General features: G+C 38.8%; 1 protein-coding gene across 1 annotated transcript; it reads left to right on the top strand.

Moving 5' to 3' along the window:
* Positions 1-24837: 24837 nt before the first annotated feature.
* MKX (mohawk homeobox) lies at positions 24838-86670 on the top strand. The gene is made up of 6 exons (XM_054590223.1): positions 24838-25040; positions 26896-27055; positions 34523-34676; positions 35071-35406; positions 86277-86310; positions 86415-86670. Exons 1-6 carry the CDS (start codon positions 24853-24855, stop codon positions 86599-86601), a joined length of 1059 nt encoding a protein of 352 aa, XP_054446198.1. The 5' UTR covers positions 24838-24852; the 3' UTR covers positions 86602-86670.
* The last annotated feature ends 35226 nt before the right edge of the window (positions 86671-121896 follow it).

The following is a 121896-nucleotide window of genomic DNA, read 5'->3' as shown; positions in this document are numbered from 1 at the left end:
TGACATTCTTCTCTTCCAGAGGTGGAGACTAATTAGTGTAAAGTGTGAGTGGCAGTGTGTGACTTGAGAGATTAGGTTCTAAAAGGCAACGCAGCGTCCTCCTTGTGTCCCCTTGTTGTATTTGCTCTCAGGAAGGTAGCTGCCATGCCACAGGCAGCCCTGTGGAGACGTTCCAGTGGCAAGGAACTGAGGGGTGAGCCATTCTGGAAACAGGTGCTCCAGCCCCGGTCAAGCCTTCAGATTACTGCCTCTACATCTGACAACTTCACTTTTACCTCATTAAAGACCCTCAACCACACCACCCAGCTAAGCCATTCTCAGATTTCAACTGCCACAAAAATGTATGAAGAATACATGTCTAATAAGTACATATAATCTGCTAAATTTGGGGGGTTATTTGTTAGGCAGCAATAACTAAGACAACCAGTCTTGCAGGAAGGCTAGACTGCTCCCCAGCCCTAAGGGTAAGTGTTCACTGAAACAAGCTAACCACGGTGACCTTCTGTTTATGACTCGTTTTGGAGAGCGAGACATTAGTCTAAGTACGCTTCAGAAGGCTGGAAAGGCTTCCTCAGTTTGAAAAAGTCACAGATGTTTCCATTTCTTCCTCTAAAGGTTGTTGCCTGAATGAGACACTTTCAACAGTGGCAACAATTTAAAGACCATGAGAAGAGGCAGGGCTACCTCAATGAGGACACAATGTGCTGAGAATTAGAGATGGGAAAGAGGAAGTGTTCAAGAGGAACACTTGATGGATTTGTAAGGTTACCCAGACCTAAAATTTCCTGGAACTCAGAAGTTCTTAAGGGAGATAACAAGTGCCTTTAATGTTTAAGCCCCTTTTATTTCGACTTCCTATTCACTTGTAGTTGAGTGTATCCTAATTGATTCAAAAGAGAACTCTTGTATGTCAGCTCTGGCTACCAAAACAAAATACCACAGACTGGTGGCTTAAACAATAGAAATGTGTTTTCGCAGCTCTCAAGGATGAAAGTCTGAGATCAGGTGCCAGCATGCTTTGGTTGTGGTGAGGACCCGCTCTCTGGCTCACAGACAGTCACCCTCTCACCGTGCCCTAACATGGCACACAGGGGCGACTAGGGCTCTCTCTTCCTCTGCTTAGGAGAACAGGATCCCCTCATGGAAGCCCCACCCTTGCGACCTCATCTTAACATCATTTCCTCTCAAAGGCCCCACCTCCAAATACCACTGCATTTGGATTAGGGCCTCAATATCTGAATGGGGAGTGGGGGTCGGGGGGTGGGGGTGGGGAGAGGGTAGCACAAACATTCAGTCAGTATCAACTCTTTTAATCTGATAAAGGATTATCAGGTTAAAAAAACCCCAATATCATATTTACTGATAAAACTATAGAAACAGTCTCACTAAAAATAAAATCAAGACCAGGATGCTTGATATTACCACTCCCATTCAACACTGAGGTGCAAATCCTAGCAAATGAAATGAGAAAAGAAAATCTTATGTAAGAACTGGAAAGAAAGTGTTTAAAATGTCTTTCTCCTGGGTAATGCTATGATTATCTATACCAAAAGCCAAAGAAATTTTAGAAAAATTCTTATCTATTTTTGATGTAGTTGTAAACTGGTAAAGTTTTCTGGATGGTAATTAGATAGCAGCTACTAAAATTTTAAATGTGCAAAGTCTAATCAACTATACCACATCCAGGAATGTTTCCTATAGAAAATTTCAAAGTGAGTAAAAGCGTATATGTATACAGTTGTTTAACATAAAATTGCTTATAAATTTAATTGGAAATAATCTAAATGCTGAATGATGGAAAAACAGTTAAATTCTAATACATGTAATACTATATAATTATTTAGAAGAATGAAGTATATTTTATACACTGACAAAGAAAAAATATCAATGAAAATTAAAGGGGAAAGCTTGTTAAAAATCTGTTTATGTATGTGTGTATGTATAACACCCAGAATATACAGAGTGGGGCAAACGTAAGTTTACAGTTGTGAGTATGCAAAACACAGAGTCTATTCTTATATTAGCATTTATTAATTATTGTAATATTTTCCATATGAACAACTATAAACCTACTTTTGCCTTACCCGGCTTACCAAAGTGTTAATAAACTGTTATCAGGAAGATCTGAATGTTTTACATGTACCTCTGAATAATTTGAAAATTTTCAATAAGAAAATTTTAGTTTTCTATAAAAATAAATTTCTTAAAATACTTGATAAAGAATAATTTTCCTGATTTAAAAAACATTTTTAAATAAAAAGAATCTAATATACCCACTCAAAATGAATTACTAAAGGTAGGGATATTATAATGCCCTACATACAGCACAACTATATCAAATTACAGATTTATGTTATCAATAATATGTCACATTTTTTTCACATAGCTAACAGTTATAGTAATCATTTCACATCTAATTTTAAAGGAAAAACGTTTAATTCAATTAAAATTTAGATATGTCATTTGAAGCTTTTGAGGGTATTTTGATATTTCATTTAATAAATATTTTTAAAATTGGAAAAATAGGTATTTCTATCCATTTTGCTCATATAAGTTTGAAGCTCAGTGTATTTTTTCATAATACTTACCCGAGGATATATTTTTAATTGATTTTTAGAAAGAGGAAGAGAGAGAGAGAGACATCGATCGGTTGCATCCTGTATGTGCCCCTACTGGGGACTGAACCTGCAACCTAGGTATGTACCCTGGCTGAGAAGCAAACCCACAACCTTTTGGTGTATGGACGATGGTCAAGCCAACTGAGCCACTCAGCCTGGACTCTGTGGTTTTTAAGAAAGTTTACTGCAAACACTATACTGAGAATAAGATTGATGTCCTTATTCCTTTCCAAACTTGCTGTTCTCCTTTTCCATGTCCCTACCCCCATGACACAAAGAACTGGATGGATTAGCACTCCAAGGAAAGGAATTAGGGAATGTTGAAGAGGAAGAAAAGATGAAGTGGTCTCCCCTATGATCCTGAAAATAGCAATCAATCCATTTATCAATAACAAAAATAACTGTGGGAGTCTCAATTTTGTCAAAAAAAGTGTGATTTTTATCAATGTGAATTTGATTTGTCTGAAGTGTTACTTTCTTCACAGTGTTCCAGAACAAAGCTTGCCCTTGCTCTCCCTGCCCCCAGAGGCCATCGATACAACTAAGAAGCTCGGATTTGCTCAGAGAACCTCCAGACTGCAAGGTAACTTTCCCAGGACATTGAGTCCACAAGGGATTTTACATCTCAAGCCTGAACCACTTTGCTTTCTCTCCTGAAGCTTGTGTCCCAGTGTCATATGTAAGAGGTGAGTACTTTTTCCCAAGAGATGGTCAGTGAATTAAGAAGTGGGCAACTTTTGAGATATTTTGGAAATGAAGGAGTTTTCTAAAGTGAGGAAATTGAGTAGAGGTGGCTGGCAGGGGAAGAGGTTTTAACCTCCTCCTTTGCTTTGTAGTTTTCAGTTTTCTTCTTTTTACCAGTTCAGTACCCACTGCCCCTCCCCGCAACGGTTCTCTGAGGAAGTAATGCTCAAAAACAACATATTCTTGTTATTAAGTTGCCTCTGTGAAAGCAACCTTAGCCCCCCCAGACAGACAGGGGGAGCTGGAGCTGCCAAGTGTCTGTGGGTTTAGGGTCTCTCCTCACCGGGAGGAGGCAATGATTTAAAGGACATAAGACCCTCCCTGTGGCGTCACAGACGACAGGTTTCTGAATAGCATGTCTTGTGGACAGTTTGTGAAAACTATCGTAAGCAGCTTACGAGTTTCTTCCACGTTCCATGCTTAAAAGGGCCTGTTAACACTGAGCCACATGAAAAAATTATACTCTAGAGGGATTCCTGCCCCTCTCCATGATGCGATTAACATCTGAAACGACTCAGATTATGCTCCAATGAGGAAAATTTAAGAAAGGCTCTCTTGAACATTAGAAGAATCTACTTGTTTTGTAATCTGCACTTTTATTTCCAAAAGACCTTTCATTCCAGGTCTAATTCTGCAGGATTCTCCAGTGCTGCTTTTTATAGGCTGCACACTTTGATGTTAGTATCCATCTCATTGGAGGATGGTCACAAGTTTTGAGGTATTTTGAAAGCAGTTCTTGCCTGCTAATCGTAGGGACACATGAGCTTCCTATGTCAATCCTTTGATGATGAGAATCTCTGACAGGATTTGGACACTCAGAGGTTTGCTTATAGTTCCCCTGCCAGGTTTCATCATCTGAATTCAGCAATGAATTCTATCTTGATCTTTAGAAAACATTTCTAAATCTTGATCTTTTCTTTTCTATCTTGATCTTTAGAAAACATTTTTTCCCCTTCCTTTGATCTCTGTATGCTCTTACATCAATTTTAATTTAATAGTCACCTAACAAAAAGGAAGCCACTTAAAACTAATAAAAAAAAGAAGCATTAATTCATAAAGAAGAAAAATTTCCACGTTGAAGTCAGGCAGGTCCTATAGTCAGACCCTGTAACTTGACTTGAAGAAGCTACCAATCCCTCTGAGTTGCCTCAGTTTCCTTATCTATAAAATGGGGTTAATCATAACCCTCTGAGGCAGGGTTCCTAAGAGAGAGCTTCAAAAAATAAAAAACCAACCTTAATGTTGACACAAAGTCTCAAATGTTTTCTGATTTAGTGTTTCTGAGCCACCTATGAACATAAAACTAGGTGTGAATTCTTTATAGGCATATGCTTCTTATACCAATTGTGTTAGTCAGCTACTACTAAAATAATGCTGCATAGATGATATGCCCCAAAAGCTCAGTAACTACAGTATTTGAAAATGAAATATTTATTTTTCACAAATAACTTTATTGATTTGGATGTTGTGAGTATGTGAGCTATCTCCCACTTGGATGTTGATTGTTCTCAGTTAATGTCTCAATTTGATCGCTATCAACTTCAACTGGTTTACCCAACTTTGGAGCATCATCCAGCATGGAATCTCCAGCATGAAATTTTACAAACCACTTTTGACACATTTGATCAGTTACAGTACCTTCTCCACACACTGCACAAATCTTTTCTTGCATGTCAGCTGCGTTTTTTTTCCTTTCTTGAAATAATACAGCATAATGTGCTGAAAATGTCGCTTATTTTCTTCCATCTTTACTGTTAAAATGGCTATACAAAACTCACCAATTTTGTGAAATTTGTGAAACCAAGTTTTTTTTTTAATGCGTGCTGATATGGCAACTGTCACAATGCAATTTAACAAAATTGTTTCAAATGAAGTTAAAGACAACTAAGCAGGACTAGAGCCATCTTATGGGAAAAAAAAAAAAAAACTAATGAACTTTTTGGCAAACCAAATAGCTTCAGTCTGTTACCCAGATCTGCATTCCTGGATTGGAAGCTACATGGGAAACAGGTCTTTAGTTTGGTAATATTTTGTTTTGGGAAGGGTTGGGGGATATTTTTAATGATGTATCACAAGACTTCAAAGGCCAAACCAAATCATGAACAGATTTACTTAAAGCCTCATCTTGTGTCATGTTCATTAACATTCCAGTTAAGTGCATCCTCCATGGGGCAATGAATTATACTCTGCTTCCTCTAGTGGAGGTTCTGCAAAGTTCCATAGCAACGATCATGGAAGTATGAATCTGCAACAAGGAAGAAGTAAAGAACTGAGAACAGTTCAGCACACTTTCCCTCACAGAAATTATTCACTTTGCTCCCTTAGGTGAAGTACTCCCCTGTTGCCCCTTAAAACATGCCAAAGCCTTATCCAATTATGACGTCAGACTCATAGTTCAGGATCTGTGCTATACATTGGGGCCAGACACGGCTCTTCTTGATCCAGATACTTATAAACAAAAAGACAATGAATCTGTGACCCTACAGGCCAACATACAATCATGAGACAGGGACAAGGAATAACAGTAAATTATATAGCAGTCACTGGTATACAGGAACTCTAAAAACCTATTATGAACACACTGACCAGTTTCCCCAGGGTTTGGAGCATTCCTCTACTAAGCCCTGGCTCTGCTCCACGGGAGTAACACCCAGTCCACTGTTTTCCATGGCCCCACTCTGCCTCAGATATGACCTTCTTTTTCCTTCATTCTCCCTGGCCACATGTTAAGAGAATGCTAGAGAATATGAGCAGCTCTCACTCCTACAGACCTCTTTTAATCTAACATGGTAGAACTTTTGCAAATAGAGATCTCAAAAACCAGTTGGTTTTTGGTACAGTCAGTTACTGGCAATTCCATATGTCAAAGGCCACAAGTTTTGTGAAGCCTGTCTTTGTTAACTTAATTATGAGTACTTTTGGTGCATCAGGCTTCAGAGGGACTACTTATTCGGTTACTTTTCTAAAAGCCATGTTTTCCAGGTAGAAATGCCTACTGTTGGCATTGCCTTGAGATTTGTCGTAATGAGGCTGTGCCTGGATTTTGTCAATTCCCTGAAATTTTTTTAGTATGTCTTTCAAATACAAGGGGTTTTTCAATTTTTTCTTTTACTGATTGGAAGGGAGAAACAATTTTATTTATCAACCATACAGCTTCTGGGATTTCTTAGCTCTCTACATTCCCTCTCCATTTTGATTGTAGACGGGCCAATTTTTTCTGGGCTCATCACTTTCTTAATGTACTTTTTCAAATGCACTGTATTGCAGCCTGTTCACATTGTCAACATTTGATTCAGAACCTCCTTGTCCAATGCCACAAGTTCACTTAGGTACATTTTTTTTGCCTTCACGTTATTGAAAGTGACAGCTTTGCAAATGTTTCACTGCCACATAACACGTTGCCTTTTTCCAGCCTCCTACAACATTTTGTCTTCTCTTGGGTGCTGCAAAGTTGCAGGACACAAGCTTGGCTGATAATAGAGAGGGAGTGAAAAATTGGGAAGGATAATCCAATTTATCCACCGATCTAAATCAACACAGATTTGTAAATTTGTTAAACTACTCATCAAAACAGCAAAACTCAAAGAAACAGCATTAACAATGCAATACTGCCTTGCTTATACCAAATCATAACCCAGAATGTGATGCATCCTTTAGAATACGACTCGACTACCGCGGGCCAGGTGATGACTCAGATCTCTGAACCTTATTCTGAACTGGAGCTTTTGCAAAGCCATCATTCATTTCATTCAACTGGGCCTCTCCTTGGCATATATGCGTCATTGACATATTAAGCCTGCTTGTGTGCCTTTCTCATTAGTCACCTCAGTAAAGTAGCACAATGAGATACGGTGTGTGTGACTCTTGTGTTGTAAGTAGTATTTGATTATAATCCAGAATATGTTCATGTGTTTCCTGTCTTCTCAGCCTATTGATAGTGATGCTATTGACTAGAAATGCCTGGGGGCACTCACTTGGGCCATGTTACTTGTAGAAGGTCCTATAGACATTTCCCCCAACCAGAGCCTATGTGGCTGGACCAGCCCTTGAGATTATTTTTATTATTGCAAGATGCAATGCATCTCAGCGACAAACATCAGGGAATTAAAAAAAAGAGAGAGAGAGACTTATTCTTCACAGGTCCTTGAGGGTACACAACATGCCAGAAAGCCACACACTGAGGTAGTGGGGAGAGAGTGAGGACAGAGGAAGCATGAACTTGGAGTTCTAATTTTATTGGGTTCAAGGGTGGGGTGCCTAGGGTTTTGTGGGTTCATTCTTTATTGGTGAATTTAAAACATAATAGCAGGAATAGGGCTTGGGAAGGGAAAAGCAGGGTCAGTCAAGTGGTCAGTTATCCCAGTTACCAAGAGTTTTTAAAATGGAAACTTCATGGGTGGGACCACCTAGTTCCTTATCTATTGTTTAGCTAGTAACTGCGCAATTCAGTTGGTAATATGTTTATTTAAGATGGGTGACTTTGAAATGGATGCCTCCGCAATCAAAAGCTTTAATGTCAGGCTCTTATACTTCATCGTGTTGAACATTTTGATATTATTTTTGATGTGAAAATACAGCATTTTAAAATCTCACCACTCGTGTACTGGTGAGAATATGGTCTGTAGATCCCCAAGCTAACATTGATCTGAAAGGTTATTGGGGGTTGTAAATGACATGACATTGTTTAAAGAGCTTAACACAATACTTGAGTAAGTGCTCAATAATTTTCAGTTTCCTTCCCTTCCCTTTTCACTTCATAGATTAGAGTTTTGTAGTCCACTGTGAGCATTAATTTGTTCAGCTCTGCCTTCAGGTGGAACATCTGTATAAATCCAGCTTTGTGAATATTTTTAAACTGAGAGCTTTTCCATCTGTTTTGGAGTTATAGCCATCCACATTATCCTCACTTGAGCTCTTAATGATATATGTGTGATGGAAACAAGACGTTTTAATGTGTAAGTATTCATAGCCTCCCCATTCCTGTCTGTGCAGATTCTACCTTCTTCCACCATCTGAGGCATTCTTTCTTTGCCAGTCTAGTTCTTGGTATTTTTGTGATGTAAAATTAGAAGACTGAGTTACCAGGCCAGAGATGCACGAAGAAAGGAGAAAGGATTTTGGAATTCTGGGTCAGCCCTGGGTTCTTTCTTGTAGGGAATCCAGGTAATGAGCAAAGCAGAAATGAAGCTTAATTCAAAATGGGTTGAAAGAAGAAAGAGCTTGAGGTGAAGGCAGGAAGAAGAAGACAAAGAAGCCTCAAAACGTGGATGTCAGGAGAATTGGGGGAGTTTGAGAAGACTCTGGAACAAACATGGAGCATGAAAATGTGTGGAAGAGAGGTGGTATTTTCAAAAGTATTGTTGTGGGTTATAACATAAACCTCCTTAACATTTCTTGAGAAATACACATAGAATATTAAAATTCCTTGCAAATTACTTAGGGCTGCTGGAGTATACATTTCTTCAAATGGAATGCTGTGTTAAAACTCATTTATCTGAACCCCGTACACACACATACATTTGGGTCCTATGCTGCCCTTCCCAACTAAACAGCCAGCATCAGGATTCCACATTCTCTTTAAAGCTCAGCAAAATCACTAAGGTTCCTTTTCTAGAGTTTCTTCTGTGTATTTTGTGTAGGATTTTCATTTGAACATGCTTTCAAGAAGAAACAGTTACTAATATTGATATTAACTGTAAACACAGGTGCTCTTGTCAGACTTCAAAATCCATTTTAAAACTTGTAAGTAAGGTGATTTATGCACACACAGAGTCACACAGTGTTGCAGATAGCTAACAGATCCTCAGTCCATCTTCCCATATCTAGCCACGCAACTCAAGATTGGATTTCTCAGCTCCCTTGAAGCTCATTGGCCATTGGATTCTTTGTGTCGGTGGAAAGTGAGCAGAGGTGATTATGTAATTTCCATATCAGACACTTAAAAGAAAATTGTTGGCTAACCCCTTCTGCAGGCTATGTTGTGGACAAGGAGCTGTGACAGTTTCAATCACTTAAATAGAACAAGACCATAGTAACAACAACTCAGGAAGAACCTGGGTCTCTCCATGATCTTTTGCCCACCCAACCTGGGTAACAACTTCCCTCCAGGCGGCATGAGAAAGAGGTACACTTCTATTATGTTTTAACCAGTGACTTATGGTAGTATCTGCTACTACAGCTTAGCCTATATCATAATCAATACATTTAGGATACATTGCTTTCAATTAGGGAGCTACTGACTAATGGGTAATATAACATACATATTACCCTCTGTGTTGCAAACAATATGTTGTAGTAAAAACTACAATTACCAGGGGTCATCATCAGGTTCAAGAGGTACCATGCACTGCTATGAAAATTTATCTCTTCCTCTACAATTATGTTGTGATTGATTTTAAATGGAAACTGATTCATAGACATAGAGAGGAACTGGTGGTTGCCAGAGGGGAGGGTGGTTGGGGGACTGGGTGAAAGAGGTTAAGGAGTTAAGAAATACAAATTGGTAGTTACAAAAAAGTCCCTGGGGTGTAAGTAAAGCATAGTGAATATTGTCAATAGTACTGCAATAACTATGTACGGTGTCAGCTGGGGCACTGAAAATGCCGAGGGGGACACTATGTAAAGCATATGATTATGTAACCACTCAGCTGAACACCTGAGACCAATACAAATAAAATTGAAAATAAAATAAAATGACAAAAGAAATCAGAAAGCATAATGAAGGAATAAGGAGTTGTTCAATAAATAATTTTGCTGATTTAATAAATGACCATAAATTAAAATATATACTACATGAATTAAGGCCATTGAGCTTAGCTCAAAAAAATCTAAATGTCAACTTTAGGTACAAAATATAAAATTTCATTTGGTTTATGGTATTTGAAACACAAATTTCTGCATATGAAGTTTCTGTGTAGGAAGTAATTTGGCATATTCATGATATGAAATAGAAAAAAATAAATTTCATAAAGGGTAGTAAAATAGGTTTAAGTCTAGTTATAAAGTGTGGATTAAAGTTGATAACTAAATCAACTCAACAATTACAGGCTAAGCAGCCACTGTGCATAATGTTCAGATTTATATCCACAGTCTGGCTACTATGCTACTGAAATAGCTGCCATAATTGGTTTTACAAATATTTCTCTATACCAATAATAACAACAAAAAGGACATTATTCTCATCCTTACCCATGTCCCCACCCCGTTCTATGATGATAGAGTCTCATTGGGTGCCATTCGTTCTTCTAGGATAAGAAGAGAAAGACTGGACTAAGCTATAGCTGAGCCCTTTAAAAACTCACCATTGAAAGTGTGGTCCTTGGACCATCAGCACCTTTTAGGAGCACATCGGGGATGCAGGATGTGGGCTGCATGGCATCAGAATCTGATCTTAATACTGTCTACTAGATGACTTTGCATGCATGCTGAAGTTTGAGAATGCTGTTTTTCAGTATTACACTGAAATCAAGTAGCAAATACACTACTTTATGCTGAAAGTAAGGCCTAAAACACTAACTACCTCAATAAAGTACTTCTAATCCTAAACTATCCACACAAATGAAGTAATTCTAGTTAAAGGTCTGGAAACCATAAAAGAACTAAAATTAAAATATACATATAATTTCCTAGTGTTGCAGATCCTTAATGAATTGATGTCTCAAGGAATAAGATTATTAGTTTTGTCAGAGTTCAATAGACTGTGTAGGATCACCCAAATAGCTCTACAGATATGGCATTTTATTGTTAGGATTTGTTAGGATTTATCACTAAAAATCTCATTCTTCATCCTCAGAGGTGAGCCTACTTGCAGATGCTTTCTAGTTAAAAGAAGGCTGAGACCATAAAAGGGAGAAAACATGATCCTGTGAGACACGGAAGGTAAGGCAAAAGTAGGCTTGCAGTTATGAGAACTTAAAACAGAGTTTATTTTTGTATTATTTTTAATTAATTATTGTATTATTTTTCATACAAACAACTGTAAACCTTCTTTGGCCCCACCCTGTATCAGGGCCACCTGTCCAGAATATTTTACTGATAAGGGCATACAATCAAAGAACTTGAGAGACATTGCTCTAAACTAACTTTTCTCAAAGTATAGTGTAAGAAACTTATGTATCAGCATCACCACGGAGCCTAAGCCCAGACATTCTGACTTTGATAGTGTAGTTGGGATTCAGAACTTGTATTTTTAACAAGTACCTCTGCTTAAGGTGGTTCACAGGCGCCATGTTGAAAAACATAGCATTGAAGGAAATAAAAAGCATTCTGCAGAGAGCCCAGGTATCTGTGAATAGAGCATTTAAGTGGTAGCCATATGTCATGTGCAATGCCCACAACCAGCTGTCTCGTCGTAAGTCTTGTTGAGGGAAAGAATTTGACAAACTGACTTTGCCCCAATGTAGAAACCTCGGACTGTAAGTGAAGACACCACTTCCTAAGGATTTTTCTGTCATAATTGCCCCTGTTAAAATGGATTTGCCTGGGTGGGTTTTTAAAAAGACCCTGCTTTCTGCAACTTTAGGTGTTGTGGTATGTGTTAATCATTGTAGGATCATCAGAGAACAATCATTTTTGGGTTCATTGAGGCCCCAAGTTTAATAAACTTTAAAAAATAAATAAGTAAAAAAGTAAGTACATATATACACACATACCATTTTTAAAAACATTCCCAACAAGTAGTACACTATTAGATCTAGGCAAAGGGTCACTGCCCTGAACCCTTCTTAAAAGACCTATATCACACTTACATACACACACAAACGTATTAAAGAACACGTGGTGCCTCTGTTGCTTGGGATTTAGCACTCAACAGGACATAGTGCAACTTTAAACCCAAACATCTGCTCTGTGACTAACACCATTCAGGGCCCACGGAAATGCTTCTATACATCATTTGCCATGTGTCCTCAAGGTAAAAGGTGATCACATCCAAATGTTGTAAAGGTTTGTGACCTACTGCTAAGAGCACTGGAGGTGAACACTGCTTCCAAGAGCAGGGAGAAAAGACAAAGCAATCAACTCAGCAGATCCCCTGAAGGTAAGGCATTCTTACCTCCTGCAGAGCTGCTTCCCATGGTGCCTGGCTTCATTTTATATGGTAGTCAACATTCAGCAAATATTTACAATAGTTGCATCTGGCAAAAATATAACAGATTGCAATAGTAACCAGTTCACATTGTTACTGTACAGCCGCATGGGGTTCTGCTGCCGACTGCCCATAAATTCCAGAGGCAGAGGTTTGGTGAAAAAGGAAAGGAGTCTTCTACTTAAAAGCTACATAATTTGGGAAGAACAATGGGTTTCTGCCTCAAAGCCCACTCCCTTTAAAATACTCAAAGACAAATAACCCTTCCACCCTTTGCCAGCTCAGTTCAAGGCCGTGCCTGGAATTCCTTCTCCCATTTAAAAATACCATTCTTTGGGATATGCAAGTGGCTGCAGCAGAATCATCCAGGTGACTTAGCTGGTTCCTGGTCACAGTCCGGTTTCAAGCATCACTCTCTTGAACCCGCGTGTACCTGGCTGGGCGGGATCATGCAGCACATCTCTGGTCACCAGTGCTGCTGCCACCGCTTCTCACGTGGGACGGGCGTGGAGCTTACAGCCGGGCCCCGCGGGATGCAAGCCTGCTGGCCCGGGAACACTCGGGCCCCCATCCCGAACCAAGCTAGCCAGGAGGAAGAAAGAGAGCCAGTTTGTCTGCGCCCTCTGTTTAAACATTCTACCCCAAAACTCGTGCACTATGGGAGTGCCCAGCTTCCCAGCCAATCTAGGCTAACGTTCATCATGCGTGTCAGCCCACACAGCATCTCTGCCCCTCCTCCTGCCACCATGATCTGGAAGTGGGTAGGAGGGTTTCTGGCCATGCAAAAGCACAGCGTCTCTGCCCAGAGAAGGGGGACGTCACCGTGTTTGCTTCCACGATACACGTGTGTTACGACTTTTTCAGTCTGCACATACTCCGTGCAAGCTTTCTCATGAGCTGTTAGTTGTGCACCCTTTCCCGGGCGTATGGAAGCCTGTCACATGGTTTCGGTTGCAATTTCAATCCACTGCCTTCCTCACTGCCCGACTCTTCTTGGGGGACTCTCCTCTGCCCAGCCATCTGGTCAGATCCCTTCTGTAACAACATCGCTTCCAAATTTGTAAGTCTGTAGCTCTAGACAAACAGTTCATGAAATATGATACCAGTACTTTATATTGACAACCAGCTATGCATTGGACACGAACATTGCAAATAATTGTATTTGTATAAAATATTTTAAATTTTCAAAAAATTAAAAAGATTTCTGTTTTTAAAAATATTATATTCATTAATCCTAGTTATTCTTTTATATTTTAACTTTATATATAATTTGAATATTTTAGGATAAAAGTATTTCATAAACAATATATATTAAAATAACTAATTTTTCTGTATTTGTTTTAATGTACATTCTTCATGAAAATATATTCAGATTGTGAAACTTTTTGTATAATTACATTTTATTTGTAATCCTTCAGAACACAAATTATAACAGAAAATTGATTATAATAACATTAGTAATTTTTGCTGAACTGAAGACAAGAAAATAAATTTAATAAAATACATAATAAATTATGAATTATGTCTCCTTCATTTTGTTACTCATCTAAACACTGCCAGTCCAACAACAAAACATCCAGATACATGCAATAACAATTAAACTTATTTGTTGCTTGATATTTTTCCAGCAAAAATCATAACTACAGTTTTTAAATATTTCATTATGGTGGTATATTGGTCAAGACAGAAGGATGGGACCTGTTTTATTTAACAGTGTTTTGATTTAGAGATAATGATAGACAATTATAATCAATTAACAGTTTGATTTGTAACTTTAAAATATTTAGACATATGGATGTGGGCATTCATTTATATCCTTGCCTTGGGCTACACAGATGTTAGAGAGAGAACTGACAACTACAACAAAACGAAACAAGACAAAACCAAACAAAACAGAGACAAAACAGTAAGAAGAAGATTGTGAACTTGTAGAGGCCACTGACATCTCCTTAGACTTTTTAATCAAAGCTACTGGGTTTCACACCACCCAAGTGAGATACGCTGCTTACAATCAGGTGCTGTCTATTCCCGCAATAAAGCAACATTTCAGGATTGTTTTGGTTACTCCAAAGCATGTTGTTCTTAATGGTCCAATGGGAAGGATGTTCTCTAGATTTAGAGAACTTGCAGGAGACTCAGCAGTTGTTGGCTTTTTAGTGTGAGTCCACACATGAAGATAAACATGAAGTACAGTCTTTCAGCTGTGCAAAGTCATTGTATTCTGATGACACTGAAATTGCACTTGCTCCCCACCCAGGAAAAAGATCACATACAGAAGGAAAAATGAACATGTTGGCATTGAATTTCCTACTGTTAAGTGAGGAGCCAAAAGATGTGCAACTACATAGTTAGCTGCACCTACAATTACACAGTCAAGTGTTTACAGCTCCTCCTCTCTCTCTTCCCCATGCACCTTCAAAGAGGCCATGTAATTTGCACACAAGCTCTGGCACATGCCTACCTCTGTTCAAATACTGGCTCCATTAGTTATCAACTTGTGTTTATGGCAATTCTATGCCAAGGTATGAATTGCCATATTCTTCTACAATATGGGTACTAGTGAGTATTTACCCCAAAGGTTGGCTGTGAGAATCTGTATGCGTTAAGTGCCTAGAACAGTGCATGGGCATGCAGTAAGGGCTTGTGCATATTATTCAGATTTGTTATATGTCCTTGATTAGGTCCCTACTTATAAGAGCCTGGAAGAACAGTATCAGGACATATGTCTTGTGCAAACTGCTACCACAGGTACAAGAAAAAAACAAAAACGCAGCATTTGGATTTTGCAAGGCCCCCTTTATCCAAGACTTCGGGCTATTTAAATTGCACAGTTAATTGACAAAACACCTTTTTCATTTTCCATCCACTTAGCCCAAACTCCCTTCTAAATTAGGATTTGTGGTAGTTTACAATATCAGAGCACACTTAAGGAAGATCGATGAATATCTAACAAAGATGGCTAATTGCTTAGGGTCACTGTTTAGTCTCAGGTGCACACCTGACCTCTCCCTCCCTGCCCGCTGCTTGTGGGTGGTTCTGTGGCCCAGATACTCAGGTAAGAATTAGTCTCGTCGTGCTGGGCATCGGGGCAGCTACTCTATAAGCCTCAAGAATCAGTACACCATCACGCATGGCAGGTTTATTCTTGACTGCTCCCCTCCAACCCCCCTTTCCATTCTGCTCTCTTCCACAGGAGCACGAAAGTAGGAGCCCCAAGGCAGGTTTAAGGAAGGCCTGGGCAAGTGAAGGAGGAAAGGAAGACCATGAGCTTACTTCAGCATGTCTACTTTTACTGCATTTTTTTTAAAAGAGAAGTCCTAAAAATTTCTCTTGAAACCCAGAGGTTTTTGGCACAAAACTTGAAAAAGTCTGATGTAAGAGGTGAAAATGCTGTTTTCCAATCAGGCTCAAATTTCTGAAATAAGGATCTCTTTTTGCATGTTTTCAGGAAGGATGTCGGTAATATGGTTACAAAATTTTCAGCAGACACGTAAAACGACCCTTCTATCATCTTCAAGCCCCCTCATGCACTTCTACAGATGATTTACAGATTTACTGGATTCAGGCAATCTTTATGTCAGACACCCTAAAATATTTTAGATGAGGTATATTTGTTTCCTTGTGCTTTCTTAACAGGGTTATAAGCTACGCAAGGGTCGTGTTTTTTAAATCAAATTCAATGCTGTTCTTGGCACAGGATTTTGCATGCAGGTGCCCCATAAATATTTATTGTTGATTATTAAAAAAAGAAAACAATAAGAAAGTAGTTCCAAATTTGTGAGGGTTTTCTGAAAGGGAGGAAGGGAGGAGTGAGCCAGAGAATAGTGATTCTTAAAAATTGTTCACCATTTTCTGTGACTACAAAAAATATAAGTCTTAAAATTCAAACACCAACACAATATCTAAAGGTATATTAGTACCTTTTAGAAAAGTGGATAAAAAAGAGCATAGTATCAAAGATATAGTAACTATAATTAGGCGGTTTCTCTAAACACATGTAACACATTGTCAGGAGGAGAATGGAGAAAACACTTCTTCATTACATCTCTTTTCTCATTCTCTCTGGTTGTGGCAGGTCCTAGTCATTAAAAAACACTTTTCTTAAGCCCATCTGTGGTAACTGAGATAATCTCTGTACAGGTGTGCATTATGTAGGGTGTAGGCTGAGCTCCTTCAGCCAGGAAACCCAAAAATACAGTGACATAAATAAGGGGAAATTTATTCATCCCCCATAACAGTCCAGAGCTGCTTATCCTATTTCTGGGTCCAGCAAACACAAGCCTTGGGTCAAATCTAGCCAGTTCTTGTTTCTGTTTGTGAAGTAAGAGTAGTTTTCACACTAATTTTCTTTAAATAGCTAAAAAGAATCAAAGAAAGGACAAGGATAATGTTTTGTGGCACATGAAAATTATATCAAATTCAATCTTCAGTCTATTAAATACGGTGGTTTTCCTTTTTTAAACACAGCAACGCTCATTCATTGATTCATTCATAGTAAAGCATTCGTTCATTCCAGACAAGTATTCATTCATAGTCGAGTCATTATCTAAGACTGCTTTGACACTATAATGGTAGAGTTGAATAAATGCAACGGAGACAATATGTCCCATGAAGTCTAAGACATTTATTACTATCTAGCCCTTCACAGAAAAAGTTTGCTGAGAGCACGCTGGGTAGCTCCCACTCCTGTGGTCCATTCAAGGGCCCAGGGTTCTTCATTTTTCAGTTCTGCTGTTGCTTAAGGTTTTATCTTATCCTTAGTGGATGTGAGCCACTGCCACATCCATGTTTCAGCTGTTGGTAAGAGGGGAGAGTTAAAAAGGAGGGCAAGGAATTTCTTTTTAAGCTTGTGACACAGAAATTGCGCACATCGTTTTTGGTTATGTGGATTCCTTTGTTTAATTTATTAAAATATACTACACATAATGAAAGCAAGAAAGATGAATTTGGGGTTAGGAGTGTCAGCTGAACCTTTAAAATCTATCCAGTACCTGAAGTCCACAAGGTTCAATATACAGAGTCATGCTGGCTTACGGTCAGAAGTCTTCGCTGTATTTATTAAAATGGCCACTTTTGGATGTAAAGCAAATTGATATTCAAGGCAGAATAATTTTCTGGAAGGAATTCTAGTATTTCATTGCATGTTTTAAAAATTAAGTGTTCCTCAGGATCCCAGTACGTGGTGTGTTTTCACGTGTGAAATGTAGTAGAGACTCACTAGTTGTTGGAGGCTATTGAAGATACTCCGGCACCCTGCGAGCAGTTGGGGTGTTAGAGCTCCGGGTGAACGTCAGGTCCTGTCCTAAGCTCTGTGAAGTAGTAGCACGAGACAGTAACCCATTTGGATCTCAGCTCTACTAACTGCTTATTATGTGTATTTTCTGAACTTACATGTAGCTCATGGTTTGTTTTTTTTTTTAGATTTGATGGTGACAAAGTACTTGCATTTTTGCCTGGAGTGAATTTGACTCATGTAACACCATATTAAAGGGTCTCATCCTGACTGGCTGCTTTGTGAAAAAAATTAATTCCCATTTCGTAGAAAAAATGAGCAAGAAGATAGACCCAGTTTATTTTTCAAATCATAGACGCAGGGGCCCACCACCGTTATGAAAAATCTTATATTGCTCCATGTCAATTATCACCTCATCATGTGATGTGTTTGAAAATCTGTGTGCAGCCTACCCTCCTCTGGAGAATATGGCTGCCTGAAATTGCTCTCTTGCTTCCGATCAGGGCATGACCGAATACACGGCAGCATCCTCCTTGAAGAGCATTGAATTGGCCTTCTAAATTAGAACCATTACCAGGCAATGCACATTACTATTTTGATACTTGATGTGTTCTGAAATTAGAACAGAATAATAGTGACAGCCTTTAGAGTGCAACATGCTTTTAAAGTTGTGAGGTTTATTGTAAATTTGTTACAGTCTATTGGTGTTTTGCAACATCTCTCAAAGCCCTGTCAGGCTAAGTATGGAAAGGAATTCACCACATACATGAGAAAAGTTGTTTCCAATCAGTGGGCGAAAACTCTTTAATAAATGCCATAGGAATAATTGCCCACTCAATTGAAGAAGAAAAAAATCAAATTAGATTCCTACCTCACAACATAGACAAATTAATTTCAGACGGATTAAAGAGCCAAGTGAAAATAATTGTTTTAAACTATTTCAAGAAAATATAGAAAAAACTTTGTAAGGAAGACACAAAACCCAGAGTTCATAAAAAAGACACACTTACTGACCTATAGTCATGTTTAAACCTTCAGTAAAGCAAAAGACAAAGTAGCTAAAAGGCAGATGTTAGACTTAGTTTTATATTCACAATATATAAAGTGTATAAATCATGGAAAAATGATTTACAAAAAACCTTCATAAGTTACAAAGCATCTAATAAGAATGTAAGAATTGACTATAAGTAAACTTCTTCAACTAAGAAATAAAAATGGCTTATAAATAAGTGAAAATGTTCTCACACAATGAGGCATTATTTTACTCACCATATAGGCAAACATCATGAAGACCAAACATACATGATGGTGTGTAACTATGTGTGGCAACGGGGGCTTTCATGTGTTAGCAGGAATGTCAGTTAGAGGGAAATTTGGAAATATCTATCAAAATTTTTAAAATCATGTTTCCTTCAACCCAGCAATTCTCCCTCTGTGTAACTATTCCCAGAGAAATATTGTGCAGAAAGAATCACATGCAAAATGTTTGATGTTCATAATAGTGAAAATTGGAAAGACAGAAATGTTCATAGGGGAATGGCTAACTGGATGATGGAGCATTATATAACAGTTAAAAAGGATTATATTTATATGTTCTATTATGAAAATTCTCTATGAAACTATTGAGTGTAAAAGCAAGTTTTAGTTTAATACTCCTCTGTGTGTACCACACTTATGTAAAGTATGGTCTCATTTATTTAGAAACTAATGAAACAAACCTATAATGTTTTGTTTGCACTCATATGTGTGAATGCACAGAAAAAGGTCAAAAAGATGCACATCAAACCAGCAATGCCCACCTCTTGGTGGTTGCCTCCGAGAAATGTGATTGGGTGGAGCTGGCTGAAGAGGAGCTTCCACTTTGTACTCTTGTTCTTTGATTGCCTGAGAGTAAATTTATGAAGAAGACCCTCTCCAAGAGAATTTATTCTGTATTATTTATGCAGTTAAAATGTAAATAAAGCAAAAATGCCTTGTGAGGTATTTGTGGGCCACCATTCTACTGGTTTCCTACAATGTTTCTACAGCTGTGTCTTTTACCACATGTATCTTTACAGGTTTCAATATGTATCTCTACAGGTCTGCTAACCAAGTGTGGGGTGAATCTATTTGTTCATAAATTTACTATTTCATACCATTTGGATGGAGAGTGACAGTTATTCACTGCTTTGTAAGATATTTCACTGCCTACAAATAATAACTGGAAAAGAGAGTTTAAAAGCAATAATTATTTTCAAAAATTATAACCAATATTTGTTCTGAAATTCCTTGGTAAAATACTAACATGCTAAAAAAGAAGTCTTTTTTTCCTTCATTAGAAAGTAAAAATTATATTTATAAGTACACTTGAAGTCCAATGAATGAATTTAGATTTCTACCAAATGTTCTTACTTAACATATTTCTAGCTTTAGCAATGTGTAGCTTTCACATTTAAAAAAAATATCTTGATGAGAGCGTGAGGGAAGTTTATGGAAAACTTAATAATATTCATTTTACATTTCAGTAGATTCAGGTTAAACCAACATCAAATTAACCAGAATTAAGATTAGGCATCAAGTCTTCTGGCTCAGGCCTAGGTTTTTTTTCCCCCTACATAAGGCGATCTCCTACAAACTACATACGCTTTCTTAAATCTTTCTAAAACTGAAAGCTTTACTTCTGAGGATTATAATACAGTATTTGACGTACTGAGATTGGAATATAAGAAGCTGGGTAAAACACAATTCAGGAAAATGTGACATTTAAAATAATGATAAATATATCTAAACTGGATTAAAATGAAAATATTTCACTCTTGCATAAAGGATGTAACGCAAAAATAAAAAGTTTGGTCTATCACAAAATGCATGCTCATTTGTATAGCAAAGAGGAATTCTCCACACAATCTCATTTTAAAATAGACCTTCCACTGTTCTATCATTTTAAAATGAATTCTAATGACTAAACTATAACATAATTATCATATATTAATTTTTGGTGACTTAACCTGAGGCTAAGGTGTACATTACTCCTCTAATAAATAATAATAATAAACATTTTGCAGAAAGATTTTTGCTATACATTTACATCAGATTTTAAGAAAACAAATCTTACATGTAAATATATCTTCAATGTTTTCTAAATGCATTTAAAATTGTGTAAACAAGGTAAGACTAAAACAACGAAGTTTATTTGTCCTATCCTAGCCTACATTGAAGTATACACCTCCATATTTCAGTAGAGGAGGTATTGTGAAAATGCAAGCAACTACATACATGTCTTTTGCTTTACCTAGCACAGCTGACCAAATATGTCAGAGGGAAGCGTTACAGCTGATTTCATTATCATGTCTGGTGACCACCACAGTCATGGAAACCATAGAGGGGGGAACAGGTTTCTTTCCTCCTGTAAACTACCAGTTAGAACTACTTTTGTTGTGCAACTTATTCGCAGCAAGTCTTTGGCTGAAACTTTATGAAGTACCCTTGACTTTAAATCCTGACAGCGAGGTCTGTAGACCTGTGTTTGCACTGAACTCACACCACAGCTAGTCAAGTGCAGCTCCAACGACAAGATGCGTGCTCTACAAGCGCAAGTTATATTGTGAAAGAGAACTAAGGGCATCAGGAAACGTGATCAAATGATAATATTTATTTGCCTCGTGGTAAAAAATGTAAGCCTACGTCCCTTTCTGCTTTAGATTGTGCCACTGCCCAGTTTGCTGCCACGTATTTTGGGAAATAACATAGAAAACTGGGGGGATCTGATTAGTCTCGGAAAAAACAGCCTTAGTATATATTTTAACCACTTCCCAGACATCTAAAGATGGTTAGGTGAGCCACTGCCCCAGCGCTGCCAGCCACCTTTAGAGGAAAAAAGGACCACGACTTTCAGGTTTGGGTAACTCTACTTTCGCTCTTAAAAACAGATGAAAGGTGTCGCTGCAGTAGCGAGGCCGGCGGCGAGAACGCGGGCGTCTAGGTGCTCCGAGCCTCCAGTTGCTCCCAAACCACAACTTCGCTACTCTTATATTTGGGGTGAAGGTGGGAAGCCAAGTCTCATCAATCAGAGAATCTGAGAATGTGTCCCCCTTCGGATCCTTCTAAGTTCCATTCACTTTGCATCGTGCAGATCCCTGGCCTTAGGCTCGCCCTCTTTTCCATACCTGAGCACCATGGTCTCGCTTTGCCCCAGCCTTGCCTCCTTCCACCCCTATGCCCCAGGCTAATGCAGCCACTCCAGCGCGGGCCCCAGAAGGTGAATGTGTGCCTGGCTTTGAGACAGCCATGACCTCAGAAACCTAGTAACACCAGAAAAGAGGCTCCCAGCGCTCAAGTGTCTCCCGCAATACGCTCACGCGTTATAGGCGCAGATCCAAGCTCTAACTAACTTCACTCCAGCTAATCGCGAGGAAAATAAAGGGCGCGCTGTAGTGGTCTCTACCGCCCAGCCACTTGTAGTGAAATTTCCGACACTCCAGCCAGCTAAGACACGGGATTTGCACGGCAGCCTCTCAGCTCTCAGAGTCCGAACCGGGCGCTACTTGAGGCCTCTCCGAGAATTTCTCCCCCAAGTGCGAAGGCAGTTATCCCCTTATGATCAGCGCCTGCGAGGCCGGTGGAGCTGGGAGCCCGGCCTGGCTAGGGAGGACTCGGCGGGCTGGGGGCTCCCCGCGGCGCCTGCTGTGGCAACCCCTCTGCGAGGGTTAACTGCCATCCCCACAGCCGGGCGGGCGCAGAGGCTTCCTCTCGACGGCCCGGGAACGTGGATACCGCGCCCGCAGGATGTTCGCCGGCTGGGCCAGGCAGTCAGGAAACATGAGAAGGCCTCTGTATTCCTGTTCCCGGGCCGCGCGCGTCTGTCTGGGTAAATAAAGCCGAGACGACGGCGGTGGCGGCGGTGAGCGCGTTGGAGCCCGCGCGGAAAACATGCGGCGGGGATGGGAGTGCGCCTAGTCTCGACGCGGGAGAGCCAGCAGCCCTGCCGCCGGCCGCCGGCCCCACTGTCCCAGGTACAGCCCTCGGGTCGCCGAGTCCCCGCCCGAGGCCTCGGATGGGAGGCTCCCTCTGGCCCCGGGCGCCTCGGCGCTCCCCGCCCTTCCCCTACCTCTCTTCATAGTTCATTAGGGACAAGCACGGGTGGCCGCTAAGCCTGGCCTGAGGGTCTGCTAGGAGCCTGGGAGCCCACCTGGACGCTCCTCCTTTGCTTTAAAATTGTTCGCGGGCGTGGGGCGGGTCAGTCACTCTGGGAGGGAGCTCCACAAGTGACAATTTGGAGTGAGTCAGGGTAAGTGGCGAGCACCAGAGCCGAGAGCAGGCGTGGGGAACCGCGCGTGGGCTCCCCGGAAGGCTGAGAAACGGCAGTTCCCACGCCCCCGGAACCCCTTGCGTCATTATCCAGCTCTCGGACTTCTCCCGCCGGCTCCTACTAGGCTTGCTGCCTGTGGACGCAGACCGCGCTGGGTGTCTGTGGCTGCCACCTTTTGCGGGCTGGGGACAGCCGGGGAAGAGCCCGCTCTTCCAAACTTCGGGGCGGATGCGCTGGGAAAAACACGCCTACACAGAGGAACAACTGGGGTGGGGGAAGGCTGTGCGGCTGGAAAAGGGTGTATTATACAGATGGAGCAGTGTGGACGCAAAGCACTAAGCGCACGGATTTAAAAATTAGAAAACGGAGCCCTGACCTTTGAACTGGGGTAGCGAGCACGGACATTTGCTTTCACACTTATTGCGGAGATTGTGTCCAAACCCCAGACACGTACCTGTCTGCGCGGGAGGGAGGACTCAGTCTTAATGGGACGCGGGGCTGCCAGCAGAGGTCTGACTTCACGTCCCCACGAATACAGAAGGGAGCCGCCGTTTAATCGCCGTGGTCACGGCCCTACATGTCGCGCGTGACCGCTGCTGTGGTAGCCGGAGGGCGGGGCGAGGGGCGTTGGCGAGTGTGGGCGCTCGGCGAGGCATAGGATCTGTGCATGGGGTGGGGGGGCAGCCCACTCCGCGGCGGGGCGGGGTGAGGGGTGCTGGCAGCGAAAGGAAGGAGAGGCTGCTCAGCTGCTTGGTGGCTCGAGGCGGGGAGATGGGGCGGGATGTGGTGGCCGCGCGCCTCTGGGCGGTCACTCGGCTGATCCGCCGCAGCGGACTGGCCCCTGACGCCCGTGCGCGGCGGGCAGAGGCTCCCGGCCGCAGCGACTCGGGAGGTGAGCTGGAGGCTTTCTCTGACTGTGGCAGCCTCAGGCCCTGCGATGCACCCACCGTGATTCCTCGTCTCCTTAAACCTTTGCAGCCTCCGAAATGGTTTTCCGAAACCTCGGAAAGGGGTGGGTTTGGAAGGGCTCTGAGCTTCAGGCTCGCACCCGCGCTGCGGAAGAGGACAATGCTGACAGCGGGCTCGGGAGCCGGGGACTCGCGCGCCTTTGAACTGTCCGGACCCTGCAAGTCCCCGAGCGGGTTGGAGGTGGTAGAAAGATCTGGGGAGAAAGGGAATATGTGGTGCATTTGTCCCTGACGCCACTTAACTTTCTAGCTCTGGAGTCTGCTAAATTTCCCAGCCCTCACCCCCACCCCAGGGACGGACGCAGGGGGTTCAGCCAAACCCATCCAAGATCTAGAGAACATGAAATCCCGGTATGGCCTGGGACTCATTAACTGGGGCTTGCGCATGCGGTTGTTCATGTTACCCCCAATTTCCCTTTCTTGCAACCCCTCTTTACGGCCCGAGTGGAAGCTCCGAGGGGTTTTAGTCTTGCGGTGTAACTGAAGAACACGCGGATCCCGCTCTGCTATCTGGAGTGTAGTTCTTCCAGATTAAAACGGAGGCAGAAAGGCTCATTTAGGAATTACTTTCCTTTGCCGCAGCCGGTACACTATTTCTGGTTGAAGGGCCTTGGGGGTTCAATCGCAGGGGCAATGAAGAGGGCAGGGACCTGCCCGAGAGTGTGCGGGGACGGGAGCGCGGGTTAGCCACGGACCGAGAAGCGTGGGTCCCCTGGTTCAGGTGCGGCGGTGCCGCTTCTTGCCTGAACTCCGCAGCCCCTCACCTTGGCCAAGTTTGGGGCTCCGCTCAGGGTGTGAGCGCTCTCAGCGAGTAACGTGATGCATCTTCATCTCCTAGAACCCGAGCCCTGCGGAGCTCCAGGTGGCCAGGCTCCGAGGCGCTGTGGCCGCGCGGGGCGCCCCTGCCAAGCCTCACCATGAACACCATCGTTTTCGACAAGCTCAACGGCGCCGTGCTTTTTGAAGACCACGGAGTTCCCGAGCGGGAGCGGGGCGGCCGGCCCTATGGCGGCGTCCTGGACAGTCCCCATGCCCGTCCCGAGGTGGGCATTCCGGACGGCCCACCCCTCAAGGACAACCTCGGCCTGAGACACAGAAGGACCGGGTATGCGCACCCTCCCGGGGCCCCGGCCCGCCCGCAATCTAGAGGGGTGGGGGCAGCGAGCGGCGCGGGTGTGCAAGTGGCAGCAGGGGCGCGAGGGCTGGGGCGCGGAGTTTCCCCGAAGGGCAGGTCTCCGCCTCCTGGTTTTGCGCGTTCTCATTTTAAGGTAGTAGTTTCTTAAAATATGGAGGAATCTATTCGTCGAGACAGCTCGAAAGAGGGTTATTGGAAGCTGAGGGGGCACCTGGAACTGCCCCCGCAATCCTCCCATACTTGGATCTCAGCGTAGTGGGTTACCTGTCCCTCTCCAGACCGCGAGTGCAGACACGCGACTGAGAGCTAGATATAAAGGACTGAGCAGGAAGCGTAGGAACAGGGCAGGGCCAAGCAGTCGGGGCTTCCCAGGTCAGGCCAGCCCCGTGGACAGCCCCTCTTCTGTCACCACCACCTCGCGGCTCGCCTCGCCTCCGCCAGGGTGTTGGGAAGGTCGGCTTTGCCCAGGGCGCACTGATCGCGCGCGCCTAGTCAGGGCCTTCTGCCAGCTGGGAGCGGAAGGCCGCGAGTTTGTTGTGCCGGGTTTCGGTTTAGGAGGGCGAGGGGCCGAAGCTCGCTCGTGGGCCCAGCTACTCTGGCTGCAAACGTGTGGACTGCCGTCCCTAGCCCGGCCACCTCCGGCAGGCTTCCGGAGCAACCGGTTGGGTAGGGGCGGCTATCCTGACCGTCTCCACCTGGAAGATTGCATCAGCTGCTAGTTCTGCGGCGCTGCTGGTTAGTAAAATAGAGATTAGATTTCGTCAAAATGTTACTACCAGTCCTTTCGGGTGGCATTGCATTTCAAAGTGTTTAAAGAGTCAAAAGCCCCAGAGGCTAAGGCTCAGGAGCACGAGCCTCCCAGAGTCGCGGGGCGCGAGGGCGTCAGCGCGGCGACACCTCCCGGAGCCTCCTGGGAGCGCAGCGCCCAACACTGGCTCCACAGTGCTTATCTCTTCCTCCTAGGAATAAGCTTTTCCAGGGGTCTCTCTCTCTCTCTCTCTCTCTCTCTCTCTCTCTCTCTCTCTCTCTCTCTCTCTCCCCCCCTCTCCCCCCTCCCTCCCCCCTCCCCCCCCCCCCATCTGTTCAAACTTTTAAACTCCCGTTTTATCGGGAAAAATCCCCTAGAAGTGTTTTCCCTCGTACCCTTACTTTGGAAAGTTTCTCCTTTTCTCTAGAGTTTCAAAGGAAACTGGATAGAGCTCCAAGACAACCAGGGCAGCGGGGCGGCGGTCATCCCTTGCTTTACCCCCGCCGTCCAGTGAGCTACCTTCCGTTGACCACAGGCGACGAGGAGCCCTGAAAGGCCGGCATGAGTCCCTTGAAGGGACGCTCAAGAGCCTGCAGTAACCACTACCCAGTCAGCCCACCAAGCCAGGGCCACTAGAGAAGGGCGCAGTGCAGGCCGGCGAGGGAAGGGTGACAGCCCTGCTGCCCACATTTGTAGCTTAAATAACAGTTTCCTTCACATCCTTTAATCATCGTCACCTAAACATCTAACCCCGTGTTACAGGCATCAAGATATCCCCCTTTTCAAGATAAAAACTAGGGTTCCTTACTGCCACATGATCCCTGTGCGACAACCAGGCCGTATCAAAGAGAGATGCCGAGGAAAGGATATTCGCACCCAGAAATCCTGTGGCTCCTTCGCCTCAGCCTCGGGACGCTCGGGGAGGGTGCGCGCGGCTGGGCTGGGTGCCCTGAGGTGCCCGGCTGGGGCTCGGAGACCGCTGAACTACGTTTCCGAGTGAGGGGTCCCCTCGGGCAGCATCCAGGTAGCGTCACTCAATGGGACTCAATGGGGCCTCCTTCTCTCCCGGTGTTCCAGGGCCCGGCAGAACGGCGGGAAGGTGAGACACAAGCGACAGGCCCTGCAAGACATGGCGCGGCCCCTAAAGCAGTGGCTTTACAAGCACCGTGACAATCCGTACCCCACCAAGACCGAGAAGATACTCTTGGCCCTCGGCTCGCAGATGACGCTAGTGCAGGTAACCCGGGCCCACCAAGCCCCTGATCCTTATTCTGGCGAGGGATGAGGACCTGGCACGCTTCCGGTTTGTGCGGATCTCCACCTGGCGCTTCGCCCAGGAAAAGGATGGAGCAGAGAAAGGCCAGCTGGAGGCTTTGGCTCCTGCGGATGATGACGGGTTGGCCCAGGGGCAGAGCTGTGTTCTGGGTAGAGTTCCTGGGTCTCCTCTCAAGCCTATCTATCAGTTCAGTGCTAATGCTCGATCCAGGAGTGATCACACGGTGTTCTGTTAGGGAGGGCAGTGAAAAGTCAGCGGCAGAATTATGAGAAGGTGTCTGGGAATCTAGGCTCATGGACCTATATAGATGGATACAGACGGGGATATTAGTTACCGTGCTTTTCAGACTGGTGTGTGCATCAGAATCGCTAGATGGCTTGTGAAAACACAAATTGCTGGGCCCCACCCCAGAGTTTCTGATTCAGTGATAGGTCTGGGATGGGGCCCATGATTTGCATTTCTAACAAGTTTTTGGGGGTGATGCTGAAGCTGCTGGCTCTGCACACTTTGAGAACCAAGAACCAACTATAACTTTCAAAATTAGTATAACTGACAGATCTAGGAGGTGGGTTGGAAGGGCAAGCAGCCGGTTTGGATTTTTTTTTTTTTTAAGAAGAAGCATTCTGGGTATTAGCTAAAAACCACAAATTTCCCTGATGATATCTTCCATTGGGGTTAAGAAGAGGCAGATCTCAAATAACTGAATTACTTGTCAAGTGTAGAACAACTCGAGTGAACAACACTACTTTACATTTGACTTGCTTTTTTCCCATACATGATCTTATTTGATATTCACAAAAACATGCTGAGGTACAGAAGTTATTGTCGACATTTTACAGATGATGTAACCAAGGCAGGAGGAGGTTATGTGTTAGTAAGGGTAGAGGTAGGTCTGGAAACATTGTGATTCCGGATCAAATGCTCTTCCCATCACACCACAGTTTTCTTTAATAATTTGGTGACAGGAACTTTTATAGGTGCAAGCAGAACACATGCATTTAAAAGAAGAGGAGACACTAAATGAGCTGAGAAGTTTCATACATTGTTGTAGCACTACATCAATGCATTTGTGAAATTTTGGTCACCCCATTAACTATATTGTAAATGAGAAGCCCAAAATTTAAAAAAAATATTTAATTGTTAGATAAAATAAAAATTGCTTCCCAGAGTATTTAAGATTGTCATTTTGGAATTAAAAGTTTGACAATGATGTTAGCAAAAAAAAAAAAAAAAGACAATTATTTTGGTTAATTATATAGTTCCATAGTTAATGCTTGCCATTCTTTTATATAAAAGTAAAAGATACAACATATTTGGAACATTTTCAATTATAAAAAGTAATATTTGCCATTAGCAGAGACATTTACATTTTCCTGTGCAATAATTTTGTAAGATGCAATACAAGTAGTTTTCATTTTAATGCAGAACCAAATCAGTTTCTACTTGTAAAGATAGTGCAAATACAAATAACAATCTTTTTGCGATTAGATCTTGGTAAGGCTATTACATTTTTCTAACTTACATGAAGTTTTCATTCATGTAATGAAAACTTTTCTCATTACAGTTTCTTTCTGTACAAAATTATGTAATTTTAAATAAAGCAAAGATAATTATTCTTAATAAGTGATACTTGTTTAATGATTTTTAAATTTCACAATATATGAAGGTGGTTTCTGGAACTTTAAAATAAATGAAAAAATCAAAATCTATGTTACAATTTAGGGACCTTGTATATAATCCAATTTAGGTTCAGTTATTTTCAGTTAGACATAAAGAGTATCTATGTAAGAAAAAACATATATGAATACATACTCATATCTACCTATCTATATGTTTATATGTATGAGGGGCTTATAAAAGTCAGACATACATTAACAGCCAAATCAAATTTTGACTCTATGGGAAACCAAATACTTTACACTTCTGAGGAAAAAAAAAACAAAGCTGTGATCTGAATAAAGCTTTTGATCCCTGAAAATTAGGCCCCTATTTAATGAGTCTGGTTCTCCCACTGAATAAGTTTCTCTTATGGAGTCAGGCTTCTTGATGAGAATGATCATGTCTTATTCCTTTTCATACCACCATACCACCCCACCAGAGTACTTTCCATATAATAAAGTAGCCCTACATGTTTATAGATTAAATAGGTTCTAATGGGGGAATACCACTATAATCACCATGTGGATTTCCAAAACACCTTCCCGAAAGCTAAACAATGTCTTGAAATATGACTAAGATAGTTTTAAAATCCATCCTATTGTAGGGAATACATGGAAGGCAACTTCTTTATCTTTAATGCTATATGATGGTATTACAGAACAAGCAAGAGTATAACTAATCTTATTTTCAATATATCTGAAAATATGCCCAATTTTTATGTCTGTAGACAAATATGGAGTATTCCCCTCATTCCTGGTTTCAAACTCCTATTTCTTGTGGATTGCAACACCCATCTCTGTTTCTCATGATTTATATTAATAAGCTGTTAGCATAACTTTTATTCCTTACCTACAAAACTAGCTTATATTTTGATAATCTATTTTACACTTAACATTTTCCTTTTGGTCATGTATCAAACTGTCAAGTTTTTCATCAGAAATATATTTTGCCTTATTTTGTTACTCTTAAGTTAATAAGGAGGCATATGGTCCACAATCTCCAGTAAGCCCAAAAACAAAAAAATGAGAGAAGATGAGATTAGTGGAGAGAATATCTCTAGGACCATAACATGTACTTTTTTTCCTGATAAACAGAAGCTCTAAGGACATTAATAGGCACTCATTTTTATTTATGCCTGAAAAATGAAGCAGAATTATTTACAAAACTTTTACTACTAGACTTGGCAACTTTCACTACACACTAGACTTGGCTTAATATGCTGTAATTATGTTTGACTCTTATTTACATTATTAATCTGGCATCTTAATTCCTAATGAGATATAAGAATTTTTATAAAATTAACAGTGTGTACGTTGTGTGTATATATGTGTGTTTTAATTTTAATCAACAACAATTTTCCATTGTGCTTGGTTCCTATGGCTGACTGTTGTTGAAATACTATAAAAATATACTCTGTACCCTCAAAATATAAACAGCTTTATTGTAGAATAATATAAACTGCTATACAATTAAGGTATTATATTATTGTAAGAAATGAATCTTACCAAAAAATAATCGCCTTTAGAGAGTTTTTAAAAAGGCAGATGAAGCTTCATCTGTGTGGTTGTAATATTTTTTATTGTTTATTTGTGTATATTTAAAATACATTTATATTTTTTCTGGATTATAAGAGTGAAATGTCTCCTTAGGATGATACCTTTCATGATCACAATATAGAGTGCACGGCAAGAGCGGTCTGAGATTACAGTTTAACGACTGGATGTTAATGCTTCCTCCCCTTATGGCAGAACTTTTAAATTTCTAGGATATGTCTATGCACCTTATGGTTAAAACTGCTATGTTGCAAGATTTTGCCTCCTATATTGACATAATTTTATTTTTGCTCAGTATGAGTATTTCTGTTGAGATATGTGTGTAGTTACTAACTGCAAGGATTATAGCAACTGCTAAATATTCGACAAAGTCTCAGAAAGGTCCTTCTACATTATTCCAAGTGTCTTCTGACATGGTGTGGAAATGAAGTGCTTAATATTTCAGTTGAGTAACCCAGAATCAGTTTGCTAATTCTGCATGTTCACAGGTGGACATATGCCAGCATATCCCTTGGGTTCACTGTAAAGATTCCTCAGTCAATATGATGGATATAAACACCTCAGTTAGAGTAGGATGAAAATTACTTCATTTTCTCTTCCAGCATCTAGATTTTTGGTTCTGTAAGCATTTACTATAAAATAGTGTTTTTAAAGCTCTGAGTTTGACATTAAAATACTTTTCCTTCAGAACCTACCCCTGGTAAGGAGGCCTGTTTCATGTAAAACAGAATTTAAAGAGAATTTGAATAATAACTGGAAAGAACCCCTAAGAAGTTAAAGGCAGAAAACTTGAACTGATATTTTTTTCAGTGAAACAGACGGAGTTTGCATTAATTCATCAGGGAAAAAATTGTAAAGTAATATTTACATAGATTTGTTAATCTATCTGCTGTTTGCATAACTTAATGCAAATAGATATTAAAGTCTCAGATTGTGTTCAGCCCTTTGGCTGTATTGTAAATGTCTAGTAATAAATACTGGCAGAGTAAATATATTAGCAGATTGGGTGCTCATCAAACTTATAAAATCAATTTAGAAACAGCCTATATTAGACATCAGAGAATCTTTCTGGAAAATCTAATACACTGGGGTCTGGCACAAATAACGCCCTTTTATTACAAAATCTTTTATTACAAAATCATAAGCATGTAATTCTGTAACATAACAATATCATACTCAAGCACACCATATGACATTTTAGGTGAAATGTTCAAATTAAAACTAAATTATTACACCTATATTGTTACCCTACTAATCACACTTAAGCCAGCCTTACTTCTGCCGGACCTTGTATAATTAATATACTATGGATATATAAAACATAAAAAAAGGCCCTGGCCAGGTGGCTCAGCCGATTGGAGTGTTGTCCTGTGCACCAAAATGTTCCACTTTTGATTCCAGATTAGGACACATGCCTGGGTTGCAATTCAATCCCTGTGTGGCACCTGCTGGAGGCAACTAATGGATCTGTCTCTCTCTCTCCCCCCCTCCTTCTACTCTCTCTAGAATGAATGATAAAAAATATATCCTCAGGTGGGGATTAAAACAATTAAAATATAACAAAGGATATGACCCCTATATATAAAAAGCTAGCTAATTTTACCATGACATTGAAAGGTCCCCATTTCTCTATGTTAAAATTAGAGTATATTAACATTTTTGAAATTAAAAGACCATTGCATTTTAATAAAAATATGAAGAGTTTTTATAAGAATTAGATTTTACACTGTACTATGTGGTGTTTGTATTATAATTTAAGGTTAGTTAAGAATTCAAGCTAGTTAAGATTTGAGGTTCGTCTAGATCATATGATGTTTAGTTAAGAAAGTAACAAAACATTTTGGACTTGGATTCTGGCAGATATATGACATAAGCCTAGGCGAAGTTGCAGCATGTCCTCTGTATGTGAGAGGGGCAGAGAAGGCAGAAACACACATATCTGAGTTAGAGGCGGGGTGGTCGGGAGCAGAGGGTAGGTTAGTGCCAGCTATGAAGGGAATTAACGCTGTTGTAGGACAGTGTGGGCTGTATTCACGGATCTTAGTTTTGAGAGTTGACAAAGATGTTAGGAATCATCTAATGTATTTCATACATGAAAGGTTGAAGTTCAGAAAAGTGAGTGTCTTATCTCAATTCACACAGCATGTTTTTGGCAAATTCAGAACAAGAAACTAGGTCTCTCCATTATACCATGGTAACGGGATAATAGAATGTTCATGAGGATTTGAAGAAGTTACATGATTAAATCATATTGGTGCATCAACACTTGAATTTGATGGTGGTCGTTGAGATTCATTCAATTGGACAGGATGGAAATTTAGAAAAAGAATGTTCTAAAATTCCTAGTAGGTTGTAAAGCAGACTTGGACAAGTACTTTGGCCATAACTTGGGCAATAGAAAGGGAAAGATGTTAAAGAAATAGACCAGGCATTTTGTGCTTCCATAGCAATAACCCATGTATCACAGTATTAATTCCCTTTATAGTTTCTCACTGCTGGTCCTTCTGTGTGTGCATGGGACACAATGTCCGCTCCTAGCACTTACCACCATGGCTAAAGCATAGGAGCATCTTGATATATGTTTGTTGAATGAGTGGTCCTAGAAATTGTCTGTCTATGGAGGTTGGAAAGACTGAAAATTTGAGGTCAGACTGAATCATGGTAACAGTAGCTCAGCCTGACAGGAAGAAAGGTTGATGACAACCAAGACTTCTGAAATGCCATGGTGAGATATTACCTCATGTATGTTAGTGTAAGAGGGCAATTATCATTGCTTAATACATAAAGGCAGTAATTTTAATATATACCTAAAACATAGGATATATTTTGTGCATATGTATAAGTAAACTGGGAAAAACTACCCTGCTTTACCCATGGAGACAAAGAGGAAAAATACTGTTGCTCTGTTTGTTTGTTTGTTTGTTTGTTTGTTTTTAAGTAGAAATCACCACAATTCCATTCAATAATTAGGGCTTGAGCAAGATGCAAAAGTTGCAGATTTATAGTACAAATCTAAAAGAAGGAAAAAAAAAAAGAACTTCTGGTGCAAGCATTGCCACATAAACTGTTATGGTAATGTGGGGTCACATTCCGGAACAATTGGCAGGAAGATGTAATTCTCTTTCCACATTTCATTCTTTTAAAGGCAAGTATCAGCCTCTCGGATTTTTGTATTCTGATGATAGCCTGATGGTAGCCTGACATTTTAAAAGAAAACTCAAGTACCATTTTAGCCTCTAGAAATTTGGTAGCATCTTATTAAAAACAAAAACAATGGAAGTAACTGTTCTTTGTTTTGTAGTGTTCATTTCTTTGGTAGCACTTGACTGTCAGCATAAAGCTGGGTGTTACTTGGCCTTTTCTCCCTCAACTTGTCTGATTGCTTTCTGTTCAGTTGTTTTGCCAGTGCCTCTTTTATATTCCTTCATCCTTAATGACTGGAGGTCTCCATTGGTCCTTGACCATATTTTCATTCTGCCATCTTTTCGTTCAGCTATCACCTCTGTGCATTTGACCCGAATCTGTTCTTTCTCTCCTTAAATGTCAGTCATCATTTTTATTTTCTTACTGCATGTCTCACCTATATGCTAGAAAGTGTTTCCAACTAAACATGCCCCAACACAAACATATCACTTCATCCTTAAACAATTCTATTTTCATTTTTAAAATGGCACAGATTTGGTGATTCAAAGTCATCTCTAACTCGCCCATCTTCCTTACCCACCATAATGTCTCTGGAATTTGACTTGTCTTTGTTCCTGTGTCCTCTTTATTGGGAACACACTTTTCTATCCATTATACCTGACATTTTCCTTTAAAGCCTACCTTAAATTTCTCATGAAGTCTTCAGTCACGTGTAAAAGTATCCTTTCTTTCCTTTGGAATCCTATATAATTTTATTTTAATGCATCTTAAGCCATTTTCCCTATATTAGACTTGTTTATATATTTTCCTACCTCTTATTAGACTGAAAATTTGATCGCAAGGCATCTTCATTTTTTTTGTTCCCCAAATACAGTAAGTGCTCACTCTCTGTACTAAGTACTCAACATGTTTGTTGAATGAATGAATGAGTGGAGTGAATGTGCAGTACTGTTATGCCATGAGAATATTCAGTGGACAGAGATACTGAGAGAGGCCTAGGTCCTGTGTGGGAAAGTAATTGTATGACGGATAATTTTTATGTTTTGTTAATTGAAAAATAATACTTTTTTAGGTGTCAAATTGGTTTGCTAATGCAAGACGTCGACTTAAGAATACTGTTCGACAGCCAGATTTAAGCTGGGCTCTAAGAATAAAGTTGTACAACAAATATGTTCAAGGAAATGCTGAGCGGCTTAGTGTAAGCAGTGATGATTCGTGTTCCGAAGGTTTGTTCATATTTTTATTTTGCTTTCTTGGCTTTGCCTCAATTGCTATTTTTAAGGTCGATCTCACGAAATATAATGGTGCCATAATGGTTCTTTTTTCACTTTTACAGTACTGTAAATGGCCACCAGAATGACGGCTGTTTCCTCTTGTTTATAATTTATTGTGTGTCAGAATAACATTTTCTGTGAAATTCATTAAAATTAAAATACCATAGGGAGAGATCGCATAGATTCCTCCTTTTCTTTGCCCCCAAATTAATCTTGAATATCAAAGATAGTTTTATACAGTTTTAATATTCTTTCTTTACATATATTTTTAATGATTAAACATAGCCGTTGGGTGGCTAGGGCAAAGTATATAGGAGTCCTACCTACTGATATTTTTCCCTCTTAGATGGAGAAAATCCTCCAAGAAGCCACATGAACGAAGGGGGCTATAATAATCCGGTTCACCATCCTGTAATTAAAAATGAGAGCTCGGTCATAAAGGCTGGAGTGAGGCCAGAGTCACAGGCCAATGAGGACTACGTGTCGCCCCCAAAATACAAGAGCAGCTTATTGAACCGTTACCTTAATGACTCTTTGAGACATGTCATGGCCACAAATGCTGCCATGATGGGAAAGACAAGGCAAAGAAACCATTCGGGATCTTTTAGTTCCAATGAATTTGAGGAAGAATTAGTGTCTCCTTCATCATCAGAAACCGAAGGGAACTTTGTCTATCGCACAGGTAAGTCTGTGCTTTTTGTGATACCTTGTTTAAAACCATGAAAACTGCAGCAGAGGCATTTATTGAAATAGGTATAAAGGTGTAGTTTTTATTGCTTTTGCATCAGATAATTCACATATTGCTCATAATTAGGTTTTAAAGTTTTTGTTTTGTTTTTAATTACCAGAAATGCTTGTAGTAGATGATGGAAAATTTTCATTCTTAATAACAGTGATAATAATTTTTATTCTTAATAATAATTTTTTAAAGGTTTATTTATTTTTAGACAGAGGAGAAGAGAGGGAGAAAGAGAGGGAGAGAAACATCGAGGTGTGGTTGCCTCTCACGCACCCCGTACTAGGGACCTGGCCCACAGCCCAGGCGTGTGCCCTGACTGGGAATCGAACTGGTGACCCTTTGGTTCTCAGGCTGGCACTCAATCCACTGAGCCATACCAGCCAGGGCCTCCTAAGAATAATTTTTAATTTTAATGATAAATATTCGTAGGTGGTATATATATTGGCCTTTATTAATAAAATTTAGTGGAGGAATGTCCCGGATTCCATAGTCAGGCATGCAAATTCTTTGTATTCCCTATTTTCTCTTAAATTCTTTGATTGCTAATAATGGTAGGATATAAACAAAAATTAGCATGGGTGCCAAGACTTTGGTGGTAGAACAGTATAGGTCTCACTTAAATTGCTTTGAAAAATTTTACTTTTATTTCAGAAATGATGGATCGATTCCTACCTGTCCAAAACAGTCAGATGGAGTTGTGAATTTGGTAAAATTGTCTATCTTGACTTCAGTTCCTGAAGAACTTTGATCATAAAGAGTGTTTGAGCAAGTAGCTCTAGAACAAAGGATATGTGTGACCTATATGTGGTGTAAATAGAGTCCATGTCCTGAAAATGACAACAAATGAGGTTCAGAAATGTTAGGAGCTAAAGATAACTTCCAAAAGCATCTAGTCCAGCCACATTATGTCATAAGTAAGAAAACCCATACCAAGAACACACAGGTAGTTTATTCTTGCCCAGATCAATAGTGCAGCTGAGCTTGCACAACAGGTAGGAAGGATGTAACTGCTATTAGACTACTATTACTGTTATTATTACACATACTAATGTAACTATTACTATTTACTCTTATTACATATATGCCACCATCATTTATTGAATAGTTATGCTATGCTAGGCTCTATGCTAAATGCTACACAAATGTTACTACATTGAGTCCTTAGCATACCAAGGAGCCTGGTATGTGACCCATAGGGATTTATAAAAAAATTTAAATTTGGTTGGTTTAATAAAACCTTCAGATATTCTAGTTAGAAATCAAGTGTCTACAAAGTATACAAGATACATTGTCTCTGAGGTTTCAGAAGAAAACCTCAATGTATTTTTAAAGTCTTAATTTTATTTTTGTTTGTATGTCCAATTCCAACAATGAAAATAATTCCAAATGGTATTAAATACAAAAAATAGTCTTGTAAATAATGATTGGGCCTAGGAAGAAGTAAAAGATGCAAAAAAAAAAAAAAAAAAACAACAACACTAGCTAATAAACTAAAATTTTAAACTACATATTGACATCGAACTAATATGACCAGAGAGGAACTAGGAGGTAACTTAGATCTTTATGAATGTTAATTTACAGAGAAAGAAAAATAAGTCACTCAATTGCAGATAATTGAGAAGAATATTTTTAAAAAGATAAAATAGAAAGCTTAAAAATAGATAAGTAAATCAAGAGTTGACTCTTTGAAAGCAATAGTAAAAGAAATAAGCAAAAATTAACACTAGGTAGAGTTGGAAATGGGAAAGAAGATTGAACAGTCAATATATAGATATTAAATAAAAATATCATAAATTATGATGAAATGCTATGAGCAATAGTTGACAAGATACTATATACAAATGTGTGGATGAAGTGAATCAGTATTATTACATAGATTAAATTATAAACTCATAATGAGAAAAGTTTTAAATCACTAATTAAGGGAAAATAAAGGTTTTTTAGTAAATCTGCTTCCCAAAACACATGATGTGATAGACTGATTGGATGTCTTTCAAACTTTGAAGAAATCATTTTCATGCTTTATACATTTTATTTTGTCTGAAACATATAAAAGTATGGGAAATGTTGGCTCTGCACAGGTAGTTCAGTTGGTTAGAGAGTTGTCTTGATACACGAAGGCTGTGGATTGGATCCCTGATCAGGGTACATACAAGAATCAACCAATGGGTGCATAAATAGGTGGAACAACAAATTGATATTTCTCTCTCATATATGTATGTATGTATGTGTATTCTCAGTTTTTTAAAAATGTGAATGTTATCCAAATCACAAACTAGATTAAGATAGCATAAAAATAAAAATATTTATTTTGACTATGAAACAACATGAGAAATATTGATAATGTGATGGTAAGGGAAAAACAATTTAAAATTGTGGCAACACTGAACACAGTTATGACGATACAAATGTGTGTAGACAAAAACAAAAAAAAGATTTTTGGAAAGAATGAAAATTAATTTTGATGAGATAATTGAAGGTCTACTACTTTTTAAAATTTCTTATAAATTTCTTTCTGTTGCTCAGTAAAAGCAAGGTCATATGTCTGTGAAATTTACCCAGTGTAATGAGTCTTCTTAAAATGCATGCTTTTTTCAGAGGTAACAAAATAAAAAATCAAAGCAGGAATAGCATGCCCTGTATACTTGATTCTTTTCTAAGTTAAATATCATGGCCATTTATTTTTATTAAAGCATTCCAATGGACTATTTACTTGCCAAGTTCTATTTTTAAATTAAAACTTATTTTTTAGTTGTGCAAGCAATGAGAAAGCAGCCTAGACATGCCAGCTTCTGGTTTTTCACGCATGTTTATAAACTTTAAAAGAACAGAAAACATTTTTGAGTTTTGTGGATGGAGAATTCAGAAAGACTGCTGAATTTCAGACCAAAACTATTAATGGCTCTCTTCTAAGGGAACTGAGTGACAGCACTGGTACAACTGTCGCTGGGTTAGCACTCAGGCATCAATAGTAGAACAGGGGATTTCAAGAAATACTTTCTGAGCAACTGCTCTGGTTTCCTCTGGCATACAGGCTACTCTGAATTCCTTCAGTTCCTTCTGGTTATACTTTCTTTCCTCACCTAAATAGAAATCTTCCAAGTCTGCTACTGACACCACTCCCCTTCCCAGTTCTATTGTAATACAAAAATTTCAAATTTTAAATTCTTTTCCAAGAATTGATCACTTTTAAATACAAATTCTTAGTTTATCCGTGCTAAGAAATTTATCTATTTTCCATCAGTTTTTGTAAAAGAGTTGCTATCTCATAATGCATTTTAAAGGAATTGGTGTATGGGAGGATAATGTATCACTGAATTTCACTTCACTGGTTCTTGTTAAATTCTAGCAGGGAGGAGCTGGGAAGATTATAAAGTAGACACAAACGCATTTTTGTTGATTTCATTGATTTTATGTAGCCATTAAATCTTTCTCTGTAATCTGCTGTCTCCCACATCATGCAGAAAAAAAGTGTTCTTTTTTTTTTTCTTGAGGAGCATAGTAAATATTGGTTACTTATATAACAATAAATATTGGTTAAAACATTTCTGACAGCAGCAGTTATAACACTATAATTCATCAGAATTGTTAAGGTCATTGCTTTTAAATAAAATTAAGTAATACTCAAGAAAATTTAGTCAGTACTCTCTGTTGAATCAACCAATCTAAATTAAAATCATAATCCATTTTCATCATGTTAGGTTAACAGGTGATAATTTCCAGGTATTTTTTAGAATGAATTCTTATTACAAACTGACCTCCATGCCTCTAGCTCCTAGATAGGTTTGCTCTAAGGTACAGAATAAGGACTCTAGCCGTCATATCCACCTCCATTCCTGTTGAATCAATGCCTGTAGTCTCCTGTAATCTCCAGATTGGGCCATTCATGAAGGAGCCATCTGCCACCAGTGCCACCCGACAAAGTCCTCATTGGAGCCTTTCCTAACTTGGATGAGAGTTTGATTTGCCTTCAAAACTAAGTCTATTAAATTTACTTCTTTGCTAAAGGAGAGAGGAGATATTTCTAAGAAGTGTACTGACAGGGAAAATCAGGCATGTCTTTAAAAAAATTTACTTATTAATTTTAGAGAGAGAGAGAGGGATATCGATTTGTTGTTCCACTTATTTATACATTCATTGGTTGATTCTTGTGTATACCTTGACTGGGGATTGAACCCACAATCTTGGTGTGTTGGGATACTCTAACCAATTGAACTACCCGACCAGGGCTCAGGCAACTCTTAAAATAAAATGCGTGAACATTTGCTTGGCTTGAGGACAAGTCCCTGTTCTGTTCTTTCTTTTCTGCAGCTCACAAATGATCAAATTTTAAGTGGCTAGTACATTTTAAGCCCCGCTGATTTGCCAGCATGTAATTCATTTTTAAAATATTTTTATTGATTATGCTATTACAGTTGCCCTAATTTTTTCTCTTTTGCCTCCCACTCCATCCAGCATCCCCCACTCTCTCAGGCAATCCCCACGCTATTGTTCATGTCCATGAGTCATGTGTGGGTTCATGGGTTACTCCTTTTCTTATATTGTACTTTATATCCCTGTGGCTCTTCTGTAACTACTTATTTATACTTCTTAATCCCCTCACTCTTCACCCTTTTCCCCATACTCCCCTCCCATCAGGCAACAATCAAAATGCTCTCTGTATCCATGATTCTGTCTCTGTTCTTGTTTGCTTAATTTGTTTTTAAGATTCAATTGTTGATGGATTTGTATTTTTATGCCATTTTATTGCTCATAATTTTGATTCTCTTTTTCTTAAATAAGTCCCTTTAACATTTCAAATAATAATGGCTCGGTGATCATGAACTATTTTAGGTTTTTTTGTTTTGTTTTTTGATCTGGGAAGCTCTTTATCTGCCCTTTGATTCTAAATTATATCTTTGCTGGGTAGAGCAATTTTGGCTGTAGGTCCCTATTTTTCACGACTTTGAGTATTTCTTGCCCATCCCTTCTAGCCTACAAAGTTTCTTTTGAGAAATCAGCTGACAGTCTTATGGGAATTCCCCTGTAGGTAACTAACTGCTTTTCTCTTGCTGTTTTTAAGATTATCTTTTACTGCACATTTTAATTATGATGTGTTCTGGAGTGGACCCCTTTGCATCCATCTTGTTTGGGAATCTGTACTTCCTGGACTTGTATGTCTGTTTCCTTCACCAAATTAGGAAAATTTTCTTTCATTATTTTTAAAATAGATTTCCAATTTCTTGCTCTTTCTCTTCTTCTGGCATGCCTGTGATGTGAATGTTGGTCCTCTTGAAGTTGTCCCAGAGTCTGCTTATACTATCCTTATTTTTTTAGATTATTTTTTCTTCTTGTTCTGATTGGTTGTTTTTTGCTTCCTTATGTTCCATACCATTGATTTGATTCTTGGCTTCATCCGCTCTACTGCTGTTTCTCTGTAAATTGTTCTTTATTTCAATTAGTGTATCCTTCATTTCTGACTGGATCTTTTTTATGCTGTTGAAGCCCTCTCTAAGTTCCTAGAGCATCCTTATAACCAGTGTTTAAAACTCTGCATCTGATAGATTGCTTATATCCATTTTGTTTAGCCCCTTTTCTGGAGTTTTTATTTGTTCTTTCATTTGAGCCATGTTTTTTTTTTTTTACTTTTACTTTTTATTGTTCTAATACATTTGTCTCCATTTTCCCACCTCCACTTTCCCCTGCCCCACCCACCCCCACCTCCCATCCTCAATCCTTCCCCACTTTGGCTTTGTCCATGGGTCCTTTATACATGTTGCTTGATTTTACCCTTCCCCTTCTTTTCCTTATTACCCACCTCTCTCCTCCCCTCTGATTACTGTTGGGTTTTTTTTTTTTCTTTCAATGTTGCTGGTTATATTTTTCTTGCTTGTTTGTTTTGTTGATTAGGTTCCACTTATAGGTGAGATCGTATGGTATTTGTCTTTCACCTCCTGGCTCATTTCACTTAGCATAATGCTCTCCAGTTCCACCCATGATATCATGAAGGGTAGTAGCTCTTTCTTTCTTTCTGCTGCATAGTATTCCATTGTGTAAATGTACCATGGTTTTTTGACCCACTCATTTACTGATGGGCACTTAGGTTGCTTCCAGCACTTGGATATTGTGAATTGCGCTGCTATGAACATTGGGGTGCATAGGTTCTTTCAAATTGGTGTTTCAGATTCTTAGGGTAAAATCCCAAGAGTGGAATTGCAAGGTCAAAAGGTGGTTCAATTTTTAGCTTTTTGAGGAAATGCCAATCTGTTTTCCAGAGTGGCTGTACCAGCCTGGGCCATGTTTCTTTGTCTCCTCATTTTGGCAGCTTCTCTGTGTTTTTTCCTATGTATTAAGTAAAGCTGCTATAACTCTGTGACTTGGTAGTGTGGCTTAATGTAGTAGGTGTCCTGTAGGGTCCAGTGGTACAGCCTTCCCTATCACCTGGACACTAGAGGTGTGCCCTTCGTGTTGGCTGAGTACATCTTTCTCTTGTAGTTGAACCTTGGTTGCTGTTGGCAGGTCAATGAGATGGATTTATCCAGGCCAGTCAGTTGCAAGGACTGGCTGTGATCACTGACCACCAACATCTACCCCTGTGGAGGATAAGCTGGGCAGGGTGGTGGTGTTCTGATGTGGTCTGTAGCTGCCACCTGGCTGTGCTGGCCCTGGGAAGGTCGTTCAGACCAAGGTCAGCACCCACCTATGTTATGCCCAGGACCACCCAGCCTGAGCTGTAAAGCAGTCTGAGATGGCTACTACTTGTGCTGGGCTTGGAGAGTCCCAGGCGAAGCCAAGCTGTGATCTAGGCTGGCTGCTGCTGGTGACAGGCCTGAGGCTCACTGAGGCCAACTGTTGCTTATTTGAGAGGATGAAGAAAGTTGTGAACTATGAGTCAAGACCAGCCAGTCATATGGAAAAATATCTTGGGCTGCCCATAAGTTGAGTGGGGTGGAGTTTTTGGGGATCTCCAGGGCAGGTCAAATAGAGTTAGCCAGGTTGATAGAGTCTCAGATATGGCACCAGCTTGCTGGCTCTGTGGCTCTGTGGAGGAAGGGTTTAGAAAAGGGAAATGGCCTCTGCCCACCGTGATGCCAGGCACTTCAGTCTCTCCCTTTTTACCACTGGTGCCTTTCAAGCTGCTACTGTGGTGCTGGAGCTCAGAAGGAGTGAGTCTGAGTAGGCGAGTCTGTGCGTGAGTTCTTGTGAGTTAAAAGGAACTGCTTCGGGCTCCAGAAGTTTCTTCCACCAACTCAGTGCCCACTGGTTTTTGAAGCCAGAAGTTGCAGGGACTTATTTTCCTGGCACTGGAAGCCTGTGCTAGGGGGTCTGGTGTGGGGCTGGGACTCCTCACTCCCAAGACATTCCTCCTGAATTTTTATCCACCACACGTGGTTGAGGGACCAGCCCATTTCAGGTCCACAAGGCCTCCTACCAGTCTGGATGGAGGTGGTTTCTTTAATTCCATAGGTTTCAGACTTCCATTCAACTCTATTTCTGATGATTCTTAGGGATGGTTTTTCTACATTTTAGTTGTAATTTTGATGTGATTGTACAAGGAGGTGAGCCATGTCTGCCTACGCCACCATCTTGACTGGAAGTCCACATATACTTCATAAATATAACCTGCTCCCACAAGACTGAATGTTTAATCTTCTCCTTGTTAAACTGTCTAAAATCCTTCTTAATATTATACATCTGTTGCTGCAGAAACATATGGGCAGATGGGACTCTTCTCTGTAAGTGCGAATTAATCAGATTAGCTTCCCCTGTACTTGACTGAAGTGAATACCCCTGAAGAAGTAGAGATTTTGGTTGAGAGAAGAAAGGTCATTTAATTAATACATGGAACACTTTGGATGGTAGAGTCCATTTGGATGACCTGCCACATTTGGAGCAAAATGAGAGAATGAAGTATTTTGGTTACTAAGAAAAGAGGAATTAGAAAGTAGAATGAAATTTGGGAGAATGACAAAAGCTAAACACCATTTCCAAACATTTTTCTTGGCTAATGATATCTCACAAGGGAAGAGGTGTTCACTTTTCTCTCTCTTCCTATATCATCGTATACTTTAGAATTTAAGCTGGGATCAATAGTAGTAAAACCCAGGTATGCTCAGGAGTTCAATAAACCATTGAATTAGCGTGGGATTTAACCTTAATGTGTAGCACACTGGGTTAACAGGCAGTTTTCTGGGACACAATTCATTCTTATAAGAGGTGCTCTTTTGTGCATTCATTCAACACAAAAATGATGATTGAAAGTCCCTCCCCACAGCCCCTGTTCTGGGTTCACTGGAGCCCTGGGTTTGTGCTAGCCTGCTCATCAAGCCCTGTAGTTGAATGAAACAGAAGAAAGATTTAAAGAAATGCTTTGGCAGGTCTTTTTGAACATCGAATAATCACTCCTAGTTTATGTTTCATCAATGTCAGCTTTTCGTTATCTTAAAGAAAGCTGCATGGTATTGGAGAGAAGACTTCCTCAAGACCCAGCGGTTAAGGATGGTGTGTTTCTGTGTACTGTTGAACCTTGAACAACATGGGTTTGAAGTGCACTGGGCCACTTATGTGGGGATTTTTTTCAATAAATACTGTAAATATATTTTCTCTTTATGATTTTCTTAGTAAGATTTTCTTCCTTCTACCCTACTTTACTGTAAGAATGCAGTATATAATGCATATAATATAAAAACTATGTGTTAACCAACTGTTTATGTTATTGGTAAGGCTTCCAACAGAAGGTTAATAGTAGTAAAGTTTGGGGGGAGTTAAAATTTATATGTGGATTTTCAACTACATTGGGAGCTGGCACCCCTAACCTCCACATTGTTCAAGGGTCAACTGTAATATGCTAGGTTTTCTTTGGGGTTTTGTTGATAAATAAGTCTCCTTTGAACACTTTTTCTACTTGTCACTTTCTTGTATTTAATGAAAGTATTGTGCTTTGCTGCTTTGGATTATTCCCAACATTCTTTTCCTGGCATGCAAAGACCTTTGATGTACCCCAGCAGAGGATCATGAACCTCTATCAACACCAAGCTAGGGCACTTGAAAGGTTATCCAATTTCTTGTCTTGTATCTTTACTACAAAATTGCCTCCTTTGAACCATCATCTGGGAATGAGACATTTCACATATATGAAATTTGTAGATAAAAATGTAAGTACCAATTTTTAAAATGTAGGATTTCTGCTCTCCTAAACTTACAGTATTAAACACAGTATATGGGTTATGCACCATAGTGTCTCTTCTCTAGTCTCACTCCTCCTATTGTTTCTTTTAATCCTCACTCAAGGATATGTTTATAGTTTTTTTGTTTGTTTGTTTGTTTTAGAGAGAGAGGAAAGGGGGAGGAAGGGAAAAGAGAGAGAGAGAGAAAGAGAGAGAGAGAGAGAGACATCAATGTGAGAGAGAAACATTGATCAGTTGCCACCTATCCACGCCCTGACTTGGGATGGATCCCACAACCTAGGTATGTGCCCTGACAGAAGCTCTAATCTGCAACCTTTTGCAGTACCTGGGAATGCCCCAACCAACTGAGCCACCTGGCCAGGGCCTCCTCCTATTGTGTTTTTGTGTGCCGTTCCACCCTTTTACCTCAGTGATTTTAGGATTAACCACAATCCTAAATGTACTCCTAGCTCCTTTGAATAAAAAATGGTGACTCTCTAATAGACTTTTTAAAAAGGGATCTTTTCTAATTACTTATTTCAAAGCAGTAATGTTTTAGATGAGATTTCTAGAAATTCTGACCTTTGAATAAACATAGGCTTCCTATAGAATTATAAAAACTTAAGCATTGTTCTAAACACCAGATATTTTTAAATATCTATTGGTGATAATGGTGGGACAACACATACACATGGATTAGTTCTAAAATTAAAATTAGCTTGATTTTTGAGAGTTAAATATTTTTATGGATTTATTTGCAAAATTTAAGTGAAATTTTTATGTGTTCCACCTACTGTTAAAAACTGAGAGATTAATTGCAGACCAAAATTAAAAAGGGGAATAAATGTTGACATGAGCAGTTGCTGACTCCTTCAGGGGTTAGCATCTCATTTATTTTCTTTGTTTCTTGGCATCATGTGAAAGCCTGCCAAAACCTAATTGTGGATACTGAGACTCACAGTCCCGTTCAACAACGTGACTTACAAACAAATTGAAGGTATACAGCAACTTGTTCGTAAGTCACAAAATGTATATTTTTTAAGATTGTATTTTACCCTGACATTGCTCAGCCTTTTATGTTGTATTTCCTCCATGTGGCACCTAAAAATGATATAACACTAACTTTATTTTTGTGCGAATGTAGACAATTTTCTGAAATGCAGTTTGCGTCTTCTCTCGTGCTGATTTTCACTGCCTTGTACATAGTAAAAGTTCACTGAGGCCCTGAAAGGGTGTTTTATTCATTTTTATAGTGCCCCCATCCCTTAGTACAGTATCTTTTACATATTTGCTCCATAACTGTCTCTTAAATGAATGAGTTCATGTTTTAATGAGTCTGTCTCTTAAGTCATAGAAGACATTTTAATGTGTATGTTGATCTCTGTGAACATAAGAGAAAGAAAATAGTCCTAAATAACTTTTAGTGGGTCAAAAAGGAAAGACAAATACAAGAAGTTAAAACCAGAGGAAGAAAAGTAAGCAAAATGAAGCTTAAAATTGCAAGATGTTTAAGACATTAAATAGAAAACATTTAGAAAATATACAATAAAACTAAACAGATTTTTAAGGAAAGAGTGACTTTCAAAAAAATGCAAGGGTGATAAAATCCACCAAAAGATAAAAAGGGTCGCCTATAGACAAAAACCAATGGAGCCTTGGTGATTTTGACTTCACTAATAATATTCCTGGTGGGTACGTAGTACACAGCCTTGTAGGTGATACTTAAGAAACAAAGCACAGATTTAGACCCACTGATTTAAAAGCTTTGGTGCTGTTCACCCTCAGGGTTGCCATGACTGCTTTGACTTTTTCAGGATGACTATTTTTATTCATATGATAGAACTGGAGATAGTTTATGCAGAAATTTTACATTTTCTTACTCCTACTCATGTGAAAGTAGAGATTCCATACATTTGACACATTTTCCTGTAAAAAACAAGTTTATCAATGTGAAATTTTGATTCTGCAGGGTATTTTCTATATTTTGGCATTACTGTCTACTGGCATTCAATCAATTGTAATTGATTTCCTGACACTATGCATTTCAAACTTGCTGGAGTGGTCAGTCACATCCTGGTGCAATTTCATAGAAGTGCTTGTTCATGTCACTATATTTAAGGCTGTGTCAGTATTTCCATTCAGAGACTTTTCATTCCCTAGGGCTTCTAAATAAGTCATAAAAATTCAAGCCAAACTCAAAGTTGGCATAAAAGGGCCATTTTCCCCCTTCTCCTATGTATAAGGAATTTAAGTGCAAAACTCCTACAATTCTAAATTTAGTCAGATTTGTAAACTCTTTACACACTGACAAGGCCAAATAAGATCTGTTGACAGCTCTCCAGTCTGGTACTAAAAAAGATGACAAAAGGTTTTACTGTCTATGAAAATAACAAGGCATTCTGTTTCATGAATATGGAAGTGGTTTCTTTCTTTCCTTTTTTGATTCATCACAATTAGCTTTTCCCTTCTGCTTCCCTAGTTTGTTTCTAAAGTTAAACAGGTACTTTTCTATGTCAAAATTTGTCTTGTTGCTGTAACAAAATTTTTACTCAGGTAAATGTGTGTTTTCTTCCAGTTCAAAATTTGGTGCTTTTCAATTGGGAAAGTTTGTTTTCTTGTTTTCTATTAGAAATTATATAATTTATATTGTGCTTTGGGAAAGTAATATAATAATTTTGTTTACTTTGCCCAATTTCTTTCGCAAGACTTGATTATTATTATTACTTTTTATTTGTTTTCAGGTTCGATGAAGCATGACATATTTGAATAGTAGCTACATAATGACCCTTCTTCCCTTTCTTCTTTGACAGCTTTGTTATCCAATTTTGCTCATTTTTGTTACACTAATAAGGGCAATAGCCAAGGATTTTATAAATCCAGCTGTGGATTTTACAGGGTCCTCTACTTCAGTCCTTCAGTTTGCAGATTAGAAAATTGCTTTGGGCTCTTCGCTAGGCATAATTGTTGGGTTTTTAGATCTGAGTGCTTGGTTTGTTTGCAGATGTAATCCTGAACCCCAGTACAGTAAACCTGATTGCTTTTGGTAATTTCAGGTATTTGACTTTTACTTAAAATAGACTTAAATCCTTAGTATTGACCTTTTGAGAATTTAGGCTAGGTCTGTACATTTTTAAAAAAGTCTCTTTTTTAATGGCTGCAGTGAAAAGGTCTTCACACATGATGACAAGCTGTAGGTTGTAATAGGCACACCGTACCAGAGAGATCATCCTCATGGAAACAGAAATAGTTGCAGAAGCTCCCAGACAGCTAATATCCCTGTGGTATTTGTGTGTGTTAAGTCACATAGTAATAGTAGTGATAGAAATTGAACATAGTGGGGAAAACAAAGTATGTTTTGAAAGTGACCAGTGGTGTCTTTCCTCTGCCTTGTGCACATACTGGAGACATCACCTGAAAGTGGTCAGAAAAAATTTGAATGATGATAATAATCCAATTGGAAAATGTATTGAGATGGTAGATTAGTCACAGTTTAAAGCAACAACATTGGCTTCTAACAATTTTGAGTCTGCCCCGTCAGAAAAGCCAGTCATGAACCATTTTTCGTGCCCAGTAAGGACATTATTCTGCAGGAAACACTAAGGTGTTTCAATGTCGAAATTACCCCTTTACGTTTCTTCAGGTGAGGCACTTCGCTAAATGTACCAAGGAAAAAGAAAATTGCAGTTTAGACTTGACTTTCTCACAGATCTGGTTAACACCTTCATGATGGCATCATGGCCAAGGTGCTCTGAAGTGCACGCTGTGTGTTCCACAGTCACTGGACTGCAGTCGGGTTAAAAATAACCTCTAGCCCTGGCTGGTGTGGCTCAGTTGGTTGCGGTGACATCCAGCGAACCTAAAAGTTTTCGGGGTCAGTTCCCGGTTAGGGCACATAACTGGGTTGTGGGTTTGTCCTGGTCAGGATGTGTATGGGGCAACCAATTGACGTTTCGCTCTTACATCAATGTTTCTTCTCCCTCCTCCTTTCACCTTCCTCTCAAATCAATAGGCATGTCCTCAGGTGAGGATTAAAAAAATAGGCTCTTGCCCACTGACTTCAGTGCTTTGGAATATCTTTGGTACAGTGATCAAGATGGACATTTTTGACAGAAAGAATGCGTTCTCTTTTTGGTACCATTATATACCCCTTTTTGGTACCATTATCTACATATATATTGGGATATAATACAGTATATATACTGGACACAAAGGCAATTTTACCTTTGATCAAATTTCATTTAAATAGAGAATAAAATTTCTTAAAATAGTAACTTTAAGAGGAATATTTTGGTAATATAAAATTAAAAAGAAAAACACGCCAATGAAAATGAGACCTTTTACACCACTGAAAGGTGGTCAGAAGACAACCGTTCATAAAGTGTGATTTCCAAGAAACAGATTGCTCTATGAGTTTTCAGATCATTGCCTGTGTATTTAAAATTTAGAACTGCTAGTCCCTTGGATCGAGCCAGACTCAGGCGATGGTGGACAAAGCTCTCAGTATGGCAGAGACGTTTTAAGTAAGAATGCCCTGTTCTGCCAAGACTGTCATTATGACACTAAAATGTACCCTTTGCTAAGGGCCAAGATTCAGAGTTTCTCCTTCCAGTTTCTACACTGATTTAGACAACAGATGCTGAAAAGGCAAAGTGCTATTCAGGATCATTTGTCACATGGCCTCAGGGCAAGAGGACGGCCACCTGCCAAGAGCAAGAATTCCTTAAATGTTACTGGGTCTTACGTTTCTCAGCGTAAAATCCCTGGCCAAAAGTTGCTTGGTGCCATGTGCCTTTGCTGTGATGTTTTTGCCTAGCACAAAACTCGATGGTTGCAATATTGTGACTGTTTAAGAATCTGAATAGCCTTCACTTGTTTGCAATGGAGGTTGAGTGCTACTGTTGCTGTGCATTTTCTTTTATCGTTTTGGTCGCATTTATTCTCGCTATATATTTTTTTCTCCTTTAATTCTCTTCTGAGCTGCTAAATCTATCCAGCTGGATCAAGGATTTTTTTTTCACAACCTGTCAGTAGTGCAATTGGTCTTGTTTCAGCTTTTATTATGTCTCCTGAGTTCCTTTACTTTAGACCTTTTCAAAAATATGGCACCACTTCAGATTCACTCATAACCCATGGGGCCTCCAGTTTTTCTAACCTGTGTACTTTTGTCTTTCAGAGGATAATTTTTAATATATATTTTTTCTTAAAATGCACTTTAAAAAATATAAACATAAATTATCTGGAATAGTAATTCTCAACTATCTTGAAAGGTATTTGAGTTCTATTTCACAGTTACTATGATTGAAGCAGTAAAATTTAGTTTATAGTTACAATAACTTTCCTTTCATTAGGAAAATATTAAAAAGCTCAACTTTATGATTTCATGACATATTACCAACCCCCAAATACCATTCCTAATCCCCACCCCTTAACACATGCACTCAGTGAAATGCTAATAGGAAGCTCAGAGAAGAAGCATAAAGACAAATAATCTATGTTCTGTTTGACCTCAGCCTGTCTCTAAGATGCTTTAATTAAAATGATAGTAAAGAAGTCTGCATAGAGACTTGGTTGAAGCAATATAAGTTTAATCTATATTTTGATTATAATTTTATTAAATCTCATTGAATTTCTTGCTTTAGCTGTGGTTTGTTGGGCCCGGATTTTCTCTCCAGTCAGCCTACATGTCTGACCTGCAATTACCCGCATGTAGATAAGGCCACAGAATGTGGAAAGGAAGAGAGGATCGCCTTAGAAGTCAGGGGCTTGGGATCTAGCCACAACTGCTAACAATTGGATGTATATTCTACAGCAAGTCACTCTATTAACTAGGACTTCAGTTTCTTCAGCTGTAGAATGAGGGAGTGTGACAAGAGAATCGATAAATATTTTATTACCTCTGATAATCTGAGATTCTGTGCAATGTGTAGGAAGAGAAGGAAGCCCACAGTTTACAGAAAACCATAGTTACATGCATACCTTACTATCTCTGTTAGAAACAGTATTTGGGCTCTGAGCAACAGGACAGCGACATTTCAAAGGAGCGGTGGGGAGCATGGCAACAGTGATGGCAGATAAAGGATCCTGGGTTAGGCAGCTAAGAAGGAAGAGGGCTCATGGTTACATCTGTCCATGTCTTTTCCCCGCAAATTGATAGCCAGTTGTCCCAACACAATTTACTAAGTACTTCCACCTTTGCTTATTGATTTGAAATGCTGCCTTATTATATACTTTCTTTATGTGTGTCTATTTCTATGCAGTCTAATGGATTTCATCAAACTTTAAAAATATTTCTTTATCAATAGTACACTATTTCCATGACTGTAGCTTTACTGTGCATTTTGGCATGTATTAGGGTATTTCTACGTTCATTTTTTTAATCCTTACTGGAGGATACGTCCATTGATTTCTAGAGACAGAGGAAGGGAGAGGGAGAGAGAGAGAGAGAAACCTTGATGTGGAAGGGAAACATTGACCAGTTGCTCCCTGTACACGCACCGAACTGGGATCGAACTCACAACCTACGTATGCACCCTGACCAGGAATTGAAGCCACAGCCTTTCTGTGTACGGGATAACACTCCAACCAACTGACCCACCTGGCCAGGGCTTCTTTCACTTTTTAATAATATTATCATCTAGGCTCTTGAATTTACTTTTCCAGTTGAACTTCAGAGTAAGTTTGACAATTTTTTAAAAAATTTTATTGGAAATTAATTTGGGATTGCATTGAATGTATATGTTAATTTTATCCTTATTATATCAAGTCTTCCCACTCAGGAACATGGTATATTTCTCCATTTATTCTGATCATCTTTCATGACACAATACATTTTTTAATTATATTTTATTATTTATGCTATTACTGTTGTCCCAAATTCTTCCCCTTTGTCCTCTTCCACCCAACCCTCCCCCATTCCCTCAGGCATTCCCCACACCATTGTCCATATCTATGGGTCCTGATATTTGTCCTTTGGATATTATATTCCATATCCTGTATTCCATATCCATATCCTATGGAGATGACTATGTACATCTCCATAGTCATATATTCTGTAGCTCTTCTGTAACTACCAGTTTGTACTTGTTCACCTTTTTCACCCACCCCCGAGTCCCCTCTCATCTGGCAACCATCAAAGTGTTCTCTGTATCTATGATTCTGTTTCTGTTCTGCTTGTTTCTTTCAGTTTTTAGATTCAATTTTGATAGATATGTATTTATTGCCATTTTATTTTTCGTATTTTTCTTCCTCTCCTTCTTCTCCTCCTCCTCCTCCTTCTTCTTCTTTTTCCTCTTCCTCTCCTTCTCCTTCTCCTTCTCCTTCTTCTTCTTTTCTTACAGAAGACCCTTTAACATTTCATGTAATACTCATTTGGTGATGATAAACTCATTTAGCTTTTTCTTGTCTGGGAAACCCTTTATCTGTCCTTTGATTCTAAGAGATAGCTTTGCTGGGTAGTGTAATCTTGGTTGTAGGTCCTTACTTTTCATCACTTAGAATATTTCTTGCTAATTCCTTCCAGCCTGCAAAGTTTCGAGAAATCAGTGGACAGCCTTATGGGGACTCCTTTGTAGGTAACATACTGCTTTTCTCTTGCTGCTTTTAAGATTCTCTCTTTGTATTTAACCTTTGACATTTTAATTATGATGATGACACAAGAAATTTTTATAGTTTTCTTTACATTGGGTTTACATATTTCTCATTAAGTTAATTACTAGGTATTTTATTTTGTTATTCTTATTGTTTCTATTGTAGATGACTTTTTTGTCCATCACATTTATAATATTATCACTGATATATGGAAAATCTGTTGGGTTTTGTATATTTTTCTTACATGCAGTTGGATTGTCAAACTACATACAAGCATATAACTTTCAAATAGTAACTCCTCCTCCCTCTTTCCCCTCCTCTACTTATTACATTGCATTGACCAGGTTTTCCAAAACAATGTTGAGTAATAATGGCAGATATTAAAGGAAATTTTTCTTATATTTTTACTATTATGTTTGCAAAATGTTCTAGTATAATCACTTTATCAAATGAAGGAATTCTCCTTCCATTTCTAGATTATTTATTAAGAGATTACCCCCAGCCCCCCAGCCCCACACACAAAACTAAATAGGTTACTTGCATTTATCAAATGCTTTTTCCACAATTTTTAAAACTGTCATCTAGTTGTCCTCTTTAATCTATTTATAAGGAGTAAATTTACTAGTTTTTGTCCTTGAATTTTTAGAAACAATTCTACCCCACACAATATAGCATTCTTTTAATAATACCATAGCTCTGGATTCAATTTATTAACAATTTTTAGTAATTTTGTATCAAAATTCTCAAGTGAGCTTTGTCTATAATTTTCTCTTTTTTTAATGCTCTCTTTGCACAAGTTTGATATTAGAGTTACCCTGTCTTGTGGAAATAGCTGGAAAGTATCTTACCTTTTTCTGCTCTGGTCACATTTAAATGAAATACGGGTTAGTACCTCCTAATATCTTGAAGGTTTGAAAGAATTCACCCATGAAATGATCCTGGCCTGGAATTTTTTAGTCCTCTACTTTTCCTCTCACATTTTCCATTTTTCCCCTCTATGTTGTGAACACTTTCCTCAACTTTATCTTTCCAGATTACTGATTTGGTCTTCAGTTTTTCCCTTTCATTCTAGTTTTGCCATCTCATTTTCACTTTCCAAGACAGCTTGTTTTCTTATCACTTTTTTTCATAGCATTCATAACCCCTGTAGAGATCAGAATTTACCTGAATCTTGACTCCGCATCTCTTAATGGCCTCACGCCTTTGCTAGGAGTCCTCTTTAGACAGGTCTCCTAACTTGTTTAAAGAACATTTGTACTAGCTGTGTCCTGGCGTCAGATGACTCAGTAGTGCTCTATAAACTCAGAAGGAAAGACATGACCGAGCTCGTCTGATGTCTGTCTCTTAATGGTAACCTTCATGATTTCCCCCTTGGTCCCATTATTGTCTACGAATTGTTGACTTGGAATATATTCTGTGCCCTGTTGGGAGAAGCAGCTCATGGTGCACCAAGGTCTTGCTGTCCACCTGTTTTGAGTTGGGGTTCTCTGCTTGGACTTCTTCACCAACTTGATGCCATATGCATTTCATCTTTCACGAATTTCTCAACTTTTCTGATTTTGTAGTGGTGCCATTTAATGTTTTCAAGTATTGCTATGTACTTATTTGTTTTTAAATTTCATTCTGTAATCTTTATGGTATTTTGAGCGGGAAGGACATAAAGCTTATTTAGTGCACCATCTTAAAGGGAACTCTGTAATACAGACTAAGAAAATGATTTTATTATAAAGATATTTCCTTTTTTCTAACAGTTTTTAGTGGGAATTTGCACACACTCAGAATTATGAACAGATTCTGAATATCAGAATAATTAATATAGAGTAATTATATACAGAATGGAGCCCGGGAACTCCTAAAAATTCCTGATAGGTTTCATGCACATAAACATGACATGTTATCATGGGCAAGATTTTCCAAAGTACAGTGCTTGAAATAAAGAGCTAATGTAATTTGAATTAAAAATGCCTGTAATTAGCATTACTTGACAGTTTTGAACTTTATAAATACTACGCTTTTGAAATGCGATTAGAATCCAAATGAGTACTGTTTTACTCTGTAGTTAAGCATGTGGGAGGGCATGGTGAAAGTAACATTTTTTTCTTCCTTCCAGTGGAAAACTTAAGTTTTTGTTTGAATGAATAGTGTTGGGAATTTTTAAGTAAAAGCAAGGAGCTAAAAATTCCTTTTTTTTTTTTGGCCAATCTTTCCTTCAAACAATTATTAATTAAGTGAAGCATTAAATAATAATATGCTTCATACTTTTTTACCCTTCATACTTATATTACTTTAATAATTATTAGCTACTGCTAAAATGTACTTGATTAAAGTTCTACATCAAAATAAAATGATACCATAGGAAGGAAAGGGTTATCATGTATCAAAACATTATATTAATAAAGTACATATAAAATTTGCATGTTCAGTTTATTTAAAAAGTGTCCAAATATCTTGGTTTTCTTTAATTTCTCTTTCTCTCTGCCCCTCTCTCTCTTCCTCCCCCCTCCTTCCTTCTCTCCCTCATTCCTTCTTTGTTTCCCTCCCTCCCTCTTCCTTTTCTTTTTCTTTTTAAACAATAAAGTGCATTGTTTTTGTTCAATGTTCTGCTGTCTATAGATTCTTCCTTGGTTTGTTTGACTGCAGCTGAGCTGACTAAATATTTCTCTGTATTGCTATGTCTCTGGAACTGGTGGACTGACCACAGGGTACTTTTCTATGAGTCTTCTTTTTTCTCTCAGGGATGTGCTTGATTGTCTAGTTGTCAACATGTGGACACTGTGCTGTCTATACAGTAATGAATTTAAAATCGGTCACTGTTCACATATCTTTCCTAGAGCAGCACCCTCTTTTACAGGAGCACCAAACATTTCCAGAGCCCTTACTTACAGGGACTTTATTGTCATTGTTTTAGGAGTACTTGTTATACTGGTTGGGTCTTTCCCTGGATTATGTAGCTGATGCTTTGGTATATCCTTTGAATTACTGGAATCATTCTGATGAGGTCAGAAACTTTCCATGTTATCACTAGCTGTCCTTCCTGCTGGGCAGACAGCTGAAGAGCAGATAGATATCCAGACCTAATTCTTGGCCAGTCAGTACTGCATATCCTTTCACAAGGCTTATCCTAGAATATATGGATTTGAAGGGTTTTCTTTTTTATTGATCCTGTACACCTCCTGTTGGACATATTAATGATCAACAGCAAATCCAAACACTTATTTTAAGAAAATATTAAGTGACGCCACTGAAACTCAGAAGGACAAGGGAAATGCCAGAAGGATGGCATGAGCCTGTAGCACATACACTGCCAGGAATGGACAGCTTGTATGCCACAGTCAGAAATGGTGTGTGTTGTTTTATAGTTTATTAACCACAACGGGTTCAGAACTGATGACTGTGGTTATGAATCAAAGAATGTTTTTATGCCTATGTGTTGGTTTTCTGTTGGTGTACAACAAACTACCAGACACTGACCAGCTTAACACCATTTATTATCTCAGGATAGAAGGCTGGCACATTATAACTGGATTCTCTGCTCAAAGCCCTCTAGGCACACATCAAAGTGTCCCTCACGCTGGGGTCTTACTTGGCAGAACTGGGAAAAAAAGAGCTCATTCACAAGCTCATTCAGGCTGTTGGCATAACTCCTAAGTTTACTTGTGGCTGTAGGACTGAGGTCCTCATTGCCTTGCCTCTCTGCTTCTGGAGGCTGCCCCATTCCTTCTCTCTGATCCCTGCATTTTCACGCCAGCAACAGTATGTTGAGTCTTTCTTACATTGGACTCTCTCTGCCTTTCCCCTGTGTCCCCAAACAAGAGAAACCTCTATGTTTAGGGGCTCATGTGATTACATTGAGCTCCCCGCTCACCGCCCCCCCAGCCCAGATAATACAGGATAATCTCCCTATTTTAAGGTCAACTGACTGGTAATTTTAATTATATCTGCAAAGTGATTTTTAACATGCATAACATATTCATAGATGTGACACTGGGGGAAAAGTCATGGGAGAAAATTCTTCCTATTCCACCACACATCATTTAGCGGGGGGATTTTTAGATAGTTTTTCCCGTTCAACCTTAAATGTTTGGACAATAAGCATCATCATTGGTGTTACCCATGTCTCAGTCAAACCCTGCAGGCCTTTGTCTCAGGACAGCTGATACCTGCGAGGTATGAAAACAGCGTGGTCAAAACACTTTACACAAAGACGTAATGAAGACAGTAATAGTAGCTGGTAGTCAATGAGCACTTATCAAGCACCAGGCACTGTGCTAAGCACTTGATTTGCATTTTCTTACTCAACCCTCTTAACAACTCCATAAAGTCAGTACCATTATTATCCCCATTTCCCACGGGGTATTTTGAAAGAAGAACTGGTAAATCTTTAAGAGATTAAATGTGTGAGAGTTTAAAAAGAAAGCTTCCCTAGCCCCTCTGGGCCATCATAATCCTTTCCCCATTCCGAAAGATTAGGATAAGCCATGTGGCTCCTTTATCTTTGATTATAGCCTTCAGTCCAGAGTTTATTTCATTGCCTCCTGCACCTTACTGCAGACTCCATCTTTCAGAGTCCTGATGTGGGCATTTGAGACTGGAGATGATGTCCCTGGGATGGAGCCTACTTTGAAGGACAGGTAATGGCATTCTGGCCTTAGGTTCCCAAGAAGGAGCATAGAGCTTCTCTGTAGAGAGGAGGGGAACCCTGAGACACAACAGTGGGCAGAAGGAGACAGGCTGCCTTCAGCAATCCTTCTAAGAGCTATGGAGTCTAAAAATGCAGTGAAAGTGGAAAAAAACAACAACAATGGCTTAGAACAAGAGAGGCAGGTTCCTTTATCAAAGGAAAGTTGTTCTTTTGGGAAGGGCAGCAAATCTGTGGAGCAAATAAGCAGGACTATAGTCAGATTCTTTCCTGTAGCTTCCTGAGTGGCCCCAGAATGCCTAGGGCAGAAGAGGAGGTAGCACCTGCCTGATCCCAGCCCTAGCAAGTGTGCACCGGATATAAGGCTTCTACTTCAGGCCACTCTAAATGAGCAGGAAATAAAGTTGTGCCTTGAATTTCAGAATAGAAACATTCGCCAAACTTCAAATTTAAATTGAATCATGCTTTAAGGACAGTGCAGACACTTGATATTTTAATATAATCCTGCCGTGTGCTCTTTTGTTGTATGAATAACATAACTCAGCTTCCGTGTTTCCTAAGTTCAGATTCAACAATAGTGGGGTTTTCTTAAATTTAAGGTTAAACAACAATATGAACTGCCTTTAGAAAAAAGAATCTATCCTGTGTCAGCAGTAATGCCTATTAAAATACTTTATCCTCGTCACAAAATGTAACTGAGATCACTGGAAAATAAAATAGTGTCTGAACTGTGAATATAATAGTTTTAAAACTACAGAAATGTTGTCTTTATGTATATGTGTACGCACTCAGTTTTTTATCTTCCTATACCAATTAAGGTTGATACTTTAGGAGAAGAATTAAATTTTAATTTCAAATTTCAAATGTTTATTCCAAAACTATGACCCAACAGAATTCCTAAAAAAAACAAAAACCAAAAAAAACAAACAAAAAAAAACCCCACAACAAAAAGCCTTTCACTTTTAATCTATACTTAAACCCAAAATTTTCTTTTAATTTTAAAAGCTTGTCCTTGAACTAAAATAACATAGAACATTTTAAAACATGGCTCCAAGCTGCTGTAGATACATTTAATTTAAACCACAGAGACTGCAGTTAGACTTCTCAGTGCCAGAGAAATTGCAAATTAGAACTAGCTGAAGTGACTGAGTTTCTGGATGTTTTAGTACCAATAAGGCTGCTTGTTTTTTTGGAGCTGTTCTTCACTTTGGGCTCTACTCATGAATGACTTAATCCCTATGTAAGATCAAATGTCATGCCGGTTGCCATGCATAGAAAAAGCAAGTGAGCTTTTGCCTTCCACAAATTGGATGCGCTCGCCTGCGAGAAGTGAGGCAGTAGGCAGGAAGAGACACAAAACAGACATTGTAAAGTGAGGCCAGAACACAGTGAAACTACAAAAGTTAGGTGAATGATAAAAATATCCTTTATGGGGGGAGGGGGTGTATAAGGACTAAATGGTAATGGAAAAAATACAATAAATATTAAATTAAAAATACACTTTAAAGTAGAATGCCATTATTTATGATGGCAAGAATAGGGGATAATATCCATGATTGAATTGTAAAAATATTTTTACTAAGGTCATTTTTGTACTTACTATTCTGGTATTGGGTTAGCAAATCTCATGCCAGATTAGATCTAATAATATATTGCATTGCTTTAGGTACTGTAGAAAGTGCAGAAACATCTGTTATTTTATTTGATTTTCATTATAACTCAGTGAGGTAAAAATTAAAGATAATTATTCCTACTTTCAATTATTCCCACTTTCTTGCAATTGGGAGAGAGTTACCCACTGATGAGCCAGAAGGAGAAGTTGAGTCTCCAGCTCCTCATTCAGGCTCTTTCCACTCAGTTTTACTGTGTTTTCCATCCTGGTTAAGTGTACTCAAAATAAAAAATTATTTATGGAGAGCTCTCCAAAACTTCCTTTTGTACACGTATTGCTTTGAAAATTGGATGAAAAGCTTTGGATCTTTCTCCAGGGAAATGCATGCCCACTCCTTTCACTACTATGTTTTTGTGGAACCCACATGACAACAGCAGTATCTCTGATCTTTTAGATTATCAACAAAAAGTCACTGCCACCAATCCAATGCCAGCAGGACTTCCCAAGCTGATGCGATAAAAGGAGAAAATTTATTCAGATAAAAAATTTGCAAATTGGGAAGACACAGCCTCCAAGGGAAACCAAAAGTTCATTTTATAGAAACAAAGAGGACGCCCACTTACATGAAGTGCCTGCCCTGGCCACTGATTGGTCCATTCTTATGCAAATGAAGGTTTTAAATTGGCATACTCTGTTTCAAATACAGTATTCTGATTGGTCAGAATCACGAGTCCTTTTTTTTTTTAAGATTTTATTTATTTATTTTTAGAGAGAGGGGAAGGGAAGGAAAAAGAAGAGGAGGGAAACATCAATGTGTGGTTGCCTCTTGTGCACATCCCTGATGGGGACCTGGCCTGCAGCCCAGACATGTGCCGTGACTGGGAATCCAATCAGCGACCCTTTGGTTGGAAGGCCGGCACTCAGTCCACCGAGCCACACGATTCAGGGCAGAACCGTAAGTCTTGGTTGGTCATTAAGGAGCTGCTCTGATTGGTCAGTAAAGATGCAAATTATATTGTAGCAACCCATCTCCTATTAGACAGGGCAGGTCTTGACTCATTGGTTGAAACAGGATTCCAGGAACTCCTTTATAAGGTTTAGCTCTGATGGTAAGAATGAAGTATAGGAGGCTTGGCAGCTCTCAGTCTGTGACTTTACTGAAGCGCGTGGGAGGCTCCCTGTAAACAACGACTGCTAGACTCCGATCATGAGTTTGGGCCCAGTTAACCACAAGGAATCCTTTTTGGAAGGTATATTTCTTCTTGGGGTCAACGAGATCTAACTAGGATTCTCTTGGGCACTGGATTCATAGTGTGGAAGGCTGGACCCTTCTGAAGAGTTCTGCTGATACCTGAGGGTTCTGACTTTAAAGCATTTGTTACCCACATACTTACCAAAATGCTTTCATTTTATGGATGGCATCACCATTCCACACATGTGGTTCCCTGCTCTATATCATGTTGATTGATATATGAAATGTACTCCCTTTTGAAATGCCAGAAGAGTCCCTCACATTCAGAGAGTGTGTATGTGTAGCAGACTGGAAAATTTGGAAGGAACAAAGAAGGGCCACACATTGTACAGGTTGCAGTTCACCTAACTTTATATTAAGTAATATGTTTCCTTGTTAAGTGTCCTTTAGCCACTGCACATGGGACTTTTCTCTGCCTGCTCTGACCCGCGTGATCCCCACGATTCCCCATTTCACCCTTTCCTACTCACCCCCTAGGTCCCCAGTTGCCTCAAAATCTCCAAGTTCTTTTCACACGGTGTAATATAATCCATATCTCTCCAGCTTCAACTCCCAAACTCTGTTCTAGGACTACCTTTGATACTCAAAACCATGCTAAGCAACGTGAAGGAACTTTGTTCATAACCTCCACCTTCCTTACAAAGCATTTGTCATGTTCAATGGCAATTTATTTCACAGTTATACCTGTTTTTATAATTTTAGAGGTTTCAAGGTTTCCATAAAACCCAATAGTCATCCCCACCAGATTTGGAACCCCATTGGGAGATAGCTTCCGGAATTTCTGGTCTTTATGGACTGAGTTTACAACTTGCTTGGGGTTCATTTTTGCAGCAAAGTTGGCAAGTAAGCATCGGGCACTCCCCTGGCTGCTGCAGGGCTGCGCCCAGGTTAAAGCAGCCAGTGTGCAGGTGGCAGCTGGGCTCAGGAGCCCATTCCATTTGATCAGCCTTTCTAGAAACTGAGGCTGGTATTGAAGCTTCTGTGAACAAAGAAGATAAATCAATTAGTTCCAAAAAATCCACTTTGGTTCATGGTTACATTTTCTTTAGAGAGAATGCTACATGTATTATAGGAAAAGTGATGAATATGATATAGGAATAGAAGATGGCATATAATGGTATTTAAAAAGTGGATGGTGATTTTAGGAAAGGAATTTATTATTTAATTTTATTTAAATTTGAAACTACATTGTTCTAAGAGATGCGCGCTTGTTCCCAGTGATGAAACTTCCTGCCTTGGTAGTGGTCTGTGATTTCAAAGCATTGCTCCTTGAGGTCTACCTCTGTTTCCAGGGTATTGTAACATATATAGTTTTCTTAGCTGTGATTGGGCAGTACAAAAAGATTTTCATTCTACTTGAAAGCAGTGATATGACTGGTCCAGAATTTATCACTTTTCTGAAGGAAACTCCCTATTACACGCCATGATGTGATTTAGAAATATCACTGGTAAACACAAACATTAAGAAACTGGCAGAGGTGTGGAGTTAAGGATGGAACAGAAATGTCATTATACCCACTGCAATTCTGAAGTTGTGTTGAAGAGGTAGAAATCTTCACATAGCAAATTAGGCCCTGTCCACGTCTCCCTTCAGCATTTGAGTACCTTCTGTGGTCCCTGATGCCTTAGCTCACTCTCCAATTGGTCAGAGGAAGGTTGGGAGGATGCTGTATAGGAATGTTAAATTGAAGGATCAACTTCAGACACATTTTGTGTCTTCTCTGGCCAGCTTATTATGATTAGACTGGTCTCTTTAAGTCCCTTCTGCCTTCATAAAAAGACTCAGCTAAGGCAAAAGGGCCCTTGATTCACTTCTTTATTTTAATCATTTGGAGGACTAGATGCAAATTATATATCAATTTCTCTCTTGGGAAAGAAAGGATGTCTTAATAGTTGACAATGTATCAGATAAATCTATCTTAAAAAGAGTTAGAAAATATGCTTTTGAGAGAGAATAATCCAGAACAAAGACAGAAAGTACAACTATGATAACATGCCAAGTCTAAAAAATAATGATGTCAAAAATAGAAAGACAGAAGAAACAAGTAATGGGAAAGAAAATTTAGAGGAGAAAGATCAAAACAAAACAAAACAAACCTTCATTATAATGTGAGGAAAAGGACATTTGAAAAGTTGATTAGCTTGACAAGTGAGAGAATTAGAGGAAGAAGGGAAAAATCAGAATATAACAGGGCATGACTCATTTCTGGATCAGGTTCTGCATGCAAAGGACCAGAGAATCTTCACATGCCAAGAATTATTAACAAGTTAGGCGTGAATGGGCCCTTGAAGGAATTTGTGGAGATACATGATATAACTGCTGATAAAATGATGTCACTTCTCTTTCTGTATTGCTCTATTCTTTAGTTATAATTAAAGCCACAATAAACAACATTCATAACAATTTTAGAACCATAAAAACATTTTAACTCAACGTATTTATTTTTAGAAACTAAGGAGATAAGGATCAGAGGCGGCTTATCCAATAGTGCACATTTTAAAAATATTTGAATTTAATGTATTCTTACAAAGATTCTTTATATATTTTAGAGAAAATGTTAATGTAAATTCTTATTTTCCCCCATTTTATGTAAAAGGTAGACTGTTGAACTCAAAAATAAAAAGCAACATGATCTAAAAAATGGGCAAAGGACTTTAGTAGACATTTCTCCAAAGAATATATGTAAATGGCCAAAAAGCACATGAAGAAATGCTAAACTAATCATTAGAGAAATGCAAATCAAAACCACAGTGAGATACCACTTTATGCCCATTAGGATGACTATCATTTTAAAAAATAGAGCAAGTGTTGGTGACAATGTGGAAAAATTGGAACCCTTGTGGACTGCTGGTGGGAATATAATATAAAATAAGGTAGCAACTATGGAAAACAGTATGGTGGTTCTTCAGAAAATTAAAAATAGAATTACCATATGGCCCAACAACTCCACTCAATAGCTGAAAACAGGGACTGGAACAGATACTAGTACACCCATGTTCATAGCAGAATTATTTATAATAGTTAAAAGGTGGAAGCAAACCATGTATCTGTTGACAGATGATGGAACAAACAAAATGTGATATATCTATATTTATATCTATATCTATATCTATATTTATATCTATATCTATATCTATATATAGTATTCAACCTTAAAAATGAAGGAGATTTTGACACATGCTACAAAATGGATGAATCTTGAAGACATTATTCCAAGTGAAATAAACCAGTCACAAAAGTCCATTTTTTTCTGTGTATATATTTTCCTATTCTTTTTGCTATGGACTCCCTGATTGATAATATTTTATTAATTTGAGGAGGACTTCTTGGTGTAGAGAGATTGGCCTGTGGTATTCATGAGTAACAAATATTTTGTTTCAATTAGTTATACATGCTTTGATTTCTCTTTTGATTCTTTTCTCCATGCAGCCTTTGAAAATGTAATAACATTCATTAATCTTTTTTATGGCTTCTAGATCTTAAGTGACAGAACTTCACTTCAAAACTTTCAAGGGAGTGTCCCAGGTTCTCTTCTAGTATTTCTATGTGTCTCAATTTTTCCCTTAAATCTTTTTATCTATTTGGAATGTACCCTAGTTTGAGAGATGGTATAACATAGTGTGAAGACTCTATCCAATTTAATTTTTTCCCCCACATAGCTACCTAATTATTCTAATGCTATTAATTGATCCACCTGAAATTCTCCTCCCTCCTTCGTTGGAAATACCACATACTAAGTTGAAGTTATCTTCTCTTCCTGTTATCCTCAACTGATTTTTCTTTTTATTTATGTTCTAGCCCTGCAGTTTAATTATTGAGGTTTTAGAATGTATTTAATACCTGGCTTTGCTGCTTCTTTTTTTCATCATTTTCTAGCTATTTTTCCACATTAACTTTAGGATCAACTTATCCACTAAAAAAATTATTATTTTTATTGGGTTATGTTACATTTATATATGTGCATTTATGTATTGGGTCTGTGACATTTATGAATCAATTATAAAAATTAATATGTTTTAGGGTATAGACTCATGTTATACCAAACTTGGTATGTCTGTTCCTGTCTCATTTTGTGGCTCTTAGCAGTATGTTTTAAAATATTCTAAATAGGTCTTGTACATTTCTTGTTAAATTTATGCTTAGGCACTTATAGTTTTGTTACTGTAAGTAGAGACCTTTCTTCTATCACATATTTCTGATTATTGTTTTTTATATAAGAAAGACACTGATTTCCATATGTTAATATTGTATTCTGCTATAATCATAACTTTGCTTATCATATTTGATAGTTTTTCGGTAGACTTCTTGTGCAATAATATTGGATTGGCCAAAAAGTCTGTTACGTTTTTTTCTGTACAATGGCTCTAGTAGTGTTTAGTTGTCTTTAACTTCATTCAAAACATTTTTGTTAGATTGTATTGTGGCAGCTGTCATGTCAGCATGAATTTTTTAAAAACTCAAAATTGGTGAATTTTTGTGCAGCCAATTTAATATAGAAGATGAAAGAAAATATACAACATTTTTGTCATATTATGCTTTATTATTTCAAGAAAGGTAAAAATGCAACTGAAATGCAAAAAAATATTTGCGCAGTGCATGGATGCAAAAAAAGATTTGTGTAGTGCATGGAGAGGGTACTGTAACTGATCAAGTGTGTCAAAAGTGGTTTGCAAAGTTTCTTGGTACTATTGACATTTTGATCAAATAATTCTTTGCTGTGGGGTGGCTGTCTTATGCATTGGTGTGTGAGCTGCACCCTGGCCTCTACCCGTGAGAAACCAATAGTGGGAGATAGTCGACATATTCAAAATATCCAAATCAATAATGCTAATGGTGAAAATGAAAAAAATGTGCCCTTTATTTTACAGAAAAACTAAATGGACTTTTTGACCAAACCAATACAATTATATTGTTTGCAAATAGTGATGGTTTTACCTCCTTTCTGAAATTTTTGCCATGGGTTTCTTTCTCTGGCTTCGTGCATTGAATTGTACCTCTAGCACAGTGTTAAATAATAGTGGTAAGTGCACATTTTTACCTTGTTCCAGACCTTTGTGTCAATACTTCCAGTATTTTATCATTAACTATGATGCTGGCTTTTAGGTTTCAGTCAATGCCTTCAGATTTAGGATTTGAAGATCTAGGTACAGATTTTTTTTTCCTCTACCACTAACTGAGAAACATTAGGTAAATTGTTTAACTTTTTAATTTATTTCTAGATCTATAAAGAAAAACACCTGCCTCACAGAGCAGTTGATAATGATTATAAAAGTACTTGATAAGCTGTGCTATGTAAATGTCTCTTGTTACTCCTGTTTCCTCCAGTACAAAATGCTTTCCCACAGAGCTCTTTTAAAGATTGGAAAATGGATTTCCATTTGTGGCTGTTTTGTAATTCCATTCACAATACAGTTTCTACATACATTCCAAGATTGGAAAGAAAAAACACTTTTTGAATGATGAGCAAATTCCTTTGCTGACATTTAACTAAAATGTATTCCAAACCTGGAGCTTTTTGGAATGCTAAGAAAATGTTGGTCACCTTCTTGTAAAAAAAAATGAAATAAAAAATGTTTATGTACCTCAGCACTTCCTGACTGAGCTGGAAGTGAGGGCACTGAGGTGGTGTTATTTTGTGGTGGTTCAGTTCTGGGAAAAATGAAACCAGAAAATATAGGAAATTTTTGAAGATTTTTGGTTGTGAAAGCTTTCCTTTCTTTTTTTTCCTCCCTACTTTGGTTAACATTGAGAGGGCCATGTAAGTTTGATTCAACTGCAAATGAATTCTGGTCAGTGATCTGTAACCAACGTTTTCTTCTCTGTTAAATTCTGTGTTTTAAAGAATGAACTGCGTGTCTGGAGATTCCAATGGCTGTTCTTGCTTTCTTAGTCATAACACTGCTGCGTGGTAGCCTCGACTGAGCTTCCGTACTAGTTTCTGGGCAGAGTTATGTCTTGATCCAATCTGCTACGATTTACGAGTTGACTTTTCCTTTGTACGAAGCCGCCCACAAGTAGCTCCACTTCTGACAGGGTTTACATTACTTGAAGTTAGATATAACAACTGCCCCCTTCCTCCATGCTTGACAAGTAAAATGTGTGGTCATCCTGTATGTTTTCTAACATCACTTACCTTCCTCTGCTGGGCGGTCTTAGGCTCTCGGTATTAGGCTGTGAGAGTTATTTTCAACCAGCAGTCTTTTCAGTTGGCCTGCTGTTACATCAGAGGCTCTGGACAAGCCTCTGGCTTTGTCATGTGGCTGGGCTTCAGGAGAAGTGGTTGAAATTCATTTTCCTGGATTCACTTCTCTAACTACACGTTGAATCAGAGGAAGCTGCCCTTTCTAAAATGATTGCGGATGCAGTTTTGCATTTAAAGCTAAACAGGCCTTAATGTCTTCTCTCACAGAGACTGCTTTAAGGAGGCCATTCTAGTTTCCAGCGTGTGTTGTGGATTTATTTGCTGACCTTAAAGGCACACACCTTGGAAAAAATATTCCTTCTTTTATTTATACATATTAATTCATGTTTTATGAACCTGAAAGCAAAAGCATAATGAGAAAAAGCAATGTGGGAATGTGCCATAGGTACATCGATCGATTCAATTCTTTCAAGCGGCAGTTGTTCCAACAGTAGCAGTACCATCGTTTACACCCGTTCACTTTAGAGAGCGCTTGTCAAAGCAGATTTAGTAAATTAGAACAAAAGCCAAAATAGAGGCCCTAAATGAATCAGTTACAAACTAACCCCTCTACAGACATAGCTCAAATGGCGAGGGGGAGCTGGCCCGGCAGAGCTCCCTTAACGCACAACCGTTCCAAACGAAGGGCTCCACCCCTGTTAATTCAATAATAAAACAGGAGTCAGGGAAGAAAATATGTTACTTTCAGTGGCGGGGAAGCTCTTCCTAATTGTAGAAATTAAAATGAGCAAGCTAGAAAATGACAATATGTATTCAATTCGTCATTTTCCTTACTGGGCAAACTTCAGAGAACAGAGAGCATCTCCCTCTTGTTCACTACTGTATTACCAGTTGTTAGCAACGCGCAGTGAAGACCTGTTGATTGATTGATCTCTGGGGAATAAAAATACTTCCACCTTTGAAACAATCTTAGTTTGGGGACAAAAGTATGTATATCTTTTGTTATGTAAATATAACATCAAGCAAAGTAAATACGATGGGCCGGAATCCATCCTTGGGTAATTGGAAGCAGACTCTGTGCCATGCAAATGGTTTACATTATTCCAAAAGCAAAATTTTGCATTTAGTGTAAGATATAGTGGTAAAATATTGAGCTTTTGCTTTCTACTGATACTGTAAACATTACTCCAAGATATAGTCTCTGGAAATAATTTAGCTAACTCTTATTTTTATATGCGTGTTCTGTTCTGGAGACTTGTTGTAAAAAATTGATGGAAAGTTATTTTCTTTAAGCGACAGTTTGTTTACAGAAATTCCTTGAAATCTTGATGGTTATTGAAAAAAACTGAAATAAATGTTGCCTGAAACTGCCTGTTGCTGGGCTACTCCACACCTTCCAAAGTAGTACCATACTCTGTTAGTAAATCACCTAAAATCCAGAAAGGTCATGGAGGCTGCGCCCTCTGTTAAATGAAATATTTATGTTTCAATCCCAAAAACATATTGTGGATCATTTTGGTGTCTTAAGTTGAGGGTATGGAGTAAATTATTCCAAAATTATGGAGGCCAAATGCCATTTTCTCCAAAAGTTTGTGTAATATCTATTCATCTGTGGGCAGATGACTGCTCGGTATAATCAGAGGCAGACTTTGTCAAGTTAAGTCTAAGTAAACACAGCTGAACATAAGCAAGTTGGACTACAAGGTTTTTTTGAGCTTTGCCAACAGCATATGACCTTGGAGAATGCTGCTTTTTTACTACAATCTGCTTTCAATGGAAAAAAGAATTCTTTTTGTTTCACATTAACAAGTGATGATTAGAAGCTTGTTATGTTCTAGTTTTTACATGCAAGACAAATGAACATCATGCACGCACCCAGCAAAAAGCCACCTTCCTGAGGGAAGCTGAATATTCATTTTGCACTACGGAGCCGAATATAAACTTTGAGTGTGGAAACCAGTTAAATGGCATTTCTTTCTAAAAGAAAACCTTTTTGTGCAGTTCATTTGTATTTTGCTTTTTTTCTGTCTCTGTGCCATTTCGACAGATTAAAATTGTGGTTCCAAGTGCCACTAGAAAATGAACTTTATTGACTTACCCATTCTTTAAGAAGCATCTGTCCTCCATCGGAAAGAAACTTCGTATTGTTGTTAACTTTCGGTTTTCAATAGAAATTCTCACTAACCGCTTTATGCTTTCCACAAGTTCTTTCTTCTTTTTTTTTTTTTAAAAAAAAAAGTGTTGTTTTTTTCAGTCACCAAATACTGTCTTCTTTTAGCCTAGTATGGAATCCAATATTAAAAAATATTAAGGGCATTTCATGGTTCAAATGAAGTTTCTATTAAATATTTCATGTCAAAGGTAGACTATAAGTGAGAACTTTGGTTTAGTAGAGGTCTTGTACTGCTGGCTTTTCAGTATTCTCTGACATGCTAGCAGCCGGATAGATCCTCTATTCTTTCTGTTCCTGCACTTAAGGAAACAATTTATTTTCCCTTCACCCATGAGATGTACATTTTCTTTTGAGTATAAATGCAGTATATGTTAAGGGTGTGTGACTAATAAGATTTTAAAATAATTCATCTTTCAAGACGTTGGTATTTTACACTTTTTTAAAAAATCACATGTTGAATAATATTAGCCCAGAATACACAAAAACATTTAAATCTATGTGCCAAAATATTATTCTATAGTTACATTTGTTTAAGACCCTTTCTTATTTATGTATTTATTCGTATACCTTTTTTTCCTATATACTGATGTCTTTCTATATTAAAATGCATGCTTTGAGGAGGAAATATCAAAATATTTCTAAATATGTTGCTAAGTAAATCTGCAATGAAGCTTTCTTCTGTGAAAGGCAGTGTCATACATCTCTAAGATTATGACCAGCATCCACACTTGAAGGTCCCCTAAGCCCTCGTACTCCGGACACGTCAAAATCAAACCCATTATGACTTGCCTCCTCCAAAGTGAAACTCACTCTTCCTCCTCTGTTCCTTAACTCAGTCATCCAGGGCAGAAATCTGAGAGACATTAGCAGCCCCTGCCTCCCGCTCCCAAACCCCATCTTGTCATTCAGCGTCTGCTCTCTCAATCTCTCTCAAAGCATGTCTTCCCATCCATCCCACCGCTACTTCCTTAATCCTGAGACTCCTGCCTTCTGTCTTAGGTTCCTGCCATGATCCTGCCTGGCTCCTCAAATCTAATCTTCCACTAAGGCTAGAGGGATCTTTCTAAAATTCACATCAGGTCATATCACTGTTTAACATTCTCTAGGCATTCCCCATACATTTCAGGACAGAGTTCACATTCTTCTTCTTGGCACCCCAAACCATAAACCCCTCCATGCCTGGCCTCTGCTCATCTCTTTTGGTTCATTTCACAATAACCTCCTCACACACCTCATTTGTTTCGGCTTCACCAAAAAGAGTTTCCCGGAGGAGTGCGGTGGCATGACATTGGATTTCATACAGCTGTTCCCTTACCTTGGAATGCTTTTCCCCACCTTCACGTTGGTACCTCCTGCTCATCTTTACATCAGGCCTATGCTTGTCCATCTTTTCCAGGTGTAGGCATCCAGGCAATAAGTCAGTTGGGCACGCTGGAATGAACGGCAGAGGCTGCTTCTGCTGGAAGCAATTGCCCAGGGCCTTTTCTCCATGCTGCCCCAAGGGTCTATGATCTCCTTGTCTCCTTTGCAGCTCCTTCTCAGGACCATCCTCACCACCCCCGCCCCCGTCCTTGCCATTGCTGCCTCTCCTGCATACTCCCGCAGCACTTACCGGACTGAGCTGTTGTCATTTATTTATCAAACTGTGAGTTGCTTGGTGATGAAATCCATTAGTAGTTTGTATTTCTAGCAACTGTCACAGTGCCTGCTTTATAGGATGCATTCAATAAATGTTTGTCAAATGAACCCATGAACCCATGAATAAGTCAATGAAGACAACGTGGAGAACTTTGTCAACGTTCGATTATATGGAACTTAAAAGTGCAATATATTTTGCACTTGGGAGATCTGGCTTCTACTACTGGCCCTGTTGTTTACTAACAATTTGGTTTTGGACATGTCAGTCAGCTTTTCTGAGTCTCAATTTTCACATCTTAAAATGGAGAAATGATACAAGTGTACACAAAAAGGAAATGAGATTACTTGCACATCTCTGACTTGCAAAATACTCTGTAATTATCATTATCATCACTATGAATGAAGTTGACCTGGTCCTTAACTATGCCCCCAAAAGCAGGGTTCAGGAGAGAGAAATGCTGGGTACAAAGTGTAGTTTTCCACTTGACACTCACAAAAAGATAATTTGGTTTTCACTTGAGTAAGCTCTGATTTGCTGCAATGTGTTTGCCTATTCTCTACCAAAGCACCATCCAAAGATGGCAAAAAATATTCCAAAGGACATTGAGTATTCCTCCCATTCTGCTATGCAGTGGGAAGAACCCTTGAATAATTGTCAGTCTTTTTGTAAGGCATCAGGAGTTGAAATAATCTATATATTCTTGCTTCAGTCAGTCAAAGAATTTAAGGATACCAAGCGCAGTTGTTTAGAATAAATCAGTGGCACAATAGACGTTTTTTAAGTAATATATGTTCTAGGTAGTTATTTTACTCCTTGTGAAAAATAGGTGTACCAGTTGGTTAGATCTTCAGAGAAAATTCTTCATGACAAGGACTAAAGAAGTAGCTTTTAAAAACCGGGAATTTCCAAAGCTGCTCTCCCAGATTCAAATGATATATTCTGTATCTTGAGAGAGGACCTTCACATTTTAAATCTTCCCCATGCAATTAAGAGAAAATGGTCTGACATATCTATATGATTGCATGAGTAATGTGTAAATCTCTAGTCCAAGAGTGGTTACATGGGCCAACCCCAAAAATGAACAGCAGAAAACCAGTTGCTGACTGGTATTTGCCATGGTAATCCTGAAATTTGCCTTGGTACTTACTCTCATTTTCACTCTCATCGAAGATTCCATCCTAATGTTTTGCATGTTATGGCTACTAAGCAATTTAAGTGACCCTCTCTGAGCCATTGCAAAATTGATGCCTCCATAATATGCAGTCTTGCTCTTTTGAGAATTTTTCACACCAGAGCACCATAGACATAACATAGCTGCCCTTGACCTAGCTTAGACAATTCAAACACAAAAACTATTTTGAATTATTGTGTTGCTTGCTATCTGTTCCATTCCAAGGTTTAGCATTCATCAAAGTTTGCTACCAGTACAGAAAGAGCATTTGCAATTATGGAATTGTTATAGTGGTATTTATTGAGCATTCCTGGGTGCCTGGTGTTTTACAGTGATTATTATTAATTTCTACAGCCGTCCCTATTGTGCAGCATTTTTGTATCTATTTTACAGATGAGAAAAAAAATAAAAGGGACTCCGAAATTAAGTAACTTGCCTCAAACCACATGCTAAGAAGCATCAGAACTGGGATTCAGACCTCAAGCCCCCTGGTTCCACATCTCTCCCCTTTCTGGTGTACCTTACTGCTGGAGGAATCAACTGTGATTAAGGCAGCTCACCCTTCACCATTTGAGCTGATTAGTAGTGAACAGGTGTGCTCAATTTCTCAATTCAAAGAAACAAAAAGGGCATGAATCCCATTAAAAGCAGCTGTAGGAATTTGTCATTAATTGGTTATTTTCTTTCTCTGTGTCTTAAAGACTACTAGCATTATTGTGGAATTCTATTTGAATAATTCTTCAATTAAGCCTCATCCCTGACTCCTGTTTCTAAAGCAACCAACGCTGGCTCTGCAGAACTCCCATTACTTCCTCTTTCCTTCACTATAAAAATAATCATTCTTGTCTTTTTCATTTCTGGGCCCACTTTCTGCTTTTCCTAACCCTGCCAGTTATTTTTATTATGATGCACGCGAATAATTAATAAATGTATTTTCACACTTTCACCTTCATCATCACTTTTATTTCTTTATTCTCCTTTGAGCTCAGAAAAGACAGCACACATGGAGACTCCTTGCTCCTTTCACTTCAAAAATATTTTTTCTACATCTTCTTGTCCAAGTTACAGTATGTATATATTACATGGTCTAATAAACTGTCTTATAGGATGACTTTTATCAGCCTCTTAAAGTAATCTGAAAATCAGCTGGATAATGTATATAATTTCTCAAAGTCTGGAAAATAAAAGAAACACTTTTTCTCTTTTTATTTTTTTTCTCTTTTTTTTTTCAAATACATTTGTCTCTGCCCCCACCCCCGCCAGAAACACTTTTTCTCAAAGGCCTTACTGATCAACTCCACCTTCCCACCTCCTCTTCTTGTCTTATTCTTAGGACCATATAATTAAATGCTGCCCAGAGGCCTGAGACAATGGCTTACTTCTTCATATGTGTTTTGTAATGTCTTGTGTTAGGAAACCACTGTGGGTGGCCTTGGAAGGATGGTTTCTCCTCCCATGGTAGGAGGATGATTTCTCCTCTTTCAGTTCTCTTGGCCTTAGACCCATGCGTAAACCGTATGCATAACAGAGAGCGGCTCACTCATGCTAAGCATGAACTGGGTGTGTGTGACTGAATAGACATTTGAAATACTAGGGGGCTTCATGAGCCATGGTGTACAGTACATTTCTAGCCTGAGGGGCCCTCACATCTCTTGGTTTCTTATGAGAAGCTATTCTGCCCACGAATCTATGGCTGGGCTCTACCAGCCCCTCTTGTTTCTACCTCCTGAGTATGGAAAAATGACTAGGACTACCCCATGTGCCTACAAGAGCTGGGGAATCTTGCAAGGGATATATGATTTTCCTGCCTGTTATTCCCCATCTGACTCTGCCTGCCCCTGGGCAAAATAAATAAATAAAAAAAAGCAACTTTTTTGGTGCTTCCATGATAAAAATATGTAGTTTATTTACTCTTGTCTATGACAGCCTGACTCTTTTGTATAATACTTGGATTCAAGGCAGTAACTACTATCTTTTCCTCATTGCTCATTCACCATCTATTTCTGGGTGTCTGTAGAGAATTTAGAATTGGAGGATTTGATTTCTAAATCATGTTTGAGTATGCATAGTATATTCCATCACTAAAATCAAATATGTCAATAAGTGGATCTGGTTTGCTCTGGAACTGTAATTTTTGCTTTCTTTTCTTTCTGTACAGTTTTCTGCTTCCCCAGCCCTTTTGTTTATTTTTAAATTGGTTTGTGTTATTGATTGTTAAAATATTACAGTTCTCTATAAAGTCATCTAGAAGTATGGGAAAGGGCCGTAACCAGTGTGGCTCAGTTGATTGAGCATCGTCCTACAAAGCGAAAGGTCACCCCTTCGACTCTTGGTCAGGGCGCATGCATGGGTTGCAAGTTCAGTCCCCATTCGGAGCATGTACAAGAGGCAACCAATTGATGTTTCTCCTTCACATCAGTGTTTCTCTCCCTCTCGTACCCTCTCAAAAAAAAAAAAAAAAAAAAGGTTTTCTAAAAAAATTATGGTAAGGGTAGAAACTGAATACAAGAAATAGCAGAGAATTGCATTTAGTCCAAAAAACATTATTAGCTTGATTGCCCCTTTCTCTAAATCAATAACTTTTATGATGAAAATAAATGTTTTTCTTTTATTTTTAAGGTATCTTATTTACTTATAACAACATATGACATTTATAAGACCATATGTATGGCAGCTGCTTGGCATTTAAATATATTTAAATCATGTGAACATGCCATTTCCTTGTATTTAAATTTCCATGAAATAGCTTTGCTTGAACTTTGCTATATAGTATACTAATTTTTCTTTCCTGGTAGTCACTGAGCTCTGTTTTTTGTTTTTTGTTTTCTTTTTTTTTTCTTTTTTTAATCTAGGACCATTAGGGTGCATTCTCTTTTTTTATAATTTCTTTGATTCATGTTTAAGTACTATGTTTTTAATATCTTGTCCCACAAAAAATACCCACCCTGCATATTACATTTCTGAAGGCTATAGCTGTGGGGCCTAACTATTTAGATTTGCTCCATCTAATTTGGGTGGCTGTTGACAGCAGCAGTCCCAGCCCAGGATGACTCCGCAGGCTCTGAGGGAAGAACCGGCTCAGCTCACTCTCCAGCAGACACCCACCCAAGAGTCTGTCACTGGACCTTTGGGTGGCTCTGAGAAAACTACCGTTAGCATTTTGGTTCTCTTCAGCCCTCCGGTCCCAGATGGTATGACATTCTGCTGCTGTTCAAAATACAAAGCCTTCAGCAGGCCTGGACAGGACGCTCTCTATCCTCCTTTCCAACTAGATTCAACGTCATGACCAGTGAGCTCTGTTTTCGTAAATTTGGTCTTGGTGGTGGCCACGTTGTTTGCATGGTAGTTCTGTTTCTTATCCCCTTGTCCCTGTTCCTCTTTAGAGATCATATAGCTCCATCTACCTCTCGGGGCTGCTGTAAAAATAACAGATTAAAACTAACCAAAAACTGTTTATAAAACCTCATCACTATGTCGAGGTATAAAAACAATGCTCTGTTCTTTCTAAGGCAGGCCTGAATAAAATATTCTACTGAGAGCAGCAGAAACAAAGTTTACTTTAGTTTATAAAAGCTTATTATGCTACCCTAGGAAAAAAATTCTGTTAGGTTGAATAATTAGTTTTTGATAACTCCATGTGGATTAATATTTGTCACCCTATTTTCCCAAAGGAAAGATTAAAAAAATACAAGATTACAAAAATAAAGGCCCCACCATCGCAGCAATATAGAGCTGGACCAAAGTGTTTATTTTCAAAACAGAAAACAGATCTTATAACAGTATATTATTACCGTAGCTGTTCCAATTAGAAGAAGGAAGGTGATTTGATTATTCTGAGGTAGTCTGTAAGATATTATAATAAAAATCTCGGGTTTCTTTATTCTCAGCTTTGTAATGATTGTTCCTGAATTATATACCATAACATAGAAAAAAATGGTAATAATTGGAGAAAATGATGCAACTAAAATGAAGTGATTTATTTGAAAAAAAGCCTTTTTAATGATATTATATGTGTTTAAGCAAAAAATAAACAATGAAAAGTCTTTTTAAAAATATTTTATTTATTTTTTTTAGACAGAGGAATTGGGAGGGAGAGAGGGAGAGAAACATCAATCTGTGGTTGCCCCTCACCCGCCCCCTATTGGGGACCTGGCCAGCAACCCAGGCATGTGCCCTGACTGGGAATTGACCCGGCGACCCTCTGATTCACAGGCCAGCATTCGATCCACTGAGCCACACGAGTCAGGGTGAAAAGTATTTTTAAAGCTGCATTTTGAACAATATTTCCCCTCTAAAGAGAGAATCAAGAGCTTGGTTCACATGAAGAGAGAATCAAGAGCTTGGTTCATTAAGCAGCCCTAAGACTGTTATTTGACCCTTGTTGGAATACTAGGAATCCATAATAATTTTTAACAAGTAGCAAAGTAATACTGCCTATGCTGCTACCCTTGAGTGAACACCTAGACTTCCAGCATTCTGGCATCCTATACTGAGAGCAGGCCGCTCGGATGCTCTGACACAGCTCTGCCCATGGGGCGGCCCCTCTATTGTCTATGTGGCAACAGCTGCGGAGCTTGCTCCTCACCTCTCTCTGATCCCCGTAATCACAGACTCAGAGATAGGACAGGAGCCTTCCCTTTTGAGAAGTTCTCCTGTGGATTTTATTCTCTTTTCTACAGCATCCTAAGAAGGTGTGCTACCCTCTAACCCACCTGTTGAGGGCGTAGCACCTCCACGGGAGTGGCCCCATGACTTAACGAAGGGTGGGTGAACGTCCTTCCTTCACTTCAGGAATTGTAGCACCCAGGCCTTTACTTACTATGTGCCAGGCACAGTTCCAAGAACTTTACACTTAGTATAGACGGTCCTCAAATAACATTGTTCCCTTCAATGTCGTTTTCTTATAACGCTGATGAGAAAAAAAAAAAAATATATATATATATATATATATACACACCAATGCTTGCCAGGCCCACTGTCCGTGTGGAGTGGGCTATTCTCCCATGTCTGTGTGGGTTTTTTCCTGTGCTAGTGTTTCGTCCCTGTCCCCACGATGTGCACATGAGGTTTGTTAGCAGTCCTCTCCATTGTCCCAGTCTGAGTGGGTGTGGATGTGTGTGGGTGCACCCTTCAACAGAAAAGTGCCTCACCCTAGGGTGAGTCCCACCTTGCACCCTGAGCTGCCAGGACAGGCTCCAGCCACCCAAGATTCTGGAATAAGAGGACTGGAGCAGAATTCTCTTACTTGTTTTTATTCATCTTTCTTAAATGTTTGTGTAGCTCATCATGAATTCAATGTTTAATATTAGAAGTGCTTTGGGTCTTTACTTAGAAGTTTGGTGATATTTTTGTTTCCAGAACACACCATAAAAACTTGTTTCTATCTATTAGCCTATGCTAAAACTGGTTTCCTCACATGTTGTTTCACTTGAAGACACAGTTTCCAAGAACCTATCCAGGACGTTAAGTGAGAACTTCCTGTGCATCATTTAATCCTCACAGCAACCTGGGGAAGTAGGTGTAACTATTCTCCCCATTTTATAGGTGAAGACATTTAGATACAGTGTGCATAAATAATTTGCCTGACGTCACAAACCTAGTGAGTCAGCTAACTATTGTCTTGTGCTCCTAAGACACAGCCTGTGTCTTAGACAAGTTATTGTACAGAAAGGTGGTTTTGAGCTATAAAATATTTTTGTTTTCTCCTCAAACATATCAACTTGTTAGCCTTGGGGAACTTATCCCCATTTTTTCCCTAGATCATTCGTATTCTAAATTTAGTTGATGATGGTGGAATATGATCTGTATGCCATTGGAATTTAATAAATGATTTGGGATGTGGATCCTCTGGCAAGGTTTAAAATAGAGAGGGGTAATTTGGTATTCTCTTGGTCAAAACAGGTCATCAGAAATGTCTTGACTAGGTCCTCTTGGACCTGTGCCCACAGCCAAGGCAGGGCAAGGCATTTGCTTCATCTGTACGCCTAGTTCCTTTTTAACTTCTCCTGCCCATCAGTGCCATAAACAAACAATTCTTTCCAATTTTCATTTCAAAGTCCCTCCCCTCCCCAGTTTAGACTTTCAATGACTGTTTCTGAAATTAAAAGCAGAAAATCACAGAACCTTTAAATGTAGAAATGTGTGAACATAGAACACTGACATGCCAAGTACAGTTTTAACATTTTAAGTGTATTAAAAACAGTGAAATGAATTTAAAATGTAGAAGACTGGTAATATCATCCATCTTACATCTAAAATATGTTTATTTCTATTAATAAATACAGCAGATGAACTGTGAGTAGGGAAACTGTCATTTGCTACTTTTTGGAAAGATCCAAGAAGGTTGTGAACATCATCTCTCTTACTGTGTCATTCTGGTGTTAACGCAGTCAGACAGGTTTGACACTAACATCTCCTAGTCTGAAGTGTCATTTCTAGAGATGGTAATTTGAGGAATTTGAAAAGTGTGGCAACAATGAGAGCCAAAGATACACGTCTGTTCACTCATCAAAGGATGGCTTTTTAGAGACACTGAAGACCTTGTCAAATACGTAGATGGAGCCAGACTTTCCAGCCAATTTCTAGATTATTACAAATGCATATTTTTCACTTAAAGGGTCTTTTTGCTGAATAGAGTAATATTAGTATTTTGTAACAAAACTATTCAGTTATATCTTTATTAAATAAGTCAACCTTTTAGAACTGCAGTGTGGCAGCTATAAAGTTGATCTCAGGAGAAATGCCTTCCTTAAGCTTTAGGTAAGAATCAAAATAAGTTCACCCAGTTTTCAGAACTAGTAGCCCAACTTGCCTGTAAAAAGGAGTGCTTTTATAAACAATTAATGTTCCTTGCAACACACAGGCACACAGAAGTTATTCATGCATAGTTAAGAGGTCATTTTCTGAGACTTGGGCTGAAAACTGAGCTTTCATGGATGAAACATTTTGGGGAACATCTCCAATAGTCCCCTTGAGAAAATGAAGTAACAAAATCCATTAGACACTTCAAGTTAGTAGATATTCTTTAATGTGGCTCCAGTGCTCTTTGTCTTGGCATGTTGTAGTACTCTGGCACAAAATAACGTCAGAAAGTCATTTTGTCTTTGAAGATGATAGATTCTGCACACTTAATCCATTAATCTGAGCTGATGGGTTTTGTCCAGGGTTGATGTATTTCATCTTTACATAATGGTTTTCATATTAACCCTCTGAACAATACAAACTTTTCTGGTGTCTGCACTCAACCTCATATTCTAGATGTAAAAAAAAAGAAAAAGAAAAGAAAGAAAGTCAACTTTTTTTTTATTTTACAGAATTTATATAGTACTAGATATATGTGTTCAAAGTCTCTTCTAAATCTTTTACAAAATATTAAATCATGTGTCCTCCTAACGAGACTATCCGCCTAGTACTATGAGCCCCACTCGATAGGTGAGAGAGGCGAAACACAGAGAAGTCGAGCGGCTGCCCAGCCGTCACACAAACCGTATGCGGCGGAGCAGTAGTTCAGCTCCTGCTCTCTCGTTCCAGGGTCTGGGCTCCAATCACTGCAAATGCTGCCTCGTGCCTCACACCAGACCACACTTATAGTTCATAAAGATGAGCTAATAATGGAAATGAGAATATGTAACATTTCCAGATCTTCTTCTGGTCACTCGCCAACCATTTCCTCCCCATAGACCTCATTCTAATCTTCAAAGTGAAATTTCAGACTCAAAGTTTTAGACTTTGGGAAGGTGGAGCCTTTGAAATCACAGAGGAGCAATCTTGGTAGATGGCACTATGCAGAGTAACTTAGCATCAAGAATATTTAATGTTTAGTGAAAAAGATGGAAAGTGACATTGAGAAATTATAGTTGGGTGGTACTCTGCTTATTTGAAAAATTTTCTTCAAGTTATAAATTCTACTTTCTACCGATTCCTTTAGTCCTCTAGCCCAGACTGCAGAGGTCAGAGTAGTTGTGCATTTTACCAGAATAAAGATACACCTGGGGCTTCCTAAAGATCTATCAGCCTCAAACTCTTATACTGTGCCTAACAAGGAAAGCCATCGAAGCCATAGCTCCCTAACAGATAGGAACCAAGCAGCGCTCTCATGGGTTTACCACACACGCGGCTACTCTGGAACAATAAAGGTGTTCTGCTGGTGGTGGCGTTAATGGAAACAGAACCCATTCTGAAAGCTTTGAGATATCAGTTTGCCCCATCCCGACCAAGGAACTTTTCTCTATCAGTCCAAAATGGAAGGGTGTGGTTTCTAATTTTTATTTTCTGGCAGGAGATAGAGGGGATGCTGCATTGACAGAAAGGCAGTGAAAGGTGGGGATCCTGTGGATCCAGGACATCTGGGCATCATTAGCCATAGAGAGACCAGCCCACATGAGAGGCAAGAGGAAGGAAAAGAATCTTTGGCCAGAGGGTGGAAGTCATGGCTGGAGGAAACACTGGCTTATTTTTTTGGAAAAGATTGTTCTTCAAACTCTGAAATGATCTTGGAAGCCACTCATTCTTTAAGGCCCCAGAATAAATGATTTAGCTAGTACATATGAAAGGAAAAAAATACTAGATCCATCCATGAAGATGAGGCGAACTTTATTGAATAATTCTCAGTATTCAGAAAGCTTGCAAAGCTCCCCCATCTCAAGGCTCGCAGAACTCAGGCTCTAGTAACTTTTCTGAGAGCAGTAACTTTGATATCCACCAAGCTTAGTTGCAATCCCTTCCTGAGGTTTTAAAGTGGAACTCATTTTTTTGGTTTTGGTCAGTGGAACTGGAAGAAGCAGTTTAGTCATCAACAGGTAAGTATTACAGGTTATTGGGTGTTTTTTTCCCCTCCCTTTTTGGGAAAAAACTGCATAGGATGATTTATCTTTACTCATTCAAAAGCTCTAACTACCCTAAAGAGAGGATAACCACAAAAATTTCCTCTAAAAGTGTTGCACAACAGCTGTCTAGAAATTATTTAGTAGTTAATGTTTAAAAAAGTGGTTATACAGATATCACATTTATTAAAATGTCACCAATTAAAGTGTGAAAAGGAGCTCAAGAGAGCTTATTTAGATTCTCTTTTCTGTGATTTGGAGAGATAGTTTGATTTTACATATTAAATTATAAGGAGGGAAAAAAAAGTCTTTTCGTATCTCCAGGGTGTAAATACTAGCCAAAAGAACAGAAAAAGATGTTGAGTAGGTTTATCATTCCACAGACTTTCTATGTAAACAATGCCTTCGGCATAGGGTCCTTGAAAGCGGCCTTAGCTACCAAGATCACTCGGACCTCGGAATGCAGAGGAGAAAACATGACCTTCAGAGTCCAACGACTGGGAGCTCAATCTTCCAACCCCGATCGCCTGCAACGAAGTCCTGTGCGAGTTTCTGGACTCCTCTCAATTGCAGTGTTATTTGTAAATAAGGGGCATGATGCTTTCTCACAGGGTTATTGTAAGCATTTAACCATCAATAACATTTGTAAAATGCCTGGCATAAAAATAAGCATTCAATCAGTGTTAGTAATTGTTGTTTTAAAGATAACCCCTTCTCATAATGTTGGAGTCTCTCAATATTCATGTTTATGTTAGATGAAGCTAGTTTTCGAATTCTTTTAGGCTGTTATTATTTCACAGGCAAAAACCACTGCCACATCAGGGAAGGCCAAATGGTAGATTACTATATTATTTATTAACAAAGGGTAAGGCTGAAGTATAAGTTCAGCGAGGAAAGCAAGTTATAAAATATATACAGAAGGTCTCCATTTTAAAAAATGTATTATAAACATGCTTGGAAGGCCATATATCTAAATATTAATATCATGTATCCCTAAGGCCTTTGTTTTCTCTTTTACACTTTTTCCCAGATTTCTGCCGTGAACCTATATTTCCTTATTAGAGAAAAACAACATGTGCTGTATTGAAAAGGAATGGAACACAGAGTCACGATGGATCCAATCTGTGGGTGTGTGCAAGCCCAGGCTGGATCTACTGTGTGTGGCAGTAGAGAGAGAAACCGTGAGGACAGCAGCAGGCCCCGAGATAGCTAGGTCCATCTGGTGTTAGGTCCTACAGATTTGGAGCAATCGGTCTTTTCGAATCTTCAGTGAGGCTTTCTATCTGCTCTGCTCACCAGAGTCTTGTTTTTCATCTCATTTGTTCCAAGTATGTAGCTACTCCAGAAACTGATCTGTTGTCTTGGGGGCTCTTGGGACCTCTGAGATCAGAAACACACTAAAACCCTGGCTGTCCACACCTGCTGTCACCAGTCATGGCCCCAAACCGACCCAAGCGTGAGGGAACACAGTTGTCAAGCATCTGGAGCTCTGACTCTCTCTAGTTTAACTTAGGGAAGCATATTATATGACTTTTAGATTATTTAATTAAAAAATACTCTTCCTTAATCGTACTTAATTTTATTTCTATTTTAGTGGTATGAGTTAATACTTTGAGGAGCATTTTAAGACATTCCTAATTTTAGGGCTTATTGATTAAATTTGAAAAAAAAGTCTCAGAGCAAAAGATTTGGCCATATTTTTGTCTCTTTTTATGACTGTAACTCTTATTTCAGGAATATGTATCAGAATCCATGTGTTTGTAAATTGGCATTTATCAAACTTAGATGGACACTTCGCCCACAGAGCTTTCTTCTTACCCATCTTGAGTTGCAGCAGATCTGAATTTTCTGTATAATTGTTTCTCTTCTTAACTTTATAAGAAAACACATGTCCAAACCGAGGATAGCCCCACTTTAAGTTTCAACATGCTTTGGGTTTTACAGAGTTGAAGATTTTCCTAACTACACACCTCTTTTTTTTCTTTCCTTTTCTTTTTTGGTCTTAAAACACGCTCTTTTGGCTGGTGTAATACGTTGTTACTGCCAACCAGTTGCTTTTATGGTAATTGACAGCGTAGCTGATTTTTGGAACCTTAGAATCTAAAAAGGCATTTTAGCTCAGACTTTGGAGAGGCTGAGCCAAGCTACTTGCAGAGTGAGAGCTACAGCTGAGCGGAATGTAGGGGGCAGTCAGCCCGAGGTCTGTGCATGCTAATTAACAGCAGCAAAACGTCTGCTCTAGCTCAGACTTACGGTTTCCCTCTTTTCAGCCGCGTTCGGAATCCTTCCTCCTCCTGTCAGAGTGAGCTACTGGGTGCCACTCGTGGAGAGGAGGCGGTGGGACCACGTGCCTGCAGTGGGCAGAGGTGGCATGCGCCCCTGAGCACTGGTGACGGGTTAACACCCACCGCTCCTTAAATACTGACATTTGACTGGAAAGGCACACCTCTTTGAACCAGATAAGCAAGTTTAAACTTCAAAGGAAAAGAACATAAGAAAAAAATCTTTATATTTAATACAATTATTTAACGTAATTCGTGAATTGTAAATTTTCTGAGTTCCCCACAAGTGAAGCCAGTTCTCTAAAATACCTGGGGCCTTTCCCCAGATTTTATCTCAGCACAATAAATAGAAAAAAATTTCCCCGAACTCCCACATCTTTATAGTTGCTTTGCTTACCTACAAAAGCACAAACATTTCTGAGTAAAAGGGTTCCTGTTTGCTCTCTCCCTTGTGCTAGTTCTGGAAACTAGAAACACTACACTGCAGGCGGCGGCTCTTACAGGCACAGCATCCTCGTGGCAATGCGCAGCCCCCGATGGCAGCAACGGGAAAGCATGTCCTTCTAACACCAGTACAGATTTTGAACCAAACAGCCCTGGACACAGAGACCCCCCCCCCAAAGCCGTAGTAGTCAGCTTTCTCTTTCTTGTCGGTTTGAAATGTTTGACATGGAGCCTTGTTACACGCTGTTTTCGCATTGACTATTGATGGAGAATCAAAATGTTTCTTCTCTATGTGACTTCTTATGAAGACTTTTCTTCTGTTGCTGAAAAAGGAACCTGATTCCATACCTAATGACACTGCGTGTGCCTGTCGCCTTAGAAATGAAATAAAGGGTTCAGTCTTTTGAATACCGCCGAGTACATTGTTGAAATTTGTGAAACTAATTAGGAATACCCAAGTGGGGATTGGAGTCTGTGTTTTTGTACTTCAAAGGTATTTTCATAGGCACCAAACTGTAAAACACATATACCCAAAGAGTAAGCAGAATTTTATAATCTCACAGGAGGCTGTAGTAAACTTGTTTCTCTGTGGCACAAGTTCAAGGAGGCAGCCACAGGGAGTATAGCCGTTCAGGGGGCTGCAGGACCTGCGAGTTCACTCTTCATCTCAAATAGAAGCTCTCCGTGGACCTTGACAGTGAATTACGTGCTCTCCTTCCACACGCAGGCTGCACTCATTTCTGGGATTTCTGGGCTCTGTAACCCATTACGTGTTTGATAGCCACAGGCTTCTTTCTTGTAGTCTGTGCCAAAATCGCTCTCAGGTTGACCATTCAGGTGGGGAGTCTGATTCTGGCCCCTCGTGGATGCGAGACTGCTTGGTTTGTGAGCCAGAGCATCGGTTACATGGTCTTTTCTAAATTATGTTTTGTTATTTTCCTAATGTTATTTAAGCTTCATGGAACTTATTCTGCTTTTGCCAAGTCTTTCCATTGAATAAATATCTCCATAACCTATTGCTTCACTCTGGCAACAGAATTGTTGCAATTTGTGGGCAAAATTGAGCAAAGGCATAACTCTCCCCCCCCGCCACCCCCGTAAAATGTCCAATGTGCTGGCCTTCCTTCTTCTAAACAAAGGCCTTGACTTGTTCTGTGTTCTGGTAGCACCTTGCGTCTGTCACTCAGGGGTGAAGATTTACAGATAACAGCACTAAACAAAGAATGATTTAACGGATATAATGCAGACATGCTATCCCCATACAGAGGCACGGATACTAAATAAGTTAAGACACAAAGTGCTTAGAATAGTGCCTGACATATAGGAAGTGATCTGTGCACTAGAATTATCAGAGCTCTGTGAATTAAAAGTTACCAATCTTTTCCTCCATTTACATGAGTAGTTTTGTAACTCCAAAATTATCAAAAGCAGCAGCGTAGCTAACCATCCAGGCAGAACTAATAGGAGCCAGAAGATCCAGAGGCTGACCGTCCAACGGCTCACTGATCCAATTATTTCCCCTAAAAGACCCCTAAAAAGAAGGAGTCCACTGGAAGGAAAAGAAATGAACAGAGACAAGAGGATGGAGGGAGGGGGGACAGGGGAAAAGGAAGGGAAGGGGAGGTTCAGGGAACGTGTAGCAAGGTCTCATGGACAAAACCAAAGGAGAAGGATTGAGGGAGGGGTGGGGAAGGGGGCAGGGGAAAGGGGTGGGGGGAAGGCAGAGACAAATGTATTTGAAAAAAATAATAATAATAAAAAAGAATATTCTAACTCAAACTGAGTTAAAGTCAAAAAAATAAAAAATAAAATAAAATATGGAGTAAATACGTTTAAGAAAATATGACACAACCAACTAATGGGTTCCACTTCTTAGTCTGAGAAACACTGACTTATGCCACATTAATGAACATAATTCCTAGATGTAAAAATCCGTTTTATAATTGAAACTGACAAGGACAAGAGTTTAGTGATTACTGGGGTGGGGGGATTGGAGGGAGGTGGATGAGGGGAAGGGGCATAAATGACAATGGAAGGAGACTTGACTTGGGGAGGTGAACACACTATACAGTGTACAGATGATGTGCTGTGGAATTGTGCACCTGAAATCAGTATAATTTTGTTAACCAATGTCACCTTAATAAATTCAATAAAAAGGAGGGCAAAAGAATATGAAAAAAAGAAAAGGAGTCCAAAGGAACTAGCACTACTTGTTATTCCATTTTGAGTTAGACATGAATTATCTCATTGATTCTTCCTAATAACCTTACCATTTATTTACTAAATGCTTTTGTTATGTTTGCTTTTTTGTTTGCCCATTTCTATAAGCTCCCAGGGTCCCTGGGTGAAAAATTGTGCAAAGAGCTCACAGTGACCCCTTATTGTCTCCCCGTCTACCCCGTAAGGCCTGATTTAGGATGAGCTAATGGCATTCCCGATACTTTAGCTTTGTAGAGGGCATCGAAGTGTAGCTGCCTTATCTACATGGCTACTTAATTATATTCTCTCAACCACATCTTGCCTTGGAATTTTGCCCTGGTTGAACAATATTACAATCATGTTGATGTTTTTCTTCTAGTACTATGACTGTCTTAGACCCCAGAACCAGAAATTATGCCCCTTGGCCTAACCAGCCCTAAGCATGGCAGAGAGAAAAAAAAAAACGCTTCCAGAAATATTGGGTTATTGGGTTGGGGGTGGTAAAAGAAACAGAAAGGACTGAGAGCAGGAAGAGACAGCTTTCGAAAGGCCATAAAGCCAAAAGAGAGCCTTGAGCAAGCACTGTGTTTTTTATATTTCCTGAGTATGACACGGTGCCTCACTCTGTAGCTATTCAGTAATGCGATTGTTGAGGATGATCGTGGAGACTTAACCACTGTCTAGTTTTGGGATCTCATAGGCTGATGGGGAGTCCCATGCCCATTCTTTGTCCACACTTCCCTGCCATGCCGACAGCCCCTCTTTCCCTCTATCTGTCCACTTTTGTGTTGCCAATTTGTTTAGCTGGAGAAGTTATCCAGAGAGATTTAATCAAGATCAAAAAGCCGTTTTGTCTCTCTTTATATTGATATGGTACTGGTCAACATTAGTGTTCTGAGTGGCAGAGCTGCAGGAAAGGAAGCTTTTTTGGAGCTTGAAGACTGGTGCCTGTTTATTTTAATATGCCAGGGACTCCTGTGTTGCTGTCAGCATTGGATCTATTACTCACTTGCTACCCAGCCAGTGGGAACTAGTTGCCAGTCCTTTTTCAGAGGAGGAGATTTGATTCCCATGAAATCATAGAACATTGAGCCAGAGGCACCCTGAAGATCTTCTAGGGACATCCTCATTATACAGTTGAGCAAACCACCCCAGATGTGGTGGGGCGCCGTATTCTGGCCAGAGGTACATGCCGTTTAGTGGTGGGAGGAAGCAGAACCAGAACCTGCCTATCTCATTTGCCCCCTTGTGAGAAGTCCCAATTTCTCAGAATAAATTAACCTTAGATTTCTGTATATCTATGAGAGCTACTTTTTATCCTTTATTACTTGGCTTCATCATAAGCCTGCTTCTTTTTAAAGAGATTTTTTTTTTTTGCATCTTAAACTAATTTATCTTTGTGTAAAAACTAATCTTCAACATATTTTCTGATGAATTTTTCTTAAAATTTTTATTGATTGATTTTTTTTTGAGATCAAGAAATATTAATGTATTGTTCCACCCATTTAAGCATTCACTGACTAATGCTTGTGTGTGCCCTGACTGGTGATCTAACGCACAACCTTGGCATATCTGGAGGGTGCTCTATCCAGCTGAGCACCTGGCCGGACCTGATGAACTTTTCTTTCCTGGTAATTAATGATGAAACTCCTGAGATTGAAAAAGAAAGGAAAAAAGTAATCGAATTTCTGCTTTTCTTTACAGACACTCTGGAAAATGGATCTAATAAGGGTGACAGGTGAGCAACAGGTTTTTATTTGCCATGTGTGCTTTTCAGTGATGCCATTGTCTATGTACACGCAGTGAGTTTGATCATTTTCTTTCTGTTCTGCTTAAATTCAGTGCAGCCAATAGAAAGGGAGCGAGCAAGGATGACACGTACTGGAAGGAGATCAACGCGGCCATGGCCTTGACAAATCTCGCACAAGGAAAAGACAAACTGCAGGGAACCACCAGCTGCATCATCCAGAAGTCGTCACATATAGCAGAAGTAAAGACGGTCAAAGTGCCACTGGTTCAGCAGTTTTAATAGTTTGTCACTTTTCCGATCAATGGTTGTCCTTCACATCAGTGTTTTTTCATAAATCCTCATCTTAAGAGCTGAAGCAGAAGTGAAAATGTTTCCCTTTCAAACCTCTTTTTATTTTTAAATATCCTGAATATATCATTTAGTTGCTTCTCTAAAAGACATATAAATTATAAAAAACCTCACTTTAATCAAAAATATTAACTTATTTTATGTTACTCAAACTATGCATACAATGTCTGCGTTGCCATCACAGTAAGTGCCTTGCTTCCCCCAAATAAGCTAAAACGTGGGCACAGCGGAGCAGCTATGCCTCAAAATGACAACGCCGTAATGCTTGCTAGTCTGTGTGTCATTCCAGATGGACCTGACCAGTCCAGGACTGAACCCATAATTGCTGAAAGCCCTTGAAATGTATTCAATAGTCACGTGTTAAAACTTGGAAATCTTTCAGCCTAAATGAAATGTTCCTTTAAGAAAAACTTTTGCCGTATGTAAAATTGTTCAGTGTGCTTTTCAGAGTGACAGTGAGACTTTTGTGCATGTATCTTGCCTGCCTATCTGATGTATTACAAAATTCCAAAATGAAAGGTGTGGTGATCACATAATGTATACATGTAAGAAGAATCGCAATGACTATGTTGTGATCAAAAATCCTTTTCCAAGCACTTCTGGAAAGTACAATACCCTTTAGGATCAATTCGGACTTTCTTTTTCTCAAGTTTTGCTAAAGTTTTTTAAAGTTTATTATATAGATAACAGGAAATTTTCCTTTGCAGAACTAAACTTATAGTTTAGTTTTAAAACATAACCTTGTTTGCATTAAAGTTCAGTTATTTTTGTGATGGAAATTGTTTTTCATAAGGAATGGTTAAAAACCTTTTATTTGGTTTATTTCAAATTACAATTGCCGGTGGGCAATTTATTTTGCAATGAGAACAAGATAATGAGAGAAATGTATCTCTGTGAATATACATATACACACATAAAATTGATTTTAAAATTTAAAACATATGGACAAAAAAAATTGAATAGTCTCTGAATTTTGCCAAGTAGGATATTAAAGTAAAAATTAAGTGAAATCATGCATTAAAAGAAAGAACATTTTGTTTCTAAACTAAGTTATCATTGAGTGAGAATAATCAATATCAAGAAAGACGACTATCTTTTTCAGTCAAACAATAATATTCTAATCATCTTGGGGAGACTTGAAACTTGAATAAGCAGTGGAGACGCCAAATGTAACAGCGTATATATGCTTCAGAGAAATAAAAAGGATTTGACTCTTTTAAGGGGGATGGTTTTTTTGCGTAGGTAATGTATTTTGTAATTTTTTTAAAAACTGGAAAGCATTTTGTGAGTGTGAATGAGAGCCAGTAATGCAGCCATGTGGTGACATTTTTTTTTTTATTTTGCAAAATGCTTTTAAAACCAAAGGCTGCTCTAGTTATGTGGACAATATCAATCTTGACATAAATTGTAGGACACTTTTTCATGTAACATAGCATTTGGGAATTGGGTTTATTTAGTGTAATTAAGATAATTTGATATAAAAATATTTTGTATATATATATTTTTACTTTGTTTTCTAAATTGCTGTTTGCAGTAACAGTAAGTGCAAAGCAAGATATGTAAGTTATGACTGTATGATCAGATGAAGTATGTGGTCTTTTAGTTTACATCCTTAAGTAGTTACAGATCCATGATAAAAACTTTTTAAACTTTGTAAAACAATTTTGCCAAAATGGGATCATATCAAAGAAAACTGAAGACAAATACTTCACTCTTTTTCATACTATTATAAGTTATTCTTGTATTAAATGTTTTAATAAAATTGTTTCATTTTGACATATTCCAGTTAGATGAATGGATGCTGGTTGTTTTTCATTTGAAGTAGTCACAATTCATTTTTGCCATTAAAAAAAATCAACAAATTTGTCCAATGTTATAAATATGGATGGAAGCCAGTACAGGATGGCTAGTCACATAATTTTTTTTTAAATACCAAAGCTTGGAGTCTGGCCTACAAACGCATCAAGATTTTAAAATCAGCACATCCTTGGCAATATCTCCAATTGCAATTACTTTTAATTTATTTTTTTTCTCTTGCTGCTTTAACACTCTCTGGAAACTAAAGTCCCCCCAATCCTTTCAAAGAATCTTGAACAATGCTGAGCCAGCAGCTGAAAATCTAACTCATAATTTATGTTGTAGAGAAATAGAATTACCTCTATGCTTTGTTTTGCCATATGTAATCATTTTAATAAAATTAATATCTGCCAGGAGTTCTTGACAGATTTGAAATAAAAGTTAATTTCTAGACCTCAATGATCATATGAATTTTGTTTTCCTTTGCGAGTTGACCAGGTGGAGAAAGCAGTAGAACAGAAGGGCCCATTATATGCTGCAATGCTCCTTAGGTTAGTGCGGGACACGATACGGGAGCGCTGTATTGGTGTTAGGCTTGATTTCATCACCTTAGACCACCAACTGACCTTTTCAGAGCTAAGGAAAAGAGAGTATGATTCTAACTGTTAAAATACATGACTACTTTAAAATGAACATTTTCACTAACTGCTTGCTTTTAGTAGCTAATACAATAGGCATTATTTCTGTGTGCTATGTACTGGAGAGGGCCTGGGCTTTGAAGCCAGACAAATCTACGTTTGAATCCCAGCACTGCCACTTACTAGTGTGAAATCCAGAGTTGGTCCCTCTTGGCTTGAGAGTCTTCACCTGCAAAGTGAGAGGAATGAGGTAAACCTTGTAGAATTTGCTACAAATTTTAGAGATAATGTACAGTACATAATGAGTACATACAGTACATAATGTGCCTACCACAGTGCCTGGAATTTTTTTAATAGTGCTCCATAAATGGAAGGTATTATCAGGTAATTATAATGCTTCTATGTAGGGTTTAGGTGAGAGAAAGTAGAAATATAAATGGCATATGATATATGGGTAGTTTTATGAGGAGCCTTGGGAAAGGAAAGATAGCTGACAGGAGAGACTACAATGAAACAGTGAAAGTTGGTATCAGAGCTAGAGAGATCTTCGAGGAAGATCATTTTACCATTAGTTTCGACTTACTGGAAAAACGCATAAAGTAGAACAAAGAGAAGAACAGGCATGCCGATAGAAAACTCAGCATGTACAAGAGATTCCTTCATCCAGATCAACCAGAATTTCTTTTCCTTCTAGTTGTCTTGCTTGATCCTCCTGTTCAAGATGACAGAACTCAAGCCATTGTCTGTGTTCTCTGCCCACGGCAAGTAGCAATGTTTAACAAATAGTGGCAACAGCTATGGTCTGCTTTTAAACTCATCCAGCTCAATGCCATAACATCATGCAAATAAACACGGAGAAGAGCGAGTCCCCAAAGGTCTTCCATCTGGGGAGGCTTGGGTTGGCCACGCCTTGGAAGGCTGTATGGAGTGGCGGTCAGAACTGAGCTGTCACAGCCTGGCATTGACTCTTCACTCCTTTGTGACTTTGGGGAATAAACATAAGTCTTCTAAACCCAGAGGTTGCATCTGTAGAATTTAATCTATGAAATCTACCTACTCTAAAGATCTGTTGTGCAGATTAAGACAGTGGATATAAAAGCACTTCTTTGCACACTGCATGGTACTATACAAATGTTAACGATTATTAATGTATTCCAGATGCTCTGAAAGGTCTAATAGGCCATAATTTCTGGCAATATAAATTGTGGTTTCCATGAATCATATAGGACCCCTCAATTTTGTCAAAATCATGTTATGATCTATCATTTTGGGCCTTTTTGTGCACAACGCGTCTTTGGTCCTGCACTTCGTTGAAACAATTATGAGCAGAATTAGGTGATTGTCACAGTGTAGGTAAAGAATCATAACTTCACCACTTCCTAGCCTTGAGACACATCTTAGAGATGGAGTAAACATTTGGTTTGGGAGGTGTGTGCATTGCCCATAATAATTTTTTTTTAAGATGAGAAAACCAGATTTCTGAGTTTGGAAAAACAAATTCATGTGTTTTTATATCTTTACACAAATGACTTCATGGAAATTCATGTAAAGATTGTCTCAATAAGCCTTCTGAAATGAATTTCACCCCAAAGCCAGTTTCTGGAGATTTGATTTGAATTCATTACTTTTGAACAAAATTTTAAATTTTAATTTATGCTCTTGAAAAGTATAAATGTAACTTATACTAGTTGTAGAAAAGTGTAGGCAGTACAGCAGAGCACAGGATACTTTAAAAGCCCCATGTCCCGTCTCTCCATCATCCCAGTCCCACAGCCCAGAGTTAACCATGGCTAACAATACCTTGTGAGTGCTGCCAGAAAGTCTATGCATATATGAACTCGTACTTTTCATCCTGCACTTCTGACTCTATCATTCTCCACAATATTTTTCCATTGTATCATGTATATTGAGATGGTACATATGTATAGATATGTAGATTTCATTATTAAGTGAATGCATAGAAATTTATTTTTTTATTTATTATAAATGATTTACTAAATACCCCCTTGACTGACTTTTGAGTCATTTCCAATTTTTAGTTATTATATAAACTAATGGTATTCAAAGAGGTATTTCACACTGAGATAAGAAGCTTGCCCCCGAATATTAATCAACATACTGCTTTCTTAATCAATGAAGCCTTTCTATGAAAAAGAAAATTGTCACTTGACTCACAGTGCTCTTAGAAGTATGGTAGATTTACATTCTGGCCCTTTAACTCCTCACAGACTAATAGTAAACAATTGGTGGATTGTCACCGCCATACAGACCATAATGGAATGGCACTGCTGTAAGTATTGATGCAATGAACACGTGTTTTAGGCCACTTACACCCGCATGGAATAAATACCTAGCAGTGGAATTAATGGCTCAGATGATAGGTATATTAAATGTTTTGGTGGGTGGTGCTAAATTACTACTTAAAAGTTCTACCAATTTATACCTCCAACAGTAGGGTGTGAATGTCTGTTTTTTTAAATAACTTAGTCAAAACATTGAGTACTACTAAACTTTTCAATACTTGACAATGTGCTATGTCAAGTAAAAAAATGATGTCTCATCATTGTTTTAACTTGTACTTTTTAAAATGAGTGACATTGTGCCTAAGCTTACTGGCCATTGATATTTCTCTTCATTGAACTATTTATTCATGTCTTTCTTCCTTCTTCCCTTCCTTCCTTTCTTCCTTCTTTCTTTCCTTTTATCCATTTCTTAGTGATATTTATGATCTATTTCTATATTTAAAAATTCAGTACCTTGCCTATAATATATGTTACAAATATCTTACTAGTTTGTATTTTATATATTTTTACTTCTCTAATAATATTTTAAACTCAGAAGCTTAAATATCATCTGTGCATATGCATGGGGTATATGGGAAGGACTGCATATATTCGGTCAGCATAGAAACAGTGTAGTTCAGAGCACTGACTCTGGAGCCAAACTGCAGAGGCTCCAGTCTTGCCTCTTCTGCTTACTAGTTCTACAATCTTGAATAAGACACTTAACCTTTCTAACTTCGGTTTCATCATCTATAGAATATTGATCATAACAATAACTTATTTCTTAGTGTTATGAAGATTAATTATTATGTACAAAGCACTTGCAATAATAATATCTGGCATAGATAGTAGAGATATTGTAGAGATTCATCCATCTTTTTTGCAATTTGTATTATGGTATTATTCTTCTATTAGTATATTTGTATGGTTAACTCTTGTGTCCATTGGCAGTTTCTTTTGACATAAAAATGAGCTAGTTACCCCCAAAAAGAAATATTTATGTATAAATTTAACAAAATATTTACAAGATCCATATATAAAAACTACAAAACTCTGATGAAAAAAATCAAAGAAATAAATAAATAAAGAGATATTCTATGTTCATGGATGGAAAGGCGCAATATTGTTAAGATGTCAGTTATTCCCAACTTTATTGATAGATTCAACACAATTTCAATCAAAATCCCAGCAAATTATTTTGTGGATATCAACAAGCTGATTATAAAGTTGTGTGGAGAGACAACATACCCTGAATAGCCAATACGATATGGAAGAACAAAATTGGAGTCCTGATGCTCTTAACTTCAAGACTTCCTGTATTTTGCCACGTATAATGCATAGTTTTTTGCCCAAATTTCTGAGGGAAAAATAAGGATGTGCATAATACATGGGCAGTGCCTGCAATAGCTTGTGTCTGTTCTTGTGTTTTATAATTATTTGTTACATAAAATTTCTTATACCATAATGTGTTAAAAAAATAAACGTTAAAATTCCTTTATAATACCAAAAACAAGCACCTAAGTACAAATAAATAAATAAATAAATAAATAAATAAATAAATAATTGAATTTAAAAATTAAAATAAAAGCTTTTTTTCCTGAAAATTTGGACCAAAACTATAGATGTACATTATACATGGCAAATACAGTACTGTAAAGCTACAGTAATCAAGGCAGTGTATTGTTGGAAAAATAATATACAAATTCAACAGTGAAACAGAATAGAGAGCCTAGAAATAGACCCACACAAATATAGTTAACTGATACCTGATAAATTAGCAAAGGCAATACAATGGAGAAAAGATACTCTTTCCAAAAAATGGTACTGGAACAAGTGGACATGTCATGCAAAAAAATATAAGCTAGACACAAAAATTACATCCATCACAAAAATTAATTCAAAATATATCATGTACCTAAATATAAAACATAAAACTATAAAACTCTTAGAAGTTTAGATAGGAGAAGACCTATGTGACCATGGGAATGGCAGTAACTTTTTAGATTCATCACTCAAGGCATGTAACACTTGATAAATTTTCATTAAAATTAAAAACAACTTTTGAAAGACAATGAAAAGAGAATGAAAACAAGCACAGACTTGGAAAAACTATTTGCAAAACACACATCTAATAAAGGACTGTCATCCAAAGTATACAAAGAACACTTAAAAATCAGCAATAGGAAAACAACCTGATTTTTTTTAATGGGCCAAAGACCTTATGAGACACCTCACCAAAGAAGATATACAGGTGGCAAATAAGCACATGAAAAGATGCTCCACATCATTTGTCATCATGAGAATTCAAATTAAACCAATGAGATACCACTACACATTTAATTAGAATCGCCAAAATCCAGAACACTGATAACACCAAATGTTGACAAGGATGTGGAGCATTAGAAACTCTTATCATTGCCGGTGGGAATGCAAAATAGAACCTTCAAGAGGTTGGCTGAAGCCTCTCTTGGGATGGCATTACAAATCAACCTCTCCTTCTGCTCAGTTAAGATTCTATTTTTTTAAATTAATTTTCTATATGTATCACTTGGATTTCCTCCTCCTCTTTCTACTATGCCCCCTTGTCTTCCTCCCTCTCAATTTTCTCATTAATTTTACATTGTCAGTATTTATTCTATTTAAATTTTTCTATGAAAACATAACACCCACAGTTACTGAGAAGAATGTAATGCTTACTTTGAGTCTTTTCATATACTACTTCCCCTTCCTGAGTTTTCTATATTTTATCTTTTGATTTGATGGCTTTCATTATTTTTTTTAAAGATTAGTTCATAAATGCTGTATTCCCTCAGGTTGAGGCTATCTTCTGTTCCTTGATATATTCATGATAACCTTCATAGTTCTGGGGTCTCACTTTCACCCTCAGAATTCTTGTTATTGCTGTCCTATTAATTGATTTGTTGGATAATTGACTAGTTGAATATTGTGTGGGAAACTCTGATGCCAACCTTATATTTCCACCAACACATTACTTGATATTTTTTTTTTGCCTGAATGTCATACAATTCTTTATACTTAAAGTTCAGTGCCTTAACAAGATGTATCTAAGGGTTGTTCTGGACCATTCTGTGTCTTCTGCATCTACAGATTGAAATCTAATTTATTTCAGGAAAAAAATTTCTTATATCTAAATTATATAAGTTCTCTTTTCCTGTTCTCTTCCTCATATTGCCAACTTGCCATATGCATTTATTTAATTTATTACTTGTTATGTACCTATGCTATGCCAGGCACTTTGCTATGTATTAGGTATTATAATACACACTAACAGAGTATAACAGAAATCTAGTTGAATCTCTGTGTCAGTCTTTCATAGCTACTTCCACCAGTATCAAGTTTTCTTTTTGTTTTCACATCTGTGTGTTTTGTTTTTAAAATTATCTTCCATTTCTTTCCTGTCCTCAAGAAGCTTACTTTTTTCTTCCTTATCATTCTCTTCTCTGTGACAGTGATATCATTTATATTGTCTTTGAGCTTGCTTTTCAAATTGTATTTCCTCTTTAATTTCTTTGGGTATTTAGAATAGCATTTGTCAGGAATGTTCTTTTTTTCCTGAAGAATTTCTTTTTATTCAGGTTCTTCACTTGTTTTTGCTTGTTATATTTGTTTTTCTCATTTGCAAGAATTACATTCTGGTCCCATTTATTTGTCCTTTACACTTAATATTGCCCCTTGCTAAAGAATGGGTGTGGGGACGGAAAGGACACGGTGTCTCTGGAAGCTCTAGTCCAGGTATGTGCTTTAGAACAACACCGTATTCTATTTCTTCCCAAATCAGCTCTGTGTCTATATGAGGACAGGACTCCCACCTCCAGGATGGGCAGGTCTCCCAGGCTGGAACTGAAGAGGCTTGTTGTAAAATATGGTCATTCTCAGAGATGACTTCTTTGTTCAACTGACTCAAGTCAGCAGTTATAAACTAGATCCTTGTTTTTCCTTCGTTCCAGCCCTGGCTCACTTCTAGTTCATTTCTTGATAGATGGAAATAAGTCTCACAGTCCCACTTTCCTTCTAGTTCTATGTTATGATACTGAACTCCCATTGGGATTGACCTCCCCCACCCCCCACTTGCTTTCCTGCGGTCTGCTCATGATCCAAGTGCTTGTCTTTTTAAGTAAGGACTATTAGTTGGCTGTTTTAGAATATTGGTCCCTGACTTTGAGAGCAATGTATACCTTCCTTGAGATGTAGAGAGGTATACATCAACTTTTACATTATCCCCTGATTTGGTCCAAACACCACTGCATGAAACAGATATTCTTTATATTCTGAGGTGGGTCCAAGCCAAGTTTTATCAAAAATGGAACTTTGCCCTCTGTTTTTCTTCTTGCTGGTACTAGGGCGGGGCACGGTAAAGGATAACTTTGCATTACCATCTTCTACCAGGAATTTCAGGGAATTACATTTTTAACATTTTTCTTTATTGTGGTCTTAAAAATTTCTACTCTGATATTTCATTTTTTTTTAACTTTCTTATTTGTTCCTTTGCTAGATTTGCACAACTCTCTTACCCCCATCCCCACCTGACAATATCATGTTACCTAGAAATGATTTCTTCCCTTAAATAGCCTCAGTCTTGCCTTTCCTAGCTTGTCATAAGACCCCCTGAAGTCAATAATGAATGGAGTGGCTATGAAGAAGTGATAACCTCTATTTCCTGTTCACTTTCTCACAGGCGGTTAAGCTTAAATGTGTGCTATAAAATCTCTCCAACCAACAAGCCCAGCCATTTATCACTATAGTCTTAACTACCTCTGCTTTTTGGATATCTTAATTCCCCAAAGGACTGTCAATTTAACCATAACTACCTAACAACTGCCAAGCCTCACTTTATGAGCTGCTGTTGAGAGTTTAGTTATTTAAGGCTGATTTTTAAAAAATTTTATTGGTACTTCATGGCATTTGCTTGATTTACAATGCTTGCTGTAAATAACCACAAATTAAGAACGTTTCTTTCCCTTTAAGGTGTAGGCAAATATTAAAATGAGTCCTGAGTTTCTTCCTCCATATATTTAACTCGTTGTCAGGTCATTCTCCCAAGTTCATTCAACTAGTAAGCTTGAATGTGGTCAGATCTTGATGGGGAGGAGACCTCCATGGAAAATGACTTCATGCATCTCATCAAATACTCTGTATTTTTGCAAAGGTATCCAAAGTAGGAGAAATCTAGTGGTTAAAAAAGAAATATTGAATATTTTTCAGCCATAAAAACGAATGAAATTCTGACACATGCAACAACATTGATACGCCTTACTTGAAGATGTCGTGCTAAGTAACACAAGCCAAACACAAATATTATATGATTCCACTTAAGCAATGTACCTAGAATAGGAGAATTCATAGAGACAGAAAGCAGATTAAGGGTCTCTAGGGATTGGGGGAGGAACAATGGGGAGTTACTGCTTAATGGGTAGAGGGCTTCTTTCAGAAATTGAGAGTGGTGATGCTTGAACAACATTGTGAATGTAATCAATTGTACACTAAAAATGGTTTACGTGGTTTTTAAAAAAGAAATATAATACTTCCCATTTTAAAAAATGTCTGGAAGTAACTCCTCCCTGCGTCCCTCCTCAGAGGGTCCAGCCTGGAGTCCTTTCTCCTCACTTAGGATGCTGGGCCCTTTGCCTTTGTCTCAGTGAATCTCTCTCCATCCCCCTCACTGTTTCTTCATTCCTGTCCTCTCTCCAGGAGGAGCCACATTTGACTGCTATCCCCCACCTTCCCCTTCTCTGAACAATCTGTCCCCAAGTCCCACTGCCTCATTTTTGAGGCTGAACAACACACACTTCAGCATTCTTTTGGTCTTTGAGACTTAGCAAAACTTACCCAGTTCAGTGTTGTTGCAAAGAACTTCTAGGCAGAGACCACTATGCCTCCTCTCCCTCTGCAGCCCCTCGTGGAAAACAGAGGGGCCCTAAGGCAGGGTAGTAGGCATACTGAATGGCCTTACTGACTTCACAACCATGAAGAGCCACAGCCTCGTCCCTGCTGTCTGCTCAGCAAACAGGACAGATCACTGGAAGCAGTGTTCCAAATCCCCCTGTGGGCTGGTGAACAGTTTGATCTCTGCGCCTGCCCTAAGCCCTCAAACCAGATGGCCAGTTTGCTGGTTTTTCACTGCCAGCATCTGGGGGCAGGAAACGGCATATGGCAGGAGGAGTGTCACCGGAGCAGCTGGATGGCACAAATCAGCAAAAATGGAGAAGGCTCCATGTAAGGTTTAAAGAAGGATTGCTTCTCTTCCTAAAAAACTACAGAGGCAAGGGCAGACATTGCTGAAAAATCAAACAGCAGGCTGGGGGCTAAATCTAAAGCGTAGTAAAGGTAGTAAGTTGTCTTGTGTAGTTACAGGAAAGCCTCCCGTTTGTACAGTTACCCCTCTGTATCTGTGGGTTTGTGTCTGCAATTCAACCAACATTGACTTGAACTAGGGTTGGTTGAATCCACAGGTGCAGAATCCAGGATGTGAAGAGCCGACTGAAGGATTTGAGCATACTGGGATTTTGGTATCCACAGGAGTCCTGGGACCAATTCCTCAGGGATACAAAGACAGCAGTGACAGAACAGAAGAAAGGAGGGTTGGAGATCTGTGCAGATGCTAAGGCAAAAACCACAATTTGGGAGAAATCCTCATTGTACCAGGAAATTGATCATTAAGTGAATTGATGTTTACTTAATTTGCTTTCGGGTAAATGGAGTGCTTAGCCCTGTGACTCCCAGTTAGTACCAACTCTTGTTCATCTAAAGCTCATTTTCAGACTTCTCAGAAAATAGTATTTGTCTTACAGACAAATTTTATTGGTACTTCATGGCATTTGTTTTGATGGCACAGAGGAAGAGAAATAATATATATAAAAATATTAGTTATTTTACCTAGTCATGACAAATAATCCCAGGTTCCAGGGAACACAGGAAGCAGAGATAAATTGCATTTATCTGCTTTACTTTGTTAAAAATCATCAGAGGAAACTTCGCATGAGCAGGTGAGGGTGTGAGAAGCAGTGTATCAGAGCTTCTGAAGCCATACGGACTGGTGGAGCCACAAATGTGCAGGAGCGTGAAGCGGGTTGCCTTATTAGCCTAAGAAAAACATCATTAGGAAGGAAATCTGCTACTGAAAACTCTACCATCGTATATCATTCACCCCAAAGCCAAATACAGTGGAAGGTTTTTGTTTATCTACTGTCTGGAATTTTCCATACTTTTGCCATTGACCAATGGAGAAACAGCCTCAGCTTTGGGCTGGCTCATTAACGTCTTTCAGAAAGGAGCCAGTGGACTTAGCATCTCATCCCAGAGGGAAGGCTCCTGATCACATTAAACCAGAATGGTGCTGACTGCTTCTTGCACTGCGCTCTCAGTTCAAAGTGTAGCAGAACTAATGTATCTGGAATTACATTCACCCTCTTTTTTGCCACTGAATTCCCCAGAAATATCCTACACAAGAATGTGATTTCTCTAATGGGGCCCCACATTTTTGTTTTACTTTCTTACTTCTCTCCAATTCTTTGCCCACCCCCTTCTCCTTCCCGCCCCCTCCTTTTTCCTCTTTATATAGCTACTTGGCAATTTGTCTTTGAGTCAAAGTCAGCGCTTGGTGGTAAAAAATAAATAAATAAATAAAAAATAAAATAAAACACACATACAAATCCCACACCTCAGCTGTGAAAACTTCTTTTTGGAAACTCCTCTTTACCATGTTTTCATATTGTACAGAATGAAAATGATTGGATGGCATTATGTTTCAATATGGTTTTGCTATTAAATCTATAAGGGTTAGATTAGGCCTTCATCGGTAAGTGGAGTCTCACTGGAAATCTGGAGTGATTCCTGGGCTAACTTCTTTGAGAAAGAAGTTCAAGCCTCAAAAAGGAAATTTGAACCAAGAGCATGGACCAGGCTGAGCATGAAAGAAAGTTCAGCCTTTCTTGGTTGAGGCAGTACCAGGTCTGATGTCTAGGGGACGGTTCCTGAATGGTGGTTGTTAAATATGGCATTTTAAAACCAACACCTGGAAGAGAAAGTCTCAGAACAAGGCTGGATTTGATGCTCAGGTATGCCACATGCAGCTGTGACCTCTGGGCTGCAAGCTCTGCCTCACACGGCAAACTGCCTCTATTTTCAGTGTTTTCTTCATTTATTTCCCTTTGGCTATTCCCATTCATGACTAAAGAATTTTTTTAACGAAAGTGTCAAGGAAAGCACCCTTTTACCAATTTTTAGGTGTGAGAATCTTAAGGATGCAATGAGTTCCTGAGACAACCATGACCCTATAGAGGAGGGTTTAAGGCAGAGATAAATCTGGGGTTTCTCTAAAAAAAAGTGAGTCCCCTTCTAACACTAATTTGAGAGTGTCTTGGCCTTAATTCATATTGAAGTTGGTTTTTCTTTTGCTTTTTCCCAGCCAATTTCACTTAATGATCTCCTTCTTCCTTCCCAAAACATTTGTAGCCAGTTACTAATTTTTGCTGAATAGAATTAACTCAGTTCAAAGAAATCATGTTCTATTATAGCCAACAAACACCCTCCTCCTCTCCCTCCTGCCCAGAATGTGCAGTTAGGGCCTGGTGCCACCAAGCGGTGCAATATTGGAAAGTAAATAAGGGAAAACTTCATTAAGGAGAGTTGGAAGCCCTGAAGAGGCAAATCTCTTGCACTTACCTGTTGCAGACCCTGACAAGAAGAAGATTATTTTACATATCCCTGAAGGAAGAAGTAAGATTTTCTCCCTGCCCAGCAACAAGCCAACCAATTGGAAACTGCCACATCTCAGCCAATGAGAAGTCACCACAACCCTGAACTCTCACTTTCCTCAGTGGATTTTTGTTCAAAGCAGCCCAGGCTAGGAAGAATTGACTAGTCTGGCATCCCGCAGGGATAGAAGCAGGAGAGATGACTTTCTCCAAGAAAAAAGTGCTGGCAGAAGCCATTGTTTCTTTTCTGGGACCTCCCTTCACAAGGCCAGCAGGCAGGTGCTATATTTGCATCTCTAACAATCTGGCTAACAGTGTTCACACAGCCCTGGTGATTCCTTCAGACCCCTAAGGGACCCCACTGGTGGGTCCAACCCAATCCATTCCCAAGGGCTTTTCCATACAAATGGCCTGTCTTGGCTCATGCTTCAGACATTCCTAAAATCTCTCAGACAAGCAGCATCTGGCTTCACTGTGCTGCAAACCTTGTGCTAAGGGACCCCAGGCTCAGCACTAGCAGCAGCTAGCCTTGGTTTACAACTTGGCCTCTCCTGAGTACCTCCAAGCCCATCAAAAGTAGCAGCAATCAGCAGATCACTTTGTAGCTCATATCCAATGGTCTAGGTAGGCCATACGTGGCAGCTGACCTTGGCTTGCATCTGCCTGGAAACCCCAGAGCCAGAGCACCTATGGGAAAGTCTCAGACCACATTGAAGCACCACCTAAATTCCTCCACAAGGGACACAGTCAAGAGGCAGACTTAGTGGGCAGCAGAGCCCTGCTTAAGTAACTCCTGTTCTGTGGTGTTGAACCCTGCATAGCTGATCCTTTCTGGTGGTCTGTCATAGCTGGTCCTTGCAGCCAATTGGTTGGGAATAAATCCTTCCCATTGAGGTGCCAACAGCAAGTTAGGCAACTAAAACAGGAAGGCATACACAGTTAACACAGGGGGCACACATGGAGTGCCCACTTTGAGTGATTTGGGAGGTTTTGTCACTTGACTGTATTGGACACTTATTATACTAAGCCAGACTATCAAGCCTAAGAAACATAGCAGCTCTACCAAATACCAAATAGAAACAAACTTAGGGAGACAGCCAAATTGAGGAGACAAAGAACCTTGTTCCAAAAGAAAGAACAAGACAAAACTCAACAAAAGGAATTAAACAAAATTAAGACAAGCAGTCTACTATACGGAGAGTTCAAAACTGGTTTATAAGGATGCTCAATGAACTTAGGGACTGAGTAGATAAACTTAGTAAGAACTTCTACAAAGAGATAGGAAACATAAAAATGGAACTAGAGAACATGAAAAAGGACCAGTCAGAAGTAAAGAATACACTAACTGAAATGAAGAATTCATTATAGGGAATTAACAGTGGAATAGATAAAGCAGAGGATCAAATCAGAGATTTGGAAGATAAGGAAGCAGAAAACACTCAATCAGAACAAGAAATAGAGAAAAGAATCCAAAAAAATGAGGATAATATAAGGAGCCTCTGGGACAACTTCATGAACACCAACAATTGCATCATGGGGATTCTAGAAGGAAAAGAAAGAGAGCAAGAAATGCAAAACCATTTTGAAACAATGAGGACAGAAAAATTATCTCCTGGTGAAGGAAACAGACATACAAGCTCAGGAATTGCAGAGAACCCCAAACAAGATAAATGCAAAGAGACCTACTTCAAGACACATCATAATTAAAATGCCAAATGTTATAGACAAAGAGAGAATCTTAAAAGCAACAAGAGAAAAAGCAGTTAATTACCTATAAGGGAGCTCCCATAAGGCTGTCAGATTTCTCAAAGACATTTTGCAGGCCAAAATGCATTGGCAAGAAATATTCAAAATGATGAAAAGCAGAGACTTACAACCAAGATTACTCTACCCAACAAAGCTGTCATTTAGAATCAAAGGGCAGAGAAAGAGGTTCTCAGATAATAAAAAGCTATAGGAGTTCATCACCAACAAACCAATATTACAAGAAATGTTAAAATATCTTTAAGAAGAAGAAAAAAGATCAAAAATAAGAATAATAAAACGGCAATACCTACATATCTATCAGCAATTACTTTAAATGCAAATGGATTAAGTGCTCCAATCAAAAGATGTATGGGGGGGGGAGGCGTGAATGAATAACAAAACAATATATAAGAACTCACTTCAGCCTTGGTTGTGTGGCTCACTTGGTTGGCATATTATCCCATACACAGAAAGGTTGCAGGTTTGATCTCTGGTCAGGGCAGATATCTATGTTTCTTGTTCAGTCCTCAGTTGGGGTGTCAATGGGAGGCAACTGATTGATGTTTCTCTTCCTCTCTCTTTCTCTATCTCTTTCTTTCTCTCTTCCTTTCTTCCTTTCTTTCCTTCTAAAATCAATAACGATATGCTCTGGTGAGGATTTAAAAAAAGGAGAGAGAGATTAACGTCACAGTGAAAGACACATACATACTGAAAATAAAGGAATAAAAAAAGATATTTCATGGAAATGGAAACAAACAAAAATAAGCTGGGGTAGCACTACTTATACCAGAAAAATAGACTTTAAAACAAAGGTTATTTTACAAGAGACAATTCCACTTCTAGGTATTTATCCAAAGAAACCCAAAACAGTAAATTGAAAAGACATGTATATCCAAATGTTGATTTACAATAGCCAAGATATGGAAGCAACGTAAGTGTCCACTAATAGGTGAATGGATAAAGAAGAAATGGTATACACACACACACACACACACACACACACACACACACACAATGGACTATGACACAGCCATAAAAAAGAATGAAATCTTGCTATGTGCAATAACGTGGATGGACCTAGAAGGTATTGTACTGGGTGAAATAAGTCAAAGGAAGGCAAATGCCACATTATTTGACTTACATATGGAATCTATAAAACAAAGTAAATGAATAACCTTAACAGAAACAAACTCATAGATAAAGAGAACATTTTGATGGTTGTCAAATAGGGAGTTGAGGAAAGGTGGAAAAGATGAAGAGATTAATAAATACAAATTGGTTATTACAGCATAGTCATGGGGATGTTAAGTACAGCATAGGGAATGTAGTCAATAATATTGTAATAACTATGTATGATATAAGATAGGTATGAGATTTATCAGGATAATCACTCAGTAAGTTACACAATGCCTAATTACTGGGTTATACACCTGAAACTAATATAATATTATACATCAACTGTATAATATTGAAAAGTAAAAAAAAAATATTTGAAGTGAAAAAACAAAACACACACAAAAAAAGCAGCCTCATTCATCTTTCACTTTTCCTCTATAAAATAAACTCCTCATTTGTTCTCTGGTCTTGCCTGTGGTTCCCTATAGTTTGCATGACACAAACTATGACACACATTTATATTTTCTTTAAAATCTAACTTAAAAAATTACCAAAGTTCCCTTGGCTTTATAATAATTTTCTCCATCTTGTATTTAGCAAAATATAGAACTCTTCACTAAGTTTACAAAGTTGGCCTCCAACACTACCTTCTTCTCTCAGAATTATTTTTCCTCCTTTTCTCTTTATTTTGGGAACTTTTCTTAAGCTTGTATTTCATATTACTAACCTGGCATTAATCAAGGTAGCAATTCAAATCTTTCATTTCATCTTATATTTCATACCATTCAGTCTTTAAACCACTTTGCTTTTTAAGAAAATCTTAGCTTGATGGTTAATTTCAACCTATTTCATAGAGTCCATGTTTTCTTAAATTTTATTGCGTTCATAGCAGATGTTACTAAAATGCACTTCCTTTTCAGAAATAAATCTTTTATAAAATTGTGTTCCCTCTGCCTTTTGAATACTGTTTTCCTTCTTAAATTAGAGAATTTCTTCCCATGCGTGTATGTGTCAGTTACTCAGGAAAACACAAACGATCTGCATATTTTAAAGAAGGAAGTGATACACAGAGAACAACAGGCTACAGAGGTGATGGAGGGGATGCAAGGTCAAACAGGGACGCTGAGACAGCACCCCAGACGGAAGAGATGACAGCAGTGGTACTGGTGGAGCCTAGGTTCCAGGCTGTCTGGCGGAAGCTGAACCTCAGCAGCCTGCCTGGGAGTGGGGATGGCAGGGCTAGAGGTTGGGACCTCGGAGGGGAGAGGCTCTCCTGTCTGGTGTGAGCTGGAGCCACAGGGGAGACAGCCATGCCTGGACCCTTCTGAAGCGGAGAGAGAACACCCTGACTTCTCCTTTCCTCCCACCCTGAGGTGTTTCTGGGCAGAGAGAGAAAGAGAGAGAGAGAAAGCGCAAGCCTTTGATACAGAGCAGTATCATAACGCAAGGATCTGAGAGCAAGCAGGAAAAAAATGACCTCGTGCTGTTGGCTGCTTTTGTTTCCTTTTCTACTCCTTTTTGAACAATGAGTATTCTATACAGTCCTTGTATTTGTGCCAAAAGGATTCCTCGTGGAAGGCCTCTTACATCCTAAGCTGGCACAGTACACTAACCAGGGAAACGGAGGAAAGGACTAGGGGCTCTCCTGGCAGTGGGGCTCCAGTCCGACATTGGCAACGCTGCCAGGCCCCAGTTCCCCGGTGTCTCAGCCTCCTCCTGAGTCTGCAGGCACTTCATCCAGGCAGCCTCCCTCACCACGGTCCTGGCTCGGGTGTGGCGCGGCCACCTCGCAGCCAGCCCGCCCTGCCAGACTCTCCTTGCCAGGCCTTCTGCCTGATGCTGCTGCCTGAGAAACTTTATGATGCTCACCACAGACCATAGCCTGGCAGGGCTCAGGGAGCCACCCACTCGCCCTTGACCCAGCTCCTAAAGATAGAACGTTGACAGAAGTGCTCCTCGCACTTCTATAGAGACCTCCTGCCCCCACCCCGCTGCCGGATTCCCGCCCTGGCCTTGACTGCCTATGCCTGGGCTGTGGGCCCAGCCTCCCTGACACCTGCCAAAATGACTGCAAGTGGGGCGCACTTTCCTGTCTGGCTATCTCTCTTTGCCTTTGGACTCAGAGGATATCCATGGAGTTTGAGATCCTCTCGGTCTACTTCCTGCAAAGCCTCCACAACCAGAGCCTCCAGTGAAGCTCTCAGGATACAAACTGAACAAGACACAGTCCCTGCTCCACCAGGAAGACTGGCACAGGGAAGGGCATGCAGAGAATACAGGGAGGAGCGGCACCTCGCCTAGCTTGGGGGAAGCTGGTGCTCCCTGTGCGGGTACCTCCAAGGAGAGACAAGAGGGAAACTGCTGTGGAAGAGGGTCAGGCCGCTGTCACACAGAAGGCACAGGGGAGGGATGGCTCCTCAGGCAGAGGGAAGAGCATGGCCAGAGGCCTGAGTGTGGAAGGAAGCCTGGTGTAACCATGGGCCTGCAAGGGACTAGAGGGTGGAGAGTTGCAGAGCCGGAATCTGAGAAGTGTGGCACTAGATGGTAAGGGGCCTTTCATGCTGACATGTCCAGATTTTAAGCTGAAGGACATGGGCATCCATGAACAGGTGAGCCTGCAGCACATGTGTGTTTTAGCAAGAAAACTCTCTCACTACAGTGTATAGAATGGTGTTGAGGGAACCCAGTGCAGAGACTGGGAAACCAGTTAGGAGGTCAGGGCTAGAGATAAAGGCATCCCAACCTTGAGGCGGCAGAGGGGATGGAGAGAAATGGATGGTTCAGGAGAAACTATAGCAGCTGGTGGCTGATTAGGTGTGGAGTGTCAAGGAGAGAAGTGACTAGCAATGCTGAGGTGTTTCTGGCTTGGGTGACTTGAAGAGTGAAAGAAGGGCTGAGGCAGAGAGCATTGGATGAAACCAGGTCAGGGAGGAAAGATTTGATTTTTCTTTTTCTTTTTCTTTTAATTTGATGAGTTTGAGACCCCTGTGGAAAAATCTGCTTAAACTACAAAGGTTAGGGGTGCACAGATTGTAAGAATGCTTGTGAACCTAGATAATTAGAGATGTTCCAACTAGCAATATTACATTTCTCTATAAATTCTGCAGTGTGTGACACAGGTGGCAAAGAATACTGAATATGCTGTTTGGAAATGATTCCAGATGTTTCTAAGATTGTGACAGGGACACGGATAGCTTAAAAATGACCATTTTTATTAGAGTGTGTCTTATAGTGACACCTTCTTGGAGTTTACGGCTTGGCAGATCCACCTGGAGTCAGAAGATGGATCTAAAACACATCGAGGGGCAGCAGAAGCAGCAGTCTGCAGCAGCAGAGTCCTTCGTGGAACTGTCTGGTTCCTTAGGAAGCTCTGCCTCACAATTACAGGGCAGGACAAACAGGACTGTCTCCCTGAGCAAACACGGCCAAGCCAGGAACTGTGAAATTTGGTCTCTATCAAAAAAGTCCCCGGAGAGCCTGAAACCCATTTAGAGCTGTTTCATAGAGAACCCATTTGAGGAACATGACTGGCCTTGTATAGCACCTTTAAAATAACAAGTTTCCATTAAGCTGTGAACACTAAGGAAAACATTTCTCACAAATATTTTTTAACCAACTTCCAACAGAGGGTTGCCTTATCCAGCCATGCTGGCTGAAACACTGCTTTCGTTCTGCGAGGAGTCACAGGACCTCCTGCAGCACGAGCAAGGCCTGGCGGGGCTCTCTGCAGTTTTGCTAGGAGCAAAATGGAGTGAGAATTCCCCACATCATCTGTAATGTGAAGTAGTCCTTGGCTCGGTTTCATAAAAACACGCACTAGAATGAAAGTAATTGTAAGGTGAATATGGATTTACTATTGAAATTCCATTATTACTTTAAAAAAAATTATGAGCACTTACCAGAGGCCAGGTACTATTATAGGTGCTGAAGATAAGTTAGATGATAAGGTCTCTCTGTTCCCATCAAGCTCACATTCTAATGTGAAAAGAAAGAGAGTAAACAAGAAAACATAAATGAACCAAATGATTTCATCTTGTGCCGAGGGGGATGAAGTACTACAAATTGGAGGAGTGGGTTTGGAAGAAATGTGAGGAGTTGGAGCAGGGTGTGCAATTAGAAGAGTAGTCAGGAATGTTTAGTTTAAACATTTCCTGAGGAGAATAATATTTCTTGACATGTGAAATTACATAAAATTCAAATTTTAGCATCCATAAATAAAGTTTTAAAAACATAGCTGTATGTGTATTGTGCTATAACGGCAAAGTTGAGTCATTGCAACAGAGACAGTATGGCCTGCTAAGCTGAAATATTTACTATGTGGTTCTTTACAGAAATAGTTTTCTGATCTGGTCTAGATTTAAGAAAATGAGAAGAAAATATTTAAAATGCAGATTCTTAAATGTTAAAATTGAGTGTTGTGTCTTTTAGTGTTACATTATAAATAGCAAAAATAATCAAAGAATTATTAGTCTCCAGTATTCAAAAACTAGTATTCAATTCAACAAAGAACTCTCCACTTTATTACCAAACAAGTGAAGTTCTGGCACACTTCTGTGTTGCTTCACTTTCTTCTTAATCAAAATAAACAAAAATATCAACTGACATTTATGATGTGGGTAATGGAAAAAGATATTCCACGCAAACAGTAACTAAAAGAGAACTGGGGTGGCCATACCAATATCAAACAAAGTAGAATTTATATTAAGAAAGATTACAAAAGATAATGAAGAATATTATATTTTAATGAGTTTCAATAAAACAAGAAGACAAAACAATTATAAACATTTATGCACCTAATCATAGTTCCTCAAAATATATGAAACAACACATATTGAAGGGAGATATAGTTCTACAGTAATAGTTGGAGATTTTAATACTCCACTCTCAATAATGAATAGCATGACCAGACATAAGATAAGTAAGGAAATAGAGAACTGAACACAGTAAAACCAACTAGATCTAACAAATGCAGAATAATTCACCTAACAACAGAATGTACTCTCTCTCAGGTGTACATGGTACATTCTTCAAGATAGACCATATGTTAGTTCACAAAATGTCTCAATAGACTTAAAAAGATAATATTATATGAATTATCTTCTCTGACTACAATGAGATGAAGTTAGAAATCAATAACAGAAGAAAGACTAGAAAATTTACAAATATGTGGAAATTAAACAACACACTCTTGAACAACTAATGGGTCAAAGAAGAAATCACCAAAGAAATTAGAAAACATTTAGTGATAAAGGAAAACAAAAGCACAATATATCAAAATTTATTGGACATAGACAAAGCAGCACTAAGAGGGAAATCTATAGTTGTTAGCACTTACATTAAAAAAAGAAGAAATAACTCAAATCAACAACCTAACTTTATTCCCCAAACAACTAAAAAAGAAGAAAAAACTACACCCAAAGTTACTGGAAGGAAAAAATTAATAGAGGTTAGAGCAGAGAGAAATAAAATAGAGAGTAGAAAAACAATAGAGAAAATCAATAAAACCAAAAATTATGTTTTTGAAAAGGTTAACAAAATTGATGAAACTATAATGACAATGAAGAAAAAAAGATTAGGTTCAAATTACTAGAATAAAAGATGAAAGCATGGGCCCTACTAGTGATACAACAGAAATAAAAAGGGTTATAAGAGAGTACCGTAAATAACTTCCTGCCAAAAATTGGATAATGTAAATGAAATTGACAAATTCTTAGAAACCTACCAAGATTAACCCATGAAAAATAGAAAATCTGAATAGATCTATAACTTATGGAAATAGAATCAGTAATCAAAGACTCTCTACAAAGAAAAGCCTTGCACCAGAAGGCTTCATGAGTGAATTATTCAAAATATTTAAAGAAGAACTAACATTAGACCTTCTCAAATGCCTCCAAAAATTTGAAGAAGATAGAATACTCATTTTTTAAGGCCAGTATTACTCCACTAGTAAAGACAGGCAAAGATACTACAAGAAAGGGAAAAAAAACCCACAGACTTATATCTCTGATGAATATTGATTTAAAAATATGCCAGCAATCAAACCCAAAACATATTAAATGGATTATACACTATGATCAAGTAAGATTTATTCTTAGGATATAAAGCTGGCTAAACATACAAAAATCAATGTAATCACCACATTAACAGAACAATGGACACAATCCACATGATCATCTCCATGAATGCAGTAAAAATTTTTGAAAAAATTTAACCCTTTAATGATAAAAACACTCAACAAACTAAATGAAAGGAAACTATCTCAAGAATACATCCTGTATCCAAAAGGTCAGCAAATCACATCAGCTTTCCCTTCAAAATAAGTCAGAATCCAGTTTCTCACCAAATCCACTGCTACCACCCAGATACAAACCTCCATCCTCTCTCATCTAGATTACTGCAAAAGCTTCAAAGCTGGTCTCTTTGCCTCTTCCTTTGTCTTCAATCTACTCTCAAAACTGAAGCTGAAATGATCTTGTTAAAATTAGTCATGTCATGTGCCTTCTCTTCTCAAAATTCCTCTGCTCTCTCCCCATCTCACATAAAGTAAAAGCTCAAATCTTCACAACGTCTCACAAAACCCTACATGATCTTCAGTCTCACTGATATGATCTCCTACTGCCCTCCTCCTCACTCAGTCTACTCTACCACTCTGACAGGCACTTCCTGCCTTGCAGCCTCCTCCAGTGGTTCCCTCTATTGAAATGCTCCCCTCCTCAAGGCCTTCGGGTCTTTACTCAGATATCACATTCTCAGTGAAAACTCCCCTGGCCGCCTTACTTGCCACTATCTCATTCATTCTGATACTTCCTGTTCTTATCTCTGCTTCAGTTTTAAGTCTCAGCATTCACTTCTACCTACCATACTAATTAGCATCTATATACTATATATCTGTACTAATATTATACTATATTATATAATATATAATGCTATATTTATTTATATATACACTATATGTCTGTGCTAATACTATACTATAATATAGTATATATATATAATATATATACTATATATAATATATATATTATATATAATATAGTATATAAATATATATATTTATATACTATATATAAATGTATATTAAATATATAAATTTATATATACTATAATATATAAAAATATATATTAAATATATAAATATATATATACTATAATATAGTATATATAATATATATACTATATATAATATATATAATATATAATATAGTATATAAATAGATATTATATCTATTTATAGATACTACTGTATATTATAGTATCCCAAAATTAGTATATATTATAGATAACATAGATATAAGATGATCTCAGCCCTGGCCGGTGTGGCTCAGTTGGTTGGAGCATCATCCTACAGACCAAAAGTTTATGGGTTTGATTCTCAGTCAGGGCACACACCCAGGTTGTGGGCTCAATACCCAGTTGGGGCGCAGGTGAGAGGCAACCAATCGATCTCCTTCTCTCTCTCTCTCTCTCTCTCCCCCCTTCCATCCTCTCTCTCTAAAAACAATGAAAAAACTGTCCTCGGGTGATGATTAAAAAAAAGAAAGACATACAGATGATGTACACTACACTACAAGCATCATGAATGCGGAAATTTGGGGGTCTTTTTTGTTATATCTTTCTGTATTGCTATATCCTCAGCACTTGAAAAGTGCCTGGCACTCAGGTACCCAATGACTATTTTTTGAATGAATGCATGGGTATAATACATAGGACTTGGGAAATACCGTTAAGGGAGTACTTGTGTGTTTGAAAGCAGGGAAAGGATATGTGAGGAAGCAAGGCACAAACATAAAACATTTCCACTGTAGCTTTGGGGTTTTGTTTATTCAAAATAATATTATTATGTCTGTAGATAGCCAGTTGGTAGGGCATATCCTGTAATCATTTTGAAAAGAATGATCACTTTCAAACGCAAACTTTCTTCAGTGATGGCAAATGAGGAAAAAGATAAGATGACATTGCTGGTATTTGACAATGACGTTTTTTAAAAAGCATTTTTACCTGTATTTGAATAAGAGGACTTATTTAAAGGGAATCCCTCAGCCAAGAGAAAGCTGGTGAGCAAGGAGCAGAAGAACACTCATGCGGGACAAAAGAGGGGGCAAGTCCAAGAGAAAAGAGAAAAAAAGGTCAAGAGTGGCATAACTCAAATACCACTGGAACCCACTTGGCCTGGCTTTGTGCATACATTTTGATTCAAAGAATGACACTCTGCTGAAAAACAAATGAAATCAGTTCCAACTTTTACTTAGGGAAAAATTACCAAGGAACGTGGAGAGAACAACACATTTAGTGCACAACCAATCATCGTGAGTCCTTTCTCCAAGTTTCCCCCACTCTTAATATCCTGAGTCTTTTCTCTGAGCTCCTCCACGCTCAATATTCACCACAGAAATTACAGCTGACCCCAGAAACCTCTTTCTCCCTCCCTCTCAACACCCAATCTAAGTGCGCTCCAAGGCCCAAGCCCTGCTACTCTCCATTCTCCCTCTGTATGTCCTCCCTTTCATCTCCCGTTTTATTTCTCATGAATAATCTTGTCCTTTCCAATGTAAACTCCATGCCCTCACTCATCCAGCGTGTGTCTGTCTCTCCCATTGCCTCAATTCTGTATCATAAACCCAGGCTCAGAGCTGACAAAGCTAGAATTCTCTTGATGAGAGAGACAGAGGGGGTCCTGGAAAGGCTGTGACCACATAACATTAATAATTTTCTTTCCCATCACAGTAGAATAGTCTCTTTTCCTCCCTGGATTTCAAGTGTCTTAAAATATCTGATTTCAAAAGAAGGAGGAGGAAGGACCCCTTGGAAAGACAGAAGTACTAGCGAAAAGAGAAATCCCTCTCTTTGACTAGGGATTTCAGCCAAGTGAGCTAAAAGGCCAGGATTCTTTTTAACCATCCATGCCACAAGATGTAAACGAATCTATTTACTCAGCAAAATATTTCCTTATTACATTTTGAGTAATTTCCCATTGAAAACAAACAGTGCATGTCAAAAAGTTCCACAAGTCCCTCGGGCCCTGGAGGCTAGAATGGGCCCATCACAGTCATCTTTCTTCTTCTTTCAAGAGAGAAAGCCAGACAAGTTTATTTTTACTTTTGTCTTTCTATTTTGATTTACCAAATGCCACTGCTCAATTGAGCTTTGAAAAAGAGACAAAAGCAGCAACCATCTTAGTTTAGGTTAACTATAGAACATTGGAGCTGAGAGGGATCTTGGTGGGCAGCTAATTTGACAATGTTTTATTTACCAGTTAGAGAAACTGGGAGCAGTCAAGGTTACCAACTTTGACATGGGTTGCCCATGTTAATAAACCGCTGAGAAAGAAACAGTCAGAAAGGAGGGGGAAGGGGAGACTGGATGAAAGAAAGTGGAGGGATTAACCAATGAACATATATGGGTAACTCACAGACACAGAGAGCAGGGTGGTGGTGGCCACAGGGAAGAGGGCGGTGAGTGGAGGTGGGCAAAGCCGGGGAATGGCCATATCAGCAACAGTGTCAACAATACAAAACTAAAACAATAAAAGAAGGAAGAGAAATAAAAGCATTTCCCTTCTCTTTGTTTAGTGATTATCAGCGCAACTCACTAGACGATCTACTCCTTCCATACTGATGTAAAATGCCATGTTTGTCAGAGATGGAGTTCACATTACTTAATTCTACTCTGTTATATGGAGATATACATTCTGGTAGCAGAGTCTGACGCTTCTTATTTCTGTAAATTTCTGAGCAATTTTAATATATAGTAAGTTCATTTTCTCTGCCTTTTAAATATTGTATTTATGTTGATTTTTCTGGGTGAAATTTAGAATCATTCAACAGATTTTGTTTTAAAAACCCCTATTAAGATTTATTTATTAAATTAGGGTGCACTTAACATCAGTGTAATATTTTTAAAGATTCCTCTTTAAAATTTTTCCTGTTTTCTTCACATAGGTATGATCCAGACACTAGCTTCATGCGTTTTTTTACATTCACATTGAATTGTCTTGAACCCTCTCTCAAATGCAGTGGGAAACCCAGAGTAAGTGGACTCTGAAGGACAGGTTGACATATTGGTGATGTGCAGAATGTTTAGAACCAATATCATAGACTCTTCAGCTGACTGAAACCACTCCTGCTGAGAGCCAGTTACTTGGGCTTCAAGAATTTAGGGCTCATGCAATAAAGGATAAAGTTACTTGGGCTAAAAGAATTTGGGCTGGGTGGTTTCCTTAGAACGGGATGAACTAAATTCTACTATTAGTTCATGCTGGCCGTTAGCTTTCTGAGACTCAAGTGAAGGAAGAGGACCAGGGGTCTCTCTCTTACTTCCTGTTGGTTTCTCCACCTGTAGGCCTAGACCTCAACTTACTCTCTCCTTTGTTACCATTTCCTGCTTCCAAAATGTTGATATTTCGTATTTGCTATTGTTTTCTATCCTCCTTTCCTTGTCTTTGTGAATTTATACCTTTCGAATATTTTTTATACTTCAGTGGTGTTTCTGGAGAGAGTGGGGATAAACCCATGTGCTCAATATCCTGTGTTTCCATTTTTTACTTTTTAAACTTTTCTTATCTTTTGAGGTATGACCTTTGAAAACAGCAAGTAATTAGCATTTATAAAGTCAGTTTGAGTCTGTTATATTTTCTTTTTTGAGGTATGATTTACACATAGTAAAGTGCACAAATCTTAAACATACAATTAAATGAGTATTTACATATCCATACACATGTGTATCCAACTCCCAAATCAAATTATAGACCATTTTCATCAACCCGGCAGGTTCCCTTCAGCCCCCATGTTGCAGTTTGGGTTCTCTGAGACAGGGTTTGGTGTTTAGGATATTTACTATGGACCCTCAGGATCAATACCTATGGATGGGAGGGGCGGAAGCATGATTGAGTAGAAGATGCCATGGTGTGATGCAGGGCCCATAGGCTCAGCCATTCCCACAGGAAACTCGAGAGCTGAGAGGACACATTAAAATTGTTCTGAACTAGGCCAAAATGGACAGTCCTTTGCCTTTATGAATTACTGGATGTGGACAGTCTCTGGAACAGTATAGCTTGGACGAGACAGCTCTCTGCAGCTGAGGCAACTGATAGTGAAGCTGCTCACAGACGGCATGCCCCGCAGCTGAGAAAAAGTCCTCCCCAAGAGGGCGAGCCCAAGCAGTGCCTCCTCATGTCTGCCTTACCCTCCTTGTCAGTACCCTCCAGGTCATTCTAACTTCTACCACAGATAAGTTTCACTTAATTTTGAATTTCATTGAACTGGAGTCACATGGCATGTACTCTCAATCTAGGTAGCTCATTTTGTTCGCACTATGCCTGTGAGGTTCATCATGCTGCTACATGTAGAAGTTGCTTTTTTCATTGCTATATAGTATTCTATTGTAAGAACATATCAAAATTTATTTACCCATTCTTCCATTGAAGGACATTTGGGTTTTTTCTATTTTGGGCTATTATGAACAATGGTACTATTAACATCCTTATACATGTCTAGCCCACACGTTACATATATTTTATTTTGGAGGACATAAAAGCTCATTTTTTTTTTGGTCTGTATCCCAGGAGTGGAATTGTTGGATCATAAGATATATACAGGTTTAGCTTTAATAAATATTGTTTTCTTAAGTTGGTATGTACTTTCAGTTCTTTTGCTATACATATATATTTTTTCTTTTAAAACAATTTTATTGTATTTTTTCCATTACCATTTAGTTCCCTTATACTGCCCCACCCCTGCAATCACCCTACTGTTGCTGATGTTCATGAGTCTTTTTTTCTCAATTTGTTAATTTCATTTCCATTATATATTTACTTTCTATGTCATTAATTTCTGCTTGAGCTTTGTTTTTGTTCCATAAATACACTTAGAGTTTAATTTGCTTTTTATTTTCCAGTTTCTTGAGGATATTTAAATATTTGATTTTCAACTTTTCTTTTTCTAATATATTCATTTACAACAATTTAAAAAATGAAACTATATATTTCTCTTTAGTCAGAAATTGCATTCACAAGCATTGATATGCCAAATTTCTACTACTGTTGAGTTCAAAATATCTCATAACTACTAGTGTGATTTTTTTCATGCATATGTTATTAAAGTTGGAGATTTTCTACTTATGCATTTGTTATTGATTTCAAGTTTAATTCTACTGTGGTCAAGGGACACTTTCTGTATGTACTTAGTCCATTATAATTTTATGAGACTTACTCTATGATACAGCATGTAGTCTTTTTGGGTAAATGTTCCATATAAACTTGAAAAGAATGTCTGTGCTGCAGTTGTCGGGTGTGATGTTCTGTACCTGTCAATTAGGTTCACATCTTCCATGATTTTATTGATTATTTTTTCTTCATATTACTATCAATTATGATCAGTTACTGGGAATGGTGTATCAAAATCTCCAACTGTAATTGTGAATTTCAATTTCTACTTTTAGTTCTATCACCTTTTGCTTTATATCTTTTATAACTATTAGGTATACACAAACTTAAAATTATTATGTCCCCTTGATGTCTTGGCTCTTTTATCATTATGGAAATTCCTGTCTCTGTTTACATTTTTGCCTTAAATTCTATTGTTTGTTATTAATGTAACTATATCAGTTATTTTTTGGTTCTTGTTTATATGGCATGTTTTTTCCTTCCTATTTTTTCATCTTCCTGTGTCTCTTACAAACAGTATTTTATTAAAGTGTATCTCTTGTAAATAGCATATAGTCAGGTTCTTTTATTTTTTAATCCAACTTGGCAAATGGGCTCAACAGAGAAAATTGACAGATCACCTCAGAACTGGAATTCCAATTCATGTAGTTCTCTTTGTTTCCACAACTTTCTTATGTCTTTACATATATAATTTTGGAAATTTTCAGGATTTTTCTAGTTATTGCAGTGAGGACACTGAACTACTATTACTTAATATATCCTTCCAAGAAGTGTAAATCTCTGAGTCTTTGTCATTTAATAGCAAGTTTAACTATTCATTGTTAATGTGATAACTGCTTTATGTGATCTAATTTCTTATATATTAATTTAAGATTTATTGCTTTGCGATTATTTTTCCTTCTATTTTTCATAGATTTATCTTTTTAACTTTAATAATGTTGACACTGTGTACCCCAGGTGTCACATGGCTCCTTGATATCTGAAACCAAACCAAACCATTCCCCTCTCTACCACATTCAATGAGAAAGCTAACATCCCCTCCAAGATTCTGGCAAATTTATAGGCACTTAAATTTTCATGGTAAATTTTGCTTCTGATTGTCTGTGTCTTCTACCCCCAATATCTCTGTGACACTTACCATAGCTTTGCAATTCCACAGCTTTATTGTGACCCAGATGTGTTCTCTGTTCTCTTTATTCCGTCTCAACATCCTCATCACTTTAAATCTCATACTAAGCTTTTAATTACTTCCAAACCTCCTACAAAGCTTTCACTGAAGACTTAAGGTGAAGAAGGGACAGTGAGTTATAGCTGCATAAGAAACAGAATATTCGATGAAGCAAATCTCTTCCGATTTCTTTGATCATCCTGACATTAGAGATTTCTTACAAGCCACCATTCTCCACAGGTGACTATTTCTCTCACTGTGTAAAGTTCACTTCTTCTCATTAGACTTTTATTTTTGCATAGGTAACATTTTAGCTCTTTACTCATATTATAAAGCCTATCTACAGTTGTAGGTTCCCAAGACTCATTAACACACTACACTAGAAAAGAGACATATTTTTCAAATCTTATATTTACTAGCACCAAAGTATTTGCATGTGATTTTAAGTTTTAGTCTTTCTCCAATATGTCTCTATATGTTGAAAGGACCAATACAAAGATTTTTCTTCCTTTTGACATGACATGCTATAATTACTTTATCTCTATATATTTCTATGTTTGTTCTATAGGGGGTTACTTTTCAATAATATTTGAGCCTAAATTCTTGATAACTATCAAGCAAGAAATCATATCTACTCATTGTCTCTCTCGCATGTGAAATCAGACATTTAACAGTCTTTTACTCCAGAGTCCCCAATTCCAAATTACCATTTAAGTAATCTAAGCTTTTAAAATCCAAATTACAGCCCTGGCTGGTGTGGCTCATTGGATTGAGCACTGGTCTGTGAATCAAAGGGTTGCTAGTTTGATTCCCAGTCAGGGCACGTGCCTAGGTTGTGGGCCAGGTCCCCAGTAGGAGACACTCGGAAGCCAACCACACATTGATGTTTCTCTCCCTCTCTTTCTCCCTCCCTTCTCCTCTCTAAAAATTAATAAATAAAATCTTTAAAAAATAAAATCCAAATTATTAATATTAATTTTTTAATATTATGTTTATTATCTTTCAAGTCACCTTTATCAGTCTTCTCAGGAGTAGTAGCCTAAAAATATTAGGATCAACCAGATAGATATTGATGTAGATTTCTCTGTTATGTATTTACTTGGTTATTTCAGCAGGAACTTGGGAAGGAATGGGAAATTGCCTACATGCTCAAATGCAGGGGAAGTTATCTCTGTACCTTAAACTGAAAAATCATTCATTTACTTTTATGGAAGCAAGTTCTAGTATTAAAATTCATTACTTAAATTATTTCATGTGCAATTTTTACATATAAGTTCATATTTCCTCCCCTAATTCTATCTAATTTACTTCAACTTTCTCCCCCAACACTAACTGTCTCATTACACTACAGGGTACCATCCTGACACTTGCCTACTTTATTCAAGGAATGCAAATTTATTTTAATATTCATCCCAGTCTGTTTTCATTTTAAAAGGCCTATTACATTTCCATTGCATAACACAAAATTTATTCCTAAAATTCTGTTTAAAATTGATTTATTTTGGTAAATTAAATGCACCAGCAGAGTTGTTATTTAAAGGAAGCCTTCAGTGAATCATTTTGCAAAGTACAGAATTTTTATGCACAGTGAATAAACTCCTATCCCAACCCATTTCCACCTCCTCATTCCACTAACAACAATAACAAAAAAATCTGTTTTATAAATTTGGATTTCTGAATAGTAAAAGGGCTTACCACATTTCATTTAAAAACCAAATATAATAAACATTTACATGTCTCTCTCGTCTGTATAAATAATTATGCATTCTCTCTACTTGAGAACTTACTATTTCTTTTCACTGCTTTCGCTTTCTCTTTTTTTTTTTTTTTACTTTTCCCCCCAGACTGTGCAGATGCTTAAAGGAAGCTGAAATCAGAGACGAGAAAGATTAAAGAGAAATAATGTTTTTCTTTGTAAATATTACAAACCTCCTAATTTTTTCTTCCTGGGTTCAAAGCTCCTTTAACTTTTTTTCTATCATCATTATTACTGGCCTCTCAGAGATAAAACCAATGTGCTAAATAGCCTGTACACACTGGCAGGTTTTTATGTTTGCTGCTCTCTCAGGTAATGAAGCTAGCAGGCTAGAAAAATCCTCTTATTTTCTGGGGTTTGACTTTCTGGCAGAAACCACCAGTCCAACACAAATATCCATTCCCATTTCAGGAATTTCTTTGCATGGTACTTTTCCTAGCACTGCACTCTTGATGTAGTTAGTAATGATGACTACTAAGGGGACAAATCTTCCAAAAATGAGAAAAATTGCCAGTGAAAGATAAGCTTCTGCAGTTGTCCAAGAAACACAATAAAGTGGTATTATTGAGCTGTCATGCTCACTAGTAGGACCTGCTTCTGGTGATTAAGGAAGAGGACACAGTAAGCTTCATGGTGAAGTAATTAGCAGTATTTTGTATTATATTCTGACAAGTTCAATACAGTTGTTTGGTTACTTTCTACTGCTGCAATACACATGGAAAACACATGTGGCATGGATTGGAGTTTGTTCTACTTTAGAGGTGTTGATAAAATATTTTTTAAAAAGTAATTCACAAGCCTGTAACATTCCTCAACCCTACACAATGTCAACTTGCCTCCCAGTCAAAGGGTGGCATCTTTGCCGAGAACCACACTGCTACCAAGCTGCCTGTACCACCCCAAACCAGCACCGTCCTGCCCCAGTTCTGACCTTGGCCTCAACCCAGGCCACCACTGGGACCCAGCTCAGCATTCCAGAGAAAGAAGACTCGAGGCTGGGGCCCGGTCTCATTTTCTTCTTCCAGCTCTTCCAAGGGTTCTGTGATCCTGGAACCCAAACACCAGGCTTAACCCAGTTTTGCAGAACCCAGTTTTAAATCTTAGAAAGCAGCACAAATATGGCTAATAAACATAGAGTAAATAAAATAATCATGTCCTTGCAATTCTTTCCTCTCAATACTTCTCATATGCCTTGACTTCATCCATCATCACTATTAGTCTCTTAACCCTCGCCATCATTATCTCTACCTTTTGGATTAATGCAATAATCTCCTAAAACATCTCTTGCCTCCAGAATTCTTTTCTTCAAACCATTCTTCTTCTATAGCCAACATATTTCTAAAATGGAAATGTGATGGTTCTTCCTTCTTCAAAGGCCTTTATTGGCTCCTTGGGCTTTCAGGATTTAAATCAAATTCTTGGCATGGTTTCAATGGGGTGACCATATCATTGTTATTTGTTCAAACCAATAGTGATTGAGAGTGCAGGAGGGGTGAGGGTGATGGTTATGCTGGAACAGCAGCTGTGAATAGAGACTATTCCAGGGTAAACTGGGACATAGTGTCAACCAGAACCCAGAGGACCTTCATGAGCCAACCCCTACTCATTTCCTTTACCTCACCTCCCATCCCTTTCCACATTTTCACACATGCTGTTCTCACTGCATTGAACTTCATTCTCTTTACCGCCCACCCCTGCACCTGGATGGCTCTGATCGATCCTTCATGTCCTTACTTAGGCTCCTCTTCTTCTAGGAAGCCTTCCTTAACCTCCTAAGACCAAGCTAAGTGCTCCCTTTTGGGTACTCTCCCTTTCCTTGTGCTGACTAACCTTAGCAGTGACCACATTCTATAGCTTACTCGTCTCTCTGCCCTCACAGATTGCTAAACTCCTTGAGAGCAGAGATTTTAGTATTGGTTGATTCTCAATCTATAAGGTGTAGGCTAAATGTTTGTGTCCCTGCTAAATTCATGTGTTGAAATTCTACCCCCCAAGATGATGGTATTAAAAAGTGAGGCCTTTGGGAGGTGATTAGGTCATGAAAATGGAGTTGTCATGAATGGGATTAGTGCTGCTATAACAGAGACCTTTTCACTCCTTCCACCATGTGAGGAAGCACCAAGTCTGTTGGCCACTTGATCGTGGACTACCCAGCATCCAGAACTGTGAAAAATACATTTCTGTTGTTTACGAGCCACCTAGTCTATGGTATTCTGTAATAGCAGCTTTAAAGGACTAAGATAACATGTACGATGAGTGAATTTACAAATTCCAAGAGCCACTAGCATTGAGGCAGTAAAGATCTGAGAGATTTCCAGGAGATGACATTTGGGAGGTGATAGGGATAATGTCTGGACTCTGGGTGGCAATAGGAAGCCCGAGAGCAGTAAAGGCACAGTCGGGGAGCCAGAGGAGGGCTCTGGAGTATACAGCACACCCAGACTTGAGCTCAATCATTACCTTTAGTGGCTGACAAGAAAAATGAAATTTAAAATATAGTGAATAAGGGGGAGAGAGCAGGGCCTGGAAGGGAGCTGAGTGAGGTTTCTAGGTGCTGCTGCTATTTTTTCCTGTGATCTAGAGGCTGATGACACAGATGTGTTCAGTTTGAGAAAATCCATTGAGCTGAGATATTCACTTCTCTGTATGTATGTTATTTTTTAAAAAAGTTTAAAAATAAGAGGAATGCTTTCTCTCTAAATCCTTTCCCCAAACATCATAGGGTGTTAAATATAAAAAAGTCCAGTCTCCATCCTGTCTCTCCCCCACCACCTCACCCCACCCCCAGCCATAGCATGAATCTGGAAAGCTTTCCACAGGGCTAAGCGTCCCTGAAACCTTCTAGACTCCCACTACCACCGCATCATTAGGATTCGGTGATGTGGGCCCCACAATCGAGCAAATCAAAATGAACCAGCTTGCTAATTGCTTAGGTGCAAGTTCAATGTTTCTAAGATATGCTTTCATTTTTGTTAATTGTGCATGTGTTTCCAATGAAAATTCCAAATGCGTATTTGAGCACTCCACCCTTTGGGGTATGTTCACAAACATGTTCCAATATACCCTGCGTGTGCGTTAACGTTCAATTTGAAACACAAACTGCCCAGACATGCATATTTATGGCTGGGCCTCCGTTTTCCGTAGCTTTGCCCCCCACCCCATATCCATTCTTATTTTCCTGGAGGCTGACTTGTTTGGGGCTGCCTGGGATTTTCGTTGGCCCATCCCCGAGGTCCAAAGTGACACGGGCTGCTGACATCCAGTGGCTGCCCGGCTTCATTACAGATGTGTATTCTGTCCGCTCTGGCCGACCCTGTCCTTTCGAAGGGAGCCCGGCCACAGACAGAGGAGGGCCGCTACGCCGCCTCGCGAGCGGAGGCTCTGCCGCGCCGCGACCGCAGCTGGCGCGCGCGCCCGAACCAGCCCTCCGGGCCTGCCTCCCCTCCTCCGCTCCCTCCCTGCCTCCACCTTACAGGCCTAACGGGGGACTGTTTCCCGACAGAAAACGCGACTTGAATTGTGAAACAGAAGCCATTTTAAAAGAAACCGGCTCCACATTTTATTATTTTTCCAGGGAAGACAGGCTTTGCCTCGCCCTGCCCTCCGCGCCCGGGAGGATATGAGTTGTGACAGGGCCGCCTGGGCTTCAGCATGGCGAGCAGTAACCCCCGCCGCCGCCGCCGCCGCAGCCCTCGGTTTGCCGGGCGCTGCAGGCGGGTGGTGCGGCCGCAGCGCTCGGAGCACACGCGGCTTTGTTTCAGAGGAAATGATTCTTTGTGAGTCCCAGACTGAGAGAGAGACTATAAGAAGGAAAAAAGTTTGGTTTCAATATGTGAAATTGGTTCCCCT

This window comes from Pteronotus mesoamericanus, unplaced genomic scaffold, assembly GCF_021234165.1.
Source record: "Pteronotus mesoamericanus isolate MK-2021 breed Mesoamerican mustached bat unplaced genomic scaffold, CSHL_Meso_final contig_130, whole genome shotgun sequence".
Lineage (NCBI taxonomy): Eukaryota > Metazoa > Chordata > Mammalia > Chiroptera > Mormoopidae > Pteronotus > Pteronotus mesoamericanus.
This window is presented reverse-complemented; position numbering and strand designations above follow the sequence as displayed.

Bases quoted from the DNA above. Each gene is read 5' to 3' on its own strand.
- MKX (XM_054590223.1), top strand. From the start codon at position 24,853: ATGAACACCATCGTTTTCGACAAGCTCAACGGCGCCGTGCTTTTTGAA. The intron at 34,677-35,070 runs GTTTGTTCATAT...TTTCCCTCTTAG, and splicing joins TGATGATTCGTGTTCCGAAG to ATGGAGAAAATCCTCCAAGA. The intron at 86,311-86,414 runs GTGAGCAACAGG...GCTTAAATTCAG, and splicing joins GGATCTAATAAGGGTGACAG to TGCAGCCAATAGAAAGGGAG.